Source organism: Pimephales promelas, chromosome 9 (assembly GCF_988280905.1).
Source record: "Pimephales promelas chromosome 9, fPimPro1.hap1.1, whole genome shotgun sequence".
Classification (NCBI taxonomy): Eukaryota; Metazoa; Chordata; class Actinopteri; order Cypriniformes; family Leuciscidae; genus Pimephales; species Pimephales promelas.
The window spans coordinates 17,015,179-17,159,357 of record NC_142777.1 but is presented as its reverse complement, the minus strand read 5'-3'; the positions used below and the strand labels follow the sequence as shown (position 1 = coordinate 17,159,357).

The following is a 144,179-nucleotide window of genomic DNA, read 5'->3' as shown; positions in this document are numbered from 1 at the left end:
GCTTGACTGTTGATGGTTGCTAGGTGTCTTGCACAAGTGGCAAAATAGTCCACTCTATAATCTGGTCCTTAGATATGGCTATGGTCACATATTAAATGGAAGACTTAGCTTAGTTTTATCATTTGCCATGTAAAGAGCCTAAACACTAATAGCAACAGTAATAGCACACCTATCTTCAACGAGCTGCTTTGAGCCATCATCTATGCCCCCAGAGCAAATGGTGTGGGACGAGCACCTAAGTTTAAACCTAGGATTAGATGTTTGTTCACATAGCTAACCCTGAGCAATAGTTATAGTGGTTGCTAAATATTGTTATCTGTTAACGAATACCTGCATTTACAGTCCCAGAAAACAGACACAGAAAGACTAGCAGGATGCTGACAGTTGTTGGAGGACTTGGGACGTCGTCTCAGGGTACACAACAGCCTGTGTTTATCATACAGCATTTAACACACCATTCACAGATAAATAAATGTTTCAACCTCTCAGTGACAGCTGGCCCAAACACTGTCTGTAACATCCTTCTGACTCACTGTCTCTTTTGCACGATATATTGTGGAATGTCAGTTTCACTGCACAACATTTTCAAGTCACATAGCAACAGCAGTGACACTTTCAGACTTAACTTTTCAAAATTTCCGTTTTATGTGGCTCATCCTATTCTGTTTGTGCTATAGACATTAATGATGTTAAAGAGAGTGTGCTGTTTCTTTTTGTGTTTGGAATTCCCCTGACCAAAAATAAATAGCTAGAGCCATACAGTATCTAAGGACCTATCAGTTGCTAAGTTTCCATTGAGGTATTTTTTGATTTTTTTGCGCTAATGTGACCTTCACCTTAACTTAAACTTTTAGGCAAATTTTCATTTTGCCTAAAATTTTAAGTCAAGGTGAGGGTCACATTAGCGCGATTTTGAATTTTGTGGGCAAAAAGGTCAATTGTCTATTGTAAATAGTGTAGAGATGAAGCACAGCTCACACAGAAGTCACTTTCAAACTAAGCAAATTTCTGTTGGTCAACACACTTCAATTTGTTGTGGATTTGATGGTGAATCAGTGTGGGGAAAGCTTTCGCTTTGGATTTAAATTCAAATGACTGGATTTTGCCAGTGAAAATATGCAGAACATCAATTCTCAATACCAGTAGAAATTGATTGAGGTGCCCTTGAGCAAGACATCTAACCCCCAATCACTCCTCGGGTGCCACAGTGAATGGCTGCCTACTGCTCTGGATGTTTGTGTGTCCATGGTTTGCAGTGTGTGTGTGTTCACTACTTACTGCTCCAAATGTGTGTGCACTAACATGGATGGGTTAAATGCAGAGGACATACCAAGATTACCATACCATACTTCACCTTCACTTCACTTTAAATGTGACTGCAAATTTAGGTGGATATGGAGTTTCACTTGAAGGGAACTTGAAATTCTGTCATCATTTATTCAAACCTGTATGACATATTTTGCTTTGTGGAACTTAAAAGAAGTTATTTTAAAGAATCTTTCAGCTGGTTCGCTCTGAAATCTTGCACGTATATTTTCTTCTGCCCAACTCTGGGAAATATCTGGCAAATTTATTTTGACACCATGTCTAAGGTGCTCCTCAAGACCATTGATACTTCTCTGCATGTAGCCATTTTTGGTACTCCTCAAGAATATCACCGTTTTTCATCAGTGCAGTTAGAAGTCCTGGTTTTCACTTCCTTGTGAGACGCCATCTCCTCCTTAATTGGAAAGCAACGAATGTCCCGTCCAATACACTTTGGATCAGTGATGTCATGTCCCTTTTAAAACTGGAAAAAATAAGATACTCCAAACAAGGTAATCTCGCCAAATTCTACAATAAGTGGCAACCATTCATGCAATTTTTCCAGGCTAACTAGGCCCAACTCCGACAAGCGCTCCCCTTTCTTTTCTTTTTTAAACTAAAAAAAAGTAAAAAAAAAAAAAAAGTTATGTAGGCTACAAATAGTTTATATACAATATAAAATGTTGGTTAGAAACCATCCACCTAGCAACGAATGATGTTGTCACCATTAACACCCTAGCAGGTGCACAGAAACTTGCTATGACTCATATTTCAGGTGTGGTATAAAAAAGCCTGACTGTAGTCAAGTCAAGTCACCCTTATTTATAAAGCGCTTTTAACAGTATTTATTGTTTCAAAGCAGCTTTACAGTTATAATAAAAAAGAATTTAGGCTTTACAACAGCATTAAGATAAAGTTACTGTCCAGGTACAGTTATTTTTGATTGATTCACTTCCTTTGCAAAGATCATTAGTTATTAAGCCCGGAACACACCAAGCCGGCGCTAGTTCGTTGGCGTCTGCTTGGTGTATTCCGGGCTTTAGGGGCCGGTAACACAACATTGCTTTAACAGAAAAACTCTCAACATGCTCCGGCCACCCATCCGCACAAAACAGTGCCTCTTGTTTCGAGAACACACTTCCTGAAATAGGTTCAAAAGTGCAAACGATTATCCGTCATCTCTGCGCAAATCTGCGTTCAAAAATGCAAACCCGCGCTCACATGCGCGTGTTCAGTCCATAGGTATGCGCGTTTGAATATATATGTGCGCAGGCCTGTAGTCCTTCTTCCAAAATCAACCCTCAACAAACTACTTGCCTGTTCTTAAAAATTTATAATACAGACATTTTTGTTGCGTCTGGGTAGCCACGTGAATCATAATTATCCCGACAACATTTTGTCTGTATAGAGTTAATGTCAAGGAATGGGTAAAACAAAAAGGTGCGAGGACTCAAGTGCAGGAGAAAATTACACTTTAATTATTAAATAAAAAAAACACAAAGCAAAACCCACAAGGGGAAAAACACTATGAATAAAACAATGAAATGAAAATGAATGAAACGAACAACAGAACCTGAACAGAGGATCACAGGAAAAGGGAGACATTAGACAACGATCTGACAAAGACTGCAAACAAGAGGAGACTTAAGAAGGGAACAAATCAAGAGGGGAGAGGTGGAAGAACTCAAACAATAATCAGGTAACGAGGGGGAGGGATCAGACAACGACAAGAGCAGATGGCCTAAAATAACAAAATACCCATGTGCAATAGAAGACAGGACAGGCATGTGACAGACATTCCATAAGACCAGGGCGGGACAGGAAGAAAACACCAGGTTGGGACAGGAAGGAAACACCAGGGCGGGACAGGAAGGAAACACCAGGGCAGGGCGGGAGGGACAGACAAGGGCGGGATGGGACACAGACCGCTTATTCTTGGGAGGCCAGGGTGAAGCAGACAGTCCATCGTGCGGCCAGGGCAAAGCAGACAGTCCATCGGGCGGCCAAGACAAAGCAGATAGTCCATCGGGCGGCCAGGGCGAAGCAGACAGTCCATCGGGCGGCCAAGACAAAGCAGATAGTCCATCGGGCACCCAGGTTGAAGCAGACGACCCCTTGGGTGGCCAGGGCGTTAAAGACCCCTCGGGCGGCCAGGGCGGTGAAGACCCTTCGGGCGACCAGGGTGGTGAAGACCCCTCGGGCGACCAGGGTGGTGACTCCAGAAAAGACACTAGCACTGGCTCCGCCTCTGGAAAAGACACTGGCACTGGCTCCGGCTCTGTAACAGACACTGGCACTGGCTCCAGCTCTGGAGCAGACACTGCCTCTGGCTCCAGCTCTGGAGCAGACACTGCCTCTGGCTCCAGCTCTGGAGCAGACACTGGCACTGGCTTCGGCTCTGGAGCAGACACTGGCACTGGCTCCGGCTCTGGAGCAGACACTGGCACTGGCTCCGGGTCTGGAGCAGACTCTGGCTCAGGAACAGCCACCAGAACAGCAAAGGCCACTAGGACAGACACAAACACAAAAACAGACGCTAACTCCGATTCAGGAACAAACACTGGCTTCAGCTCTGGAACAGGCACTGGCTCAGGCTCTGGAACAGCCACCAGAACAGCAGCGGCTACTAGGACAGACACAAACACAGAAACAGATGCTAACTCTGATTCAGGAACAGAATACAGTCCATCAGGCGCCCAGGTTGAAGCAGACGACCCCTCGGGTGGCCAGGGCCGTGAAGACCCCTTCGGGTGGCCAGGGCGGTGAAGACCCTTCGGGCAACCAGGGCGGTGAAGACCCCTCGGGCGACCAGGGCGGTGAAGACCCTTCGGGTGGCCAGGGCAGTGACTCTGGAAAAGACACTGGCACTGGCTCCGCCTCTGGAACAGGCACTGGCATTGGCTCCGGCTCTGGAACAGACACTGGCACTGGCTCCAGCTCTGGAGCAGACAATGGCACTGGCTCCAGCTCTGGAGCAGACACTGGCACTGGCACTACTTCACCTCAAAGTTGAAAACAGACAGCTGAGCTACCCATCTCTGCTGGATCGCCCCTACCTTTGCAGTCTGTAAGTAACAAAGCGGATTATTGTCTGTAATCACCTCAAACCAAGACCCAAGTAAGTAGCCATGAAACTACTCGACGACAGCCCACTTAAGGGCCAGAAGTTCGAGCTTCATGCTACTTTAATTGCGATCATTCCTTTCTGCGTTACGCAACCTTCTGCTTGCACACGCAATGACCCTGTTCTTGTCATCCTGTATCTGGTACAGAATGGCCCCTAAGCCATTCTGGCTTGCATCAGTTTCGAGGACGAAAGGGCAAGTGAAGTCTGCAAAACAAAGCATATGTGCCGTCGTTAACTTCCACTTCAACTGACTAAATGCATGATCACACTCATTAGACCAACCTGACCTAAAGTGACAGCCACTCTTTTCACACCTGCCTTCATGAAAGCAAGCATTCACACTTTTCCCAAACCCTGTCATAGTGCATGTCATGCCCACCATGCCTGAACCCACTGCCGGAGGAAGCTGTCACTGAGGCCGCTGCGGAGGAAGCTGTCTCTAAATCCTCTGCGGAGGAGGCTGTTCCTGGTCCAAAAGCACGTCAGGCCCATTGAACCTGAGACTGTACACAACGTGCCTGGTGCACAAGAGAATGTTCAAGCCTTACCTGCCGCACAAGAGAATGTTCACGCCGTGCCTGCCGGGCCTGAGTCTCTTCACATCATCTCTGCCAAGCCTGAGTCTCTTCACATCATGCCTGCTGAGCCTGCACTACACTTCAGCCCTGCAGAGCCTGCACATAACACCACGGCTGCCCAGGGGCGCGAAATCGTCTGTCCCTGAGCATTCCTGAACTGTCTGGTCCGCCATGGTTGCATATATGGCATGCTCCGCCCTGGCCGCCCGCACAGTTTGCTCCATTGACCTGGCCCTCCCACCTCCCCCAAGAAAGTCTTTGTTTCACCACCACCCTCTACTATATTCTGAAGAGCATCTGGTATTTGCTCTTTAAGGGAGAGGTAATGTCACAAGGCTAGTCTGTGTTTCTGTCTGGTTTCGTGTTCGTCACAGTCTAGTTTGTGTTTCTGTCGTGTTTCATGCATGTCTCTAGTCTGTGTTTCTGTTTTGTTTCATGCTTAGCAGCTATGTTTGTTGGTCTGTCACAGGTGTTTATCTATTAGCCACACCCTCTTGTTATCTTGTTAGCTTTTTTACCCTTGTATTTAAGCCTGTATGTCTAGTTCAGTCTTTGTGGGTCCTTAATGTTTTTTGCTGGTTCTTCTCTTCCTGATTCCTGTTTCCTGTGTCTGTCTTTGTATAGTCTGAGTAGTGTAAATAAAGTCAATCTGCAAATGGATCATACTACCTCGTCTGCTTCAACCTCACGACACAATATCAGCTATGCATTCCATTAATTTTGTGGACTGGTAAGTTTTGTCAGGGAAAGAAGAAATATAGAGCTAAGTATCATCAGCATAACAGTGAAAACTAATGCCATGCTTCGTAATGATATCTCCTAAGGGTAGCATGTACAGAGTGAACAGCAACGGTCCTAGTACTGAGCCTTGTGGTACACCATACTGAACTTTTGACCTATAAGAAATCCCTTCATTAACTGCTGCAAACTTATAATGGTCAGATAAGTATGATTTAAACCATAAGAGTTCAATTCCACTAATGTCAACATCATTTGAATCTATTTAAATGAATTTTGTGGCTGATATTGTCAAATGCAGCACTAAGATCGAGCATTGTGTCATATTTTGTGAATAAAATCATTTTTTAATAATGGGAGCTGTTTCAGTACTATGATACGGTCTAAATCCTGATTGAAAATCCTTGCAGATACCATTTCCTTCTAAAAAGGAACATAGTTGTAAGGATACTGCCTTTTCTAGTGTTTTTGACAGAAAATGTAGGTTTCGAGATCAGCCTGTAATCGACTAATTCTGTAGGATAAAGTTGTGTTTGTTTAATCATCTTAAAAGCTTAAAAGTTTTGGTACATATCCTAATGACAAAGATGAATTTATGATATTAAGAAAATGATCTTTGACCTCTGGAAGCATCTCTTTCAGTAGTTTAGTCAGTAAAGGGTCTGACATATATGTTGTCAATTTAGATGATTTAAGGAGTTTAGAAAATGAATCCTCTCCTATAGCAATGAATGAATTGAATTTTTCGTCAGGGAGACTACAATGAACTGCCATACTGTAATAGACGTTTGCAATTTTCTCCCTGATATTATCATATTCAGAACCAGAGGTACTGACTTCTTAAAGATGAACTGAACTGAAAAATATCGACGTTGAAAACGTGTTGTTTATGACAATTAAAAGTAAATTACACTAAACATTTTTTTAAAATATATATTAATATAGCTTTTTTAAGCAACGCAAAATTGCGCTTGTTAGCGCTGGCAGTTCCGATGACGTCACTGGCATGGTAGGACCCGCGGAACGCCATAGACAACAGCTGTAGGTCCTGTATACACAGACGAAAATGAGCGCTTTTAACGGCATGGATTACGCATTTGAGCCTGTGAGGGACAGGCCGGTAGTGTCTGACTACCACCACATGGAGGACGATCAGTTTCAGGCTTCACTTGCAGTACAGGATCGTTTGGGGGAAAGTGACTGTGGGCGCGAGCGCTGTGGAGCATAGACACTGCACGGAGACGATCTGTTGCAGAGAGGTCAACATGGACATTTATTGATCGGCGAAAAATGCATCACCATGCACCGTTCATTTCGGATGCTGTTCGGTGAGAGAAACGTGTTGAAGGAGGCTATGCTGTCTCTAATGGATGTCCGAGCTGAGACGCTGGACCGCCCCATAAGTAGCAGGGTATTTTACGAATAGGTGACGGCTGGGCTAACTTGTTACACTTTTCCTTCAGATTGTTTAGATTAACAGCGTACTGGCCGTTCACTCTATGAGCGAGGGTACATTTAGGAAGGAGAAAATGCCATCCTTTACAGTGAACTATACATCAGGGATCTTTTCCCCCTCACACGAATATCAAGGATTCGAGTAACGTTAACGTGATGCATTGAACTTGTAACTTGTGTAAATAAACATTTTGTGCATTGTCAGACGTTTCATGTACTCATTGACGAAAGTACACATCTCTAAATAGTGTGTCGCTAAAAAATCTGTTTCCTCAGCCATGTCAGCTAGCCTCAGACTGTTTACAAGCTACGGCTGTTCTGCTGGTGCGGGTAGGCAACGGAGTGGCTTACCATGCCAGTGACGTAGTCGAACGTTGAAATCCAACATGGCGGCGCCCGTGTAACAAAAACAACACTTTCAATGTACCATTTTATCCCTTTTAACAAATTCTGCCATTTTAAAAATTGTACCAATGAGAATAAATAAAATACATCTGTTATATCACCTTTTCTCAAATTTCAGTTCAGTTCATCTTTAAGAATGTCAAGTTGCCATTGCATTGATTTAATGTTACCATATTCTTGCTTTGAAATTCCGGTGTGATTGCACATGACATTAAAGCAGAATGTTATGAACTGTATGTGGTTGGAAATGACACACCTCCATGGGACCTCCAGATTGAAGCGAGACCCATGCGTGTGCATGTGAATCGGGTTCTCATGCTTGAGAAGGCGGCCGCTACGGAGCTGCCGCTCTAATTTCTGCAGTGCCTCTGGAGTCGCACAACATGCTTTCACACCCCCTGCCACGCTGGGCGAAGAGACAGTCATTAGCGTCCTGCTGAGGTTGGCAGCTTTAAGCAAGGCCCCCCTGCTGTGTGTGAGAGGGTATGGACACCCTCACCCTGACACACGTGGTCAGATGGATGAGCGGCCGCTGCACCATGGGACCACATGATTTTATTGAAGAGTAAACAAAACATCCTATTAATGTCGAAATTTGAGGAAAAAGTGCTATATTGTTTCTGCTTGTAATAGCACTACTAATCCTAAGGGCTCGGTTACATAACATTCCAGAGGATTCCTGACGACACTTATTGTCCTGGGAGTCTCTTTTAAGCATTATCATGTAGGATTCATCAGTAAAAGGACACCAATGCACAAGGCCTTTCTCTGTTTTGAGTCTTCAGTGGAGGGATGGGGAACTTTTTATGTTAAACTTGTCTTGTCATCTGCATGTGACTCTTCCACCTGTTCTTTTCGTAACTGCTTATGGAAATGTTTGCCTTATTTGCCAAAGAAACAGGGAACAATGCCCTTCCCTGCTACTGTAATATAATCTCCACTAAAGAGGGACGTGATCCGCTCTGTTTGCGTTGTGATGATGGCTTGTTCTGGAAAGAAAAGCGTGGTTTGTTTGGCACTGAATGAAAGGATGAACGTTTCCTGTGCATTACAGGTGTGGTGAGTTTTTAGCTTCTGAATGATTTGCCACACATGTAGTCCAACCTTTGCAGGGGGGAAATGCAAACTTAAGCATAGCTTACTATGCTTAAAAATATACTTTAAAAGAATATACTTGAATGTGCACTGAATGTTTTTGGACACTTAATTGCATGTCAATTTCAATTAAGAAAAAGGGTTTACAGTTTAAATTAATATTATGCAATTATATTTTTTAAATGCATTTTTAATTCCTTTCAACTTAAAATACTTAAACAACTTAAAAAAAATAAACAGTTTTAAAAACAAGTTGAATCTTAAAAAGTAATGTAAAAACACGCTATCATAACTTTTTACAGTGTACAAATTAGTAATGATGAAGGTGCATTTTAGTATGTTTAAACTACATCAACTTTAAATATAATATTGAATAACACACTACACTTCAAATGATTTACATGTGCTTTAGTAACACATCAAAATAACTGCACTGCTTTAAAGCACAACAAAAGACATTAACATGATCAAAATGTACTTTAAAGTAACACTTAATTAAGTGTGTTCATAAATTGTGCACTATAAAGTACATTCAAACGGATTTATTGCGTTAATATATCTGAAAGTATATAATATTTTAAATTTGCAGTACGCAAGTGCACATTCAATACAATTAAACAAACTTCTTTTTTGCAAGGGTATCTTTATAAAGACCTAATTTATGCTCTCTCGTTGGACTTTTCTTTTTCCACAGAACCACTATCAGTAGACATTCAGTGACTCATAATTCCTTGAAGATGAAAGGAAGGAAAAAATATTTGGCATTCAAATTGCCATTATGCTATATCGGTATATAATTTATGTGGGTTGACATGATTAAATGCTTCCGGCAAGCGATGACGCATTTCCCTGTTGAACAATAAAGTTTAAAGTGGTTCACGAAATATCTCAGTTTCGCATTGTTCTCCCCAGTGAAATACAGATTAGTGCCAGATCTTCCAAACCCGAAGAAATCTCTACAGTCTATCTATTGTGTGGCTTCACTGTGATCTCTCCCCCTCAGTTTTGCCTTTCAGTCACCCAGCTGTGTTGAGCCCTATTTGCTTATTTGTCATTCTTGATCCAGAACAAAACAACCTCTGCACATTTCCCTTAATCCTCAGCACATGAATCCTGATATAATCACTAAGAGGATTGTGTTTAGTTACAGCAATTAGCTGCTAAAGTTCCAGTGAATCTCTCACCGTTTATTTGATCATTTTTGCAGTGTGCTGTATTGAGCGGCTTTTGTTGAAAATACTAAACAAATGCTCAGTTTTTGCCATAGTTCTGTTGTGTGAAGCCACAGTGTTCAGGAGTTTGAGTTTCCAACGTCACTATTCAAATGCGTCATTATTATTCATATATTGTAAGCATGTCATGCGCCTCTCTATGTAATAACCAGGATGTTTTGTGACTCAGAATATTACACTGCCTCCTCCTCCATCAGAACAATAGGACCATTGTCCTGCATTTATCAACTTTTCTCTCATAATCCCACAATGGAGTGATTCGATTTGTCAGTCTGACGTTGAACAACGTCTTCTGGTGATTGCAGATGCCAATGACATGTGCCATTCACAGCAAAGGCTAAGTAGGGATAAAAAAAAAAAAAAACACGCCCACATGTATTTGTTTTTGCAATGGAATAACAAATAAAATGCATTTTTCCCATTGCCTTCATTACACAACAGTTGTGGTGCACAAGGTATGCCACTATTGGTGCAATTACACCAGCGGGCATCTGCTTTGTCTCCCGTGATTCTCATCCCAAGTAGGGTCCTCCAGGCCTGCAGATAATGTGTGCACAAAGCCACTATTATGGCCCATGAAAAAATGGCCCAATACCCTGGGTGCAAACTTGTCTCAGGACTTGTGCCTCATTCACACATAGTTTCCGCAGCAGGTCAATGGCAGTTGCTAAGATGCTGGGTTGGCTGCCCATTACCAGTTCAACTTCCCAGCCAAGGTTGAGCCCTAAGCTTAAAGGAAGGTGCCTGATTCTTCTGCCCGAGCAAAATGCACTCCTCTGGGTTCTCATACTTGGACGCAGTTTTTACCTGCATCTGTTCTGTGCTAATAACAATGACTATGATGCGCTCCGATTAAATACAGAATGAAGTTAAATTGGAAAACAAATAAATATTGCACTGTCGATGTTTGCCAGAAACATCTTGAGGGAGGAGGACTGAGACGAGTGGAAGATTTTAAATATTCACTATACACGTCAATACCCCATAGCAATGAATTGGATCGCAGCCAAGAGCATTTTTTTTTTTTTTTTTTGGATGGCAGCACATTCTCTTTGGGTTGTATACCTTACATAGGCTATCTTCTGACTGTTTTAGCTATCAATTTACATGTCACTTAACTATTTAACACTTTAATCACGTTATTCTTTTGTTGGCTTTAAAACACAATGCCAGAGTGACCCATATTCTATTTACAGCTTACAGCTTGTACTCAGTATATAGATGCATGTCCTTAGTGTTCTTGTTTACCCTGCATAAACAAATCAATTTTAAGATCTGATATGAATATACTGTACATAGACTAGTTAGTGTTATTTATTTTCATGAACCAATTTTTTTAAACTATATTTTATTAATAATTAAAATATAAAAACAATAAATTACAATGCTGATCAGTAAATTAGAAAAGACCCCTGAAACTAAGTCTCAATATTTAAAAGTTTCATTCTTCAAAATTTAGACAAAATATGTTGTCATTGTGGGGCCATTTAGGTTAGTGTAAGGGTATAGAATGTGCAGTTTGTACAATATAAAAAACATTATGTCTATGGAAAGTCCCCTTAAAACACAGGGGCCCTTGTATGTGTGCGTGTGTGTGCGTGAGAGAGAGAGAGAGTGCTAGGCCTTGCGGGATTAATCAGGTTATTTAACTGCTGTTTATTTACACTGTAGTGGGATGGTTTTCTGGACAGCACTCTCTGACAGTTATAATAAGCCAGGCTTTATTTTCCCAAGAACCATTCTAAGCTCATGACACATCCAATCTGGATTAAACACCAGCCTTGCGTTGGTACTCCTGCCTCCAAGGCCTTCAAATGTGTTGCGTGCTTTGGCAGGTTTGATGAGTAAGGCATGTGATGTTTGGACAGAAAGTTCTTAAAACGCATGAGTTTATCACATGGGTGCTGGTATTTCATCAGTCTCACCCATTAAATAAACCTCCTGGCTTCAACAGAGCAATTACGCTTGGAAAAACGTCATGTCTTGGTGAAATGGATGCGTTTTAAAAATTTGGCTTCAACATTCTCAGGAAAAGGAGTTTTCCCATTGCGTATGCTAGCCTTATGCATTACGAGAGGCCTCTCGAAAGGCAGCTACATTTATAGGAGATTTTTTGGACAGCCTGTCAAAGAACATCACACAATTAACTTAAGCTGTCCATGTCATAGTTCTGTCACCCTTGTCTGGGTTTTCTCTTGGTTTAGTGAAAGAGCTGTTACACTCCCGGTTTGTCATGTGTCTGGTCTGGGAGGAGCCAAGGTGGAGCCAACAGGCTGATGGGTCGAGGTGGAGTGACGGGATCAGCGGCTGGAGGCGGAGCCAGGGGATCCACTTTCTTTGGTGAAGCTGGCAACCTTAAGACCAGAGGCTTTTCCACACCGCAATGTTTCACGATAAAAGACAAGGGACTGAAGGGAACCAGCAAAGAACCAGAGAGCAGACTGAGCGTGACCAGTGACGACAAGTTCTCATTATAGGGCGATGACCAGTGGTGTTGTCTATGTGATACACAGGTATATCCTCTAGGAAAGGTCAAGGATTTCCATAAACCCTCTAAAAAAACGAGTATACATTTTCGAGCTTTTACATTTTCTTTCATAAATTCACCCTGTATGTGTTGCAAAGGACTTTTGGACCATCGTGGCCTGTGTGGCCTGTGACAGTGACCTGGATCTGATGTTACCCAGGAACAATGCTTGACGGTCATTTTTGGCACAAGTTTGAAATTAACTAAGGTGACTCACTAAAGGAGATATACAACAAAAGCAAAATCAAACTCAAAGCTTGACATGCAATATACATTTATTTGATTGTCCACAATGCACATGCTTTGATTCAAAGCTATTATTAATTCGATGACTGTTTGGGCAGGATGACTGAATATGATCTCACACCTCCGAAACACAAATATACCTCATTGAGGTTGAACCGGGAGCATCGTTCCAACAACGGTTAGCTGTAGGGTGGAATAATGAAATCAGTTACTCTGATCAGTGGTGTTAGAATCAATGGTGTTCAACTTAAGGCACTTGGTGAAATCCAAACGAGTCATTTAACATTACTGTTTGATATAAAATTATAATTGAAAAAGTGCACTCACAGTTCCAGTTGATCTCCAAATAGTTCTCGGGACCACGGTTCTCCAGAGCACAAGTGGTTATAGTCATACACAACTCCGTCAGTCCACAACCACTCTCCGTTCTAATAAGTGAAGAGAATGAATACAAGAAGTGCACTAGTGGTCAGACCTAAGCTAATCAAGTTCAGCGTTGGATCAAATTATCTTTATTAGAAACTTTGCCTTTGATTAAAGAAGAAATTTCAGTTTAGACAAACAAATAGGTTTATTTAGGGCACACCATTCAACTTACTTCTTCACCATCATGAGCACCAACCCAAATTCTTGTGGAAGGCAACAGACTCAGCTGGAAATCATTCTCTGATTGATCGTGCAGAGATGTGAGATTCGCACCAAGATTTTGACAGTTTCTCTGAAGAGCCAGATTTTTTTTGTCATAACTAAATCAATTTTTTTTAGCAGGAAGCATAAAATGACTTTGAACAACATTTTAGTAATTTGTAAACAAAGTCTACTCTGATCGATTATTTGATCAGTACCAGATTTGTTTTATTTATTTGCAGAAGAGAACTTCACTTTTAAAAAGAAACATTCCCACTTATATTAAGGATCTTTAATCTGTACTAACATTTAAATTAATTTGATTCAGTGCACTTTCATATTTTTTTAAATTGTCAAAGGCGACGCCTTGGGGTGAGAATGCGTTGATTTTACTTCTATTTTTAAATGTAAAAAATGCAAACAATTAATCGAGGTGTAATTAGATCTATGCTTACTGTTGACCCAGTGTTAACCCACACTGAAAGGACAACTCCGGCGCAAAATTAACCTTTGGTCTAATTACACATTGTTACCTATTCAACCGTTATCTGAGATTTGTTTTCATGATTGCTGAATGTAAATAGTTTTATCTCTAAAATCATTTTAGCCTATATCGCTAGTATAATGCTAGTATAGGGCATAGAGTAATGACAAATAAAAATCGCTTGTTATTACCACTAACAAGGCTCAAAATAGCCCCACACTAACACGACAGCATAACAAGGGTCCCTACATTCAAACCGAAGCATTAAGGACTTTGTCAGTGTCCATACAGTTTAATAAGAAGATATTTTATACACACAGTCAACTTTGCAAATACAGGAAGAAGCCATCTTTGAAAAATAGTCTCTACCAGTCGACCTACGAACGCCGATCCAAGTGCGCTGAACTGTGCAGAATCTCATATGGTCCGTTGTTTCCGGAAGAAACAAACACAAATCGTTTTCTTCTCTTCAATTTGTATACGTAGCCTACTGTTCGCGCTCACCTTATCACCTTATTCACATCTCACCAGCGCACATGGATTGGTGTTCCTAGATCGACTGGTAGAGACTATTTTTCAAAGATGGCTTCTTCCAGGATTCGCGAAGTTGACTGTGTTTTCCCGTGAAGTTGACTGTTTCATTCTTGCTGTACTGTACAGTAAATAAGAATCTGTTATTCATCTCATTTTCACCTGCCCAACATACAATTACCAGGATCCTGGCACCAACAACACAAAAAAATCTTTTTATATTTAAAACTGACCTATCTTTACTAATACAAGACTGTAAAAACTAATATTGATTTAAATTTTTATCTTCTGTTATGTGAACTTAGTTAATGAATGTGGTTCAGTTAGCATAATATTTTTGAGTTTCTATTTTTCTATTTTTTCAACTCAACTTTTAAGGAAACTAACTTTCTTTTTTAAGTTAAACCAACAAAACAGTAAAGTTCATTATAGAATTTGTTTTATTTGTGTCACTGAATCTCAGTTGTTCAAAACATTTAATCTGGATCAAAATGATCTGGATTTGGAAATCCCATTTTTTCCTATCCAGGATCAGGCAATCTATCTTACTTTTATGCCGGTTTTTCAAGCAACATTGGACTGGATCGCCCTGATCTAGATACACAGTTTTCAAGATTACCAAATCCGAATTAACAGTGCTCTAAATGGATTAACATATCACAATGTGGGCTACCAGTACTGTAAAGAACAGGTAGAAGAGCCAACATGGGGGCACTGTAAGTGTTTTTTTTGTTTTTTTTTTTGAGACAAAACACAAATGGGGACAAGATAATTCTTATTTTATTTTTACTTTACTATGCTGAATAGCTAAATTGTTAGCCTATGTCTATTTTATCACTGTTACAACGGTTACACAAGTCAAGTGCAAAATATATATATAAAAGTATTTACACAAATGATACAAATGTATTATTTGACCAATTTTAAAGTTTTACTACATTTTATTCCTGAAATCCACCTTGAAATCCTACCCCCTGTTGGGATCAGGATAATCCTGCTTTTTTGGATCAAAGTTGTCCAAATCCCACTGACAAGTTTTGAACAACACAAACTGTAGGTTTGATCCAGTTTAAAACTAGGATTGGATTCCCTGATCTATTCTGATTTCCGATTCCTTCTTTACCTTTTGAACAACCCATTTTCAAGATTTGATCCAATCCGATAACCAAAAACTATCTCTGGCTCTCATAAATCTTCAAAGCAATTCTGTCCTGATTAAAGTTTAAAGGTGATCAAGATGTCTCTGTTGCTTCCAGGAGGCAATAGATATACCTCTGCATTTGATACTCCTGTACTACATATTAAAATCCTGTTTAATGTCCTAGCATTTTGAGTGTGAATTGTTTTGTAGTGTTGAATTGTTCGAAAGTATATTTGTAGCACTTTGTCTTTATATTACATAGGCTAGTTTGACGTAGTTATTCCATTGTGTGGCACGTCAAATGTGCCTTGTAAATTGATTTGACTCGCGTGCGCGTCAAGAAATATCACATTATTAAAATGGAATTGGACTGACGTGTTACGTATTGTGTGTGTTGTAATTGTCATGTCAACGAACAGGTTAGGTTGGATTTATCAACAACAAATGATATTAAAGGGATCTCAAACACTGTTAACCCTGTATCTGATGGTAATTAAGATCCCTTTTCAAATTGATTTGGTGATGAGGAAACTTATATAAGCACAACAACAAACCTGCCTTTGAAAATGTCCAATCCACCACAGACATGTGATGACGATCAGCAAGCTCCAAAGACAGTGTTATGTAACATTATCAGATTATATAGATTAGTGTTCTCGTCACATTTATTTACTCACTGAAACCAGGCTCTTGAAGAAAAATACAGAGAAGTGTACAGAAACCTGACTAGATGTGTCCAACATCTCGACTTGTTTTAATGCTGAACAGATCTACTCTGAAGGATTCTGGTATGTTCAAATGCTTCTGTTTATATGTCAATGTGATGACAATTATTCTACAACCAAAGTGTAAATTGTTCACTCTATAAACTGTTATGAAGTCTTCTAAAAAACTATTTGTGACACTGCAAGTCAAATGCATCTTCTTTGTCTCCTGTTAAGGTATTCTCGGTCTTATGCAGTATAGCCTTCCCTTTGCATGTTATTTAACACATGCATTCCTATGATTCGTCCAGGACATTTAGGCTAGTGGAATACTACACAGCAATTATCCAGCATGTTCTCTCACGGAGCACGTAAACATGAAGAATCTGAGAGCCCGCTGGCCATCGGCTAACCTGCCTTAAAATCATTACGTGTAATTACAAACTCCACCCTTCTGCGACAGCAGTTTTCACAGACATGCCTGATCAAGAAAAAAAGGAGCCGGTTTGATGCTTGTTGACGTGGTATGCTTTGTTATGTCACGGTGCTTCCCTTTTAACAGCAGAGATTTGGTGCTGATATGCAGTGCAAATACGCTTCATAACAAAGACATATTAAATCCCACGGACTATATCATCATGCAACAAAGACATGAAGGTTTTATCTGAACTTATTAGTTAATGAAAGAGCAACAATAAAGTAAAATGGGCCTGTGAGTGGGGAAAAACAAAATAGTTTCATCGTCACGCTAATGCATTTAATCAAAGGCCCTTATCTTGTTAAATCTTGTTGCTTCAAAACCTAAATTGCACATCAAGTGGACCGTCACTTGATCGCAATCCTAAAATTGTTCAAAATGTAAGCATGAATGCACTTTAAAACATGTTTTTAAAATGTATTAATGGGTCTCTAAATGTCTATTGAATTTGGGTTCTTTTACTGCTTCCAACAGCCAATAATTCACTGCACACAACAATGTTTATCCATGTTTTTAAGTTAATTGTATTTAGTGCGGATATTCTATTACCTTTTGTAAACTGTTTTTGAGAATGACCCTAACTTAACCCTAACATTTCCATTCTGCCTAATTTAGTTTGATTCTATCAAGTGAGGAAAATGAATATGAGCCAAAAAACTATATTGTTTGGACGTGAATGCAGCCTTTGATTGTCCGCAACCCTTTCAGAACAGACCCCTGATCTATGCATTTCCCTTTCCCAAATAATTATACAACGACTAAGGTATTATCACATTATAAGGTATTATCAGCTGTGGTAAATCTCAGTGACCCTTATGTATCCTCTCTCTATCGCTGTTGGAAACAAACATTTTTCAAAGAGAAGGAGGATGGACTGTATGCCAAAAATGTCCTTTGTCTAGAATGATCTTATAAACACATCAAGAGTAATTGCTCCAATATGCTTGGCTGGAATGAGCTTCATTTTATGGAGGGTCAGTCAGGTCCTTTTATAATCATGAAGGAAGGTGATCAATGGCGAGAGTTTCGCATAGTTTCCAGCATGTGGCTGGGACAGAGTAAAAGCAGCAGATTTGATTCATTAAAGCTGCCTTTAGAACTGGGTATGCGTTTATTTTAGATCACCCACTGATTTACCACACCAGCCCCTTCTGTGCTTCCTTAGGTAACCTTCTTTTTGCTTAGTCTATATAGAGTCATTCACCAATTAAAATGTTTCATTGTAAGTCTGCTTTGATAAGTTCAGCTTTTGGACTCTTATGCTGCTCTTAAAACTACACATCACACATTTCAAAATATTTTAAGTTTTTAAAGATAAAACAATACAGTTCAAAATGAAGAAAAAGGTATTGGGACAATTTGTTTATAGTGGACACATTTTATCATAATGTAAAGAGATCCAGCATCATTTGTATAGCACAAGGCTCTGTTCAATGAATTTCTAGTAACACATTATTTTGATGGTCCCTTTTTTCACATTCTATTGACTACAAGTAACTTTGCAACTACATGTCAACTAACTCTCATTAGAGTAATAGTAGACTGTCTGCTTAATATCTGCTAATTCTTTATTGTGATGCTCCTCCAAAAGACATTCTATGGACTATAAGTACTTTGCACAACAACTTATTCGAACCCCAACCCTACCAGTCTGCTAATACTCTACTAATACTCTAATGAGTGTAAGTAGACATATAGGTTCAATGTCACTATAGACAACAGAATGTGTTAAAGTGACCATCAAAATAAAGTGAAACCGAATTTCTTTGCAATAAATTTATATTCAGTTATGCTTTTGCAATGCTTTTTCTTTTTCTCCCTGAGCAGACAATCTCGGTATTATGACATTAACAATAAAAAATATAGCTGCCTGTTTTTGGTATGACTGACAACATAAATGCACATGACAATTTTAGTTGATTTGGGTTAAAGAGGGGCATCGATATTGTCGATTACCATTAAGTTTCTATTACATCCAGTCAGGCAGAATGAAGGGTAGCTTCACATTATTTTCATGCTTTTCATTTCTCCTGGACCTTTGGATCGACCACAGACGGACATGAAATGGAGTGAGGTACGACTGATGACAGCTGGGATGAGGCTCTTCTCCGTAGACACAGGTATTCAGATGGTTTGCTTTATTTCCTCCAATCATCCATGCATGAGGGGGGGGGGGGGGGACCAGAAACAGTCTTCTCAGGGGTATCATTTACAAAACCAAACACTGGGCCAGTGCTGACAACAATATCTATAGTTTTACTCAATGACATACAAATATTGTTAGCAAAATATTATTGTAAATTATATTATGGAAGTAAATAAAATAGGTCAGCAACTATACAAATAGCTTACGCTGGGTTGCTTATTGAATAAACCTGTCTGACATACATAGAAACACCTTTTGCATATTGTGCAATGTGCAAATAAAAAAATTTGCATCTTTGAAAAAAAAAGTTTGCTGGCTATGTCTTTTAAACCTTTCAGAAGGTCGTTTGGTAATGTCCTGAAATATATATGAAATTCGACATGAACTAGATGCTGTGAATAAATACTGTAGATGCCAAATGTTGTTTTGTTTCTTCCATTCTAATTCAGTTTGAAAAGAAAATGCCAGTGATGACATTAGTGTGACCAACTCCAAGCAATTGTCACCATTATGCAATTGTGTGCTTATTCATTTCAACTTAAATTACATTAAACTGAATCCTGTATAACTTATAAAAAGTTGAATATTGCTTATAGGCTATACTTATTTTGATGAGTTAAAGCAATGTAAAAATTGTTGTATATATATATATATATATATTAATAGTGTGTAAGAGGCTTTACACTTAAACAACCCCCGAATGAAGCACATAATATCACTGATTGCAACCTTCTTTACCTACAGCTTGGTGAATCAATCAAAGAATTATGTTGGCCTATATTAGATAGATCTTATCATTGTCAACAATTTCTAATGGAAGTTATATTAATATTTAAGAATTCTGTAAGACTTAAAAAAAATTAAAAAACAGTATTTTAGGATCCAGTATAAAGATTCTCTAAAGACAGAACTCGTCTAAAGACTCTTACAGAAGAGTGAAACTGAGCCTTAATTCATGAGCAAGAATCAATGAGGGTAAATTAAGTGAGTGAAGGCATGAAAGCCAATGCAATTATCTCTCCTGACAACATAAACTTTATAACTCAATTGTATATTTTTCACTGGGGATATGTGGACCGTGTCTTAAAACCTAGAGAGCTGCCTAGACAGCATTGACTGCGTCCACACGGCGCAAAAAAAATGATGTCTAGGAAGGCAACTCGCTTGGATTGGAGACACCGCCACCGTTAATTCGTCGGCGGGCTCTGCATATCAATGAGGCGCTCGAGCGTGTGTTTATAGAAGCTCAGCGCGCTCGAGAGCGTCTCATCAGTTTGAGAAGAGCGCGTCCAACGCTGTGCCTGACGTCTCGCGGAGCACTTTCAACCTGCTACTGACCTCAAAGAAACAGAGACCGGGGATATCATCAAACTCACTCTGTTTGAGGATCTCGATTATTGGATTTGAGTGGCACAAACAGACCGGAGGCTGCTGCTGGAGGTTCTCAACCAACTATTTGGGATGAATCGCTCTACGGCCGCTTTACTTTTGCTGGTGATCGCCGTTTACTCACTCAATACAGAAGGTGAGTTTGTGTGATGTGTTTTTTTTTCTTTTTCTTTCTAAGTTAAGTTTATTAATTTAGTTTGCGAATATGTGTAGTAGGCTAGCCTATATCAATACAGAATTCAATGTTTTAGCTTTATCCGAAGTTAAGAGTAGGCAAACATTAAGAGTATAAGAAACATTTTTTGTTTGTTTTATCAAATGTTTACAACTTTTCCAGCATAATAACAGCGCCTTATAGTGCAACTATCAAACATCTCTTATTCTCTGAGACAGTCAAGTTCATTCTGCAAAACTTGGCCAGTGATAGTAAATAGTGGCTCTTTGTGTTGCTGCTGGATGAGTCTTGTTGGCTTCTGTCCTGAGATGATGCTGAATGGAGCAGAGAAGATTGATGAGGGATTAGATGTGGGTCACACGTCTTTCAGCAGCTCACCTGCCTCTCAGCCAGAATGTTGAAAGAGAGTGAAAACAGCAAATGTCACTTGAATGAATCACCACGCAGTGATGCTGTTTGTTGATTTTGCGCAACCTCGTTTGTCAATTCAGTTTTGCAAGTGTTTTACAAGTTAGAGAAATACTGGAACCTGTTAGAAAGAATCTCAGGAAGAAATGTCTATGTCACATTTCACAACACAATCTAAACAAGAACTATGCCTGGTTTCAGAATAAAGCAGGATCCTAACAATTTCTCATTACTTTAATGCAAATAAATAAAAAGACATTCTCATTAATATGAAAGTCATAAATCAGGAAACAAAAGTACCATGCATATTTACAGTTGTAGTAGCCTACTTTACATTTGAAATAAATCACATAAATATTAGTAACAATTAATTTGTTAATGTAAATATATATATTTTATTAAAGAAGCACTTGTATGAATATGACGCATTCAATTTGGCTTAATTTTTTATGTGGGCACACGTTCTACTTTCTTTATGTAATTATACTGTTCTTTCTATTCTCTTTTCTTTTCTTTTCAAATATAATTTTTGGGGTGCAAAATGAATCAGAAATTTCTTGGCATATGTTGTTTTTGAGACTCACCCGTCTACTGCATGGTTTGTCTCGAGACTAAACCTTTTTATTCATTTCTTAGCGTACAAGTGCAGATGCACAAGAAAAGGCCCGAAGATCCGGTACAAAGATGTACAAAAGCTGGAGATCAAGCCTAAACATCCGTACTGCCAAGAAAAGATGATATTGTGAGTTGGAAAAAAATCTTTAATTTCCTTGTTTTGAGTCTGTAACATGTGTTTTGTGTATTGTATTACTATGTGTATGACTTCCAATTGAAATAGGCAGGATAACTGGATAAGAAACAGTAATATTGTTGTAACAATAAAATTCTAATGGGCTTTAATGGACTAGTCTATTAATAAGATTTCGCAAAGAAATGAACAATGTAGAAAAGAGCCATTTCAAGCATGTGTAGATGTTAAGCATATAAAAATAATAAAAAATGTAGTGCCATCTGCTTCAAAACCTGCTAGAAAGGTCAAGCATGGTCATCCAGCTCAATCCAGTCCCGACCAGTTCAACCAGCTCAAACCAGACTGTTGCTGTCTGGTAATGCAGCTGATCGGCCACCAAAACAATTTAGACCAGCCAATTATGAGCATAAATCACCATCTTAGATTAGCCATATATCCAACACAATTAGCTGCCAACAGACGCTGTTTTAGTTGGATTTTCCAGGAGGATGCGTATGACAATTTAGTGGCGCACTTGCTGCGTAGAGAGCTTAGAAGAGAGTTGTAGAGAGCTTAGTCAAAATTACTCCGCGTGGTTATGTAATGAAAATGTATTCTGTTCATGAAGCCTATAAGATCCAAGTGGGATTTCTGCGATGTGAAGCAAACTTGTGTTTGTGATAAGCTTGTCTTTTTTATTGTCAACATTACTATACATTACTGTTCCATCTGCTGGTCATATTCGGTATTGCAGTGCATTTACAGAGCTGGAATATTCTACACTGTAAAAATGATTATTGGTTTAACTTAAAAGTAAGTTACCTAGTTACCTTCAAATTGAGTTCATTGAAATAAAAAATTTAAGTTAATACAACAAAGGAGATTGGTTTAGTAAATAGAAGCTAAAATAGATAATCTTTATCTAAGTTGATTTGACAAAAGATAGGTTTGATATAAATCATGAAAATACACACACACACACACACACACACACACACATATATATATATATAATTTATTTTTTTAACAGTGTAGTAAGGTTCTGAAATTCAATTAGATATTTATTCAAAAGCATGGCTTGCAATAAAATATTGTAACATGGATGAGAGAGAGAGAGAGAGAGAGAGAGAGAGAGAGAGAGAGAGAGAGAGAGAGAGAGAGCAGTTCAGATCTGGAAATGTTGCTCTAAACTGTTCATTTCAAATCAAATTGGTCAAATGTGAAACTTATTCTTTGCTTCATTCCTCGAAGGGCACACATTCTTAATTCAAGGGCTGTACTGTTGTAATCATTAGAAGATTATGTAATATATACTATTTAAGTTTGTAATTATACTGTATGCACTTAATAGTTATAGTGCAAAAATATAGTTTACATTTTAAACTTTTTTGTTATCCTTTTACAAATAAGAAACAATTATGCATTTATGAGATTGACTCACTCAAATTTATTTTAACCTCAAAGTTTTTGCTAACAATCCATGGCCATTTAGCTCATTTGTCTGGATTTGCATTCGTGAGCTCTGACCTCAGAGAAAAACAAACCCAGTGGATTGTGCCGAGAATGTCCCTTCTCTCTAGTAAAAGGCACTGGATTCTGAGTGTGAGTTTAACATTCTAGAAGCTTCTCCAGTCTCACAAGAGCTCCTGTGAGTTTAGAGACAACAAACATGTTCTTTTGGCTGCACAGGTGAATAATAAAGTAAAAAGAATCGAGAAAAAAGACAAGGGATTCTTAGTCAGTATGATTCAGATCTTAATTGCAAAATTTAGATGAATTCTGCTTTGTTTTTGTTTTTTTATTTGTTTCCTGGTCACGTGTTCAGCAGCGAATTCTGTGGTCATGATGATTCACCTCAGAACGTTTTGTTTATGTCTATTTTCTGCCATCTACTAACAATTTAAGTGATGATTTTTCTTAATCTCTAATTCAGTGTTGCATACATTTATAAACAAAAATTACGATGGATGAAAATCTATGCATAATGTGTTGCTGTTTGACTAATGTTTTCCCACTCACTCATCCATAATTTTCCCTGTGTGTTTATAGTGTCACCATGGAGAATGTGTCCCGTTTCAAAGGTCAGGAGTATTGTCTGCACCCCAGACTCCAGAGCACTAAAAACCTTGTCAAGTGGTTCAAAATCTGGAAGGACAAACACAGGTAGCGTTCAGCAGCAGAGCGATGTCATGAGATCTGAAACATCTCTTCTACATTGATATACACGATGGCCTCCAGCACAGCGAAGTCAAAAACAGATCAAAACCCAAATTACTCGTATAAAATGACATTTTTCCAAAGTTAAATATTAAACAGACAATCAGTGAGAAGGATGGTTGTGGGCTGAAAAAAATAAGTGGAATTTGCACCATATAGTTTGATTACGAATTATAGACAAACTTTTTAACAAGTAGGAAATTAAATAATACTCTTGAAAAATGTTTACAGTCAACACAGTTACATTTTTTAGAGTTCACCCAGCTCACCCCGTTTCCTTGGTTAAAATCTCAATTTTCTCGCGATTTAAACATTGTTTAAAACTTTTGGAATATTGTAAGTTATCATCTTAACTAAATATATAACTCTGGCCTTGTGATTTTGGGATATTTTAATGCAAAAATCTTAGGTATTCCACCTTTAAGATTTAACATTACCGTACTATTGGTTGTATTTTGTGAATAAAACATGCCATGTGTGCTGGACCTGCATCATAGGTACATATATGACCTTTGCAGCAAAAAAACCCACGTGAAAATCAGTTCGGTATTTAGTGAGATATTATTAATTAAATGTGCTGACAGCTCATTGCACATGCTAAACAGATTACACTGAACGGAGCAGATGACCGGTTTAAGATGGCAGCTCCATGGCTTGTCCATGCCAATAGACAGTAGCAGCGGTTGATAGGGCATCTATCTATATGATGTCTATGGTGTATACGCTACTTGGCGTGTATCTTCTTCGCTTTTACATATGTGTGCTCGGCAAGACCGTTTTGTGTTTGAGCGCCCCCAAGTTGTGTTTTACTGTAACTTCAGAAGCTCCAGACACGTGAGCAAAACCGCCAATCTCATTGGTCGGATAGTTTTTGACGCGGCTTGTCAAACCAAAAAAACTAATCTGAGTTTTTTTTTTTTAAATGACGCTTTTACTCGTGCCATTTTTCGCAGCGGTTTACACACTCACATTGCCCCCCTTTGTTTAGTCACAAGGCGTTAAACGTCGGTGAATAACGCGTGTGAAATTCCTCCCCGTATGAAAAAGCCTTTAGCCTTCCATTTTTCTCTATCAATTGCATAACTTTCGCAAAAAAACATGACCCACAACAAAAACACAGATCCGATCACTGCGTAGTAATTGACGCCGCTGTCGGCCGGCTTACGTCACTTCAGAGTTCCTACCGGAAATGTGAATTCAACCAGGAAAATGGCCCTAGTGGGAAAATTTGTTATTGGGGGACCACCCCGGTGGCCTGTTCCTATAACTTAGCTCCTATAACTATACCTGGTGTGAAAGCCCCCAATAAGGACGAAAAGACTGTTTCTGTTTCATGCTGACTTTAAAACCATGTACACTCACATGAGATGAAGACTCCACACCAGTAGGTGTCACTCACTATAATCCCAAAACTACTGGCAAATTTGGTAGCACAACAGACAAATAATAATGTATGCATCTTTAAAAAGGTATAGCCCAGTATAACCCATCACTGTTTGTTTCTCGTCCCTTTGTAGGGTGTACGAGGCCTAATCGCGGAAATTCACAAGGCTGAAAACGTTGTGGGATACACAGCACTACCAGTGAACTGTGGATGACCAGAGGACCAATTTTTTTAAAAGCATGACAAAGCATATACCCAGACAAGCTTATATTAAAGGCACATCAGTCCATTTGATATTAATGTGGAATAATTTATAGTCATACAAAAATGTTTCTTATACAATGTAATTGAGCCAAATGTGCAGTTATGGCAGAGAAACGTTTCTGTGCTGAATCAGCGTCATCTGTAAGAAGTGATCATTACATTTTACAATGTGTAATGTTTTCTGAAGCATCAGTTTTTGGTCTGATTTATCGTGTTGTGGCATTTAAAGGGGTCCTGGCACTATATTTGGATACTGTCTGGTTTGAAACTACTGTGATATACTTTCCACAAGTGTCAAAGTAGATCTTAGAGTTCTCACAGTATAAAAAGAAGAGAAATATAGAGGATGTGTAAATAATATCTTCAAAGACTTTACTGTGTTCTATGCCAACATTAACCAGTAAAAAGAGGCAAAGTGGGGTGTTTTTTTTTTTGTTTGTTTTGTTATGTTTTTTACAATAATTTTTCAAAAATTGTTTCTCGTTGATCTGCCCAAAAGTGCCGGAGGAATTTTTTTTTTTTTGTAACTTATTACTTTGGAATTTGGTGAAGTGAAGGAGACGATGGCGTTCAATAATTTAAACAATTCAAATCATATCATACATTTACTTTATATTTAAACATATTTTATTGGTCTGTGGACATGTACTGTCACACGGTGAGCACATGAACCTTGGGGCCTGCAGTAGCTCATGTATTTAAAATGAAGCTTTTTATTTTATGTTGGCCCTCCTATCAGCACATTATATGTGCCTCCTCTTTGAGGTGTGCAGGATTTGTAACCAATTGTTTGGTATGACTGTGTTTTTCTTTTTGGTAAATGGAATGTTTCTCATCTTTTCTTGTACATCAGATTGTATGTATAAGCACACAGAATAGTTTCTTGTGACCACCTTGCCTATAGTCTAGCTTGTTCAGAATTTATTAGTGAAGCCTATGTATTGCATCACAGAATTGTTGTTTTACTATTTAAATAATAAATAATAGAAATGTTTTAAGTCTTTGTGTTTGGACGGACCCACCAAACACAACTAAAGTCCAAGGAGTGTAATCTTCAAGCACAGCAATAAACATTTAAATAAATCGCAGGGTGTGTCTAATTTACTGTTACTTTGTTTTCCTATTTATTTACTGACATCTGTCCCCATGTTGAGAGAAATCGGGATTAAGTGCAGAGGTTCTGTGCGCTGTGTGAACATGATGGTTAGTCCTAGACTGAATGTGAGCGAGCATTTACTCATCTCACTTGCACAATATTCCGTGTTCCTCAAAGAAAGAAAAAAAAGAACTGCAAACCTGCAATAACTAAAGGTTAATAACACAAATATACGTTATGTATTTAATCTCACTTTTTAAGCAATGTCTTTGCTGCTGTCCTTAAATTATAATTGAACCATAAATAAGCAAAAATTAATTTCGATAAACATGTCCATGCACAACGCATGACGAAGGAGAATATCTAAACACAAACTGTCTTTATTAAAATCCACAGAAGAATAGGGCAAACAACCACTTAATGACGAGACGGGACAAAAAACAGAACAGAAGCGAGTATACACATAGATATCCATAATAAAGGCTAGAAGTCTAACGGCGGAGTCTCTATCGTCATCACCGGCGGCCATCTTGTCACAGGCAAGCTTTCTGGCGGGCTCTGTGGTACCTGATGTAAGGTGAGTGATCAGCACAAACACAAATACTTTTATCTCGTTGAAACCTTGACGGATTTACAAACAGGTTGGTTTCTTACAAACGTTATTAACATGGCTATAATTCTGGATGATTATTTATTGATACACTGATTATTCATAAGTGTGCAGTGTCATTACTACATCTCTGACATTTATAACAAACCAGACTGTTTGAAAATTGTTAGAAAATTGATCAAGTTATGGTTATTTAAAGTGAGCGAGCTGCCTGTGACAAGATGGCCGTCTGGTGTGGACGTCGACCTCCATTGGCAAACAGCGCGGACAAGACATCTATCCTTTATTATATCTATGAGTATACATACCAGACTAAACAAGGGATACTTAGTTAATCAATCAACAACAGGTGAACTGAATGAGACACATACTTCAAAACCACATAGGTCAATTTAGAATGAAAGGAACAAACACAATGATTAAAACATAATCCTGCCGGTATGCACCCAACCCAATGGTTGAGGCTTGGGAGATGGAACCAGAGATGTGATGGATCCAAACGCAGTAGAGACACAGACGAAGCTGAAGAGACACAGAGCCAGGATGACACTGCAAGTCTGGAGGGCCAAGGTTGATTGAGGCAGGGATCCGGAAAGCCAGAGGAGCCAGTGTGACAGAGTGGAGCCGGAGGGAAGCGGAGCAGGGTGGAGCCGAAGGGATGGAGGGCAGAAGTGTAGAAGTCAGGAATCCTGTGGTGGAACCAGGTTGATGTCTGACCCAGGCAGAGACGGTGGGACAAGAGAGCCTGGTGGAATTGGTAGGATGACGGGCCACTGTGGAGCTGAGGGAGCATTGAGCCAAGGCAAAGCCGTAGGGTCGGAGGACCAAGGTGGAGTCCGGGTGTAGCTGTCGCACATAGTGTATTTTCTTGCTGAATATTCATCTTCTTTTGAAAGTTTTGTTTTGTTTGTTTTATTAATGTTGTATAATACTCTTTTGGGAATTGTATTTTATTTGCATGATAGTTTGGTAATAGTGACACCTACTGGAGAAAATGAGTGACATAAGAAGTACTGGTCATGTGATTTGATTTTGCGTGAACACGGAAAGAAAGAAGAAACTGAGAGACATGAGGTGTCGCACACGAATTGAGAGGTGTAAAATTAAGAAGACTTTTGATCAAAATATGTCTCCTAATGTCTCCTGAATCCTGATTAGAAGGCACACGGTATGTTTGTACATATCTTGTTTATCGTTTATGTGTATTGATGTGTATTGATTTGAAGTAATAAGCTAAATTGAACAACGTCATGGAAAAAACTACTTCTTCTCAAATTTGATTGTAATTTTGGTTTATTTTCAGTTTTTTCACGGTGTCCATTTGATGTTTGTGATGGTAAAATGTCCTAATTCTTGAGAAGAAGACATTAAATATAAAAGACATCGAAGGCATCAGTTGAAGCGTGATTTTTTCTGATCTGGAGAAAACATTCAGGAGCCGTTATAGTGAAAAAACGTGCATTCACCCTGCCTGGAAGAGTGCAAGAGTTCATCGTGGAAAAGGAAGATCGCCAGACCTCGATGTGAAGTGCCTACAACGTTCAGTCGACCCCGGTAGAACACTACAGCCATTGGTGAAAGTGAGGACGTCGCCATTCAATTGTCCAACGCGATTTCGTCGCATTGAAACTCTATTGCCTTTCGCGTGACTGCATCCCTTGCCGTGCTGAAGTGCAACGCAAGAAGATATTGCTGCAGTGACGACCGACAGCCACAAGGCGGCAACGTTGCAAAGTTTTCGGACAATGTAGCTGTCAATAAGAGTTGCTACCTTTGGATTTGAAGGTCAGACTGTCTTTTCAACTTGAAATTTAATTTCTTGGTTGCCTTAACATTTATTCTGGTTGAAATTGTGCAAATAGTTTAAACAAATATTTGCATTTGATAATTTTCTAAATAGATAGAAGGGTGTAACTTGTTTAATAACTGACATTTTGCAATTTCCACATTACAGCTTGTTATCAGTGTTTAAAGCTTAATAGTGTGGTATACATCAAGTTACGAACATGGATCAAAATAGATCAGACATTTGTGTCTTAGACCAAGTGATTCAAGCTCTTGAAGAAGAAAAGGCAGAATTAGAGGGGAAATTAGAAACGGAAATTGATGCCTCTGGTAGAGAAAAATGTGAACAACGCTTAGCTGAAATTAATGCAGATCTGGAAGTTAATAAGACGAGATTCCAGGAATTATCATCACAAGTTGAGCAAGAAGTTAGGCGATCAGAAAGAGAAAGGCGTCCTACAGAAAAAATGCTTGAGTTCAAACATGACGAGTTGGCAAAAAGAGAACGGAAGTTTATGTTCATTTACTTAAACTTTAAAGCTGAAGCTCAATTTGTCAGATCTAAACTGAAAGAAGAGTGCTCTCAAACTGAGTTAGATGATATGATAGTGACGGCAGAGAAACGTGAAGCAGAGTTAAAACAAATTTATGAGAGTATTCGCGCACTGAACGTACCATCTCAAGATATAAGAAGGAGAATGGATAGCTGCACTTCAGTTACTAGTGAAATAACTACACTACTGAAAAGACGATGCGCAGAAGTTGGCACAAAGGAGTTTGATGCTGAAGCTGTAAAGGAAACACTCCTTCAGTTACTGCAAAGAGATGACGCCAGGTCAATTTATGGTTCAACTGTGTCGAGAGCTGAACGAGATAGTCAGCAAGGAAGTCATATGTCAGCAAAAAGGGCGGAAGCAGCGGCACGCTTGGCTGCGAAACGTGCTGAACTAAAGAGAGAAAAAGAAATCTCAGCTCAAAGAAAAGAGGTACTAGCCCAACAAGAGAGGTTAAAAATGCTGGAGGAACAAAGGGATCTTGAAGTAATGGAAGCTGAATACAGTGTGTATGCAGAAGAGGAATCAAGATTGAATGCTGAAATAGGAGATGCTAAAGAAAGAAGCACCATGCCTCCAAGTCAGTTTCCTCTGCATCACGAAAACGTTTCACGCATCAAGGTTTCCCAAGAAACTTTAGCTCAACCTTGCTCTGAAAATGAGCTTGAGAAAAGAGTAGATGATGTCTTGTTAGTGAAAGCTCTAAAAGAATCCCTGGCAATGACTAAACTTCCAGCTCCAGAGCCATTCACGTTTACGGGTGATCCACTTAAGTTCACTGAATGGTGCACCTGCTTTAAAGCCTTGATCGAAACAAACTGTACAAGCCCAGGACATCGCTTGTTCTATCTGAAAAGATACATAAGTGGAGATGCGCTTCGTGTACTAGAAGGAACATTTTATAGGAGTGATGAGGATGCTTACACACAAGCTTGGGATGCCCTGAACAAACGTTATGGACACCCCTTTGTAGTTCAAAGAGCGTTTAGAACAAAGCTAAACAATTGGCCAAAACTTGGACCCAAAGAATCACTGAAATTAAGGGAGTTTAGTGATTTCCTCATCTCTTGCAAAAATGCAATGCCTCATGTACATGGTTTGAGGGTTTTGGACGATTGTGAAGAAAACCAGAAATTGCTTCAGAAACTTCCTGACTGGATAACAACTCGCTGGAATAGGTATGTCACTAAGGCATTAGATGAAGAGAAGCCATACCCCAGCTTCACTGAGTTTGCAGACTTTGTGGCAGAGGAGGCACGTATTGCATGTAATCCTGTTTCCTCTCTATTTGCTTTAAAACATGCAGATGAAAAGTCTGACAAGGAGCAGAAACGTATCAAGGCCAGTGCTCTGACACAAAATGTTAAACCCATTGCAAGGAGTGCATTGGAAAGAGAGAAAGGCTCCAAACCAAGCCCTTCGGTCACTCGGGATAATAGACAAATAGAATGTGTCTGCTGTCAGCAAAATCATTTCATATACAAATGTGAAAGGTTTGCAGCTATGCCTCTTGAGGAGAAGAAAAGGTTTGTCCTCAACAACAAGATGTGCTTTGCTTGTCTCAGAGTCGGCCATGTCTCTAAAAACTGTAGAAAGCGAGCTACTTGCAACATCTGCAGGCAGAGTCACCCCTCTCCACTTCACGAAGAACGCTCTCAAGGAGGAAAGCCAGAAGATTCATCTGATGAAAGGGCTTCCACTAGCTTATGCAGTGTGGAGATGGATAATGGTAATCACACTTCGATGATTGTTCCAGTATGGCTCTCTTGTGCTACAAAGGACAGCACAGAAATCTTAGCCTACGCATTGCTGGACACGCAGAGCAGTAATACCTTTATCAATCAAGACATCTGTGATAAACTTCAAGCAAACACAGAACCTGTGAAATTAAAGCTGTCCACAATGACTGATAGAGCTTCAATAGAGAATTGTCAGAGAGCTATTGGACTAAGAGTGAGAGGTTATAGTCTGCAAGAGTACATCGAGTTGCCACCCGTATACACTCGAGAATACATTCCCTTGGAACGAGATAGCATTCCTACTTGCAAAAAGGCTCAGAAATGGATGCATCTGCTCAGTGTTGCAGACGAGATGCCAGATTTGTTAAATTGTCCTGTAGGTCTTCTAATTGGCTTTGATTGTCCAAGAGCTCTGAAGCCAACCCAGGTGATATCAGGGAAGGATCATGAACCATACGCAGTCAAAACAGACTTAGGCTGGAGTATAGTGGGATCCATAACACCCCATACTTGCTCTAGAAACATTGCAGGATTCTGTCATCGCATTTCTGTGAAGGAACTCCCAGCAATCACTCCTGCTGCTGTAATAAGGACGTTAGAAGCAGATTTTCGGGATACAGACTCAAGAGAAAAGACAATCTCTCAGGAGGACATTCAATTTCTTCAACAGTTGGATAAAATGACTCAACACAACAAAGAAGGACATGTGGAAATGCCCTTACCTTTCAGAGAGCGTCCTCAATTACCGAACAATAAGCAGCTTGCTACGGTTCGTTTGAAGCATTTGAAAAGAAAACTGAAGAGAAATCCCAAGTACAGAGAAGATTATCTGAGATTTATGGATAGTATCTTTAGAGATGGTGATGCCGAAGAAGCAGATGCTACATCAAAAGAAGGCAATGTATGGTACATTCCGCACCATGGGGTGTACCATCCCAGAAAGCCGGAAAAAATAAGAGTGGTATTTGACTGCTCAGCCAAATTTGAAGGTACATGTCTAAATGACCACTTACTCACAGGACCAGACTTAACAAATGCTCTAACTGGAGTTTTGTGCAGATTTCGTGAGCATCAGATTGCGATTGGCTGTGATGTGGAGAAGATGTTCCACCGCTTTCACGTCAGTCCAGATGATCGTGATTTCCTGAGATTCCTATGGTGGGAAGACGGGAACACCGAAAGGGAACCCAAGGAATACCGCATGCGAGTGCATATCTTTGGAGCTGCCTCCTCTCCAGGTTGTGCGAACTACGGCATGAAATATCTTGCCAGCAAATATGAGAAGGACTATCCACTGGCAGCGAGCTTCATTCGCAAAAATTTCTATGTGGATGATGGTCTTGTCAGCGTTGATTCCATTGAGAAGGCCAACGAGTTGGTTAGTGAAGCGCAAGAAGCCTTGGCTAAGGGAAAACTGCGTTTACACAAGTTTGTGTCTAATAGCAGAGAAGTATTGAATGCAATTCCAGAGAGCGAACGTGCCAGTGTAGTGAAGGATGTCGATCTAAACTACAATGAGCTTCCAATGCAGAGTGTACTGGGAGTAAAGTGGAACATAGAGACTGATACATTCTCCTTCAAAGTTGACCTGAACGAAAAGGCTGCCACTCGACGAGGAATTCTGTCAGTTGTTGCCAGTGTGTACGATCCATTAGGTTTTCTCGCTCCCTATATCTTGACTGGGAAGAGAGTGCTCCAGGAGATGTGCAAACGAGGGGTAGGATGGGATGAAGCTCTTCCCTCTGATCTGAAGCCAAAGTGGGATGCATGGATTCATGACTTGAAGAATCTCCAAAAGGTCAAAATACCACGATGCTTAATTCCTGGAAATATAGGCAGAATTCAGAAAATAGAGCTACATCATTTTTCAGACGCTAGCAGCGAGGGTTATGGCCAGTGTTCATACATCAGGATTGTTGCTGATGAACAAGTACATTGTGCACTGATCATGGGTAAGGCCAGAGTAGCTCCTTCAAGGGTTTTCAGCATACCACGCCTTGAGCTGACCGCAGCCACAGTTTCTGCGGCAGTAAGTCATGTTCTTAGAGAAGAGCTTGATCTGAAGGTAAATGAGGAGTTTTTCTGGACTGATTCCCAGGTGGTGCTGGGGTATATCAAGAACGAGGCCCGGCGCTTCCATGTCTTTGTATCTAACCGTGTACAGAAAATAAGAGACTCTTCAGATCCAAGACAATGGTTCTACGTGGAAACAAGTCAAAATCCTGCAGATTGTGCATCTAGGGGTCTCAAGGTGGCAGACCTGATGGTCCCAAGTTCTTATGGGAACGAGAGATTAGCACTCTTGAAAAATCCCCAGTGCTTCTTGTAGGTGATCCTGAGGTAAAGGTCCTGAAAACAGATTCCTGTGTAAGAGGTAGCTTTCTTGAAAGACTCTCAAGATTCTCAGATTGGAATAAAGCTCTCCAAACTATTGCTAGGATCAAAAGACTGGTAAACACAGACAAGTCAGGGTCCATTAGTGTAGAGGAGAAACAGAAAGCAGCTCTTGTGCTCATCAAGGCAGCACAAAGAGAAGCCTTTGAAGAAGAACTGAAATTGCTGAGTCAAAACCCTGCTAAGCTGCCAAAGAATAACAAGTTATACCAACTTGATCCCATTCTCAAGAATGAACTGCTTAGAGTTGGAGGACGATTAAGAAAGTCTAGCGCAGCATTTGAGTTGAAACATCCAGTAATTCTTCCTAAGGAAGGCATCGTCACACAACTAATACTTGACCATTGTCACAAGAAAACTCAACATCAGGGCAGAGGTCAAACCTTGAATGAGCTCAGAGCCAATGGATATTGGATATTAGGTGCAAGCAATGTAGTGGCTAAGAACATCAAAAATTGTGTTACTTGCAGAAAGATGCGTAGATCAGTCGAAGAACAACGTATGGCTGACCTTCCAGCTGACCGAGTGGAACCCTCACCTCCATTCTCGTATTCTGGTATCGACTGTTTCGGCCCCTTCTACACAAAACAAGGTCGGAAAGAATTCAAGAGGTATGGACTGTTGTTTACGTGCATGAGTTCCAGGGCTGTACATTTAGAGATGCTAGAAGATCTTTCCACCGATGCATTTCTGAATGCCTTAAGATGTTTCATAGCAATCAGAGGAGCTGTGCGACAGATCAGATCCGACCAAGGCACGAATTTCGTGGGGGCTAAGAACGAGCTGGAGAAAGGTTTGAAAGATCTGGATCAAGAGAGGATCACTACCTATCTTGCAAGCAAACAATGTGACTTCCTTATGAATGTTCCTGAAGCAAGCCATATGGGAGGTGTGTGGGAACGCCAAATAAGGACTGTAAGGAGTGTGATGAACGCTGTTCTGGCACAAGCTAAAGGAAGACTGGATGACACTTCATTAAGAACATTTTTCTACGAGGCAATGTCAATTGTAAATAGTCGTCCGCTTACCACAAACACAATAAATGACCCAGAGAGTGTTGAGCCTTTGACACCTAATCATTTGCTCACGATGAAGACCTCAGTGCCTCTTCCTCCTCCTGGCAAATTTGTTCGGGAAGATTTGTATGCTAGGAAAAGATGGAGGAGAGTGCAGTACCTGTCGGAACAGTTTTGGGGCAGATGGCGCAAAGAATACCTGGCCAACTTAAGCCTCAGACAGCAATGGCACAGGTCTAGAAGAAATGTTCATGTTGGAGATGTAGTAATTCTCAAAGAGGACAATGTTCCCAGAAATGAATGGAGACTAGCTAGAGTCGTTGAGACAAGTGCAGACGATGATGGGTTGGTGCGAAAGGTAAAACTCCAAATGGGACAGAGGAAGTTAGGAAAAAAGGGTGAGCGATTGACACAAATATCCCTTTTGGAGCGTCCAATTCAAAAATTAGTAGTAATAGTTGAAAACAACTCTTAAATAATGCGTGAAACCTAAAAATGGGATTAAACGGATTAGTTTTGACGCATCTAAAATAGTTTAATTCAAATAATGGTTAAATAACACTGGTTGTGAAAGTGTTGAAAGATGAATGCAAGTTAAGTGACAGCTCATAAGAAAATTACAGGATTCATTTAATTTGTTCAAGTTATTACTGACATAAATCCTTTGTAATTTTGGTGGCAGTGTAGCTGTCGCACATAGTGTATTTTCTTGCTGAATATTCATCTTCTTTTGAAAGTTTTGTTTTGTTTGTTTTATTAATGTTGTATAATACTCTTTTGGGAATTGTATTTTATTTGCATGATAGTTTGGTAATAGTGACACCTACTGGAGAAAATGAGTGACATAAGAAGTACTGGTCATGTGATTTGATTTTGCGTGAACACGGAAAGAAAGAAGAAACTGAGAGACATGAGGTGTCGCACACGAATTGAGAGGTGTAAAATTAAGAAGACTTTTGATCAAAATATGTCTCCTAATGTCTCCTGAATCCTGATTAGAAGGCACACGGTATGTTTGTACATATCTTGTTTATCGTTTATGTGTATTGATGTGTATTGATTTGAAGTAATAAGCTAAATTGAACAACGTCATGGAAAAAACTACTTCTTCTCAAATTTGATTGTAATTTTGGTTTATTTTCAGTTTTTTCACGGTGTCCATTTGATGTTTGTGATGGTAAAATGTCCTAATTCTTGAGAAGAAGACATTAAATATAAAAGACATCGAAGGCATCAGTTGAAGCGTGATTTTTTCTGATCTGGAGAAAACATTCAGGAGCCGTTATACCGGGGCTTTGTGGCTGGAGGAGGAGATGGGGGATCCTCATGATGAGGACTGGCAGACCCCAGGCAGATCCACCGCACTGCAAAAACCCAACTGTGGATGAGCCGAGGGACTGACAGGAACCACCGGAGGAAAGACTGATGTATATGCTGGAGGAGGTGGAAAAGGAACACTGGACAGGCCCTCAGAAAACTTATGAAACTCAGAACTGGGCGGAGCCAGTGGTAACAGGGGAATTAAGGGTATTACCTCCTTTAATTAATCCAATATATTTCCAGAGGCCATGCAATACTCATTTGCAGCGGCAGGGCTTTCCTCCTTGCCTTTGAACTCCACTAGTATTCCCTCTTGGATGGGAAATGTTGTCGACTTGTGCACCTGTTCAGACGTATTGTTGGGCTCAGGGGTGGAATAAGGCTCAGTAGGACTCACTGGCACATTCCTCAGGCTCCTTTCTGCGGTGGAATCGGGTTTTAGCTCCGTAGGGCTGACTGGACTCTGGGTCTGGAGTGAAACTGATGTCCTCCGCTGGGCTGATGATGAATGCAGAGTAATTTACCAGTACTCACTCCACATTTGTGGCGAAATCCTCAAATGGATAGTGAGTTATACGCCAACTCCAATATCTTAACAGAAACTGTCTTTATTAAATCCATGGGAGAGTAGGGCAAACAAAACCACTTAACATCAACAGGACAGGGCAAAGAACTGAACAGAACAGGGAGTATACCAGACTAAACAAGGGGACTACTCTGTTTGGTATAGATTTTAAACAACAGGTGAGTTGAATCATACTGACAGATACTTGGGAGCTAGGCCAACTTGACGGGAACAAACACAAAGAAACATAATATAAACAACAACATAATCCAGCACATGTTTTTAATTTTTAATTTTTTTTTTTTCAATCTAGAATATCAGCACAGCTGAAATGTTTGTTTGAAACTTTGAGCTGTGCTCCCTGTTCAGGCATGATTTTGCATTGCCTTCAGTCTAAGCCTTATTTGTATGATTTTTTTGGTGTTTGACTACAATTGCAAAAAATATTAAAAGTTATTAAAAACTAGGAGCTGTCTCTACATGGCATATTTTTTTTAAATAAGCAAATCAAATAAGCATACAATATATTGTAAGTTACCTTGTTCACTTTTTACCTATATGCTTTTCCATTTAGCTGGATATCAACAACCACTGTGTGGCGCTGTAGTTCCGTATAACATACTGTTATGTTCTGCACAACTCTTGAATTGTATTTTTAAAGTTTTTTTTCCCTCATTTGGGGATACTCCACCCAAAACATGAAAATTCTGTCATTGTGTACCTACTCACCCTCAAGTTGTTGCAAACCTGTATGAGTTTTTTTTTCTTCTTCAACCAATACAAACGAATACGCCTAGGATAGGCTATAGGATAATTTAGTTTTTGTATGTAATGTAGTCTATTAAAATAATAACTTCCAGTCAATTAAGAAACATTGAATATACTAAAACAGATCTGTGATGCTTTACATTAAAACAACAAAAAAAGATTTCATAACATTTGTATTACAGTATAACATTATGCGTTATAAGCCACTTGTTTGAAATGTGCGACTTTTTAAAGTAATGGCCCTGATTTCTATGCAGGCTATGCTCAACCTGACATGTAGACCTAATATAAAACCTACACAGTTTGAAATAAATATAAAATAATTCCATGGAATATTCTGGAAAACTGTGTTGAGAAGAATGCTAAGGAGATGCCGAGAGAGAGAGAGAGAGAGAGAGAGAGAGAGAGAGAGAGAGAGAGAGAGAGAGAGAGAGAGAGAGAGAGAGAGAGGGGCGGGGTCAGCGTGTTTTTGGCTTCGTTGTGGGTGTAACTCACACTGTCTCCATTCCACCGAATCCAACTATTCACATTAAAACTGGCCATGCCAGCTGAACACTGTAGCTAGTCTCCTTTATATCACCATTCATATCGCCTCCTTTGGACCAGGGACTAGTAAAATTAATCAAGTTGCTTTCGTTTATCGTCTGGTTTGACCTGGTAAGTGTGGATGGTTTCGATGGAGTGACTTTAGCGGATGCTAGCCGTCGCGTTAGCCAGCTCAGGGATCGCCTTATAGCGACTCATCCTTTTTTGTATCAACTTATTGATTTTCACTCTCTTTGGTTGTAGTATGATGATGTTAGTATTTCATACTTGACATATTGAATTATTTTATATCTTAATGTAATGTGCATATGATGCCCGTATAGTGGATTTAACGCTGTTTTGTGCCTTAACTGATGTGTGGGGCTGCAGGAATGATGTTGACAGTGCTAAGCTATGAGGCTAACACGATAGCGTAGAAAGACGTTTATTAAAATTCTTACTAATGAGAATTATATATTCTATTTATTCTTTTATATTTGGTGTCATTTAAGGCATTAATCACAACCAAAGCTGCATCCGTTTTATAGTGGGATCCTTTCATTTTTAATTGTAAATGTAGGCTATCTCTCTCTCTCTCTCTCTCTTTTTTTTTTTTTTTTTTTTTTTTTGCTTAAAGATGCTGCTATCAGTGGGGTGAGATTGTTGACAGCTGAAAGGTTCAAACTGTAACTTCCAGAATCACATTCTGTCTTTAAAAATAAATATCCTTCTAAAACATATAATTTAGTGCTCTTGGTCGTCGACGTCCTAAAATAGCTTCAGTTTCGTTTAATTGGGATGTGAAACCTGAATCCTTTATAGAGCTGTTTCTGGAACAACAGCTGAGGGGGATTGTAGTGTTTAATAATAGATTAATTTTTTAATGTTTTGCTTGCCTTGTTTCATTCGAATTTTATAAACAAGTCATTTTTTTAATGCTAAAATGTAGCATTTGGATTTTATTTCGAGTTTAGAAAGGATGAAGCCTTATTTGTTGTATATCCCATATATTTAGTTACGTATCTACAAATGGTTCTTGTGAGTGTGAACACTTTTTACATTTTTAAAAATCCTTTTCCAGTAGTCAGGAAAAACTGGAAAAGGCATAAGAATGTTATGGAGATTAAAAAAAAATCAAGCTATCCTATGCTTGCCTTGTGACCTTGTAAGTCAAATAAATGTTCCAGGCATACGTGAGTAATACAGAGCAAAGTCATTAACTGTTGTCCCTCCTGTTGATATAGATTGTTGTTTTATCCTCTGGTTTTGTAGTGCAGCAGGGCCAAGCAAAACCAAACGCATCAGATCTCCCAACAAGCCATGGACAGGATGTCTGAAAGACTAGACAAACCCTTGCGTTCACACCAGCATGAATCCAGGCTGGTCGTGTCTTCCCAAAACAGAGTAGTGGCCACTAGGATGACTTGTAGCCATTGGCATTCATTGCTGTTTTTTTTAGCCATAGTGGATATAGCGGTAAGTGACCTGGTTTTTAAAACCTGCTGAATGTGTCTTGTTCAGATTACCGCTAAACCCAGCTGTCCTTGAGGAGATTTCAGCGCTGGTGCTGCTTGGCTCATCTCGAAGTGACAGATTCTCTTTAGATTCATCCAACTGCCTGTCATGAAAACAGTTGGAGCACCATATGTGTTGTGTGAGCTAGGTTACAGTTAACTGCTTTCATTTGTAATGTCGACGTCGTGCATTGGTCCTCTGCTGTTAAACGTGCTGTAATATGTTTACTGTGTTCATCACAGCAAAACTATCATTCTGGAAATCAGATCTTGAACATTGCACTAAGTGATTATTGCTATAGTGAGCGCAGTCATTTGATGAGCTGCTTTGAATTTTTTTTCAGATAGCAAAAGTGAAAGTTTGCTTTCTGTTGGCTTGTTAAGGATATGTTTTTTTTGTCTGTGTGTGTGGAAATCAGAGCTGAAGAATAGTTACACAACTGAAAAAATATCTAAGCGGAAACATAGTTTCGTCTGAATCCAATGCTGTCAGTTCCATAGAAACGACGCTATTATTTCAGTCGCCCTGAAGAAGTATTTGCATTTTGTAAATTAGCCTGATACTTGCGTCCTATTTTTGTCAAACGGGCCTAGTTATGGTTACATAATATTCATCTGGTATTTGTGACTGTGGTGCATTATGAAACTGTGGTGCGTCCACCTCATTTGTCTGTTTAGTCAATGTTACTTGCAAATTTAGAGAACAACGTTTTTTTTTTCAAATGGAAATCCCAGCGACAACCATTTGCGTTAAACAAATCTACACAAAAACATTTCTTGTGTTTGTCAACCTAAAACAAAAACCAAAAAAATCCCATACACCTTAATTGAAGAAGGGACCAGAGTCATATATTTGATCAGAATATCTTAGAGACCAATAGAGGTGGGCTCTCCTGGCCAGTATGCAACATAGTGAAACTAGTTTCAACACCCTGCATCCACCCATAACACCCAAGCTTTGTGACAGCAAGGGTAAGCACCACTCACAGTTTCAGGAGATGTAAAGTTCTAGTTTTGATTTTAATAATGGATCTCCAATAATGGCCATATGTTCCTGTTTGGAAAATGCCTAGTAATATATGTGCAAATTCCAGACAGCGTTTTGCTACATTGAAGGGCACTTCAGACAGTGACTCATTTGTAGGGGGATTCCAAATGAAAGTGAACAACTGAATCCCTTGATAAAGGGCCCTTCCGCAACTCTGTTAGCGAGGGGTGCATGCCATGGTTACATCAAGGAAGTCATTAAATTTTTTATAGCTCCCTTCTAGAGCCCGACCGATAAAGGATTTTGAAGGTCGATACCGATATACAAATATTTTTTTGGTTTTAAATTTTATAAAGTGATTATTTTAATGCTAAAATGTAGCATTTAGATTTTATTTCGACTTTAGAAAGGATGAAACCTTTTTTTTTGTATATCCCATATATTTATTTACTTATCTAAAGCTCTTAAAATCCGATATTTTATTTCAGAAATGCTCAACAAAACATTAACAGATTTTCCTAACATTAGTTATTTGTAGTTATTTATGAGTTTTAACTAAAATAATATGATGAAGCATTTTAAAAAGAAACTTGTTTCTTTTATTGTCACAACAGAACAGTGGAACATCAAAATATATTAAAGTTCTGATAAATAAAATAATAATTAGTCATTACATTGCCTTATAAGCTACCTTATAATTACAATGTCAGCTTGCTTATTCCTTTACCTGCACTTTTTAAAATCTTTCCATCAAGCTACATCAAACCATTTTCAATCATCAGTTGCTGCCTGCCTTCTAAAACCTACTATTTAGTGATTCTAAATCCATTACGACAGTCTGCAACGCACACTTGGCATTGTTGGATTTCACACACGTGTAAAAGAAAAGCTAACTTTTATGCACAGGATGTGTGGCGCGTTATACACGTGCCCTCTGGTGGATAAACTATACAACTCCAACACTCATAACATGGTTGAAGCGTTTTTCATCCGTTTTTATTTTATTTTTTATTTTTTTAAAAAATTTTGCAACGCCCAACCTCCAACGATCCAATCAATTCCAGAAGGATGAAATCAAGCCCTGCCCTACATTTTTTTTCTAATTTCAGACGCCGTTTCACTCGGATATACGTCACGCCAAGGAAAAAATGAAAATCTCAACTTCCGTTTCACGCCGACTTTAATATCGGCTGATAATATCGGCCTGCCGATAAATCGGTCTGGCTCTACTCCCTTCGCCAAGTGTGTTCCAAACGTCTACAGTATGACATGCGGGCACCCGTGTGAATCCGGTCCTACACTGTAAAAAATGATTGTTGGATTTACTTAAAAAAAAACTTAATTGAAAAAAAATTAAAAATGGATTAATAAACTTAAAATATTAAGTTATCTGAACCACTTGACAAAAGCAAAAATGTTGTGACAAGTCACAACAAATCATGAAAATTATTTTTTACAGTGCTCGACCAGCCCTGTGCGGGATTTGAACTGGGTTCTCCGGCGTGGCAGGCGTGCATGCTAACAATAACTCTAGACAAAAGCTGCTAGCTTGAGGCCAGGGGAGTGAGGTTTACACGCACAACTCTTTCTGGCCTAAGCTTGTTGTTCCTGCTTACTCCCAAGTCCCCACATCAAGGGATCTGCCCTTTTGAGTGTGTAGGGCATAGGGATGCTAACTTCAGATAAGAATTCACCCTATGTTTTGAGATCATGTGTGAACAGGATCTTTTTAGAAAGACTGGTAAATCAGTCATGGCAATTTTCTGGAATGAAATGTTTAACAGCAGAAATGCATTCTGTGTGAAGAAGAACCCCTTTATGCCTGTCACTCGGAAGTCAACAAATGTGGGTGGGTGACCTTTAAACACTGCATAGCTTTCTTCATTTTTGATTCTTGACATCACAGAGTTGAGCATTATTTCGGAAAGCCGCTCATATAGCCATTGATTGTGTGAACGGCAGACATGTATGCTATAAATACTGCTGAATAACCTGCATCTCCATGTCGCTGTCTTTTAGGTCAGTAGCAAAGACAGACGTAGGCTTGATAAAGTTGTTTTCTTAAGCAGTTAATCTGCACTCTGACCTCTGCTGCGCTTATTCACGGTCCCTTCAGAACGTTGTCAGTTGATCAGCCAAGTCTGCAGTTTCTCCCGTTTCCATCCTAATTATTAGGGCTGCGTTCAGTGTTGCCAGGGACCACCACACTGCTAGACTGCCATTTTACTTCACGCTTGAACATCCAGTGGTTTAGGATAACCTTCTGGAAATTTCCATTCCCTGCATCCCAGCTAGATAGGACTCTTAATCAATAATGTCAATGTCAAAGCTCAAGTTGTTTTTTTTAAGTGTCAGGACTCATCAGTTGTGTGGCCAGCTGGTTACTTATGAATAATTTATATTTGTCCTCCTTTATTTATTTATTTATTTGTGGATCAGATCTTGTCTGTGATGGTCAGGCTTGATAGGATTTGTTCTTGAAAACGACATGGCGTTTTTGAAGTCACATGACGACTCTCCATCCAGCTTCTGCACAAGGTGGGAAACTTTCTTTTTTCTTATATGCAATCCGTGGTACTGTACTCTGTGACATATCGCCTCAGGGGTTTTCATTTGTGCGTTTGTCTTGTTATGCTTCTTGTTATTAAGTTACTTTCTCCTGCATGACGCATTTTCGAACTGAAATCGGATTCTGATAGATAATTACACAAGACACAGTCTGGCAAAATAATCTAGATCTCTTCCATGCCACTGAGGACCTGTCCAACACCATATTGTATTGTTCATTTGTGAAGACAGCAGGAGAATAGTATTAAATCTTTAAGTGAGCTTATGTTTTAGCTTTTGGTTCTGCATAAATGAAGTGCTGCCGTTGTCATGACACTCAACACATTTTGTTTTCTGTCTGGAAGCAATACATAATGCAACGCCGTCTAAAGGGGTCTATAGATGGCTAAACGGATTCAGTATTCAAATAAAAGAAAGAAAGAAAGAAAGAGAACCATCTGCAATTCAATATGCAAATATTTCAGTAGATTATCACTACTGGTTCAAAACAAGTTTAGTTGTAGTGTAAGTTTAAGGTGTAGTTTAAGGCTGAATTGCATCCAATTATGGAGAAGAAGAATAGAATTAGAAAAACTGTAAAATTGGTTGTTAAGGATTTTTTTTACTACTAGTACTAGTGCCATAATGTGTTATATCAGAATTTGAATCTTTGTTTTTTCACTTCACTGATTGCCTGTTACTGCCAGTCACCTGATTCCCAGGTACACCTACAATAAAGTGCTCTAGAGGGAAAACACTTAGATCTAGTGTTAACCTTGAGATTCTTGCCTATGAACACTTGCCTAAAGATATCCACTGTTATTAATTAATCATTGGCATTTGAGATTTGGCCTTTGTGCTGTAGGTGGTCCGATAATCTCCTTGTTAGGTCGTCTTCAGGACGCTGTTGTTCCAGGGAATGTTCTGGAATCCGCTCTTTGTGTAACTGTGGCATGCTTTTCTGTGACTGGATCTACAAACTCTCCCTGTGACACCAAATCAGTAATCAGTAACCATAGTGAGGCAACTAAGCTTTGCAAACATCATGTCACCAAGGAGATGCGGAGAGATTTGCCTGCAGAAAATTCCAGCATCGTCCCTTTATGTGTTCTCCAGAGCTCTGAGGAATGAGCCAAGGTCATACTGTGCTCTCTGCTAACAATCTAATGCTGAGCCGCGTTTAGCTTTTCCAACAATGGTGAACATTGTGAGCGAAAGGTCATCATGTGTGATAATATGGGGTTAGAAGCACATCTACTCTCAATTGTCTGCAAAATAAGACATTGCTGTTAGCGTTCAATTCGCACATTATTTCAATTCGTTTTCGGGACATTTTGTTCCTGTTCCACATGCCTGGTGTTGAGCAGCTAGTCGTGCCTAAAGTGATAAAGGGGTCTGTTATTCGGCAAAGTGAAAATGCTCTTTAACATTTCCAAAAGTCATTTGAGTAAGTGATAGTACAGGTAATGGATTACATCTAACGAACTGTAACACTGTGTATATACATTTCAGAGAAAATGTTCTTCCTGGGAAACGTGTATCTAGAGGGGGTTGAGGGACTGTACTATTCAAACGTTTTTGGGTCAGGAAGATGTATATATTTTTTAAAAGAAATTAATACTTTTATTCAGACAAAAGTGACAGTAAAAGCATTTATGATAATTAGCCTAACCTGCAAAATATTTCTGTCAAATGCTGAGAACAAATGCTGTTCTTTTGAACTTTCTATTAATCAAAGAATCCTGAAAAAAGTGGATCATGGTTTCCAAAAACATTAAGTAGCGCAAGAAAAAGAATTTTTATTACTTTGTTCATTCTCTTAGCAGCAGGAAAGATACTTTTGAAAGTAATGTGTTACAAATTGCGTTACTCCGTAAAAAAGTAACTAATTGCATTACTTTTTATGGAAATTAATCCTTAGATTACTTTTGCATTACAATTTCCTCGCCTGCTCTGGGCTTGCTTGTTTGTTTTTAATAACAAAGAAAAGTTCTTTTTTTTTTTGGCATTTCACACCAAAAGTGAGACGAATAAGTCTCAGGCTGAAAGAAATGCAAATTCACACCTGTATAGTAGAGGGTGCCGCTCAAACAAACCTTACTGCTGTGCTGCCGTTCTGTATTGCAGAAGAATTGAAGAAAGTTCAACACTTACTTAAAGGAGTAGTTCACTTTTAGAAAAACTTTTGCTGATAATTTACACACCCCCATGTCATCCAAGATGTCCATGTCTTTCTTTCTTCAGTCGAAAGGAAATTAAGGTTTTTTGATGAAAACATTCCAGGATTTTCTCCATATAATGGGCTTCATTGGGAACCAAACGGTTCAAGGTCCAAATGACAGTTTCATTTGCAGCTTCAAGGGGCTTTAAACGACACCAGACGATGAATAAGGGTGTCATCTAGCGAAGCGATTGGTCATTTAAAAAATAAGTTAAAAAGTTTAGTTTTATAATCACAATTGCTCGCCTTGCTCTGTTCTGCGATGCGCGTTCGTGACTCTCTTGTTCAAACCTTTTCATCAAAATGAACGAATCTTTTTTCGAGTCATTTTTGAAATGACTGATCGTTTTGCTAAATAAGACCCTTATTCATCGTCTGGTGTCGTTTAAAGACCCTTGAAGCTGCACTAAAACTGTCATTTGGACCTTGAACCGTTTGGTTCCCAATGATGTCCATTATATGGAGAAAATCCTGGAATGTTTTCATCAAAAACCTTAATTTCTTTTCGACTGAAGAAAAAAAGACGTGGACATCTTGAATGACATGGGGGTGAGTAAATTATCAGCAAAAGTTTTTTTAAAAGTGAACTACTCCTTTAAGCAAAAAAAAGTAACCCAAATGTAATGTTTATCTAAAGTTATTTTTGCTTATTAGTATGGCTAAATTGGATCCTCAAATGTCAGCAGCAAAGAAATTGCTTAAAGTACATTTAATGTGTTATATAACATTAAATTACTGTGAGTTTGCATTTCACAGTTTTTTTTAATTAGTTTTGAGGAATACTGAATCTGTTTTTGTGCACGTGAGATGAGTAAATGCCTGCTCACATTTAATTTAGAACTACAAATAGTATCATGATCACACAGCGCACACCTCTGCAGTTACTCCCTATTGCTCTCAACATGGGGTAAATTAGAAAATAAAACTTGCATTACTTATTTGAAAAAGTAACAGTAATGCATTACTTTAAAACGTAATCTGATTATGTAACTCATCATGTTACTTGTAATGCGTTAACCACTTGGAAGTGCTTGGTACATTAACATTCCTTTTTAAATAAAAATAAAAATGAAAGTGAAGCATCAAAGCTCTCAGTAGCATGATTGGAAACCTTGTTTGGATTAAATTTCGACTTAGTATTAAATGCTGTTCATGCGATGCCATATGCAGAGGGGTGAGCAGATGACTCACCGTTTCTCTTCTTAATTGAGATTTAAACTTGTTTTTCAGACCGCAGATGTCCATTAACTGAATAAGTGGTCTTTAAATTTGGCCCAGCTAATATTAATCAGAAAGATCATTATCCGTTTTAATGCATTTGCTGATGCTGCTGTTTTCTTGTGTTTTATTTCCTCCAGCTTAACCACTAACGTCCTGAACAGGATTTGCGGTCCGTCAATGAGGAACTACAGGCTCATCTTCTGCCACAACCTGAAGCAGCCATAGATGAATATTTCTTTTACTACTAGTGAGTGGAGCAGGAGATAAAGTTAACTTCTGGGCGTTTTTACTACAAGGTGAGCCTGCTGTGACAAAACATCACAATTGTCTTCTGAAATTCTACTTTATGTAGTTGTAAGTGAAACTAAAATGATGTGAGACCAGCTGCTGTTGTCACGAAGACATCAGCTGTCTTGACAGATCAAGTTTAGATTTCTAAACATACTGAATGAACAGGGTGGTGACGCCATCTCTCTCTGTAGACGGACTGAAGCAGCCAGGCTGTGGAGGCGATGAGGAAGAGCCTCTCTACTTCCCTCAGCGACTCCCTCAGCACGGCCAGAGTGTTTGGGATCCCTTTGGAGGAGGTGCAGCACAGCGGGCAGCCAGGACATGAGGTCCCCCTACTGGTCAGGAGCATCGTAGAGTACATTGAAGAGCACGGTGAGTGAGGGAGGGACCCTGATGATTTATGATACTTTCTCTCTATCCTTTATTTGTTTTTAGCTTTCATCAATAGCAGCATTGTAGCCACTGACCCTACAATGCTGCTATTGATGAAAGACGGACCAGAAAGTACATATTTGCCAATGAAATCATTCTGACCCATTTAGACACTAAATGTGAAATTTAGTCCTGTGATGCAAAGCGTGTCACATGATCCTTCAGAAATTATTATAATATGGCTTATTATTGTAATGGTAAAAGGATGAGCTGCTTATTTTTTTGTGGAAACTATGATGCATTTTTTCAGGATTTTAAAATATATTCAAATAGAAAAGTTATTTTAAATTATAATATTTCACAAAATTACTTTTTTTGCTGTTTTTTTGCTTTTGATCAAATTAATGTAGCCTTGGTCAGCTTAAAGGGATACTCCACTTTTTTTTTTTGGATATATTCTCATTTTACCACTCCCCCAGAGTTAAACTGCTGATTTTTACTCTTTTCGAATGCATTCAGCTGATTTTTTTTGATAATTAGAAGAATATCAGTAACCAGACAGTTTCTGGTCTCATTGACTTTCATGTAGGAAAAAAATATACTATGGAAGTCAATGAGACCAGAAACGGTTACTGATATTCTTCTAAATAGCAGAAAATCGGCTGAATGGATTCGAAAACGGTAAAACTCAACTGTTTAACTCTGGGGGAGTGGTAAAATGAGTATCCCTTTAAGAGACTTATTTCAAAGACACTTACGACATACATCAAACTAACAATGGTACTGTAATTTATATGATATGGTCTCATATTAATTGTGTATAATTCTTAAAAAAATAACTTTAACCCTTTCACCCATAAATTTAAAAGATTCTAGCTGTGAGTTTTTTTAAGGTGACTTATTTTAGAACGTATTGCCTTACTATTATTATTATTATGGTGAACCTTTATAACCTTTTGCATTCATCCACTCCCAAAATACATGAAAGTGGCCAGTGAGGTGGGAGTATAAAACTTAAAACATATCAATTTAGTCTTTATGACGCACTGAACACTCTAATCACAGTTGTGTGATCGTATGCATCAAAGGTTTAAAGTAGTCATAAATGTGACAAGGTTGTGTAACTTGAGTATATAGGCTCAAAAAAGCATCTTAATAAGATTAAATTGACATAGTAAACCTATCTGGGTGGCTTCTACATAAATGTTGTAACGAACAACTCAAAGAAGCAGAGCTTGCAGACTCCTCTGATAAAGTAAAAAATGTTGTTTGGTCTGTATGATAGGAGTGGCCTCTCTGAACTCCCTGATAATAGATGGACTTCCTTTATTTTGCAATATTACAGAGTCAAAAGCGAAAAGAAGAACATTGACAGTTCGACACTATATCATTATAGTCTCTCCCCTACTAATTAACGTCCTCAAGTAGATGCATAAATGCCAAGTCCTTCCTGTTTTACACTTTTTCAACTACTGATATTAGCAAAGTGCTCACACATCAAGCAGACTTAAATGTGTTTTGCCCTTGTTTAAACTCTAGCACAGGTAGGATGTTGAATGAATATATGTCGGCAGTGTTGTCAAGTCGTTGAAAGGGGTTTAGCCACCGCTGTTGTTTCCAAACACCAGCTTTTCCTCTGTGAGTTCTTCATACTGGCGTTTCCCCTCCACTTTTTCATTTGGAAGGATGTTTTTGTTCTGAGGCTAATTTAGACACAACAGGGAGCGACGTGGTGGCTTCCCCTTATGCGGTTTAGACTTTTATGTACACACGCAGAGCACCAGGGATGGGAACTGAGACAGACCAGCTAATGCGTATTTGCCAACAGAGCTGTTAGGAAGCTTATGATCTGATCTGTGGAAAATCTGCAGTTTGTTTTAAAAGAGTCTGCCGTAAAAAAAATCCATTATTGGTTTTATTCAAAACATTTGGACTGAAGAATGTAAACTAGTTCAGCAGGACTCTTTCATTTGCACATAAATCGCAGACAGAGAGAACGTAGCTGTTTTGTTGACAGACTTGACTAAAGGGATTATTAGTTTAACCTGCAAGCTGCCCTGTGCGGTGATTCAGCGATTACAGTCTATACATTGTTCTGTGAGCATGTTTCTCGCGTTTTGTAGGAGGCCTGCACCTGAGTCTGTTTCTAGTGAACGGGAACGCAGAACGCGTGGAATGGCTCAGGCAGCGCTACGACAGCGGCGTTGAAGTGAATCTGGAGAAAGAGGCCGACCTGGCGTCTGCCGTCAGCCTGTTACGCCTCTTCCTGCAGGAGCTCCCCGAGCCCATCATCCCTGCAGGCCTACAGGCGCAAATCATGCAGCTCTATCAGGGTGGGTGACGCTTTCACACTGCCCTCTTCTGCTTTTTAGCTTCTGGAATGTACTGAACATGTTACAAACATCGAAGCACGCCCGTTCTTTCACTCCTTTGCATCGGCCAGCTCACTAGTCTCTTACCTTCACATCATCATTATTGCACGTCCCTCTGAACTATTTCCTCAATATGACTGATGATTTGTTTGCTCTCTTTTAGACTACAGCAGTGAGGAAGAGCTGGGCAGAAACATCAAGTACTTCCTTCAACAGTTGCCGCAGGTCAATTACAGCTTGCTCCGCTTTCTGTGCCGCTTTCTGTCCGGTGTGGCGTCTCTTCAGGAGGAGAGCTGGAGCATAGGGGCTCTCGCCGCAGTCTTCGGCCCAGACGTTTTCCAGTAAGACTCTTATGCATTTTCTGGCAATACACATTTTGTCTTGTGAACGCCCACACAGAATCTTTTTTTTTTTTTTTCCACAGTTTCGATTGTGTGGGAAAATTTTAAATATGGTGAAATGATAAACAAAGCGAAGGCAAATTTAGATGTTGTATAGAAGTTGACTGTCCGATCAGTTCTGCAGAGATCCGTGAACAAAACTTATTTCTGAAATGAGTCCTTTCTGCAGCATTAGTGTCACCTAACGGAATAACAATGAAAATATTGATTGATTTGAAACTGCTTCCTGAACACTCAATCAGACAGGACTCCTGTCCTGTATTTACGTCAATGGTTAATTGGCCAATGTTTTAGAGTCAGGCTGGTTGGATGCTCAAACAAATGGAGCAATGTTTTGATATCATCACAGAGTCGGTGTTTACACTGAGTAAATCAGTCTACAGACTTATTAAGCTGATTTACAAGTATTTTAACTTCAAATGGCACACGGACAATTCACCTTTAACGGTTCCTGCCTTCTACGCTCTGCAGTTTAGAGACAGATGTGGAGGATCTGAAAGAGCAGGAGTCGGTCAGCCGTATTCTGGCAGAACTGCTGGAGAACCAGGAGGAATTCTTTGACTCGGAGGAGGACGATGACCTCTCCAACACCAATGACTACAGCTCCATTAATGACCAGGTAAGATTTCTTGCTGTTGTGTTGACGATGCAATCATTGAAATTAGTGTTGCTTGCGAGAATACTGTAAAAATATGTTATTCATTCAAAGTTCTGAAAGGTTAAAGGGATAGTTCACCCAACAATTTTGTCATTAATTACTAACCCTCATGTTGTTCCATCCAAACCAATTAAACTTTTGTTCATCTTCGGAAAACAAATGAAGGTCTTTTTGATAAAATCTAAGAGCTTTCTGTCCCTCCAATGAACAATTTGACGCTTCAGAATGAAAGAGATCATAAAACTAATTCATATGAATTGAGCGGCCACTGGATGTGAATTTTTGCACTCAGATGTTTATTTTGGAAAATAAATGAAATGCATATAATTTGTAGTAAGTCCGCTTTTAAATTTAATTATAGTAATTCAGCTTAAGCGATGTCCAATTAGACAAAGATGCCAATGAAATTGCAATTGAATTAAATGGCCAATAAATTTGTGACGGTAAATCTCAATGTAATTACAAGATATATGTTAATGCAATAAGTTTTTCCTGGAGTCATATCACTGAGATGTATTGTAAAGGCTTCATTAATAGTGGTTTGTGCTCACCTAAACCCAAAGAGTGTAAACAAATAGCAGATGCATATAATTACTTGGATATTGGATAAAGTGTGGTGTGTGTAAAACTGGGTGTTTACACTTTGGCAATGTTACACTATAACAAAGTTTTTTGAGTGTGAAGACAGAATGTTCCCGTAGCTGTTGACATTTCCACCTATTGTGCTTTGTTAAATGATGATAAAAGAGTCTCTTAGGAAAGTATTAATGATTGGATCAGTTTCAACCTGTAACAGTGTTAAAATATCAGTTATCAGCCTCATATTTCCTGATCAGTATGCTACACTTACAAATACGGCTTTGGGGGCAATTTATATATTTGTGTTCTAGATCAATGGGATTAGTCTAAGTCGGTTTTAGCTTTATTCCTCTTGAAATACGTGCACAAACCTTGCAAATGCGATATTGTGATTTGAGTTTTGAAAGACGATTATATACTTACGCTTTGTGTTTGTTTAAAGCATGTTAAATGTGTGCCACCCACCCCAGTTCCAGGGGGAAGCAGCACTTTACATAGGCCAGATCTGAGTCAAAGAAAAAGGAGAAGCAGTGTTGGAAGATTATGTCTGTAGTGTTATGTAATACACTGAAAACCATCCAAAGGCGTGTCTCCTCCATTCAGTGTGTCTGTGTGTGTTTTAGCAGGTTCCCTCGCACCAAAGGAACCACTGTGATTTGTTTTCTTTGAAAGTGCAGATTGTTTTAAATCTCATTTGTGTGACACTCTACATCCTTTTAAGGATCTCTAGATTTCTGACCTCGCTTTACATATCTGCATTCTTCATATACACAGGAAATAGTCAATAATGGGCTGTAAATACTTTCCACAAGATGTCTTGTGTCTCAAATTCTTGCTGAAAAGAAGTGGAAACAGCCATTTTGTAGAATTCAATAATAGCTGCAGTTACATAACTGAGTGGTGTAAGCTTGGTACTGGCACCTTTGCTGATTTCCAGGAATGTCTCGTTTTCATAACGAGCAGAATTATACAGACTTCCCGGGGTAATTTAAAGACAAACTGGTGAGCTAACCCATCATTAAACCGATTTATTACAGATGTTTTATTGTTATAACTCATAACTGATTCTAATAGTGCTGCAGGCATGGCTATTTTTTTTGGGGCAAGTTACCGTTTGTGGCACTTGGGACTAAAGTCTAAGTTAAGTTACTTTACCCTAAAATTTTAGGGATTTTTTTTTTTTTTTTTCTTAAAGATTGAAAGAGTTGTCGGCAATCAGTTTGTTTATAACTTGCGTTTTTTTTGTGGTTTTTTTTTACTTCTGTCAATTCTATTTAGGCTTCAAAATGCATAAAAGATTAATTAACCGTGTAGGTATCATAAACGTTTGTTAGTCACAGAGCTTTTTTTCTGCAATAATCCATAAGCCAATGGAAAAATCCTATTGGCTATTTGTGGAAAATTCCTTTATCTGTCAAACATTTTTTATTAGATTGTCCTGGACTTAACGCAAGCTGAAGGCTCTTTTATGAAGTTACTTTTTTGAAGGACATTTAATGAGATTATGCCTGAAAAGGTTCTGGATTTTTTTTTATCATATGTTAATTTAAAAAAAATATATAGTATAATATGACTTCTTGTTTATATTTGTTTTGCTTTTGATGTATTTATATGATGTTTGTATTTTTGTAAATGATTTTTTGCCATGAAAATAATAGCTCTGACTGCTGACATGGCATGAAATAAAATAATCTGAATCTGGCTATTTGTGGAGGGAACCAGGGAGATTTTAACTGGCTTACAAAAGTATACCATCACTGCAGTACAGTTTTGAGTTTGATGTAAATGTATTCTATGCATAAAAACATAGTATTCACAAATGTTGTAAAATAGTACATATGAAATGAGGTACAGCTCACACAGGAGTCATTTTCAAACCAAGCAGCTTGGTTCAGAATTTGCGTGACCAGCTTGAAGAATTGAAAAGTTTGTTCAGGGAACTCATTCGCTCAAACATTAAAAGTCCAGAATGCTTGAATTTCTATTGAAAAGATAGTATCTTTTCTATTAAAGATTCACCATTTGCACCAATATTCTGGACCAGCCTTTCACAACAATGATGACTTAAAATGCTCTCTAGGTAGGATCACCCAGAGCTCTAGTCAGCTTGTAGCTGAGCCACAGGCTCCCTTGAAGCGTAGATCAGGTTGGTACAGAGGATTTTATTTGCCACAGTACCTGCAGACATGCTTGAGGTACTAGACGTTTCAGTCTTCCCACTGCTGAGAAGGTCCTCCCAAGACATCTTGGGAAGCATAGGAAACAGAAGGGGCAGAAACAAGTTTGAGCAACAGGGTGAAGGTCCTGGGTGACCTATTTGGATTCGGGCCAGTGCTCAAGGAGATTGCGTAGGCTGAAATGAATATGAGCATAAATCACAGATTTATTTCTAAGGGTTTCTCTCGCTTGAGAGCCTCTCACACTCTAATCACATGTCTCACCCGGGGTTCACTGAGATGAGACGGAGCTGACTTGTTGACTGTTTGGCCCTTGTCAAGGTTGGCATGCAGTAAAGCGTTTGTGTTGCATAAGTTTGTTATGTGCCTAAGATTAAGTAATTTTGATAATTGCACATTACTAAGAGATGGAGCATGTCCTGCCCATCTAAGGAGAATGACTTATTATCTATGACTGGTGATTGACCATGACCTAATCTCTATCGCATTCGCAACACTGGTTGTTTTGTGTTTTATCATTTAAACTGTAGTGACTGCCCTTTTGTTCTTCAAATTCCTGTTTCTGCTCAGATGTGTTCGGACCTGTTGTGGACCAACACAAAAATAAATCAGGTCATCTTTCCACACACGTGTGACAGTTGCCTAGCCTGTTTTTCTCATCCTTGGAGGATGTATTCTCCATTCGTGTGGGTTGTTTTTCCGTTTTGGTTTGTGCGTGCGCTTGACAGCTTTTTTTTACTAATTAATGAAGAGAGCCTTTAATTAAAGTCTCTCAGTCAGCTCTCTGCTCTTGTATTTTGGATGCAGATGTTGTTGTATAATCAGTAGACCACACATTAACAAGGCCTCTGAGGCCAAACAAAGGCTGAGTTTCTGCATGCTTCAGCTTCTTGGGGGTATTAAAACATCACGGATGAACCATCGAGGATGTTTTCCCCCGTCCTGGCTTCAGCATCCATGTGAGTACATGGTTGTTTTTTTTGACAGCATAAGACGCTAATGAAGACTGTGTTCGGCAGGGAACGTTTGAGTCACTCAATTAATCCAAAGACTGATCCAAACAACACGGGAGTCATTTTCATCTGTCAAGTTTTGCATTGCTGATTTTTTTTTAAACAACATTAATTCTTAATTTAATAATTATTACCATTAATAATGCTTACAGTCCACAAATTCACAAAGAGGCACCTCAATGAGCTATGCAATTTATTTAATTTTTTGCATTGTTATTTCAATTGAATTTCAATTGAACATTTATTTGTAAAGCGTTTTTCATAATACATATTGTTTAAAAGCAGCTTCACAGAAAATGCATGTGTCTACATAACAATTTAGAGTGATCTTGCCATCAGATTTGAAATCAGATCGAATCAAATGTGTGCTCCCTAAAAAGCCACATCTCTTAGATATACAGTATAAGACACTAGTGCGGAGAAATATAGTGTGAAAGGCTTAAAATGGCAAAGTCTGGAGCTTATCCAAAAGACAATCGAGAGGGAACAGTGGCTGTAGGCAAATAGAGATGTGTGAAAATAGTAATTCTCGGCAGCCATTCTGCTCACTGCATGTGACTCATATCTGCATGGCCACTGAACAGCAGCCCCGCTCAGCCAATCGGATGTAGAGGGAAATGGTTGCTATGGAAACATGGCAGCGATACTGCAGCAGATGCAGTGTGCGTTTAATCATGTGCTAGTGCCAAAGTTGGTCTGATATTAAATACTGTTAGGTAGATTTACACATGGATGTGTAGCCCTGAACAACTATGGCAATGGTTTGATTTCCTCTAGCTGACTGTTTGGTACATTTTTAAACGAAACCTGTTTTTCATAAGTTCTGTATACTCTTGTGTTATGTAACTCTCTCATGTCTTCAGGAAAACCACACTAGTAACAAGCATGATAAGGAGATGTGACTTCAAAGAAAGTCAGGTGCTGTAATGCACAGTAATGATCAATCAATTGTCTCATATTAGATTCAACTAGTAACATTTATTAAGTAAAAAAAAAATAATAATAACTAGATACTTTATAAAATTAGTTACATGGTAGCATTACATAACATCCTGTAGTTATGTGTGATATGCATGTAAATTAGCTAATCCCTGCAGATAATCAGCATAGGTGCGGGGCATTGCATAATGCCCGAATCTCACAGGGCTGTAAGACGTTGACACATAATACTTATGATGAATTAGAAGTAAATGCTGCTGAAGTAGTGGGAACAGGGATATGGTATTTGAATATCCCCTTTTCTCACCCCCACAGATCACTGAGCTCCTGGAAGAAGAGAAGTTGGAAGCTTGCGAGGAACTCCCACGAGACGGAGACGATGGTCCCTCCTCCCTGTCCCCTAATCATGCCCACGTCGCCCCCTCCTCCAGGTAAAAGCAACCCCAGTTTTAGAAATGTCTTCATCTTGGATCTGTCCTGTCTGTGCTGTGGTCCCTCTCAGGCATCTCCCTGTGATATTTAATACGAGCATGTATATTAATGTAAATGTGTGTGTGTGTATATATATATATATATATATATATATATATATATATATATATATATATATATATATTGGATGCTGTGATCAGGATTTTTGGGGCCGATTACTCATCACTGGAAGCAGTATTGGCTGATATAGATCACCGAAATATATAATACTATTAAAAACAATGTATTTTAAGTTAAAAAAAAAATTAGGAGATGAAAAAGTATCATGAATTGACAACTCTATTTATTGGCACACAACATATTCCATTTAGAGGTAATTAGGAACAGCTTAGAGCTCAACAAATATAGCATTCGTATATATAACAAATACAGAAGTCAACAGAAAATAAATATAAAACAAGACTGTATTGTCTTCACTGTGTAAATTAAATATAGCCTAATCCTACTGCAGTAAATCTACTCGAGCAATGAGGGATTTTTCTGACTTTTCTTGTTTGATTAACGTTAATGACACAGACGGCCGCAGGCATTTTAGGCTGCTGTCACTTTAAAACCAAATACACGGATACAATATACTGACACACTTGTGACTTGTGTGTATTATGTGACTGACGGCGTTTACGCGAATACTCAGCAAGTTCAAAGTTCACTTTGCTTGTCCGTAGTCCACTCTGTCTCAGAGTGTACGTTCAGGGAACAGTTTCTCTTTCGCAACTTAATGCAGTTTTTAAATAACTATTTATTATCTAGCACGTCCTACAGTTTAGCAACAGTAGACCCTTAGGGAAGAAAGAAAGTGCAACAAAGATATTAAAATCGCACCGCTCTAGTTTCTCACTGTCATTGCTGTAGGGTTGCAGTTCGTTGCAATGTCTCCACTCTTTGCAAAAAACGTTAATTTATTGTCCTTTTCAGACACCTGGTAGACCTGCCAGACCAGTGAATGTAAGGAAGCAATTTTAGTGCATAGAGCTGTGAGTTTTGTGTCAACTGATCGACTCTTCTGATTGGCCTTTTTTAGAGGCCACCAATCAAATTATATAAAGATATTATTGGCCGACCAGCAGCCAATCATTCGGAGCACCCTTAGTTTTGTTAATGTACACTACCATTCAAAAGATTGAGGTCAGTAAGATTTTTTTTAAAGAAATGTAATACTTTTATTCAGCAAGGTTGCAATAAATTGATCAAAAGTGACAGTAGAAACAATTATCTTAAAAAATAGTTCTTTTTAACTTTTTATTCATCAAATAATCCTGAAACATTGTGCAATGTATCACACACAAAAAATAGGCAGCACATTTTTTTTTTACATTTGATAATAATCAGAAATGTTTCTTGAACTGCAAATCAGCATATCAGAATGTTTTATGAAGGATCATGGGACACTGAAGACTGGGGTAATGATGTTAAAAATTAAGCTTTGCATTGCAGGAGTAAATTACATTTCTAAAAATTTTCAAACAAATCAGTTATTTTAAATTGTACTAATATTGAGCTAAATTTTTGATCAAATAAATGTATCCTTCCTTTGTGAACATAAAAGACTCAAAACAATAATTTGGATCAACCTTAAACATTTTACGGTGTTGTACAATAATTGCTAAAATTTCAGCGTTAAACTTTTGAGAATTGACTTACTAAAAGTAACAATGTAAAAAAAAAATGTTGTTAATATGACAGTGTTTAGTTTCAGGAATGTCACTTGGAAATTAGTAAATTTGATTATAAATTAGGACTGGGGGATATGACCAAAATCTTATATCACATATAAGTAATTTTATTTCACGATTACGATATACATCATGATATAGTTATTTTCAGGTATGAGCGGGCAGGGCAGTTTGTAGTTTTAAAGTGTCTGGTTTCCTGTGTCATTCGCTCCCTGTTATTTTTAGCTGTACAATATCGGATAGTTAATGGTTATATTCAAATAGATATTTCCCACTTGAGTAGCTTCAGTGTATTTTGCTACTTTTTGTTTGCAGGTTATGTTGATCAGTTAATTACTTTCCCTAAAGAGTAGATTGACTGTAGCTTAACTGCTTTAAATTATGAAAAGCTTGTATTTTTTTCAACACTTTATCTGTGTGCGAGGAGCTCATGGCATTACTGGTCTGTTGTCGTCTCTGTGTCAAAGCCTCTGTGATCTCCATCAGCCCGCTGTGTTGAGACCCATAACTGACCTATCCGCTGTCTGAGCTGTGATTTCTCTTGGCCTTTGTTCCTCTGCACCTCGATCGGGAAACTTTCATAGGGTGACCTCAAATTCCAGTGTGCTAAATGTCAACTTTCAGAGGGTGACCTCAAATTCCAGTGTCCTAAATGTCAGTTATACTTGCCTTGATGTCAGGTTATAAAGCTAGTACTTCAGAGCAATCCACAAGTTTCCGAGAGGCGCTCCTGTAAAAAATAAAGTGGGTGAAACTTCCGGCGAGGCGGCGGAAGTAGCATTCCAATGGTATTTTGTGTGTTAGTTAGCGAAGAGGCTAGCTGTTTTTCGGAGAATTATTTTACTATTTAAAGACGCAAATCTTTATGAGAGATGTCGTTACGGAGCTCAGGGACATCATGTGCTGTTCGCGGTTGTATGTATAACCGAACTAAACTAATTCAGTGGCTTAAACATGATTGTTTTGAACATAAGCTGAAAACGAAATCAGAGTGATCCTGCCAACGACTGTAGTTTCCATCACCTCCCAAAAGACGACGAATCTTCCTGTGTACATTTGTTTAAATTCTTAATATTCTATAAACTCTATCAGCATGTGATTGGCTGTTCGCTACTGATGTTACACCTAAACTCAGGATCAAAGCCTGTGTTGACAGAATACCAAATGTGCCAGTTAATCTATTCTAGCAGCACATTCATTTATAATTTTGAATAAACTCCAAAGAACAATGACTAAGTGTGTATTTTTATTTTAATTGTTTGTCAGCTCGCTGTCACCATGCCTTGATGAGTATTGATTATTAATAATGTTATTATAATACTCCCAATCAACTACTGCGGAGGGTAAAGGTACTGTTATTTCACCCTTTTGAATTTCGTTGAGGTTGTGTTCCCACATCGTTAGCTAGTTTGGATCGCTATAACTTGAATGACTGTCAACTGTTGAATGAACGAGTGTCAAGCATGTCAAATCGCGCTTTGTTTACTTCCAACCGGAAGTCGCGCCCACTTTTGACGGAAGGCATCATGGGGTGTAGGAAACTTGTGGATATCAAGTAGGGATGAGTCACGATTTTCAAATATTCAATTAGTTGATTTTATTATAGAATATCAAATAGTTTGTGCGATTTATTGTTTCTTTTTTACTTTTACTGGCCTAAGTTGTTCATTTAAGCCATTAGTCTAATCGCATATTTATATTAATTACTTAAATATATATGGGAGACAATAAACCATAATGAGCGTTTTCGTAATATTTAGCCTATTCTGCATCTCAAGCGCACGCATAAAGCTTGCCACAAAGAACCGGCAAAAGTAATGATTATGCATGAGATTATGCTTTTTAATTGTTTATTAATTAACTAGTGTTTTCTGTGTCACTGTCGGCTGCAAATATAAAGTTGACGATGCTGACTTGCCATCTTCGCGTTAGTGAACGTGCCTTTAGAGAGAAATGCACACTTCATGCGAATCAGCCTACATAAGCAGAGAGTTTCCGAGTTCCAGTTCACGAGCAATCCAAGTGACAGCGCTGGCGCCTCCGTGTCCTGATTATATTGTCTGCTTTTTTTAAATCCAGGCAATTGTTTGATTAAACAATGATTAAAATGATCAATTTATACAAAACTGAACTTGTGTTCTAAAAAATCATGTCTGACCCACTCCAAATGTCTCCCGATATATTGGGCTATGATCCTATCTTACTCATCTCATGCGGTTCCCTTTTCATATAATCAACATAGGTGAAATAATAATAAAAAAACATTATATTATTTAAACATAAATATAAAACTTATGTTTAAGTTATATGTAAGCGTCACACCGCTTCGCACACATGATCTGGTGTGTAGCCTATACATGCATGTGTGAATGCATGCGAGGGAGGGGTGTGATTTTCGAATAATAATATAATAATACCCAGCGATCCTCCGATATTATTTTTGCTTGTAAATGCCCATCCCTAATATCAAGTCAATGTGCCTTTTTTATGTGTAGCTGGATTTATATACGGCTCTAGATTTTAAAGATAGTATGTAAGGGTGTGGAGTGTACAATTAATGGCTATTAAAGGGTTAGTTCACCCAAAAATGAAAATTAAGTCATTAATTACTCACCCCCATGCTGTACCAACCCCGTAAGACCTTCGTTCATCTTCGGAACACAAATAAAGATATTTTTGATTGAATCTGAGGGCTGGATCACTCTTCCATAGACAGCCTGAGGGACTGCCTCTTGACGGCCCAGAAAGTCATTAAAAGAAAAGGTTTAAATATTCCATGTGCCTACAGTGGCTCAACTATAACTTTATCAAGCGATGAGACTACTTTTTGTGCGAAAAAAAAACGTAAATAACGACTTTATTCGACTTTCCATTACTTCCTTATGGGCGCATGCGCGAGAACTGAGACGAGACCGTTCTTCTTCGACTACTTTTTGTTACCGGCTGCTCACCGCTTAGGAGTTTTACCGCCCCCTACCGTATAAGATGACGTACTGATATAGCCGGAGGCGCAAAACGTTCTGTTTACAAGCAGTACGTCATCTTATACGGTAGGGGGCGGTAAAACTCCTAAGCGGTGAGCAGCCGGTAACAAAAAGTAGTCGAAGAAGAACGGTCTCGTCTCAGTTCTCGCGCATGCGCCCATAAGGAAGTAATTAGAAGTCGAATAAAGTCGTTATTTACGGTTTTTTTCGCACAAAAAGTAGTCTCGTCGCTTGATAAAGTTATAATTGAGCCGCTGTAGGCACATGGAATATTTAAACCTTTTCTTTTAATGACTTTCTGGGCCGTCAAGAGGCAGTCCCTCAGGCTGTCTATGGAAGAGTGATCCAGCTCTCAGATTCAATCAAAAATATCTTCATTTGTGTTCCGAAGATGAACGAAGGTCTTACGGGGTTGGTACAGCATGGGGGTGAGTAATTAATGACTTAATTTTCATTTTTGGGTGAACTAACCCTTTAACCTCTAGCTCTTCCCACGTGACATTGAGCAGTTTGCTGAGAGGTGTCTGGTTAGGTAACACACAATGGATTGGTAGCGTGTTTCTGTCAGACACAAGCTTAATTGGATAGATGTTTTGCATTAAGACTAAATGTGAAAATGTGATGCATACATAACTCAAATCATTGACAATAAGGTAATAATGTTTGGCCTAGTCACTCCTTGTGTAAGGTGATTAACCCTTTATGACCTGCCAAAGAACAATTCCGCCAGAGTATATCTTAGTACCCCAGATAAAAAGGCAATAAATTAAATATTTTTTTCTACATATTTTATTAAATCCAGAAATATCACAAATGTCAACCTCAAACTTGTTCATATAAAAAAGTGCATAAAAACTTTCATAAAACACTTTAAAACTATACGCAATAGATTTGTACTGTTTACATAAATTATTTTGTAAGATACTCATTTTTATAAACAGTGCGTTGTGGAGTCAAACCAAAAAAAAAGAGGGGGGTAAAAAAATATCATGTAAAATCTTCAATTAATTACACTATTACACTACAATTAAGTGGTAAAAAACTGTAAACTGTAAAACTGTGTATATTATCAGAACTAAACAGAAAGGCTTTGATCGCACTTCCTGTCCAGAATAACACAGAGGGACACTTGGCATGTCTCACATAAGAATGTGCATTTGTATCTGTGCGGTCAAACAGATAACATTTTGCTTTTGAATATTGATTGAACATTTAATTGGTAAACATATAAAATAAATAGACCCTTTCAGAACAGTTCTTGTGTAAAACAATAAATAAACTGTACATTATCAGATCTAAACATAGATATACAGCACCCCTACATATACACTGGCAACCCTAGCTGTGATGAGACTTGTGACAGTTCCTGACCAGAATAACACACAGAGGGGCACTTGGCATGCCTCACACATGAACAGAGTGCATGTCCCACACAGCCTGCATTTCCTTTGCCCCTGTGTGACTTTTTTTGAGTAAATTGTGCCAGAAATCACAACAGGTAAGTGCAGGTAACTCTCTTGTGCTGGTTATAACGACACCTCACACAGCTCCACTGACAACTGTTCTGGTGTGTCAAGGGCTGCTCCCCCTGCGTGCTACACAGTAGCTTGTGCAGCAAGTTGCTGTTTATGACAGCAATGTCTATGAAATGGTGCAGCGCAGTCATGTACCACTTCTTGAATAGTAGCCAATCAACTGATCTGAAAGGCCAACTGCCCACTTGAAGCGATTGTAATCTTTCAAAGCCGTTGGAACTGGAACATCCAACTTTTTGTACTCACTGCTGGATTTGCAGTCTTTTCACAGTGTCTCCCAAGTATGCAGTGGGCAGAGTAGACTCTCGTGTGTCCATTGATTCACTTTGTGAAAAGGAGCGATCCCTGTCTGATCCACCTTATTGATCCCTGTGGAGATTTCTTTGTCAGTGCATTCACTTCGGTGTTTGGGACACCAATTCTTGTGTCCCTGATGGTTCCACAGGCTCCAAATCCCAGGTCATGAAGGTACTGAAAGGGTACTGGGCTGGTATAAAAATGATAACAGTAAATGTGATATCCAGATCCCAAGAACTCCTTTCAGACCAGCAACATCACATCATCAAATGGAAGTTCCCTCCCACTTACAACGTTGGACTTCCCTGTCTAAATGTTGAAATCCACTGTGTAGTGACTACAGTCACACAACACAAAAAGTTTTATTCCCCACTTTGTTGGCATATTTTGTATGTACTGCTTCAGGCTGATTCTGGCTTTGGTGGCTACCATACGCTCATCCACAGAAAGGTTTCAGTCAGGGTGGTAGACAGCTTTGCAGGCTACATGTGAACTCACCTAGTATTCTATGAAGACAGTCATAGAGGGTGAAAACAAGACAACAGGAGCATGTTGGAGGCTTGATCTGAACATGTAACGTCTCGGGTTTTGTATGCAAAAAGAATTATTGAGCTAGCTGTTTGGTTTCAGTTTCTATCGGCTCTTAAACAGAGACACGCAAACAGGCGCCGATGCTTTAATCTTTAATCCTAATAAACAGACGGCCATGAGAGTTGGCATGTGTCAAAACAACTTGCACAGTTTAGAAATCCTTCACATTGCTGAAGCAAGACAAAGATTTGTATTTTTTGGAAAGAATACAAGAAAATGTTTGATTTGTTTCTGGCTCAGCCACTGTCATTTTTTTTGTTTCCTTGACCGCTCCCTTCTAAGGAACTTTAGAAGTGAATGTTATGAAATGCTCATAGGCATCAACTTCATGCACCACAGTAATGGCACACAACCTTTACTCATAATTTATGATTTTGACATGTTGCCCCCAGTCCTCCCTAGAGAGACTAAGGTCCACCCACCACAGTCTCACAAAACCCTGTTGGAAACACTGTAAATGATCGTGTTATCTTTTTGTAATGATGTAAAATATTGTATGCATCCTTGCTGATTGAAAAAAGTTTATTTCACTTTATAAACTTTTTATGAAGGATATATGCCCTGCTGGCTTACAATTTGACCAAGATGAGGTCTTATAAAACAGCATCATTTACTGACTATTCAAACAACCTTCTTGTCAGGATGCCTTAAAAGAGAACTTCGGTGCAAAATGAACCTTTGGTCTAATAAAACATCGGTACCTAGTCAACCGTTCTCTGAGATTTGTTTTCATGATAATCAAATGTAAAGAGTTTAATCTCTAAAAACTGTTTAGCATATAATGCTAGTACTGTGGGCATTTACTAAGTAAAAAGAATTCGCTAGTTTATACCACTAACAAGGCTCAAAATAGCCCCACACTAACACAGTTACATAATGAGGGTGCCTACATGCAAAACGAAGCATTGAGAACTTTGCAAGTGTGCAAGTGTTAATATAACGCTAAATAATAACGTCTTGATGGGCAGCTCACTAGGTTGCTGAGCTCTGGAAACTGAGCTGTCGTCTACATTTATGTTGCTTAACTTGAACCCCACCAAAACAAGTTCAGACCATCTTCTGTGTGAGGCAAAGCTCTAGACGTCCTGTCTGTCTACTAGAATAATATCTTGTGTACGCTTTGCTAATCCTACCCACTTTGAAGTGTTTAGTCACTGCATGAGCAGCTTTGGATGGCAGCTGCTGCAGTAATTTCAAGTCGGATGCAAACAAACACTATGATCAACAGGGAAATGGGCGGAGCAAAGTTGCTAATTAATATGAGCACATCCAAACGCTCTGGATATAACAAGCCATTCATTAGTGTCAGGTTAAGAGATTCGTTCGCAGCTCTTTTCAGCAAAAAATAAAAAAAATTATATTTTGGATATTTTTACCAGAATTTCTTTTCACTAGTTGCAGAAAAGTATATTATGAAACCATTTGCATATAGATTTTCCTTCCAATTCACCATGCATTAAGGGCACGATTAGGCCTGTCACGATTATTCAATTGAGTTACTTGATTATTTTGTAGTTTATTTTCTTTGCAGTGGTGGTTTACTGTTTTAAAGACAAGGCGGCAGCAGCAAAACCACACATTTCATTCAAATGGTCATAAGACGGCAAAAATGTTACATGTATTACTAAATTGTGGTTGTGTTTTTGCAAAAAATGTCAGTGCCAATATAATTGGACCTTAAAAAAAGTATGTCACATCACTTATAAGGCCAAATCTTTCAAATCGTGAATCCCCTTATGCCGAGTTCAGACTGGATGATTTTAGCCACGATTTTGGCTCGCCGACAGGTTTTGAGAAATCGCCGACAAATGCCCGAAATCACAGGCAAATCGGCGCTCGTTCACGCGAGTGACAATCACGCAGTGTGAATGAGCAAAGACGCGAACTGAGAGAATCACCGACGAGTCGCCGACGCCCGTGAGATATTTGGCATGCTAAATATCTGGACCTGTCGGCGATTCAAAATCCTGCTGTGTGAAAAGTGTTTTGACTGAAAACTACATCGGCGATCACCGGCAGCCAGTGAGAGAGCAAGATACAGAGCAGCAGGGAGTTCGGGGAGGAGTTATTGTTATGAAGTGGAAGGATGATGAACCCAAACGCAGACAGTGTACAATGAACTCAGGGTTTATTAGGACAAAAAAGGAAAACAAAGCCCACGAGGGGGCAAAACAAGACTGGGTAACAAACACTAGACTTAAACTGAGGTCAAGACAGGAACAATACTAAAACACGAACAGACTCTGGATTAACAGTTAACTCAAGGGATTACTCACTGCAAACTTCACAAAACAACAAACAGCTCTCACAGCAGGTTTCACAGCATGTTTCAAACAATGAACCGACACCGGACAGCAAACACAAGGGGATTATAAAGGGGAACACTAATGACCAGGACAGGTGAAACTGACTAGACAATAATCACAAGACTAGGATAACAAGGGGGCGGGGTAAGTTAACGAGACAACACAAGCACATGGCCCAAACAGGCCATGCGCTTGCACACAAAACATGATTCTGTCATGATCCTGCCTCACGACTAGAGAAAATCAAAGACAAGAAGGCAGAATCATGACAGAACCCCCACCTTAAGGAGCGGCTTCCAGACGCTCCTCAAGGGGACATTAAACACGGGACATGACAGACTGTGACAAAGACACAAACCAACAGTACATAGCAAAAACTAACAAAGGCATACAAAAATACACAACGACAGGATTGGGGTGAAACATCAAAAACAACATACAAGGCAGAGGAGGTGGAGGAAACACAGAGTCTTTGAGCGACTGTCCAGGGTGGGTGGGTGGGACAGGGGTCCTGGGACCACAGGGAGTGGACTTAGGAAGAGAGGACCGAGCGGGCTTGGGAGGAGTGGTGTGGGACAAGGGAAAAACAGTCCGGGGTTGAGCCATGACAGGGGAGACAGGGGAAACAAACGGAAGTCCAGGGACCGTGGGGACAGGGACAAATGGGGAAACAGTCCGGGACCGGGGTTGAGCGCAGACAGGACTGACCGGGGAAACACACGAGGTCTTGGGAACAGTGGAAGTCACAACAGGGATAGCAACTGGGGGTACAGCGAACGATGGACACGAAGCTGGACTCATGACGGGGGGTGTGGTAGGAGATCGCAGAGGGAAAACTGGGACAGAGCTCACAGAAGGTGACTCTGATCCGACGATCCTCCTCTCCGACTTGGGAGTGGTGTTCTCCGCTGCAGGTTCAGGGACAGCGCCTACCGACATAGGTTCAGGGACAGCACTTACAGACACAGGTTCAGGAACAGCGCTTACAGACACAGGTTCAGGGACAGCGCTTACAGACACAGGTTCAGGGACAGCGCTTACAGCAGCGGGTTCAGGGACAGCGCTTACAGACACAGGTTCAGGGACAGCGCTTACAGCAGCGGGTTCAGGGACAGCGCTTACAGACACAGGTTCAGGGACAGCACTTACAGACACAGTGGGCTCGGGACAGGACAGGACAGGCACTTCGAGGATCTTGATCAGACTGGACAAATAGTCAGACAGGGTCTTGGCAGCCAGAGAGATGGGCATCTCCTGACGAGCAGAAACCGACTGCAGAATCTCTCTTGCGGCTACATCGGCCGCAACTCTCTCCGCAGCGGGCTCTGGGACGGCGCCTGCTGGAGCGGGCTCTGGGACGGCGCCTGCTGGAGCGGGCTCTGGGACGGCGCCTGCTGGAGCGGGCTCTGGGACGGCGCCTGCTGGAGCGGGCTCTGGGACGGCGCCTGCTGGAGCGGGCTCTGGGAGAGACAGAGACAGAGGACCAGAGGCTCCCTTCTTCCTCTTCTTCTTCCTGGGTCGTGGAGCAGAGGACATAGCCAGGCTTGTGACCGGTTGGGGAAGCACGACAGGAAGTGTGGTCTCAGTTGAAGAGGACTCCGAAGTAGACTCCCACGACAGCCGTCTCTCTCGCTTGCCACGGAGACTTGCGGGTGCAGCTGATGCGTCGGGAGCCGAAGTGGAGTGAGCCTGGTTCCCCTGCGTAACCACGGCTAAAATGTGACCCTCCGGGATCACTGGCAGCCTGGCAGGTGGTGACAAGCTTGTGGGTGTCTGTGACTCTCTCCGGGATAAGCTATCCACCACAGCTTGAAATGGGCGACGAGTGAGCTCCTCCCATTCAGTCAACGGAGGTGGAGAGTTGAGACCGGCGATGAAATAGCGAGAAACCAGGACCTCAGGCAGAAAGAATCTCCTTTCTTCAACGACTTGAGCATACTTCTGCAGGGACAACTCACCCTGGGGAGGAAATGGAAGTCTTCCAGCTCTACTATCTGCGATGGCCGACTGCCACCATAATTCTTGGTCAGCCGGTTGTGGTCTATTGGGGAAAGACAAACAGTCTGCTGGGTTCTTCTTTGGTCGGTTCATTCTGTTATGAAGTGGAAGGATGATGAACCCAAACGCAGACAGTGTACAATGAACTCAGGGTTTATTAGGACAAAAAAGGAAAACAAAGCCCACGAGGGGGCAAAACAAGACTGGGTAACAAACACTAGACTTAAACTGAGGTCAAGACAGGAACAATACTAAAACACGAACAGACTCTGGATTAACAGTTAACTCAAGGGATTACTCACTGCAAACTTCACAAAACAACAAACAGCTCTCACAGCAGGTTTCACAGCATGTTTCAAACAATGAACCGACACCGGACAGCAAACACAAGGGGATTATAAAGGGGAACACTAATGACCAGGACAGGTGAAACTGACTAGACAATAATCACAAGACTAGGATAACAAGGGGGCGGGGTAAGTTAACGAGACAACACAAGCACATGGCCCAAACAGGCCATGCGCTTGCACACAAAACATGATTCTGTCATGATCCTGCCTCACGACTAGAGAAAATCAAAGACAAGAAGGCAGAATCATGACAGTTATAGATCACATATCAACATGATATGGCATTGTTTCAAAAAAAAAAAGCTTCTTCTCGGTCTATTTGGACACAATAAATGGAAGAAAAATTAGTAGAAATTTGGCAGTAGCACTCGTGTCTGTTTCACCAGCTGTACCACAACCGGGTCGGAAAAAAAAGTCTCACGTGAGAACTCCGGTCTTGCACGTGTGGTGTCGCGCGTTGTTTCCTTTTCATATCTCACGCGTGTTTGTTGTGAAATGTAGTTTGCGTGCAGCGTGCTAGACAGAGTCTGTCGGCGATTTTTCTAAAGTCATGCAGTGTGAAACCTTCTGTCGCCGATCCATCGTCCAGTGTGAACACAGCAGCGACTGAATGCTGGCCAAGATAGTCATGCAGTGTGAAAAGAGCAGCGAACTGACTACTTTGAAAATCGTGCAGTCTGAAAGAGCCATTAAGGACATGAGCCGTGTCACGACAGCGGCATACAGGAGCATTGTTATGTTTTGATGCTGTGATGCTACCTCTAATGGCCTGTCATTCACAACAGTCGCAAATAACATTTTATGGCTTTTATGATATTTTATAAGGAACTCAAATGGCATTGTTGCTGTGGCATGATGACAAATAATCAATGATTAACTTCAGACAATGCAATTTACTTTCCAAGCTGTATTTTGGAATTTCCAATTATGTAGTTATGTTTTGTAAAATTGTTTTATTGCTGTATAATTTGACATGTTTATCAAATCCCCAATGGAGATACCAGAAGTCATGTGTGTTAAAAGATGTTTTTAAAGAAAGTGACGAAACCGGACAACCACCGGGAAACCGCAGGACTTGTTTTCGTTGGGGTCCGGCAGTGATTATACTTGCCCCCATTGTGCCCCAGTGGAATCTGAAAGCGTGTCACACATTCAGCTAAATATAAGCGCTGCAATGTATCCTTTACCAGCAATGGAAAATACTTTTCACACAGCTCTAAAATAAGCGGCAGTAGATTGGTGTTCTTGAGACATCTTGTTCAAGCTTTGGAATGTGTGAACAATTTTTGACAACACCGGTCTGCTGTAGGTGTGGAAGTGTCAGTGACTAATTTCAGGCCCCTTATGAGTGGACTTCCTAATGACTGCAGTTACAGTGCTTACACAGCTTTATATTATAGATAAAGAGAGGCCTTCATTGATGGCTGTACTTTAGTCTGTAGTTTGAAATAAGGGATGTTTGCTCTGACATTGATTTACAGCGACAACATTTTTGAAAGCTGGCAATTTCAGGTGAAAATTTAGTTTTGCAGATTTTAGAACATGTTTACTAAGGCTGGAACACTAGCGATGTAACTAAGTGTATTCATACCGAAATTGTAGATATGGGTCATTCGTGTTCCTCGACTTTTAAAATCCGAACACTGGGCATTAAACAGTTGCTTATAGGGGTTTAACGATACCCTCAGGTCACAATTCGATACATATCACGATACTGAACTCACAATACGATATTATTGCAATACTCCAACACATATGATAAAAGGTTAACAAAAAATGTACTGTTGATTAAAATGCTAAATTTGATATTACAATGTGGGTTTTAATGAATAGGTTTTGGACAAGGACAATGGTGACACCAGAATAACAATATTCATGATTCTGAAGCTAAAAATCTGTCACTGACTAGATATATTTAAAAAAATGTTGGCCACTTTTTACAGGTAACATAAGATATTTGGCATTATCAGGACCCATTGCACAAATATTCCCCCATTGCATTATTATACATTATATTCAAAGTTATATATAGTTGTTTAATGTAGTAATGACACTAAAACTCTGAAAACTTGAATTTCTTCTCACACAGTAATTTCTATTTTGGGGGAACTATCCACGAGCCATATTGTCACTATCCACGATACGTATTGTTGCATTTTTGTATTTTGGCACGATATATTGTTACACCCCTAGTTGCTTACTTTGTTAACATGCTTATTTTTACTAGGAGACACATGACAAATGAAAAAAATCTGAAATCTGCTCAAACTTATTTGAAGTCCTCCAACTGGGTGGCTTCACATAGTCTGGAGCTCAAAAAAAAGTGTGTCTGTGCCTATCACACACTGCAATTACTCCTAAAAGTTAATGATTGGGATGTTGGCATTTAATAACAATCAGCCCAGTCCAAACTTTGTCTTTCTAAATGAAATAATAGTTTTATTGGGGACTTTTAATAAATATTAAATTTCCAGAGACATGCTCTAGCCTAGTGGTTAGTGCTTGTTGGCCTGCGTGGGATTCAAGCATACAACCTTTAGTTTTCAAGCTTAGATCTTTAGTCAGCGTTGATAGCATCATGGGTAGTGTGCTGACATATAGCGCAATTGAGCTTCGGGCAACCTGAGTTCAAGTCCCGGCTCGTGGACCTTTCCCAATCCCGGTGCCCTCTCTCTCTCTCCCACTTTGCTTACTCTCTTATCATAATAAAAAAAACACTAAAACAATCTTTAAGCTTAGATCTTCTAGGCATGTTTCCATTACAGATTTGCGCAAAACTTTTGCAATGTTTTCTAAATGTCGATAAAAAAACTATTGTGAAATGACGGCGTTTCCATTGACCAATGTTATGCGACTTAAATATCCATTTTTCCTCTCGCGATAAGTCCAAAAATCATGGCAACGCACGTTGGTAGGTTAATAGCCTTTATGCAGCCAACACACTAGTTGTTATTATTATAATAACTATATTTTTATAGTTATTATTATTCTCCTTTTTTAACCAGTAATTTTCCAAAACGAAAAATGAACCGTTGTTGTATTTTTAAAACGCAAAGTTGAACACCACAATTTAAATTTGAACTGTACGCACCAAATGCTGCGCAAAAAAAAGGCCTATGGATGGATTTTCAGATTTTTCTTTGACTTTTTGCCCTTTTATTAAACATTTAAAATGTTCACAAATTAATATAAGAAGAATTGCTTTCTAAATATGTAGCTTAATAATTGTTAAAATATTGATTATTATTTTTATGTGTACACAGACCCCAATCACACCGCGTCTTCAAAGTCAAGAGACTTTTGCGAAAGTGCAGTTTTTGCAAAATATTCCTTTTTCGAATTGCCTGAAAAACCTCCACATGCGACCTCAAAAACATTTTTGCGATAAATGGAAGTTTTTTTGCGAAACTGACGTGTTTCCATTGAGCGTATTTTCAATTCATTATTTCATATATGGCTTATAGCACCCTGCCACACAGTTTGAAGGCTGTAGTATATTCTGGCATTGAGGATGCTTGGAGCTCCTGGTCAGATCTGTGTCTACACATTTAAGAGTCTCCCCTCTGTATCAAGTCGTGTCATTTTCCCATGCACTCTTATACTGAGCCATCAAAACAAATGCAGTGTTGACTCAACGTGAACTACTGGCCTGCATGGGCAGCCAATACATGGAAAGTGCAATAACTCATTTCCACTCCTCTTTTTAAGCATTGCCCTGGCATTCACCTACATTTATTGGGTCTCACCCTTCTTTTGACATCCTACCACCTGGGTATGTCAAGCAGCACCCATAACACGCTGGGAAATTTGATACTCCCTGTGACCAATCTATTAAAGTACTTGCCATACAGGACAACGTCTTTATTTCTCTGACATTCTCTGTGTCTCTCATGCTTAAAGGGGTTTCTCATTCTCACCTCATCAAAATTGCATTTAGGAAGACAACACTTTTAATTTTACATTTGGGAAGAGTCATTGCATTGGTTCTTAAAGTTGCTTCTAATTTTATTTCCTGCTAATTGATACTCATCCTTGAAACACTAGTAAGTGTGATATGTCTGACCCAAAAATGACAACTCTGTCATTCACTCTTTGGCGGTAATGATGAGGATACTTACAGAAATTACTGATATTTTACAGAGTTTAAGTTGCACACGAGGAAGTTTTTGTATCAACTTTTTATTGATAATATTAAGGTCACACCATCACAGCCATAGATATGGTTACAGAGATCTTTCACACCACATTAAAGAGCATCAAAACAACATTTATTGTATGAATTTTGTTATAAAATTTACCAACTTATTCTCATATAAAAATAAACAAAGCTTTTTGCGATTATTGGATGGGAGGCGTGCTACTAATAATGTTTAGCAAAATTTTGTTCACACATCAACTTAATACAGCGTAGACTAAAACAGCTCAGATAATGAAGATCGACAATTGACATGTTTACCTGTTGTAGCTTATCCATGTCGCGTGCTGCTCAAAATAGATGGTGGCGGCTAAACCGTGCCTTCGGACAACTGTAATGTCTCCATTAAGGTAAATGATTATTGTTTCAACTAAAACTGAAAAAATTCATTTTCTGCCAAATATTTTCAGACGACGAAATTTCAATGCATCGTTATTCAGTGGGAGACCGTTTTCATGCTTTTCTCCAAAACATAAGTTGTTAGTGAGCAGCACAGAAGAATCAATAGGTTTTGAATGACATGATGTTAACAGAATTTACATTTTTGGCTGAAATGTCAATTTAGGATTGCATCCATGTCTGTATTTATGTGTTTCCGTGAATTTTGTCCAACAATGAGTCCCCTAACTGTAAACAGCAGTGCAGTAAGGGTTGAAGACTGTCTGATGTTTGGACTGTGACAGGGTTATATAAAAGTCTAACAGGTGTTTGAGTATGCAGACTTGACTTTGATTTGAGGGGAGGGAGTGCTCTGTCTGTCTGTGTGTGTGTATGGAGAGGCGATTGGCCCAGAGCACTAGCAACGAGACTGCGTCAGACGGCCGTGTATTTAACTGAGGGTCCAACTCTTCCACTGCAGCACTTTTTAACAGAGTGCCGAATCCTACACAGAGGCAGGCAGCACAGACAGGACTCCGCAGAATGAGCTCCGGCAGCCTGTGTTTGCTCTTTGACCTGCTCATCCAGACTTTAGCACCACAAAGTGCCCAATCAGGATAACCATACGCCCAACGTTAACAACCAAAACGGCTCATCAACAAGAACCAAACTGAAGAAAATGGCTTGTCAAGTCCTTCTCCACAGGTAATGAATCTGGCGATTCAGTGGAAAAAGAGCTGCGAATGTGGTAGAAAAAGCTGTCATTGAGGGTGAAACTCTTGAAGTGGATTGATTTGTTCCCGATGGAGTGTTGTTTATTGGTTTTTGACCAAGGCTGCTTGTCACAGGCAGATAAGACTGCTCACTGCCTCACAGATCGCATGATGGAAACACTTATAACTTATGTAACACTGCTGATTAGTTAAATTATTATATGGTAAAAACGTAAATGATGAATCACTGCATGATGCAGCATTTATTTCACTCACACAATTCCATTCAAGTGTGTGTGAGAGGGAGGGAAAGACTTCCGTGACTGTGTGTGTGTGTGTGTGTGCGTCGGTGCTGATAAGATAAAGTGCAGAGTCAGAGGAAGCCATCTGTATGTAATCCTCTTAAAGCCTCAGCTGATCTCATAGTGACACAGCATATTACTTTTAGCTTTGTCCAACACGCTTTATTTCTGGCTCCTTTATTATTCACACTTCAGCCCTTGTGAATTTTTTTTTTTTTTTTTTTTTTTTCCAAAGACAACATGAAATGTGTCGAGTTCCTTTTTGTGTGACGAAGTGCAATAGGATATCTGCCTGTTCACACTGGAAACCCATTGGGAAATCCAGATACTATCCAAAAATAAAATGCATGTAAATATGTAAAGTGATATTGGTCAAAGATTATGAAAACAATTTTTTTTAATGTGCATTTCACAATAAGACCAGGAATTTGGATTTCTTAATATATTGGTGACAATGTATATTTTCGACTGAATTGGTAATGTTTTGATGCCTGAACAGATTTTTTTTTTTCAATATTTTTGTATACCATCAATCATAAAGGGTATCGACCATAAAATAAACATCTTCTCTCAGTATCAGCCAAACCGTCGACATCATCAATATACAGTTTTGATTTGTTTCTCAGGCTAAATCATCGTCATTAGAGTTCAGGTGAGGTGTTGCAGCAGAGGAAATGAATGGAAAGACATTACAGAAGGTTCTTTATTAGAGTGGACGCTTTACTGTAACTGATCTCATTTACTGCTGTAGAGCTTTGTGTGGGCAAGATACCGAATCTCTCTTAAACAAGGCTCGTTTTGTTCTCTCTTGGAATATTGAGTGATGCACTTTTCAGTGCTGACTAAGAAAAAAAACACTCAAGGACATTGTTCAAAAAGTGCTTCCTTTAGTCTAGTTGCCCTAGCAGCAGTTTCCTTCCTCTGTGACAATTCATCTTTTAATGGCTATACTATTTTTAAATAGGCAAAGTAATTTTCATCTATTTAAATTAATATATCTACGTGGTATAGCAATATACTTTTTTTTTTTTTTAGTTGTTTCTGCTGTGTATATGTGGCCTTATGCAGTTGTACAAAGAATCATAAATGGTTAATTGAGCACTAATTTTTGACACCAGGTGCCAGTTACATAAACCAATTATGTTAAGACTGTGTCTTAAGATCTAGTATGACCCACTAGCAGTTTGTCAAGTTCTCGATTTTTCGGTTTCAAAATAGGCCAATGTACTTTGTTATGTAACTGACTCAAAAGTTAGCCATCAATTTTTTTTTTAAGTGGTTTATTCAACCGTCCCCAGGATGTACGACAAAATATTAGCTTGTAATGAATATATATGGATTCACCGAACACCTGTTGTATAAAATAAATATAATTTATTGTGAGTGATCACTATTTAACACACTATTGTCTAAACTTTTATTATGTTTTTAGAGGAACATTTTTTTTACAGTGGAAAGTGGTCAAGTGTAAAATCTTAAGCATAAAATCTGACACATTTTCAGCAGTTAATTTGTCAGATTTTTGTTGTTAAATTTAAGTTTATTCATTTAACAAAATTAATAAACCTAAAGTAAACGCGTCTGATTCAGTGCTCATTTCTTTTTGATGCTCAGATCCTAGAAATCATTCAATGTTGTACCTTGACTGTCATGAGTTACATAGATTGTAGTTTCGAGAAAAAGGTGTTAGGAACTAATTTAACACGAGCCTTCCTAGCAGCCTAAAGGGCTTAAGGGGTCAATACATTGCACCATAGATCGCACAGCTGTCACCAAATGACACGGAGGACTTCAAAAGCTGGTCTTGAACTTCACGCTTGTCCTGTTTGTGTGCTGATGTGGCCTTGCCTGTGAGAACGTATGGCGGAGCACCTGTTGTATCCATCAGGGTCTTTTTGTTCCTAACCCAGAACCAGACACGGGTGTTAACAAGCAGTGGTCAACTAGTGTTATGTAAGCAAGCATTCCTAACGTGTCTGAGTTTGTTTACGGGTTTGCAAGTCACCCTGCCCTCAATTTCTCTCAGATGCCCAAGTACATGACTTAAAAAATGTATCCTAAATTATACAGGCGTTATTGTACAAAGAGGCTGAGTAAGGAAGATCATAGTGTTAATATCCTCCTAATGTTTGCTTCCTTTGCTTCTTCTCTTTCCAGTTCACATATTTCTTCCATCAGCATTCTTCCAGGATCTGCCGAGTAAGTGTCTTTTACTATTTTTTTTTAAAACGGTTGGCATGGACGGCAACTCAAAATATGAGTGTGTGTGTGTGTGTGTGTGTATATATATATATATATATATATATATATATATATATATATATATATATATATTCTTTTCCTGAATCATATTATTTCCTTTGAGTCTTGTTTGTTGCCATTATGAAACCTTGACATAAACGGCATACAAAGCCTTTCTTTGACCAATAGGTCAGTTTTCATTGTCTATTTGAAGTGAATTTAGCTGACATTAATTTGGTCTGCATGCAATTATCTTCTGGTCTAAATCAGATTTGTTCATTCAAAGGGCCACAGTATGCACTAAACAGACCTTTTAGATGGAGAGAAGGCAAAATAAAGCTTAACAAATGTGATTATGTTCTTAAAAGCACATAACTAGGGGATGCTGTCTTGGCGACAAAGAGACCGATTTGCTTTGCGACTTTGCAATTCATAAAAATAGAATTGAACGTAGAATTTTGCCATTATACTCTGCCAAATTGGTGTCCATTGCTGAGATTTCACTAATTGTATTCATAATGAAATTAAACCCACGATCACATTAAGAACAATTAATAAATTGCATTCAATTGCTTCTAGTTTCCTACTGGTGAATGGCTTTTCAACTGAAACCTTGATTACCAGCAGCAAATTGTGGCAACGGGAAGAATATTATCCCATTTCTAAATGCTCTCAGAGCAGAAAATGCATTTAAGTATCTGTAACTGAACAGCTTCAGGTAAAGCCAGTGTATCTGGTCCTGATATTCTGTAGCATTAGCTAAACAGAGACCTCCACATCACTTCAATAACGCCATCTTCTAATGATTTGCTGTTGGAAATATGGAGCATGCTTAGGCGGCGTGACTCAACGTGCCTTTTGGCCCAGATGGGCATGTGGAGGTTAGTTAGGAAGGCATGCTTGGGGGTCTAACGTTCCACACAAAACATGTGAATTCAACATAGCTCCTGTGTCCTGTACTGGGAAATGTCGGCTGTGTCGACATTAGAGACTTGGCTGTTATAATACTGATACTGTTATAAGTCTTAGTAAGCTCAAAACATGTCTATTTTCAGACTCAAGAATCTGTGGTGCTCAGGATAGAGGGCTATTTGTTAGAAAGATGAGCTTGCAGCGAAAACTTCTTGGATGACCTTGTTTAATAGGTCAAAGAATGATTAATAGGGGTACTGCATTTTTGAATTTTGAATACTTGTGTCAGACGTCTTGAATGTGTTTATTTGCAGTATAATCCAGAGGACCATCCGTGCTGCCGTGGAACAGCACTTGTTGGACCTACAGACTTCTATTGACAAGGAGCTCGGCAGCTATGAGAGTCAAGTGTTGGACTCCCAACCCATTCAAAGGTGAGTTTGACAATAAACACTGTACATATGGACACTGACCCTGGCATTTATTTGTTTGTAGCTGGACTTAGCAGGTGTTTGGAGAGAACTTTGGATGTTTGGGTTGAAAGTTTTTTTTTGATGTGTTGATGTGAATCTATATCTTTTATAGCCCAACTCAGAAGACACCAGGGCCTGAGAATCTTGAAGATGTGCAGTCTGAATCTGAGACTGAGACTCTCCCAGAGGTTACAGAGGAGAGCCTGCCGTCAGAGCATAGCGATGTAAGCAATTAGAGGGTTAAACTTTGATTTTTATTTATTTTATATAGTATAACTAAGAAAGCCAGAGGAACAACCAATAGTTATCAATCACTGGGTCTTGGTAAATGTACAAAAGGGAGCTTTAGATGACTTAAAATTTCTTAAAATAAGACAAAATAGGTATTGAAATAAGCTAAAACAGAAAATCTGGGGGGGAAAAATCACCTCCTCAAAAACTTTTAGTTTGCTTTGAAAAATCAGAATTCACACAATCTTGGTAAACCTGAATATATGAGAGAGCCCTATTTTAAATCTGTGGTTTGTCGACGTCAGGTTAGGTAATAAAATCTTAATAAGCCATGGGCATTTTTATAACTGATATTGTTATGTTACACTAAAATATATTATTGGATAAAAGAGGTCTTATCCATTAGTCCTTATACATTAAATCACAAACGACTGGAAGTCCATGTAAATTCACTAAATAATGAAAACAAACAGGATGTGCTTTCTGCAGTCTCAACCTCTGTGAACTTCTTTCTAGAGGATGTGATAAAATTGAACCAAAACAGACAGAATAATTGTAGCACAGACACAAGAATTCTATATAACTTGTTGTGGATAATGGGGTCCTTGTCTTAGACCATTTCTGGCCTTGAACATGAGTAGTCTTTCTGCTATCAGCAAGGTTCGTAATACACGGCAGAGCTGCTTCTCTTTAGGAGAGTGAGAAACAAGGGCCTTCCTGTCAGATAAGCAGACCAGGCACAAGCAATCGTCCCACATTTAACACAGCCAGAGTGAATGAAACATTTCAGATAAAGCACTTTCCTCAAGTAGCTAATTAAGTAACAAGATGAGGATGGTTCAGAAGACACATAAACATTAGCTGACACTAAAGGTTTGTCTCTCTTGACACTTAAGCTGCTCAACCAAGAGGTGTAATAAAATGACGAATGTGTCTGGGATCCTGGCTTACTGACGACTCTCATTAACGGTCTCTTTGGGAGGCTTATCTTCCCTCCGCTCGTGCCTAAAGTTCTTGTGGCCTGGCCACAGGTTAGGAACATATGAACTGGGTTACCTTCTTTTAATAGACAACCCTGAGTAATGACAGCGCCACCTGGTCAACTCAGACGCACCCTCCCACAGAGAGCCACCCCATTCCTCATTCCTCTTATCAGCTGCCGACCTTGAGACGCATCAATCATCAATAAACACGCACAAGGCCTAGATATTTTTGAGTGTTCAGATGGCTTTGAGAACATTTGGCATTGTGCGATATCTCCAGCATAATGCCAAGACATATTATCTTTTTCATTTCTAAACTTGTTGGTATAATTACCCTCTATTTCCCCGCAGGCATCTCCAGGTTCTCAGCTCAGCAGCCCTGTCACGGAAGAAAGTTCTGGGATGGACCTTGACACAGAGACTCTCATAGATGCTGAGAATCTCACCATAGAAAGGTTAGATTGGAGGTGTTAAGGGGTTAGTTCACCCAAAAATGAAAAATCTGTCAGTATTTACTCACCCTCATGTTGTTCCAAACCTCTATGTGTTTATTTGTTCTGCTGAACACAAAGGAAGATATTTGGAGAATGTTCTAATGAAACAGATCTCATTCCCCATTGACTATATGTATTTTTTCCTACTATGGTAGTCAATGGGGAATGAGATCTGTTTGATTAAAACATTCTTCCAAATATCTTCCTTTGTGTTCAGCAGAACAAATAAACACAGAGGTTTGGAACAACATGAGGGTGAGTAAATACTGACAGAATTTTCATTTTTGGGTGAACTAACCCTTTAAGTTGCGGTCACAATTACTGTTCTTCAGCTCATTTTTAATGTCATTTTTTAATTACGCGGATTCAGGAGTTTTGCGTGAGGGCAAAAAAATTCCCCATGCAGATTTTGCTGCAATTTTACTAATGTAGCCACACCTTACTTTACAAGTACATGACCGCAAATGCTCTAGCTATGTTCAATATCGTGTTGTTGCCTTCAAAAATTTGCCAAAAGAATGCATTTTATAGGGCTGTTAAAGCGAGCATTACTGTACTCATCTTTAGTTAGTCCGTTTTCTCTTTCGTGTTATTTGCTGTCATGGTGAGATAACAGTTTAATAGCAGCACACATTAATCAATCTGACATGTTTTAGTTGGCTGCCTGAATAATATTTTTAGTGGCATGGGCATTTGAATGGCACAGATATTTTACCTCCTTGAACTCGCACGCAAGAATGTACATTGAGTACGAACAATGAAGGCCGCACATGTGAAAGCGCTGGCCAGGCATTGAGTTTGTGTACTCACGTGTAGTGTATTTCTGGACTTCGGCTGCCATGCAGAAACTATTTTTCTAATGGAAAAAAAAACCTAAATTGTTTCTGCGAGCTAAAATGGTTTTCTTGGAGCAAGCTTCCAAGAATAAGGTTTTACAAGAAAACAATCAAAATTGTTCTGTTCTTTTAATGGAAAATAATAATAGAAATGTCTTGCTATAAATAGCTTGTAAATTTCAAATTGTGTTCTTGTAAAACTTTTGTAAGCCTGTTACATCTGATAAGCTAGTGTCCTCGTTTCTTCAGTCTGCATAATTAGCCTGTATAATATGTGTGGGTGTGACTTGTAAAGTTTGGATACACTTTGAGCTAGCACAGTTTGCCATTCAGCCTGAATTCTCTTTGCTTGTTTTACGCCCTTATTAATAGACTAAATATGACATTTTAAAGAGCTTGCATAGTATAGCTCTATAAATATACATGCGTGAAGGGAACAGATCTCACAGTTGTCATCATCTCATTCAGGAGTTTATATTCATTTGTTTTCATCTTCACACAGACTGGAGAACTACCCGAACTATGAGCAGATGGACCAGGCTGATGTTATCACCTGTGTGAGTATATTTGGATACCACTAGGCTTCTCTCTGTTTTACTACGCTGTGAGACTGAAGCATCTAACTAAACTTATCCAATGACACACAGGAGCCTGGCGACTGTGACCTGAATGCTAATACTGAATCCACGGAGCCAGTCAGCGGCCCTCAGTCTTTGACCAGAAGCGTTTTCTCGGACGGCGAACAAGAAGGTAACTTTCTATTATGTCTCTATAAAAGATTACAAGTCGCACTCCTGTGGGAACAAATGCTGCAAAATAGCCTTGTGCAAAAAAACGGTCCTTATTCAAATTTAATTAAGTAATAAACTTGTATGCATCCGTTTATCTGACCAGTGGAAAATGGGGAGGGTTAAGGAAACCTGTTTAAAATCAGTCATTATTTTTACATTTTTACAAATTGCGGCATACAAACTTCACATTTAAGCTAGGGATGCACCGAATATTCGGCCACCGAAAATTTTCGGCCGAAAGACTTTTATCACCGAAACAATACGGCCGAAATGTTGTGATGACGCAAACAGAAACCGTGACCTGCACATGCTTGTCTGAAGCAACATGTCTGCGGTGTGGACGTATTTCAGTGAATCTGAACCCGCGAGGAGATGGAAGCCTTGTTTATCCACCTATATCTGCTCTAAACAATGCTACAGATGGTCGAGGCGTTATTACTTGACCCGCTCGCCGTTGTACTATTCCTTAAAACGACAGGGGACGACTCAAGTAACTGTCCTCTAACCATTAGGAATCGGTGAGAAGAAGAAAGATAAACACATGACAATGTTTATTTTTTAGTATTCCACCACCAATGCAAAAATAATCATGTAAAACCCAGTAAACCCTGAGATTATTACTTGTGACATTACAAAAAAATATATATGGGAACATGTATGTATAGAACTAAATTAATGCTCTCTTAAATATTTTCTACATTCACTAAAGGTGTTTCATTAAGTTTCATATACATTTGTATTAAACATGGACCTTTGTTCATTTAAAAAGGCTTTTTTATGCTATTGTATGCTAAATCTTTTAAATGTAAGAAACTAATTTAGACGTGCAAACTGGGTGCTGCTGTGATGAGAAGTTCGCGCTCGGCTTTGTTTTTATGAGAGAACATTTAATTTTAAAACCTTTCTGCAGGCAGTAGATTATTATTTAATGTACACATGAGTGGGGTCAAAAACATTTTAGTTTGAATTTTATTGTATTGTGCTAAATAAATATTTGCATAATTTGTAATTGATTTATTCTTTGAAAATGTTATATTAATTTATGCAATTGCAATGCCTTGATTTTAGTAACGTTTGTACACAGTCATAGCCATAAATGCAATGATACTAATAATTGGCATAATTTCTTTCGGTGTTTCGGTTTTCGGCCTTGGTTTCCTCTTTTTCGGTTTCGGCCAAGAATTTTCATTTCTGTGCATCCCTAATTTAAGCTCATATATAAGACTGTTAGAATGTGCTAGTGAATGTATGCTGTGGCTGAATGTTGACAGTGCCCTTGACCTTGAAATTCAACTAGGGAATGTAAACCATTATTATTCATAAATCACCAACATGCACTGTTCTGTTTTCTCATGTATGTGTAGATGTACGTGAATCATAAATATGCCTTGGGTGGAGTGAATGAATGCTAGTTATGACTCATTTGTATTTCAGCCATAGATCCACAGCATTACGTGTGAGTGTGTGTATGTCTCTGTGTGTGAGGCTCATAGCTCACCGCACTCTTCTGTGCTATCTCTCTTTCCGCCCATGCCTGGTCAGCATCATGCCCCATCAATTTCCCACCCATTGACTTCACATGTATGCACCTGCAGAGAGAAGGGAGCGGTAAGTAGCATCTCCATAGCTCGTCCATCGCCCGCTGCTCCTCTCCAGTCACACTCCTTTCACACTTGTTTCGAACCAGAGTTTGACTCCACCCCCTCCTCTTTACCCCACAGCTCAGTTTCAACATCAACCACCGAGTTCCTGTTAATACCTTTCAGGCGTTAAAGTGTTTTTGGCTTCCCAATTTTACTACCAAACCTTGTGCACCCAGAACACTTGTGGATGCAGTTGTTGCTCTCCAAAAGCGATTTCTTTCAAGACAAGTATCATTTAGCAGGCCACAATTGTATATGTACAAAAGTAATTTACTTCATCAAAATTAGGCCACATTGACCCTTTCACACCAAGGATAACTATAGATTTTTCGCATTTGTTCTAATTCTGAGAATAGGGAAGTCCACACTACAACCTAATAAAGACATAGATGAATGAAATAATTGGAATCACTTTCAGAACAGTTTTTTCCCCCTGCTGATAAACGATAAAAACAATGACAGCCAATCAGGATCTATCCTACTTTAAAGAGCTTGAGCAGATGACATAACTCTGACATTGTCATTCACTAGTTCACTGTGAACAGGCTTTAACTGTCCAATAACTTGAAGTCACTGTACCCCCAGACACACACACACTCTCACCCCCGCCGACTCTGACTAACCATTCGGCTCATCACACGCACCCAGTTGGACCTGCTGACTCCCACTATTTACCATCTGCCATCAGCAAATGAATCAGCTTTCTCCTAATCAACCACCATGTCAGACATCTATGCAGTGTACATTTGATCAGCTTTCAAGTTTCCATAGCAGGCCCAGGTCCAGTACATTCAATGTGGGCAATGAGATTTCTGCACTGAGCTTGTTTCCTTGCATTAAGCACGACAAACAATGACTGCTGTCATTGCTGATGTAGCAGTAATTAAAGGGTTAGTTCACCCAAAAATGAAAATTAAGTCATTAATTACTCACCCCCATGCTGTTCCAACCCCGTAAGACCTTCGTTCATCTTCGGAACACAAATAAAGATATTTTTGATTGAATCTGAGAGCTGGATCAGTCCTAGATAGACTGCCTAAGGGACTGGCTCTTGACGGCCCATAAAGTCATTAAAGAAAAGGTTTGAATATTCCATGTGCCTACAGCGGCTCAATTATAAGTTTATCAAGCGACGAGACTACGTTTTGTGCGAAAAAAACATAAATAACAAATTTATTCCACTATTCCATTACTTCCTTACGGGCGCATGCGCGAGAACTGAGACGAGGACGTTCTTATGCGTCTACTTCTTGTTACCGGCTGCTCACCGCTTAGGAGTTTTACCGCCCCCTACCGTATAAGATGATGATCCATATATAAGGCGCTCCGGATTATAAGGAACACTGTCGTTTTTTGAGAAGATTAAATGCTTTTAAGTGCACCTTATAGTGCGGAAAATACGCAAATTGAAAAGCGTATGTACAGCACGCATCTTCCTCTGCTTGTAAACAGAAAGTTTTGCGCTTCCAGCTATATCAGCACATCATCTTATACGGTAGGGGGCGGTAAAACTCCTAAGCGGTGAGCAGCCGGTAACAAGAAGTAGACGCATAAGAACGTCCTCGTCTCAGTTCTCGCGCATGCTCCCATAAGGAAGTAATGGAATAGTGGAATAAATTTGTTATTTATGTTTTTTTCGCACAAAACGTAGTCTCGTCGCTTGATAAACTTATAATTGAGCCGCTGTAGGCACATGGAATATTTAAACCTTTTCTTTAATGACTTTATGTGCCGTCAAGAGCCAGTCCCTTAGGCAGTCTATGTAGGACTGATCCAGCTCTCAGATTCAATCAAAAATATCTTTATTTGTGTTCCGAAGATGAACAAAGGTCTTACGGGGTTGGAACAGCATGGGGGTGAGTAATTAATGACTTAATTTTCATTTTTGGGTGAACTAACCCTTTAAGCTCTTTAAATATTTTGGCTCCAAAATGCGCGTGTGTGTGTGTGAATGTTTGCCAGGGTGGATGACATTAAACTGTGCACTATTACCCAGAATAGTCACCTGCCAAATAACACAGTGTTGAAATTTATTTAATGGAAAAACAAACATTGTAATTATGTTGATGTCTGTGTCTTTGGCAGACCCTGTGCCAGTGTTCATGCCATGGCAAGAGGAAGCCGAGTCAGGGGAGGCCCAACTGTCCCCGCTGGCGGGCCGCATGATGGCCCCGCCTCTAGAAGAGGATGCTCAGCCACTACTGGCCCGGCGGTTCTTGGACTTTGGCCACAGTCAACGGTTCTTTCAGCAGGACCACGATGCCACCTCCTCCACCAAAACTCTGTCCTGCGGGAGGTGAGCAGAGTAACCCCAATCACTCATGAATACTCGGGATACACTGTCAATCAAATTCATGCTTATGTCATGTCTCGCAGGCCTCGCCGTGCCTCCCTGAATTCCAAAGACAGTCTGAAAGGAGACGCTGTCTCCCATCAGCTCACCAAGAAACTCCAGAACCTCAAGAAGAAAATTAAGCACTTTGAGGAACAGTTCGAAAAAGAGAGAAACTACAAGGTTAGACAGACCTAGCAACACCCTACATAACCTCCCAGAACACCATATATCAAAACCCTTAACTTGCTCCCACAATGCCACATAAATGGCAAAAGCACATTGTCATGCATGAATAATTTCAGGGATTAGCGTTTAAATTGATAATGCTGTTTGTCATTTGCAGCCCTCTCACGCTGATAAGGCAGCTGATCCAAAGGTGCTGAAGTGGATGACCGATCTTACCAAAATCCGCAAGCAGCTCAAAGGTAAGAGTGGCTGTGTGAGCAGGGGAGCGATTTGGCTGTGAAGTGTGTGATTGTCAGTGTCATACCGTTATTGGGCAGTCTCGGTCCAGGGCAGAGTGGAGAAGTGTGGAGTCGCACTGCATGTCTGTAGAGGCTCTGGGGCTCTCTCTCATACTCTACCAGAGACCCCTCCGCTCACTGTGTTTGGCCCCCCACACTTCCCATCATCCATTTCCATTTGATGCCCCCCATCAGAGGTGCACTGTCGTATAAAGTCTCTCTTTCTCTTTAACTAAATCCACTCGGATGGCCCGCATCGGCAGGACGACAGCACCTCTTCCCAAAAGGTTCCCTGAGGCACCAGGCCGTGCTTCAGTCATACAGATGCCACTCGTCCTCTTCCTCCGTCCCGAACACACCCCATTTTACACTGTCACGCCCCCTCAATGCCTCTAGACAGGCGCCCCACTTCTGTAAGTACATATAAGCAGCAGTAAGTAGACTTCAACACTTGAGTTTGACACTCTCTGCTCTCCTCTCTCTCTGACTGTCTCTCTGACCGCGGTCTCGCAGATGCATTCCCCGTACGGGACGCTCTCAGCCACGTGTCTCAGCTTCTTTAATCATCTGAAGTGTATGTTTATGAGGGTTACCATTTGATAGGTGCTGAGGTTCAAGGGATGTTCTCAGTCACCGAGCTCCCTGTGCTTCCTCTGCTCCTTTTGAGTTCACTGAAAATGAAAAATGCTTGGTGAGGTCGTCAGTGCACTCAGGTTGATCAATGACCTTGTTGGTTTTTTTTTCAGTTAGGGTGGCCAACTCCTCCCTAAATGTCCGCAGCGACCAGCAAACCTTCTGATCTCCTAAAGCTGTCTTTCTCTCTGTGTCTCCTTCTGTTACCCAGATGCCAAACACAAGGCTGAGAGTGAGCTGACTCCACAGACGCGTCCACGCAGTAACACTCTGCCCAAGAGCTTTGGATCCACACTGGATCAGTCGGCTCACGAGGGCTCTGTGGAGAGTGAAGCACGGGAACACCGACCCACCCGAGAAGAGTCACTGGAGCTCATTCAGCGCTGCGTCCAAACCAAAAGAGATGAGGACGGCTCGCCGGAGGACGTCAGAGTGAGTTCCAGCTTCTTCAGCTTTAATTTATTGAGAACTCATCAAATCAAAATTTCTCAAGAAGGTATATTTGTAACATTTAATGGCTGGAATATGCTACATGACTTTTGCACAATATATCACCCCTGATTTGAGGCCCTTTCACACTGAGCGTGACACGATTGATACCCTTCAGGTAACTCACGGCTGCTCGATAGGTGGCGCTGACGGAGAATGCATTTTTCCTCATGTATTCATCTCATTTGGCTTTAACCCTAAAACCGTATTCTGAATAAATGTGGGCAAAATAGTTTAGATTTATTTTTAAAAAATACTTCCCTTGATTTGAGCGGTACAAGACTTGGCTACTTTTCCTAAGTTTGCCTCCTGAACACACACAATTTTTTTTTTTTGACTCAATTGTACAATGTTAAGTGGGTGAAAAAAAAACCCTCCTTAATCTTGTATTTGGGTCAAAAATGGGCACCCATAGAAATGAATGGGAGAAACTGTAATTTAGAGCGTTCTAAAATAAGCCAAAATAAGACACCAGGTGACAGCAAAGTCACTTCCTCTTTAGGTTTTAGCTCTAGGAACTTATTGGAATGATATTTTAATGTACTTAAAAAAATGTAAAAAAAATAAAATAAAACTACATAGAAATAATTTACATAGAAAATATGGCACTTTTTGAAGTAAATAATTTCAAAAATACCCCCAAAATAAAAAAAAACACCCTAAATGGATAGACAAAACTTTATTGAAGACAGTGATATAACATTTATAATAAATAAAAATTAGGATCACACCTGAGTCCTCTGTGCCCACATTTGTCCACAATTACAGGATTAAGGGCTATAAAGTGAATACGGTTTGAGGGCTACCCTAGTCCGCTGCACAACATACAACAGTAAATTAAAGATAAACATTGGTACTACACAGAAATCATCATCGAGTGTAGTCTAAAGTGGATTTTGATAAAAGAATGGGCAATTGTGCATTATTTCTAAACTGAATTACGCATTTCTCATGTAAGCATTTCTTATTCTTTGTTGTTATAAAAATACACAGAGGCACTAGAAAAGCACAAACAGAACATCATTTATTTGGCTTTATTTTTATTTTTTCATCTGTAGAAACGTTTCTCTCAGTTTTTTTATGTGTGGGAACCTATGCAGAACTCAAAACGAGGAAATGAACAGCTTCGTCATTCGGAAGGGCAGGAGTTATCATCACATAAAATGATTGACAACTCCAGTGCAAATGAGCTCTTAGACTCCTAACAGACATGCACTGAAGAAAACAGCGCTCTGTACGCCGTTTCAAGCTCCTCAGATCGCATAATTCAGTGGAAAATTAATAGAAATGATATTCTTTTTAAAAAGAACATATGAATAAATCTGTTCTCAGACACCAATGATAACAAGAAATCAACCTGAAGATTCTAGAATGTTATCAACACTTTTGATCTCGCCTGGTGTGAACGGCTTCATAGGGATCTATTGCGCTGTTTAATCGCACTCAGTGTGAAAGGTTCTTTACTGTCGATGCTAGTTGCAGAGAGTCGAAGCTAGTCTACAGATTTTGAGCAGCTGGAGTTGACCGATTTTACAGAATATTGAGTAGTGTATGATTGGCCCAGAATTTTTTTTTTTTTAAATTTCAGACCAGGGTCAGAAATTGATCTTAAAATAATAATAATAAAAAAAAAAAACATTAATGCACTCAACAGATATCTGTGATTTGAACGCTGCAAAAATGGAGCGTAAAAAGAAAAATAAACGCTTTTTATTCATTTTCAGATTTCACTTTGACCACAACAGTCATAATCGATTTTGTTTCATTGTGTGGGGGAATTTTTTGCCTCCATGTTTAGAATTTTGGGGGCATTTTTTTTTGCCCCAAACCCCCATTAATTTCCTACCCCGCTTCAGACTATGATACCGTCCAAATAGAACAGATTGTTTTCATTTGTCATGTGACTCCTAGCAAGGAGTCTGGTAGTGTGCCAATCGTTTAGTGTATTGATACCCAGTTTTTTTTTTCTCTTTTACCATTTACGAAGTGTATGATGCCTAGCGTTTTCAAATCTGTTCATATATTAAAAGTTGTGTAGTTTATCCAGCCTTGATGTCTAATTTGAGAATTCTGCTTTTATTCTGCTCTCACAGAAAATGACCAAGGAGCAGCTTGCTAGTGAGAAAACTGTACTTCAGAAGAACCTTCTGTTCTATGAGGGACTTCATGGGCGTCCGGTAGGTGTCTTACACACACACACACACACATGCCCAGAAAAGTTGTCCTCATGTACACAATGCTCTGACAAAAGTCTACCCTACAGGTGACCCGAGAAGAACGCTTGATTGTAAAGCCCTTGTATGACAGATATCGTCTGGTCAAGCAGATGCTCACCCGTGTCAGCATCACCCCCATCATAGTAAGACACTGTTCCTCTTTCTCACCACATCCACATTAACCTTTTGGGACTTATAATATATAATTGGATTTTGCAATATGAAACCAAGTCTGGAGTTTCTATATATTCTGTATATTCAATGAATCATACTAAAAGTGGCAGAAATCTGATAGGATAGTGAAATTAAAGCTGATGCTGCTTTGTTGTGTTGAAACAGGAACTAGTGTTGTTTTCGGATTGTTTGACACAGAGAAAGCAGAATAACCAGGTTCTTCTCCCTCACACAGACTTCTCCCTCCAGCAAACGCCGCAATCAAATGTTACAGCCCATTATTGAGGGCGAAACTGCTCACTTCTGTGGTGAGATTGAAGAAGAGGAGGAGGAGGAAGGCAGGAGCCAGCAGGAAAATGTAGAGATGCAGAGCGAGAGCTCAGAAATCATCATGGACCCAGTTGCCCAGCCCAGCTCCCAGCTGCCCACTCAGGAGGAAGTCCTCAACTCTGGGAAGCTCAATCTCGATCTGCGTCTGTCCAGTTCCAACGCCTCCTCAATGTGAGTGTTGACCAGAAAATCGAAATTGAGTTTTACTTCCTCATTAAACACTCCTTTTTAACAGTATGGAGGTCAAAAGGAAATGCTGTTTCATCTGAATTTTCCTCAGTCTGGTATTTCCCAGCAGTACTTGGGTTTAAAGTGTAATCTACATTGACGGAATTAATGAGAACTTGATTTCTACACCTTGTTCATGTGCATGTACCCACATAGTCCCCCAGTTAATCAGGTTGGAGCAGCAATCGTCATATGAGGTTGATTAAAAGAGATTGGCAGATGTCTGTAAATCTGCCTGAAAGCCTTTAGCTGGATCATGCCGTAATCTGGTATGAAGTAAAATGACTGCTCACGCAGCCAGATCTAAGTCTAGCACACTGTATTGGGTGGCGCTGAGATCCATGCCACTAACTTTTACCAACCTGAGTTGACCTCAGCTTGTGCGTTTGTCATGCTGTGCAAAGGTTGTTTCCTGCTCAGGAGTGTACACACTACACAGTTTCCTGTTGCTATAGAATCAGGAGAGTTATAGCTCCATATGTAGAAATCCTGCAACTTAACCCCACTTGTATCCCATAGGCCTGAGCTCCTGGAACAGCTGTGGAAGGCAAGAGCAGAGAAGAAGAAACTGAGGAGGACCATCAGAGAGTTTGAAGATGAATTCTATCAACAGAATGGCAGGTAGGTCTCTCAAGATCATACTCACCTGGACAGGAGTGATATACTGACTGAATTGGTAAACCAGTAGAAATGTGTGATGTTTTCAAGCAGGGAACATGAAGTACTTCTCCTAAGGCACATTATTGTCCAGCCTGGCCAAATTGAGTGAATAATGAATAGAAATGATGCCCAAAGATGAACAGTTTTTAGACGTTGGAATCCTGTACTTTTATTTATATTTTAAAATGAACTAGTTCAGTTCATAGTTCATACTTCAAAAAATGAACTAGTTAATTTATAGTTCTTTTTTTCCATATGTTGCGAGCTTTTTTTTTTTAGGCTATTATTGCCACATACAACGACAGACAACAATTATTTTACCAACGGAAATGTAAGATTTTTCCCATCCTCAGCGATCTCGTCATAAAATCCGTTTAAATGATCATAAGACGCCTCCTCGCTCGCTGCTTTGTCGACGGCGGCCGCGGCGTGACACGGGTGTCTGGTTTTGCCAGATTGGGTGTTTTTTCGCTACATATTAAGGCCTATTTACGTGTGTTTTCGCCTGGAAGGCTCTATACAAATCTGGCACCCTATTATACGAAGTTGAACTGAGAGAGTGTGCCTTCACAGATACCAGAATGAACGTGTTCACAGTAACGTTCATCAGGCAGTAATAGAGTACGTTCAGTTCACGTCCAAAATATGAACGCGTTCAGGCACAACACTGAGATATATATATATATATTTAATCAACCTATTTATTTATATAGTAGCCTGGTTAAAACCAGACCATTCTCAGTTGTAACTGAGTTATGGTCTAGCAAAGCGTCATAGACAAATCATTTCCAGAGGGGCGTCACCAACGGACGTCACGGATAGACCCGAAATCAGAGCGATGAAGGAGATGACGTATGCAGAGCGGCGGAGAAACATCTCCGAGTGTTGTTCTTTGCTTGATTTTTTTAACAATAAGGAAACGTTTAAATCGCTTAAAACAGACCCGATAGCTGATTCGAACGAGTGATGTTTGACGGCGGCATCCATCTTTGTAATGTAGGCTACAAAATCTGCTTCAAAATCCCAGCGCTGTCGTCGTCATGTAAATCCCGCCCCAATGTTTCTGATTGGTGCCTCGATTTCGACGGATTGGAAATGGGCTTGAATGAGCTCTTTGCCAGACTAACTTTCAGAGCAAATCAAAATTTGCAAGAAGTTTTCTGGGTTTTCCCAGGCTAATACACTAGGGCTTAAAGCGTTAACAAATGCGAGTAATTCGAAATCCTAACACATTAAAATAATTGAACTCAAATACCCAGGCTTATTACATCAGAGATGGCAGAGATAATAGAAGCTTGCGTTGCGTTGAAATACAGACTGAACAGAACATCAAATCGCATCGCCGTATGGCCAGATTCTACCCAAACTTTCTGTCACATGTAGTAATACACACACGAGTCAGAGAAATAACAAAAAAGTCGTTTTAATGAAAAAAAAAAAAGAAAACGCATAGGAGAAAGATTCAAAACTACGCATCAACACAAGAATACCTGACAGGGAAACGAACTCAAACTGAGGGCTTAAATACACAGAGCAAACTAAACAGCTAACATGATTATTTATGACAGAAGATTAAGAAACAAAAGAAGATTAATCAAACAAACTGAGAAACTGGCAGGCACAAGGAAAACAGAACCAAAACACATGCATGTAACATTTTCGGTGAGGAGAATAGGCCTACATTATACGCTAAGTTTCGGTTCATTTATGAGACCAGAGTCGAGTTTGCGCACCGGCACCTCCGTCCATGATGATCTATTATTTTCTACTATATTTACTTATTAATTAAAACCAGGCAATTGGTTGATGAAACATTTAACAATTAAGATAAAATGAATAAAAACCGAAATTCGCTTTAAAGAAAGGCTTTGTGCTTTCTCTTTGAGATCTCAAATGTTTGTTCCCCCGCAGGAATGCTCAGAAGGAAGATCGCATGCCGATGATGGACGAATACAAGGAGTACAAGCGCATCAAAGCCAAACTGCGGCTTCTGGAGGTCCTCATCAGTAAGCAGGATTCATCCAAGTCCATCTGAAGCACCCGGTTCCAGGAGCCAATCAGATCAGGCCCAACCAACTTGACATCTTGACTGTAGTCCATCAACTTCCACTGTCGTCCCTCCTCACTCAGCCACTGAAGAAGAAAAAATAACAAACTGGAAGAATGAAATTCTTCTTGATCTTCAGACTTTTGTTTTTCTTTTACACTGACTGAGCTTTCTCATACTGAGAATCCACAAAGGACTGAGCGATGGCATCAGTACGTGTATGTGGACATCAAGCACTGAACTCTTCCTCAGACCACAGAGATGGTCATCATATTTCAAACACCCACATCATACTCCTCCTCTCCCTAATTTATGGGGCTCTTTATGCTATTTGAGGGTTTGATTTGGGTTCTGTGTATGTATACTTGTACATATCTACACTATATTGTATGTAGGCATAAATATTTCAGTGTTTTTCTTGACTAAGACTTAGTGAATAATCAAAAATGATGGTGTTTTGCCCCCTCGCCTTTTGGTTCCAAATCAGAGGACTCCGGTATCAAGCTGGTGCTCTTTTTTTTATGACATTTGGATCACTTGTTCAGACTGACTAAAGCAACTCCAGCTGAATTGTCACACACTCTTCCTGATTCATATGTAAATTACACATCTGTGTATCTTCTCTATTACTGTGTTCACACCTTAAATATACATTTGACTAACGGCTGCTGCAATGAAAGCGATTATATGCCAAACGGACAAACCTGTTTTTCAATGTTAGTTCACAGCGGTACATGGTAGATCATTTCTGACACTATAGATAGTATGTATAGGTGGAGTTTGTTCTTTTATATATGTTAATGTGTCCTTCAGTTTTTCTCACCTCCTAGACTCATGGTTTGCCAGTGTGTAGACATTCAACAAAGCATCCGGTCATGACCAGTAATGCTCCAAGTTAGAAGAACCTCTTCAAACAGCTACATAACTTCAGACTGTATTTGACTTTTTGGGAAGTTCAGTATGTCATCTGATCTGTCATGGTCACTTTACAGCTGCCAGCTCAAATCCTGCTAGCATTGAGCGGAACTGCACAACAACTGCGTAATAAAGTCTTATTGAAGAGATAAGGATACGGGATTTACATGGGGTTGCTGGGATGGAGAGTGTTGCATGGTTTGAGGGGGTCGGATGGGTGGTTTGTTGTCGAGGTGGAATATTTATCAAGTGTATGATAGTTATAAACGTCAGTTTTCGAAAAGAAGATGTGATCGTGACAGAAGGAGGTGATGGAGATTATTTGCACAGCATTCTGGGAATGCAGACTGTTTTTTTCTTTCCTAGTGTTTCTCGATTTTGCAAACACTACTTGCACGCGAAGGCTGGGAGTGCAGGTTCTTATTTGACGCATTCTGGCCCATCTATCACTCACTGTGTGGTGTCGTCCTTTTTTATGACCATTATTTTGTACTCTCGTTTTTTATCGTCTCGCTTCCTGCAGTTCATCTAAGCAGTGTGGTTCCTCTGTGTTAGTGAAGCACCTACTTTGTCCTGTTTTGTAAATGCTTGTCAGTAGTAGGTTTGCATGGCAAAAATTTGTATTTCTATTTTTGTGCCATGAAAAATAAGCAATAAATTAGCATTGAGGCCTGTATCAGTGGAATGAGAGGCCTCTTGTATCCAGTATGTGCATTTTCAATAAACAGCTTGTGAGTATTGCCTGCTTGTGTTGATGCCTGTGGGGGTTACAAATATTAGACAAATGCTGTAGAAAGGTCAATATCATAATGACACAACAGAAGAAGTCCATAAAAGTACACTCACATTTGCCATTACAGTGAAATCCAGTCATAGTTTGCACAAGATGTCACACTCTTTTAAGGACGCCCACCTGGAGGGCAAAACAAGGCTTTCCTTTATTGCCTGCCAGTCATTTTTACTAAGTACTTTTAAAGGGGTCATGAATTAAGTAAATGTCTTTATCTTTTGACTTATAAAATATCCTGCAACTTTTGTAACTTGTAATTTCCTCTCTTCAATTGAAACCAAGTTCAGAAAATGATTAATCTGGATTTTGTCACATTGTTATGTCATGGTGCAATGAAAGACCGCCTCAGAAGAAGAAATTCAACGCCTACCGCTACGTCACTGCCTCTTTAGCCACGCCCACCGGGAGAACAAGGCAAGGTTTGGAAGTGCCAAGTTACTGTCTTTGCATTGCCATCAAAAAAGCATGTCAATGACAACCTGGTATGTGTTAAATGTGGGAGAGTAAAATACACTTTAACAGTACTATTGCTGACCTTGCATATCTATTTTAAAAAGATGACTGAATAACTGGCTTTTCTTTACAAAGATCTATTGAAATAAAACTCTAAGCAAATAGAGTTTTGCAAATTCATTGTGTGCCCTTGTCCTAGAGCTGCATCGTAACTGGTCTGGGGTTTGGGTCAGGGAATGGGGTCATAAAACACCTGTCTCCATGCAGGTACCTGTTGTAATGGCCTGTATAATACCTGTATGTAACACTGTGAGTTTGATATTTATAATTTTCCACCACGTTCAAATAATGTGCATAAATGTGAATCAATGAAAATTCTTGAGTCATGCACAGATCCTGGCCATTTTGCTTTCACACTGATTTGATATGGAACATGGTCACACACACCATCTATGAGATTTTACTCAGTCAACTGCCTTTTAAAAATATGGATATAATATTACTAATCTGGAATATTAAAAATTGTAATGGTAACTTGGCTGCACATTTACATTGTAAGCCCCTTTCTGCTCACAAAATTCCTTCATTGAGGCCTTGGGAACATGTGTGCACTGTGCAGTCTACAGTGTATGGCACCAATGAGGGACTGTAAGTCATAATCGGCATGGTCATTATGATTGCATTATCTTCATTAAAAATTATAATAGCCTCTATACCCTAAGTTGGCAAAAAAAAAAAAAAACTAAGAGCGCTAGGTAAACTTTGTGAATGGCATGACAGAAAGCTTATCAAGTTCTCCGCCTCTCCAATAGTGTAAAGGAGACAAGACGTGAAATAATCACGTTGGTCCACATTGGAAAACGTGTAGATGTCACGGTTTAACCCCCTCAAACGTAAAACTTACACGTTTGCGTTAACACGTTCCAGTGGAGAGACACCCGGATGTTGACCTATTCGCCTCTGCCATAACGACCTAGGCTGTTTTTATTAAACCGAGAAAAATGGAATTTTGTTTTATTGACGATCACTGATAAATGTTCTATTATTTAAAATGCAAAAAATATTTGTTATTTTCAAGGTGAAAAGAAAACGATTAATTTGCCTTCAGGGGCGGATTGGCAATCGGCAATACCGGGAACAATCCCGAACGGCCGGTCCATTTCGGGCCGAACCGGCCGGTGGTCAATGATATATATATTTTTTTGGATGAAACGTTTTATGATAAACGACTGGCGCGGCGGCCGCTCAGCTGCAGCGGAACTGTGTGTGTGTATGTGTGTTTCAGACTAGGCCAAACCAATACCTTCAATCTTGAGGGGGGATACGAGCGGCCCCTCCTAACTTGGACTGATCCTCGTTTTTCCTGACATCCGATTGGCTCAAACTTAAGGCGCCGAAAAGGAGTTTGGAGATTTGTATGAATGCAAGTTGCAACAGAGACAGACATTTAAAAATGCTGAAAAGAAGGAAAGAAGAGAAAGAAATGGGTGGGGCCGAAAAAATAAGAATGAAAAAGAAAAAAATGTTGGCACGAGAGGCAGCTAAATGCGCCAAATTAACAGACCTTTTCCGGGAAAAGGGTGCTGTGGCAGGAGGTAACGTTACAGATGAGGAAGGAGGACCCAGCAGCAGGACAGGTGCACAATTAGTGATGCGTTTATACACTGAAATTATTTATATTTGCATTTAAATATAGGCAAATATATTATATAAGGGATAATGTAGAGCGAGGCGGTTGTATTTGCTATAAAAACGATTGTATTAGTTTCGTGCCACGAATGCGGTCTGTTATTGCTTGATAACAGGCCGCGCGTTGCCATGGACACGCAGGATTCTAACCGTACAGACAGAACTATTTTCTTTAGCGGAAGCAATACAATAGTTTTGAAAAAACAGTAAACTCATTTTTAAATCAATATTGTGTGTCAAATTATTGATTTATTTGGTAGATAGCCATGACATAAAAATGTGCTGTTATCATGTTATAGCCATGTGTCCCTTACATTTTAGAGATATATACAGCAGTTTGCAGTGTGTCATCACACAGACAACATCCTTCTATAAGCAAGTAATCTCTGTATGTATGTTAGCTGTATGTATAATTGTACATACTATATTAGCTGTATGTGTAATTGTGTCAAATTATTGATTTATTAGCCATGTACTAAAAATGTGCTGTTATCATGTTATAGCCATGTATCCCTCACATGTTTAGAGATATATTATATATTATAAAGAGCAGTTTGCAGTGTGTCATCATCACACAGACAACATCCTTCTATAAGCAAGTAATCTCTGTATGTATATTAGCTGTCAAGGTCAGTGATGGAGAGGGACAGGTTGAGGATGACCCCTGCAGTCATATTGATGATGAGGAAGAGAAGGAGGAGGAGCAGGAGGAAGGAGAGCAGCAAGAGAAAGAAGAGCAGGAGGAGAAGAATGGAACCAGTATAAAAACAGTGACAGGTACAGGGGCAGTGTGCAGGGCTGGGTAGGCAATCATATTAGAAAAATAAATCAATTAGATATTTACATATAGGTTAAAATGCCAATAATTCCACATACCAGATAATAACCTGACTGAAGCACAGATTGAATTAGAAAATGTTTTATTCTTAGTCATATTTATAACTGAAGTTCTTCTCATGCATATGTATCTGCACATCAGTAAGCAGAGGCAGGGTCCATCACAGGGGAAGCTAAGCCAGGGAGCCAAGCTGAGACACACACACAAATCTCTATTTTATGGGACTGCATTGTAGTTTTTGAGTATTTGTAACTATTTTATCACTCCAACTGACTGTGCACATGACATGCTGGTAGTTAGCAGTATACTGTGACTTATGTGTTCGAGATTAGGTTTTGCTGACCTGGTTGTGTTCAGTGCAGTGGTGACTTGCTTATACAACCTGAGGAGGCAGGTGTCATCCTAAAGTTTCTTGAAGGTTTTCAGCATAATCTGATTCTCTTTATACCATAAAAAAACTATTAGAATTAAAATAACTGCAAAAAATCCTTCTGCTCGTGCACCAAGGGTACTCGCGTAAAAGGCCTCTCCATCTTAAAGTCCCGGGCTGAATTTCAGTCCCAGTACGGCCCTGTATATATATATATATATATATATATATATATTGCATTTTAAATAATAGAACATTTCTCAGTGTTCGTAAATAAAACAAAATTCCATTTTTCTCGGTTTAATGAAAACCTGACATCTACACATTTTCCAAAGTGGACTATTTAGGCTGCTTCATTAAAAATGTGACATTTAGACGTTTTCGGCGTGGATCCAGCCAAATGAATCCTTTTCACCTTGAAAATAATAAATGTTTTTTTTTTGTTTTTTTTTGCATTTTAAATAATAGACCATTTCTCAGTGATCGTCAATAAAAGTCAATTTTCTCGGTTTAATGAAAACCAATAGGTCGTGATGGTAAGTTTTAAGTGTAAGTTTCACGTTTGAGGGCCCGGTTTAAACCGTGACATCTACGCGTTTTCAAAAGTGCACCAAAGTGATTATTTCACGTCTTGTCACAATACCGGGTTGAAGAAATATTGTTTAGGCCACTTTTGTTTGAAATAATCACAACAAAATAACGCAAGTATGGAAATTGAACTCAGGTCTTCTTGATTAAACGCCAACGCTTTATCAACTAAACCACTGAATCTGTTGAGTTCAAAGGACTATTGGACGGGGTTTTATTGCAGGTTTGGTTTTATTTGTAGGAAAAATAAATATAGAAATATAATTTGACACAAGAGGGCAGTATTTACGGAAGCCCTGAACCGCAACCTAAAAAAAAAAAAAAGTCAGTAAAAAAAAAAAAATCTGTAAAAAAAAAAAAAAATCTGTAAAAAAAAAAAAAATCTGTAAAAAAAAAAATCTGTAAAAAAAAAAAAAATCTAGCATTTCGAGATTAAAGTCGAAATGTTTCGAGATTAAAGTCGAAATGTTTCGAGATTAAAGTCGGAATGTTTCGAGATTAAAGTCGAAATGTTTCGAGATTAAAGTCGAAATGTTTCGAGATTAAAGTCGAAACATTGTGCAGTGCGCGTCCACTGGCTCAGAGCGCGCGCGCGTGTGTGTGTGTGAAGTCGAACTGCCATGGATAAACACAAAATAGTAGCTTTTTACTTTTATCTGGGCTTTCAACAAAATTCTACACACGTCACACGTGCTACTGAGGTGTTTTCGTGCTCGTCTAGTCAACACTATCTGGGTCGAGAACACAACAGTAACTGTTCGGTCTCCTCTTCCCCGTAAATACGCTCTGGATACATTTTAAGTGCATCATTCTGTATCCAATCATTTGGCCGGATCCTGTGATTTCCTAAGATTTAATAACCACTTATGGTTGAGGAGAGATTCTGTGATATGATTGTAAAGCACTTTGAGTGTAGGCATATATGAAAGCGCTATAAATGCCCTATTCATTCATTCATTCATTCATTCATTCATTCATAAAGCTGGATTTCTCCATCCAGTCTGAAAAGTGTTTTCCGTGTTGGTTTTCCTATAGGCTAAAGTCTATTCCGGCGCAGTATATTTTATAACGTCCTATAATGGTAGACTAATGCTGGTAGATTGGCACCTGTTGAATTTCCTTTGATGAAACAAAACACACACACACACACACATACACAGTGTGAAACTCGCTATCGCGTAGAAGCTGCGCGTGTGTGCTTTCCATTGTCTCACATTGCCGCACACACAGGCATTCATAATGGCCAATAGCGAGTTTCACACACTGTGTGTGTGTGTGTGTGTGTGTGTGTGTGTGTGTGTGTGTGTGTGTTTTGTTTCATCAAAGGAGACCGAAAAGCTACTATTTTGGGTTTATCCATGGCAGTTCAACTTCACACACACACACGCGCGCGCTCTGAGCCAGTGGACGCGCACTGTTATGAATGCACAATGTTTCGACTTTAATCTCGAAACATTTCGACTTTAATCTCGAAACATTTCGACTTTAATCTCGAAACATTTCGACTTTAATCTCGAAACATTCCGACTTTAATCTCGAAACATTCCGACTTTAATCTCGAAACATTCCGACTTCTCGAAACATTTCGACTTTAATCTCGAAACATTTCGACTTTAATCTCGAAATGCTAGATTTTTTTTTTTTTTTTACAGATTTTTTTTTTTACAGATTTTTTTTTTTTTTAAGATTTTTTTTTTTTTTTTTTACAGATTTTTTTTTTTTTTTAGGTTGCGGTTCAGGGCTTCCGTACAGTATAGCCCTATTTATGGTTCTGAGTTTAAACTAAACCGTGACATCTACACGTTTTCCAAAGTGGACCGACGTGATTATTTCACGTCTTGTCGGTTGGGCACTGAAGTTACAGGAGTTTCTTCCCGTTACTAAGCAGCGGTAGGTCGAGTATCTAAAAGGTTATGGTTAACACGGTTAACGTGGTTTAACGTCGATGTAATACGTTGTTTTTAGTGTACCTTTTGCTTAAACGAGGAGCTGGGGGAACGCCGGAAAAATAGACATTTTACTCATTAGGCTGCTTCATTAAAAACGTGACATTTTGACGTTTTCTTCGGCGTGGATCCATGCAAATGAATCATTTTCACCTTGAAAATAATACAAGTTTTTTTTTTTTTTTTTTTTGGCATTTTAAATAATAGAACATTTCTCAGTGATCGTAAATAAAACAAAATTCAATTTTCTCGGTTTAATGAAAACCAATAGGTCGTTATGGCAAAGGCGAATAAACATCCGGATATCTCTCCAATGGAGCGTGTTAACGCAAATGTGTAAGTTTCACGTTTGAGGGGGTTAAACCGTGACATCTACACGTTTTCCAAAGTGGATTTAGGCTGCTTCATTAAAAATGTGACATTTGGACGTTTTTTTCAGCGTGGATCGAGGCAAATGAATCCTGTTCACCTTGAAAATAATAAATGTTTTTTTGCATTTTAAATATTAGACCATTTCTCAGTGATCGTCAATAAAACAAAATTCCATTTTTCTCAGTTTAATGAAAACCAATAGGTAAGTTTCAGTTTAAGTGTAAGTCTTACGTTTGAGAGGGTTTAAACCGTGACATCTAGGCGTTTTCAAAAGTGCACCAAAGTGATTATTTCAGGTCTTGTCACGATACCGGGTTGAAGAAATATTTTTAGGCCACTTTTGTTTGATATAATCACAACAAATTAACGCAAGTATGGGAATTGAGCTCAAGTCTTCTTGATTAAAGCCCAACGCTAACGACGCGCCTGTCTATTTCTCTAAGGGGGTTCGGGGGCACGCTCCCCCGTAAGAAAATTTTGTGTTCTGTAATGTTAAAGCTAGGGTATACGATTTCAAAGATTGTTCATTATTAATATCCTCGTTTAGATGCTGTTTATGGTTATATAGTATAATCCTAACAATATAAATAGAAAAAAGAACGAAAAAAATCCATTCACTCTATTGGCTGTACAGCCACATAAAAGTTGACCAATGGAAGCTTTGCGAGCGCAAAGCTACATTGGTCAACTGCTCTCATCCAGTCACCAGCTACACTTGAAACTCCGCCTGGAGCTCGCGTCTCCACCCCGACCGCGCCCAACCACGCCCGACCGCGCCCCCCTTCTGCGTCATGAGAATCGCGCACGTTAGCAGGTGACCAGGTGACCGCACACGGTAGCTAGCTAAGTAGCACATCAGACAGCAATGGATAACAACGAAAAATACATCAGCAAGCGTCCCCTGCTTGCCCCTACAAGAAAGTTAGGACGGAAGAGAAAGTCGTTTGAGGAAAAAGCAGAGACGAAAAGAAAATGTGAAGAACGCCGAAAGTTGAGTAGGATAAATATAGGGTTCACCATTGACCGATGGAGGAAACTTCAGCGAGATCTGGGACTGAAGACCGACGCTGACACGGCTGACTTTTTGTTGAGCAGGTAAACATTTATTTGTACTCTTATATGGTGTGACGTGTTACATAAATAGCTTTTTATCAGTCTGAAAACTTGCTAATGCTGCCGGTGTTCTGTCGATTTTTGCTGCCTTGTCGAAAAATGCTACCGTAGCGCGAATTGATCACAGAATGCCGATTAAAGTCGTATGAAATACAATTCTAATACAATTCTAAGTTATGAGTAGCTACTGTAGACTACTGTTTTTATTTTTAAAACGGTGTGAAAAGTAAAAATTATCATTAAAAATATTCATCTTTGACTTGTCAAAGTACACCTTTTCTTATAGTAACTGAAACTTTCAGTTATTCCTTTTCAGCTGGCTGACCGCACAAATATTCATATGGTAGTAAGCATTTTTTTAAAGGGAAATTATACATTATAACAGGAAAATGTACCTTTTGTATAAAAAAAAACAAACAAACAAACAAAAAAACTGAGTCTGCACATGCGCATAACCGGTAAGTAGGAAATCTCGATGGGTAGCATGAATTGTCAGAACACCGGTCGGCATTGGAATGTTAGCTGTTTAGCATCACCTGTATCACGGTTCAAAGTAAATATATTTCTTGAAGTGCTTGAATATATTGCAGTATGCCTAGCGGGTTTCTGTTCGAGCCGATCGGAATTTAAACAAGATGCGCTGTATGATGCTATAACAATTACTCAAAACCTTAGCAATACTATTGATATCATACTTATGGTGGTGGGTAGTGTAGAACATTTCTGACCATGTCCATCCCTTTACTCCCGATACACACGTTCAAAACACCAAATTATTAATGTGAAAACAAATTTAACTAACGTTACGTTTTTCAAAAAAAAAAAAAAAAAAGAGGCGGGATGAGTTTTTCAAAACTCCCCTCCCGTTTCAGGCTCTCTCGACCGATTTTCAACATCGTATACTACATGCAGCTTTAAATTCAGCAGTCTGGTGCACTTTGAGAGTTCAAAATTAAAAGCTCCAACCCATATTCAGGGTGCAAATTAAACAGAGAAAAATTTGAACCTTTTAGTTAGTGTCTGTCTTTGCATTTACAAAACTAGGTAGGATTAACGCATATTTGTCTTTGACATCTTTGTATGGCTATTTTCGCTGTCCTTTTAGACTCTATAGTGCCATTTTCTCTCACCAGCTTAAATGTTAACATCACTCTACACACGACATAATAGCGTAGCCTACCTCCAGCAGGCAAACAATAAAAAAAAAATGTAGTTTAGTATGCAAGGATGCCAAGGAATAATTAGCCTATATGTTTAAAAGTAGTCTATGTCAAATAATTATTACAATAAGTTGGACAAATTAACCCTTTGATGCGCAAGCTATGGATACCCCTTCTAATGCGCAACATGGGTCTAAAAAAGACCCGTATTCATTTCCTATGTTATTTCAGTGATGGCTGAGTGTTTTCTTTGCTGAATCTTTAAAATATATGTATTTTATCATTTGTTATTCCAGGTAGGCTATTCATTAAATATCTTGTTTAATAATTTAATTTAATAATTTTAATAATTCAATCATTTTTTGATAGCCTACTGTCTGGCTATCATGAAAAAATATGCATTATGAAGCAAAAAAATACACCAGAGACCACAGACTGAGTTCTTAAGGTCATTTATTTTATCAATAAAAACAAAAACTTTCTTCAACAATTAGTGTCAGTTTCAAAACACATTCTATAAGAACGGACACTTCCAGTTATTGTCTATTAATGGCTGAGCTGTGTTCGTTGCCATTTAATGCTTTGTAACCACAGACAGTTGAAAGTCATAATAAAATGAGACGATGCGCAGCCAGCAAAGTTGCAGGGCTCGTCAGTCTGACACGTGTAAACACAACACTTACTGACGTCTTCACTTCCAGGTCAAGAAGCTGTCAATCAAAAACTCAGTAGCCAATGAGAATACACTGCTACTATCCCGCCCCCACGAGAGATTTGTGTCAGAACAGCGAACGCAAACTCAGGGAGTGTAAACGAAAACATCAGAAGCGTAAATGAAAACTCTGGAAGCGCATTTGTAAGTGTAGATCAGTAAATGAAATATGAGGAATAGTTAGCAAAACATGTAGTGTATTAAAAACAAAGTCAAAAAAATTGCTTGCGGTTCATTCTTTTTCAGTTTCAAAGATATTTTATTCAGTTTCAATTTATATTTTCATTAGTTTCTTGAAAAGTTACGTTCATTTTTATTGGCTCAAAATTAATTCCATAATTGCTCAAGTGGAATGGATTTGACTGATGGCGCTCTGAAAAGTGAACAGACAAATGCACTGAATGGGCTATATGCACGTGGCAGATTTTCAGTCTCAATTCAAATCATCAAAGTCTGGTTCAGGTCTTGAAGAAATTGCTCAGAGTCGAGGTCTTGGGTCTCAGAAGAAGTAACTTTATTGAGCAGTTCAACAAAGTGAGATGCCAGCTGGCCATCTGATCTTACAATGGCCAGCACTCATTTCTTATACCTTGTGGTAGCCAATCAGCACTTAAATCGTTATCTTTTCTCTCTTTGCTCCTCCTTATTACTCCTCCCAGATTACAAACACCTGCATCATTATTTTTATTTTTAATTGGGGCAAACTTCTTTGCACATGCGTATCTCCTTCCAGATTAAAAACTCCTGCATCATAATTTTATTTTTAATTGGGGCAACCTTCTGGCGCATGCGTATCTTTTAAAAATGCCTTTATACATGATTTTCAGGTACTTTTCCATGCCCTTTCACCGAGTTTCTTCTCCTGTCCTTACTTGACTTGCCTTTGCTCGGCATTACCTCATTCAGACACATGCACGCTTCTCTCACATGTACATAGGACAAGCAGAATTCTCCAACACTATATGCACGCTTAAGTTCCGCATTTGACGCAAGGATGCTCGTCCATTTCCGGTTGTGGAGATTTAAGCGGAGGAGAACAGAGGAAAACGGGATTATGGCAGAGTCTTCAAAATTTACTGTCCTCCCGAAACGAAACGTACATGCGTTTAGATGTAATTTTATATATAGTTATGTTTATTTAATATAATTTTTAAAAGAAGCATAAACACAACGAGGGGTGTCTGTTTTATCTGTTTTTGTGACTAACGTTTCTTTATTATAACCATGGAGTATAAAATTCAATATAAATTCTCGGTATTGCATTGGACTCTACGATCGGCGGAAGTTATTGAGCATCCTTAATCCTTCACCGGAAATACCGCCGTGCATAGAGCCCATTAGAGACGGTAGAAGTGAGTGGGTCCAATATCATTGGTCTTAAAAAGTGAGTGGGTCTTGTCCCACCGATATACAATGGTTCCGACGCCCATGCCTTCCATTAAAAGCTCTTGCTCTGCTTGGGAGAAAAAAATGGGCGTACTCTTTGGCCATGCTGAACAGCCACTGTTTCTGCTATCGATACATGTCCCCTTATAAACCAACGCGAGAACGCGCAGTTATCTCAGACAACATCCAGCTATACTAATCATAACCGGCAGGTGTGTTCGAAGAACCCAATTATCCGGATCATGATTAGCACGATGATATCATCTTAGATGTCTCATTTGATGTCCGATGTTTTAAGCAGCGTACGAAGAACGAGCCCCTGGGAATGAAAGCGAGGCGGTGGAGGGTAGACAAACCGTGTTTTCAATGTCATCTGCTGTAAAATAATAATTAAAAGAAAAGGTTTCCAAAGCTCATGTTGTCTGTTTTTAGTCTACTTGCAAAATATACTTTGCAGTGTTTTGTCGGAAGAACGATCCAAAAACACATTAAGTAACAATAGTGTGTACTTGCTTTCACTCTTGTTAAACATCAAAGATGGCGCTGCTGTGAATAAGGTCTATTCCTGCAATACCAGACCGAGGCTTCAGATTCAGGGCCGTATTTCTAGAACCCTAGTTTTTTTTTTAAACTAGGGTATGACACCGCCACCTAACCAGTTTTACTCCAACAGAGGAGACCAGCTGATATAATATATTCATATTAACCTATTTGTGGCGACAGTAATGCAAGACCCATCATGGCATCTCCGAGATCATTTTCACTTTCATTTCCTCTCATCTGGCGATGCACATATGCGATGCATGACAGACCGCTGCCCTCTAGTGGCACTTTATAGACTTGCTGTCACAACACATTAAAACCACATGGCAATCAAATTCTCTTAACAAAGCTTAATTTAATACATTTGTTTAGAAATACATCAACACCTTGTTCACAAACCACATTCGTGCATAATCTATTGTTGATGCACTACACTGGAATGTCATAGTTTGAGAGTTGTGGATCATGATATGTAAAGTCATTAAATGTAATGGCAGCAGTTATACCAGGCATAGCACAAAATAAACTCTGAACCACTGGGAACAACAAAAACATTAAGCAATGTTTTAATGCATAGTATGACTTTCATATCAATATATATATATATATCCAAAAAAAAAAAAAAGTAGGTTGCTGTGAAAATCTCTGATGTGTGAGCTGGTTATGTGGGTAGTCAGAAACAATTTTCATTTTACAATGATCAGTATTGTAAACAGTGAAGCATTAAAGAGCCTGAAACTCAATAATGAGGAAAGAAACACATTAGAAGACTTCATATTTTTAAAATAAAATAAAATAGTCTTCAAAAATGGCCAATTGTGTTGAATCACAGATCCAAAATCCCCAGTGAACCAGCAGCCCATGTCAGGGTAGAGCAGGATAAATGCTGTACTTTCAAAACTATTTGCTGTCTTGGTATTTACCTGCGACTGAAATACAACTCTACTGAGTACGGATTAAGATGAACAGTGCAATTTTACCAAAGAGACACAAAGCCAGTGATATTTCAGTGACCGCATCTATATAGAGAGTTAATATAAAAGAGTCTGTGTGTCCAACATGGACGATTGCACACAAAACTGCATCATGAAAAAAGGAAGCTTATGTACAAGTAACTAACATACAGTATAATCTATAGGATTATGAATTGCATTTGGCACATTAAGGTGCAGTCACGTTGATGTTCTGCAAACGTTCACTGGTAAAATCCAGCCATTTCAATAGGAATCCATGCAATCTGGAACGTTATGATGGCAAAAGATTTCTCCAAGCTGATTTTGCTTGGTTTTGGAAATGTGTGAGGCTGTGAGCTGTGCTTCATACATCCCTACAGTACAATATATTCTGCAGAAATGACGCTAATGTGACCGCACCTTGTCCCTGTGAGATTTATATGGTTTCTGTTTAGCAGTTTAACATCCTCAATAATACTATATGGCACAAAAGCAGCTGGTTAAAACAACTTATGGGCTTGTTCCCATATTACTTTTCAAACAAACATGAAACACTAAGTAACCCTGTAACCAAAACAACAGAAGTCAGTGATATCCAGTCCTGATCCAGTTTAAAGGGTGTCATGAGCATTAGTGTTAGCCTGACATCTCATAGTTCAGAGCGTTGTAAGTCAGTAGTAAAGCAGACAGAGAAGCCTCTATTGGCACCTTCTTGACCTGCACATAGACTACAGCCAGATCCCCACAGCAGTCGGTCCGCACAGGGCGTATCCTGAGGTCGTCCCTTAAACGCGGATTCAGTCCAGTCAGCCTTGTATACACGAGGTCTCGTTACCCACAGTATGGGGCGATCATGTGACCTCTGTTAATAACAGAGCTAAATGGCACTTTCTGGAGACTGGAAGAGGTCAGGGCTCAGTGTGTGTGTGTGTGTGTGTGTGAGGCAGTCAGGCTTTCAGAGCTTCAAGCACCTGTCAGCATCTGGATTCAGCCTTAGATCACTGTCTGTCTGTCACAGCTCAGTCCTCGGCAGGTGTGAAGAGGCCTGCTGCCCAGGACTTTTAGTCATAATGACTTGTCAATAACTGACACCCCTGAAATAGACAAGAGACAGTGGTTTAGTTTAGTTTAGATTAGTTGTATACGGAGGTTGTAAGAGTGAAACAGACCTGCGTAGCTACGGCCATTGCTCATGTTGGTGGGGATGAGACTCCATTTATCAGCAGCGGGGTCGTAGTATTCTACAGAGGAAAGGTTGCACGACCCGTCGTCTCCTCCGATCACATACAGTAAACCATTTATGGCACACACTCCTAAAGACAAAAAAAAAAAAAACAATAATACTTCTTTTAACATTCACAACTGGAAAAATATAAAACCATTTTCTTCAGATGCTTCAGCCCTTATAAAACATTTGTTGAACCGAAAGAAATTTCTAAAGATTTCTGGTATAGGATACCACATTTGATAATGAAGCTTTTTATGAGCTTCATTAAACAGTCTGTGTAAATACTCTTTTCCGGTTACTCGCCTGCATTTCTCCGGCACATGTTCATGTCGCACACCTGGCTCCAGGTGTTAGAGGCAGGGTCATAAACCTCCACACTCTTCCTCACCAAAGGACCATCATGTCCACCTGCAGCATACAGCTGTCCACTGAGCACTCCAACGCCTGTGCACACAAACACATCACAGCAAGAGAATACATGGAGCTGCCAACTGTAAGAATCAATAGAAGTGAGCCCAATGTTTTTAAAATCATGTCCAAAGAGGAACTAACCAGCTCCACTGCGTCTAGTGCTCATGTCCGCCACATAGCACCACTTATTACTGACCGGGTTAAACTCCTCAACAGTACTCAAACACTGCCGAGACGCTCCATCATAACCTCCAACAGCATAAAGCTTTCCTGTACAATCATCAGACACACTGTGAAATGAACTAGCACAGCCGCAGTTTAAATATGTGACAACACCCTAGAGGTAAAATGTTCTTTGCAAATTCACTATTACAAAATCATGCAACTTAAAAAGCATATTGCAGGTAAAAAAAAAAATCGAAATTTATAAATAACCGTGTATATAAATACCATATGAAAAGTTAATGCAGGATTTAAAATGTTTTAAAACAACATAAGGGCACTAATTTAGAAGATAAAGTGAGCGTTTCTTGGACTGCTAGTAAAAACGGCTTTTTTTTCACCATCGCGTCATTTGACGTCATATCAGGGAGCCGCAGCCTCGGCTCAGTGCAGAGTAGGCTGGTGTTCAGTGAGAGCGCTCGTCAGTCAGTGTGCTTTCGGTACATTTTTATTTTAATTTATCATCGTCATGGTAAATTATTGTGTTTGTGGAGATTGCAAAAAATCCAGCCTGTCAGGACTTCAAGATCGAGTCCACAAGTTTCCATTACAATAAAAGGGACGGTGCTATATAGCCTATCTTTCGTTCCTGGTGCGGTTTGAGCAGGTGAACAGACGGGATTTCTCTTCTGCATCGGCTCGGCAAACGCGGTCGTGTGTAGCGTTCACTTCAGATCAAATGATTAGCATCCCGGCAATATGATGGAGTTCAACATGGTATGCCGAAGCAAGAGTATTGATCGTCGTATACTACCAATGGCACCAAATAGTGTTATATAGGTAACTTGTCATGCCCTACATAGAACTTGTAATTGAAAAACAAAATTGGTTGTTTAAATACTCAAATATTTAATGTTCTGTTTATGTTATAACCTAGGTGAAAAATATGTATTAAAAATTTACCTGAGTAGCCTATGCTTTTACTATAGAAATATACTCAAGTAAAGTTTTTATACATTTAATAGTATATAAATCTACCCTAAACATACTAATGTCTGCTGGCCTGTTATAGGATCATAATAATCTGTACAATATTGTGAGCACAGTGTATATCGTTAGCGAACGTGTATACTATAAGCACGTCTCTCACCTAAAAGACACCTGTCCTGTTCTCCACTGGTTCTCCTCACATCACAGCTCAATTTTTCTCTGACCGTTCTGTCTGACATTATCCTGGCCTGTCCCTGATCTCTTTAGCATAGCAGGCTCATAACTTTATGGCTTGATCCGTCATACGAGTATTTCCTCAGCGTCCGAAATGTCATGCGATCCATTGTTTTCCTGTTGTGTGAATAGACGGCTCTCCCGCTCATTGCGTCACGCCCGCCACGCCCATTTTCAGACGCGGAAGTAAAATTTTCTCACAAAAACGACTGCAGAAGCTTCTGTAGCGTGTTTATACGTATATTTTAAAGAAAATCTAGTTCCTACATTGTTTTTCTATGCATTGACTCGTTGGGTCCTCTAACCTGCAATATGCCCTTTAACAACATTTTATTGTTGCATGCCTAATGGTGAGCAGATTGCTCAACACTCAAAATGCTCACCGTCAACTACGCCCACACCAACACTGCTACGCCTGGTGTTCATGGGAGCCACAAACATCCACTCGTTAGCCTTGGGGTTATACACCTCCACTGATGACAGACCTGCAGAGAGACGGACACATTCGTCAGCGTAACAGGGATACAAATGAGGCTGGTTGTGCATGTGCTAAGTCATGTTAACCGCCCAAATGTAAAAAAAAAAAAATATATATAGTAGAAATAATAAAAAAATACACTACCATTCAAAAGAAGTCTCTTATGCTCATCAAGGCTGCATTTATTTGATCAACAATACAGTGAAAATAGTCTTATTGCAAAATAATACATTTTAAAATGATTTTAATATAATGTATTTTATTTCTGCGATGACAAAGCTCCAGTGTTCAGCACCCCATGATCATTCGATAATGTTTCTAATATGCTAATTTGCTGCTTTTTTATTTTTTAACTATCAATGTTGAAAAAAACAGTTGTGCCGCTTCATATTTTTGTGGAAATTGCAGTCTAATATATATATGGATAAAATTTAAAATAGCTTGCTGAATAAAATAATTAAAAAATCATACTAATATTAGTAGTGTATGAATAATCCTGAGAGAGATTTTTCAAAGATATACCTGTACTCCCATCAAAGCCCCCGACAGCATACAGCAGGTCCCCCAGTACAGCCGCTCCTAAAGTGCTGCGGCGCTCCTGCATGCTGGGGACGGAGCTCCACTGATCCTTCAGCCCATCATACACGTCCACCGTCCGGACACGCAGAGAGCCGTTAAACCCCCCCACAGCATACACCTTACCGGCCATATACACCACACCTAAATGAGACACACAGGCAGAGAGTGAGACCAAGAGAAGAGCACACATTGAGAGATGAGGAGCAGAACAGAGAGCAACCTGCTCGACAGCGTCTGGAGGGTAAGTCAGCCACATGGTACCAGCGGTCCTCTTGAAAGTCATAGCACTCCACACTGCGGATGGCTTTAGGTGCCTGACCCCCTACGACCATCATCACCTGCAAGATTCACAACAAAAATCAATCATCAAAAAAATGTAGTCTCATCTCATTATCACCACTTTCGGGGGGTTGGCGATTAAAACAACAGAGAAAAAATATTACAGATTTTTTTCAACAAGCCCCTACGGCTAGGGGAGTAAAAAAAATATTGTGTCACAATATTGCAATACAAAAATGCATCAGTATGTGTGTTGTGGATAGTCATAATGGCCTGGTTTCTCAGACAGGGCTTAGATTAAGGCAGGATCAGCCCTTAGTTCAATTAGGACATTTACGTAGCTTTTATAAACGTGTCTTTAAAAAAAAACCTTATTGGTGTTTATCTTGAGACAAAACAAAGGCACTGACATATTTTAAAATACAGTATGTCTGAGCTTAAAGTTGCTTTCAGCAGCTTGAACATGCATTTTAGGCTGGGACTGGGTTTAAGCCTTGTCTGTGAAACCGCAGGTAAATGTATTGTGTATAGTTCACCCAAAATAAAAATCACTGTGTTAGAAAAAATCAAAATTTACAGAGTTTTAATGTCAGTACAACATTAAACTACTATATGATGTTAAATATAACGCAAGGGGGGAATATTTCTGGGTCCTGATAATGGCAAATGTATTATGTTATACCAGTAAAACATGGCCAACATTATTTTAAATATATCTAGTCAGAGTGAAAGCATGTTCGTCTAAAATAACTGTAGTTTCAGCTTCGGAATCATGAAAATGTGATTAAAACTAAACTAAAATTCCCAGACATTTAGTCGACTAAAAATTGACTAAACAAAAAACAGGACAAGATGAATTAAATATGATGATAACTAAAAAGTATATATGACACAGGACTAAGACTAAATTTAAAAATAGCTGATAAAATTAACACCAACACAAACCATGACTCGAACTGGTTATTTTCAATGAGTCTGCCATCTGTCAGTACATCTGTCCATATTTGCAACAACTCCGAACAGCTATTTCCAACAACTCCTCTCTACTTGAATGGAGCCATGTGCAGTCATAAGAGGAATCCTCAGGACAATGACTGTTTCATGATGACTTTACCGATTGGCTCTTTTATTTAGAAAGCAGGACGTATTCTATTATATTGCATGTTGCACTTTTTTCTCATTGATTGTAATTACGAGTGCAGCATCTTAGAATATATACAAAATTATGCTTTCTTGTGGTTAGCAGATAATAAAGGACTAAGTACATCCAAACTTGCCTGGTACTGTATGTTTCAAGCGAATCTTCAACATGACATCATGACTTTTGCGTAAACATATACGCCACTTTCGAGTCAGGTGGCGTGTTATCTCCACGCATTTTGTGCTATCCGCGTGTATGCGTATATGTCTACGCCATTAACGTCCGCGTCATTCCGCGTGTCTGAACACGCAGTCAAATCTCCAGTCATAAATGCCATTAACCCCAGTGACGGTTAGGTTTAGGGACGGGGTTGAGGAAGTCATATATTTATATAACGTTAAGTCAACGGCGTTCATAAACGCGCTGAAAGGCGATTATGCGTCTTGATAGCACGCCAAAAATGGAAATACGAATTGGCGTGTCATACACGCGCTACTTCATGAGATCAGTCTGGAATCTTTGTGTTGCAATATATTAATACCTTGGGCAGACTGACTGGTGTGCGCGGTCTGGTTCTGTCAGTCTTTATAAGGTGCCGCTGGTCTGCAGGTAAAAGGTGGTACTTCATCGCCTCAATGAGAAAGTCCTTACAAGTGTTGTTGTTTTTTATTAAGGGCTCCTCCTCTACAATCTGTACAAGTACACATTTAAATCTTAAAAATAATGCTCAAAGAAAACAAGAAATGCGATCACAACAAATATAGAGAGCTTGCTATAAAAACTGTCAGCAGTCATACCTGAACAAGGTAATCTCTGGATAGCAAGGGCAGTCGAACATGTTCCATGAGCTTAGGCATGTGCTCCAAACGGGCCTCTTTATCGTGCTTTATCCAGGCGATCATGGCCTCAAAAACCTGGGGGTGTCAGACCGGAATAAAGTGAACTATATGTTTCTTTGCATATTGCATGATTGCAACTCACAGCCACAGCAGTGACACTGAGGCATCTGACAGATGACAGCTGCCATCAAGTGGGTGTGTGTGAGCGCAGACTGGAGACACAAGTTACTCGTAAGCAGAGAGCAGCTAATGCAGTGTGAATGACAGATGGCTGGTCGTCTCCTACAGCGTCACACACCAGCATTCGTGTAAAAGCCAACCATCAACTGTCTGCTGTCTACAAATCATGCACGGCTGAGCTAAAAACAGGCTCTGTGATGTGACAAAACATTGAAATTGAGAAGCACAATATGCGAAAAACAACAACAAGGTAAATGAGCAGGGTAATGCGTTACCTTCTCTTCAGTGGACACAGTCAGTTTGTCGCTGGAGATCAGACTGCACACCTGCTGCAAGGAGAGGGCCATGAACTCCTCACCGACCATGACATCTGTGAAGTGCTGCTCTGTTTGAAACAAGCAAACACGCTTAAAAAATGGATCTTAGCATAAAAGTCCATATTGGTGGGTTGCTTAATCGACTAGCTGTTAGCCATCCCACAATGATTCAAGAAAGAAGAGAGCTCACCGGCATAAGCGTGGGCCTGGTTGAGCAGTCCTGTGCAGGCGTGAAGGTCAGCGAATGCTCGGATGCCCAGGCAGTTGGTGGAATGGAGCTGTGTCTGCAGGAAGTCACAGCAAAGCTGCCGAACATCCATCAACTGCATCAGGCTGGCAGCTGGGAGTAACACCTGAACACAGGAATAGCACAAAAAACAGGTTATGTGTAATCAAGTAAAAGGGCAGGAAAAAAGTATAGCTTGTTTTCATATGACGTCACGTCACTGCGTTGCCATGGCGCGAAATACAAATGGAGGGTAGGAAGTGATTTGCTGTATTTAGAAAGCAATATAACAAACTCAAAATGCCTGTGTTTTGAATCATTTATGGTTACCGGAATCGATCAAGCCACAAGGAGTTTTTATTGTGTACCAAAAGTTGTTGTTCATAAGGGGGGGAAAATGCAAGAAATAGATCGAAAAAATCTGGAAAAACAGCTTGCAAACCTATGTCTGCGGTCTGTAACGTTAGTGATCACTTCGTCAAAGGTGAGTTAATACAACTTAAATGACTGTTTGTGTAACGTTTCCGAACTTTGTAAAGTCAAAGTATGTTCTTACTAGGTCAAGAAAATATGATCATATAACACCGATTCTATCATCACTTCATTGGTTACCTATAAAGTTCCGTATTAATTACAAGGTATTGCTTTTGACTTATAAACCTCTAAATGGTTTAGCTCCAGTCTATTTAACAGATCTTCTATCGCCCTACAATCCATCACGCTCTTTAAGATCACTAAATTCGAGGCTTCTGATCATTCCTAGGATATCCATCTTTGTTCGTTGCTCAGATTTGCTCTCCCAGTTTAAAACTAGACTAAAGATGCATTTATTTAGCCTGGAATTCATATACATTTTTTATCTTACAGTTACTGTAAATTTGGCCTCTAGTTCATAAACGCCAGAGTAGAACTGGCCCCCGACTGAGCCTGGGTTCTCCCAAGGTTTTTTTTTTCTCCATTGGGTCATCTGATGGAGTTTTAGGACACCTCTCTCTCTCTCTCTCTCTCTCTCTCTCTCTCTCTCTCTCTCTCTCTCTCTCTCTCTCTCTAGGAATAATTCTTTAAACAACTGTTATTAAAATTAAATACATTTGTTCAAAAAGGTATTCTAACAGAGCTTTAATTATTAGTAAATCATTGCAAAAGAGTGTAAGCTGGTTACTCCACATACAATTACAAAATTAATGAATTAAAATGGTGGTGAGCAATAAAAATAAATGAATCTAACCCAGCATCAGCTACTTAACAAAAGCAACGGCCACGGGGAGGAACAAGACAGAGTTACAATGTGCAGAATTCATTGAATGGCCACTTTCTTCCAAGAAATGGCTTCTAGGGAAACTTAACATTGGAGCATCTGCCCATCCTGTCCAAAAACTAGGCCACTTCACACTGCTCCAGCACAACTGGCATGAAGCGCCATCTGTTCATCTGTTCTCCTCTGCTGTATTGTGTACATCTAAACAAAGGCCCAGACACAAACAACAGAATATACCGGGACAATAGAGCTCCAACACAAAGGGCAAAGTGCACATCACAGAAAACTTCCTCTCCCTCTCTGCTCATTTCCTGTTCTAATAATTAGAGGAAATGCCCTGCCTCTCAGCACTCACAACAGAGCCACAAAAGCACCAGAGAACCAGTAGCAGATAGTGAAATCAGCCTTTACACAAAGAGCTACAGTACAGTACATTCATGCCTTGACTTACCTGAACGTTATCCTCAGACACTTCAATCTCAGCAGTGTAAATATAATCCACCAGCTTCAAGAGCGTCTGTCCATCAACATCCCTGATCTCGACATGGTGAGCCTTGCTTTCACTCATGTCACCTGGACACGTCAATCACAATACAGAAACAGAGAGCATGAGCATTACACATACAGATCCAGAAAACTCAATCAAAGATCTAAAAAATAACCACTGAAAATGAGACTTAAATAAGCAAGAATGAACATCATAATGTTTCTTTATGCAGAACAATCAGCAGGGACACTTTATATCACCTAATGTCACTCATATAGCTTCAAATACCTTGTAAACAAGGGTTAGTTCACCCAAAAATTAAAATGATCACCCTCAGTGTTATGCCGCGTTCCAGGCAACCTGTAACTCGTGTTTTTCCAACCTTATACCCGTGAAAGTGCACTGGAACGGCAGTCAAACTCGTGACTTCCCACCCGTGAACTCGTACTAGATCGATGTATTCCAAGTAGGGATGCGCGGTATACCGGTATTGCAAAAATACCGGTATTTAATACATTTAAAACGGTACAATACATAGTTCCCACATGACGTCACAACATACGGGCATTTGCCGACCCAGCGCCATTGCTTAGGGCAAAACATAAGAAGAAGCAATACGAGTTGAACGAAGTGAAATGAGTTTCGTGCTATAAAGTGAAAATGGTCATCTCCTGCTGAGTCAATGGATGATAAAATCGTGCCGGAGGTTCAGTTAAATCGGGATTTTACACTATACCCGTCATTAGACTCCATATGGATGTGAGAAGACTAAGCTTTTGTCCGAACAACGACGGAGATTATGGCTGGCGAGCATAAACAGGAAAGAAACTCACTCAAAACACGCAAGAATTTGTTTGACAAAAGCACAATGTTGTGTTTTATTGCGAGTGTAAATAAATATAAGTTAACACGTTGCAGTTTGAATAATGTCCTGTATGAACAAAATGACGAGGTATTAAAAACATACAAAACAACATTGTTTCCACTGTTTGATCTCACATTCCAGCATTGCAATCTCAGATTATGTCCCTAAAGATCCCGCGTATAATGTAGTTCCTCATTTATTACATTAATTAAATTGCACGCGAGTTATTTATTTTAATATTCATGCACCGAACCATGACGCCCGCAAGTACATGCATATTACAGAAATCACCGGTGACTGGGGAACATAGGAATTAAGTTGTGCAGGCTATGGCTTTTTAATAGACAGATTAGCATCATGCTACTTCGCTATGATGACTTAAGTTACTTTTCCATTGATTGCACTTGAGCAAACGTCACCAAACCAACCCCACGTCAATCTGATCGTACACCTCCAGTGATTTCCAGGCTTGGAAATGCTCACATGTGTAAAAACTCCTCACCAATACCAGATAATTGTACACATGAAAATACTGTATCTGAGGCAAAGTTGCATAATCGGTGCTCAGTGCTTCTTTTGTTGCATAAGGATACACACCATTTATGAATGAAATTTTCGCATTGTACCTCTCTATGTCTTGTTTTAATAGTCTCTTTATAATCTATTACACTTTGTCTTTTCATGATTTGCATAACAATATAAACAGACATAAATTTTTGTTTGTAAAACGACATTCTCTGATAAAACGTTGTAAACGCCTATGGTAAACACAGCGGTTTTGCCCTCAAAGATGGCGTCTCCGGGGAGGTCACGTGACAATTTTTTTGCCTGTGGGAACTATGTATATCATCATTTTGTTAAATTCGGTATTTGATGAGCTGCTTTTCCGAAGTTCTCCACTAGGCGGCAGTGCGCTACCGAAACTGACGCAAGTCACGCGAAACTGGCAAACGAAGGAACACGGTGGAAATAAAGCTCATTCGGGTTTTTACACGCCCGAAATTATTAAATAGAGAGAGCAGTATTAGTGAAATAAGGCATTATTTTGCCTACTAAAGTAATGAGAATAGTGTAGACAGTAGACACAGACCTCAATGAACCACTCTACAAACTTTGCTTTCAATAATGTGTTGCCATGGAAGGCAACACATCAAATCTGCCGAAGCGCTCGTCAGTTGGTCATCCGGACTTGTTCAAGAGATCGACTGGTGAGTTCATCATTCAACTGATTTAATTTAGACTTATATTGAACACTGAACAGCGCACATACTTAAGAGCTTATCAATTAAATATGATATGGTAAACACGAAAGCTCAAATCTTCTTGCATGACACGCTATACCAATTCAGTTTACGTCTCATGATCTCAGTTTACGTCTCATGATCTCATTTTTGCAATTTATTTCAAACAAATATATTCATTTAATTTAAATTAATAAAGCATACAAGTGATAAATGAATGGCATTACTGAGGCTGTGGCGAAGAGAGAGAGAGAGAGAGAGAGAGAGAGAGGGTAGTAATATAAATATTAATAATATTAGCCTACAATTAAGCTACATTTGTCAACATTCATTAAGGAACCTGGCCTAACAATATAGCAGTGATTAATCTAGATCAATCAGTAATAAAATGACCTAAAAATGTAATATCCTAATATATGTTTAGCATCATAACATTACTTTTTGCAATGCATTATATGCATAATATGAGCCCAAAGACAAACAGTAACCAAACCAAGATGAATAAATGCAATAAATGTTGATAATTCTCTGTAGATGCATGACAGCTAATGGTTAACGTCATTTCATTATTCTATTATGTTAATCTATTATATTAACCTATTTTAATTGTGTAATATCAGTGGTTTTCCCAAATCAAAATTTTACCTACACATAATTTTATTTTTAAAATTTTGATACGTTTTTTTTTGTATACCTTTCTTTGCACATATGGTAGTTGAGAGTTTCAAGCAGTGTTTAATAAAATTGTTTCAATTCACTTCAATTTAGACTCTTTTTTTTTTCGACTGTGGTATCGATTTAGTATCGATACCGAGGTATTAGGTTCTGGTATCGTACCGAAGCCAAAATTGTGGTATCGAGCCATCCCTAATTCCAAGTTACGAGTTCTGACGTCACATAGCCCGCAAACCAATGACAGCCCCTACTTATGCAGCGTTTCTGCAGGCGGTACACGGTGAGAATACACTTTAGAACAATATAACGTCAACTAGTTTTCAGTCCATTGAGTGCAACGATAAATATATACCAAATACATTTCCAAATATACAAATAAAGTAAAATAAAGAGTATAACAGCTTGCCTCATGCGCTATTTTTCCTCCTCAGTTTCCCACAAATAAACAAGGAGTAAGCACCTTTGGCGTTAGAAAATATTACAAACGTGCATGAGCCCCGTAAGGTCCGTCTGGTTTGTTTACATCTAGGTAGTTTGGCGTGAATGACCTGGAATGCTACAAAGTCGTAAGTCGTGGTTTGAAGTCGTGATTAACGTGTTCAAAAACCTGCCTGGAACGCAGCATTAGTCCAAACCTGTTTGACTTTCTTCTGTGGGGCATAACATAAGTCAATGGGCATCAAAACTTTTGGTTAGCAACATACTTCAAAGCATCTTTTGTGTTTTCCAGTTTTGAAATGACATATGGGTGATTAATTTTATTTTCATTCCTAAATCATAATCATAGATCCTACATTGCTAAGACATGTTGGCCCCATGAACGTAAGAAAAGCATTAGGATGTGTATTTGTAGAGTACCTGTGAACATGGCGCAGAAGTAAGGACTGCAGGACGCTAACACTACTCTGTGTGCTGGTACTTCCACTTCACCCGCCACCAGCAAAACGTCACAAAGCATCCTCCTACTGTGATTATAAAGAAAAGAAATCTGAGGATCTAGAGCAGGGTTGTTTCTCCCAAATATATCATAGGCCTAGCCTACATAGTTTGTAGAAACCATAGGGTGTAAGGGTCTTTGCGATCTACAGTACTTCGTCTTGTGGATAACATATGCAATCGCTAATTAACTCTTAGTCAGATTAAGCACTTTTCACAATACAAAATGTTTTAAAGCAGTGTTACAGAATATGTTAATGTTTAAAATATTTTAATATCGTCATGCCTCATAGTCACATTTAGCAGATTCGAGCTGGGCGATGATATAGTTTACATTTTGCGACGATGCAATGGAGCAATTGAAATATGCCATATAGTAAGCATATGAGTGTATACTGTTGGCCAATATGAGGATAAAGTTGGGCATTTGTAGCCTATATCCAACTTTATATAAAAAGCTGGGTGATAATATTGGATAATATAGTTACATTTTGTGACAATAAAAACAACATAAAAAAAAGAAAAACTTCAAGACCAAGACCAGACTTCATAACCAAATGTTTGAGTGAGGAACCAAACTTGATGTTAAGAATCCATCCATACACAAATTAAAGGGTTAGTTCACCTAAAAATTAACCATCAAGCCATCCTATGTCTATGTGTATATGACTTTCTTCTTTCAGCCAAAAAAATGTCCTGGCTCTTTCGAGCTTCAAAATGGGAGTGAATTTGGGGATTTTGAAGCCCAAATAAGCACATCCATCCTTTATAAAAGTAATTCATACAGCACCAGTGTGTTAATAAAGGCCTTCTAAAGCAAAGTGATGAATTTTTGTAAGAAAAATATCCATATTTATAAATTTATAAACTATTATCACTGGCTTCCGGTAACAAGTTTAGTTCCAGCTGAAGAGTTTAGAAGCTGGGATATTTTTTTTTTTTTTAATATAACTCCAATTGTATTTGGCTGCAAGAAGAAAGTCATATATAGGGTGGCTTGAGGGTGAGTAAATGATGGGATCATTTTATTTTTTTGGGTGAACTAACCCTTTAACCTCTGATTGAAATTGTCCTCTTCAATGACTATGGTGGTTAACTTAATGATGTGCTGAGTAGGTTTACCAACCTTCTCAAGTCATTCATAAGACGAAAGGCTTTCCTCATGTGTGTGTGGCTGATGGTGTGCAACCCTGGGTCTTTGGCATCCTCCTGCGAATCCAAACTAGGCAGAGGACAAGGGACTCCATATCTAATAAATGAAACAAAAAATATCTCTTCAACTAATATGTTTATGTTAATTACACTAATGCTCTAACACCATGAAACTCTAAAATAACGGGTCATTTGCTCACAAACTAACTTTTACTTGTTTCGTATGACAGCTTCATTGCACAGTTCTGCACCATTTTGATGATACGGGATGATAAAAGATATTACCAACATCAGTGCATCGAAAATCAAGTGTCCGAGACGATTAGCTCAAGATTAATTTGAATGTCTCGTCAACTGCTGGAACAATAATATTTCACACGTTTACGAATATGTTTAATTCAATTCTCATATATGAAACTTAAAGATTAAGTATCATGTTAAAATGTTCGCTGCTGAATTCGCAGAAGAGATGTTAAGTGAATGCACAACCTAACGCTAGCAATTTAGCTGCTACAAATAGTGGTAACAGCAAAACAAAACGCGCTCTTCAGTTCGTTTCACGGTACAAATAACAACTTTATCGGTCACAAATCTCTTCGGTTTCCTCTTCACCAAGAACATTTCATTAAACGTATCTATTTTTGCCGTTATAACACACTTACCCTTCACAGTCCATATCCGAGCAGTTTCGCGCTAGGTAATTGGCTAAAGTTAGCTTGCTAACGTTACATTATTTTCGTGCATGTTTTGTAAGTCTCAGGTATTTTTAATTGACGTTAGTGGTAGCTTAAAAGCTCAAGTCGAGTGGTGAATGTCTTCTGTCTGTTTGATGGTCAGAGCTGCTCCTCATGAGATGGCCGTGATTGTTTATATGACTCGATAGCAGCTCACAACCAACGCTGAGCTTTGACTTGACACCCGAGGACGTCGTAATGGTCCTCCATCATCAGCGCGTTGCCTGGCAACAATGATACAATCGCTCCACAGTCACTCTTGATGGCACTGCCACACCACTGCACTAACATGCATTTGTGCTTATCGGCTATATAGAAGTTAATCATTCATTCATTCATACACTTAGTTTAAAGCTAGGTAAATGTTTCTCATTGCTCAGCTTATTTCCAATCTATTAAAAAAAAATTGCATTCAAACAGACTCAGAGTCAAAATTTATCCAGTTAATATTTTTTTATTATTTAACTCATATCAGACATTCAATGCCAGGTTGATTCCTGCTCATTTGCACATGTACAATGATTCCAACCACTGTTCGCATTTGATTCAACTGCAGTCAAAGGATCAGGTGAAGCCGCCCTCCAGGTACTATCATGGCATCATCTTGGCAACAGGCCTGTAAAGACAACAAGCCCAGACATTAAGTTAAGAGAGCATAACAGATTTAAACAAGAGATAAGGGGGGAAATGCACTACAAAGTAGAAACAGTTTATCCGTTACAGTTAACATCAAGTGCCCCTATTATGCTTTTAAGAGGTTACCTTTCATGCAAGAATTCATTACATGTATAGCAATTTCTCTGCGCTTCAAATCGAGGCTGGGACCCCAAAATACATTTTAGTCCAAAAATTACAAAAACTCAGTTCTGTTGTCCGAACAAAATGTATTTTCGATGCTTTAAAACATTCTAGCTAACCCACAGATGTCACATGGACTACTTTGATGATGTCTTTATTTCCTTTCTGGACAAGGACAGTATATCGTACATACATTTTTAACGGAGGGACGGAAAGTTCTCGGACTAAATCTAAAGTATCTTAAACAGAGTTCTTACGGGCTTGGAACGACTTGAGGGTGAGTCATTGATGACTACCAACCAATAATGTTCATTTTTGGGTGAACCAACCCTCCTTTAAACTGTGCAGTTGTTGACTACCAAAACAACGCAATACATTTCTAGAAGTACGTTTTGAGCACCAGCAAATCTGGAAAGAATGTCTGTATACAGCGTCATATACTTTGCATTTTAAGCCAAAGACTGACTAGAAAACGAGCATGGATTGCAGCAGTTAAAGGGAAAAATGCAAGAATCCCATTTTTGTCAAACAGTAACCCCTAGAGTTGCTGTAGAGTACTTGTATTTAACATTACTGTCGTAAATACCACTCACGCAGAGTGTGACACATTACATAGTATACAATAGTACAGTGTTTAATTTGACGTTTAATGAGATCTAATATATGTTGTTGGTGAGAATTTTCACGCGATTAAATACATAGATCCGACAATTATCCCCATTGTGCATTAGGTTTTTTTTTCCTCATCCAAACCGATTGTTTATTAGTGGTTGTATATCAAGCAGGGACACGTGTTTTTTTTTTTTTTTTGTGTGCATTAGGTTTTGTGATGTCACCGTAACAAATATAGAGTCTCTCAGTACCCGCAATGGACAACATGTGACGGGTCGAAACAGCCACCATTCAACCCGAAAGAAGTCATAACCATTTCAACAACTCTGAATCTATTCAGTGTAGCTAAAAAAACATAGAATCCCTTTAAAATACTCCCCATAAACGATATATGCACTCTTTTGGAGGACAAAATCCTATCTTAGGGCTATTTCGTAAAATAGTAATAAAAACGTATAAAGTTTTAGGACTGGACGATATGATATATATAGGCTAACTTAAATAGGCTATATATATATATATATATATAACACTGATATAAGTGATCTCCCGGATTTAGACCTACCTATTAGTGTTGTCAAAAAACTCGGTACTTCGGTACCAAGTCGGTACTAAAAAAAAAAAAATGTTACGGTACCAGCTTTTCTAGGTACCGAATACCAGGTTCGTCCAGTTCTGTTCTAGACGCGATGTCTGAAACGTGCACAGTTGCGTCCTCTTCATAACGCTGATATGGCTCTCTCTCTGAATCCACTTGTTGAAACGAAAGGAGGAAAGAGCCACATATGGAAATATTTTGGATTAGGCTAATAATGTCACGTTGCCATAAGAGGCCGATTACATGCAAATTCGCAATTTCAAATATAGGCGTGATTCAAGCGCGCTCCTAATAAAAACTCGTTGGCGTTGCATAGCAACGACAGACGCCGCGTGAGAGCAAGCGCTTTGGAAAGAATAAGCACGCGCAAAAATATAATTAAAAAACACGCGCGACATGTGAACGTCCTCTAAAGTGCTTTCGGGGTAGTTTTACGAGTACATGAGCACAGTAGTATCTACCCGACACCAGAGTACTATGGTATTAGTATTGTCATTTAATGTCAGTGCCAGTTCTAGGCGTATTCTTGCCTTTATAACTCAGCAGGTTTAAAAAGCCTTTTTAAAATTAAATATGAATTCAGTTTTAGATTAATAAAAGGACAGTCAAGTCAAATAAAACATGTTTTATGGTAATGCTACAAAGATACCATTCATAAACATTACTTGGTTATCAACGCATTGAGTGAACAATATATTTTTACAACATTAATTAATGTTTGAAAATGTTATTTATTACAAACACCTGATTGTTAATGTTTGTTCACTTAATTCATTGTGCATTAAATAAATAATGGATTAAAACTTTACAAACAACTTTAAAAATGTGTTAGTGTATAATATTGTTTATTTTAGGTCATTTTATCTAATCTTTTTCTAAAGTGTTTATAATACAAATGTACAGTTTCCATACTTGTAACCGTGATAAACACTTAAATATATGTAAATTTAAACTAAGCTTTGGTACCGAAATTGGTACCGAGAACCGTGAATTTTAACTGGTATCGGTACCGAATACTGAAATTTTGGTACCGTGACAACACTACTACCTATAATATATTTATATAAAGCGTTCACAGGCAAATTTGCTTTATGTTTAGGTCTTGCTTTTATTTCCCCGGTGTCGAAATCAGGCAAACATAAATGTCAGGCAACACGATTCCTGGCTGCATGTCAATATCCATGGATCACTGGATCTTTAGTAAGTTGTAAGGAACACTATATTGAGTCCAAAATTTAGTTTAAATTGATAAAATTGTTCGATTTAGTCGCATTTCCGCAGTTTTCCCCAATTAAATCCAGTCACGCAGCAGATCTTTTGCCACTCGGTCAGGCTGAGGGGGGTTTTCACGCGGGAAAGTCACGTGTCAATGCATTCCCTCTATAATGGGGTGTTACTTAGAACTCACACAGAACATGGTGAGCACCATGCAGGCCTCACTAACACCTCATCCAGCAGCTACCTAGTTTTCCCAAGAGGTCTCCCATCCAAGTACTAATGATATGTAATATTTTGATAAATGATTATGAACAAATTAGGATACCATTGGCAAACCAAATTGATATAAAACTGGCACACAGGCATGTAAATAAATACAACATAATTTGCTGTTATTTTATTGTAAATAAGCTACATGTAGGATAATGTCACTATGTGACTGATGTTTCTGGGACAGAACGCACAAGCGATTTCAGTCGATAATGAGTCGATTCATGTGCTTGAGTCGACTCCCAATCACTATTTGTGTCATTGTGTAATGTGTGCATCAAGTGCAGAGGAAGCCTCTGGAGCTGAAATGCATTATGGTAATGGCCATTTTGCTTCCAACGCATGTTGTAAGCGGTAGACCAATCACAACAGTCTGGACCATCCGACCAATCAGAGCAGAGAAGACTCTCAGAAAGAAGGGGTTTAGAGACTGAATTCTTTATGGAATTGTTTCAGACACTGTGAGAAACGGGGTGACGCTGCAGTATTCACTATGAGAAAAAAATTGAAGTTTTGTGCTTTTTTTTCAGCAAAACAAAATTGGGAAACTTTAAAACTGTATATTAGGGACACTTAAAGAAAAAAAAAATCTTACTGAAAAGCCCCACAAAAATATCACAGAGTGATTTGACTCTGCTAAAAGTAGTATGTAATCTGAATACATTTTGAAGTTTGATCTCAAAAGCAAAATCACTGAAACAATGCAGTTTATTATCAAATCTTACCAAAGGCATCTTTCCTCGACATAGGCATCTTCCACATGAATCTAGCATATGCGTTCATATGCAAACTCTGCTAGACTAAAAAGAAGAGGAGGGAAAAGGAATTGTAAACATAATTGGTATGACCATGTGTGAGATTTTATATACACATACATACACACACACACACACATATATATATATAGATAGATTATTTTAAAACTTGCTCACCAAACTGACTGGAGTTCTTCCATTTTTCGAAACAACTGGATTCACAGCCACGGAAGAGGTTCATCAAGCGGCCACACTTGGAAGTGAGATTTTATTTAAATCCTTCCATTGCATACCCTCTGTGGGAAAAAAAGACAGATGCAGATGCATGTAAGTGTCAAGTCAACAAACAGTGTCATGAAACATGTCTGTCTACTGTCAATCTATTACACAACCCCATCAGATTTACACTTATTGTCTTTAAGGAGTGTCTATGAAGGAGCTGTGCTTTAAGAATGAGAGTAGCAGATCTCACTTGTTAAAGCCAATGTCAAGTTGTTTTACTGTTGAATCGTCACTAGTCTCACTGAATTATCAATAATATCCACTGTCCTCTTTAAGAGTCCCAGAAATGTAGGACAAAACACGAGCAAAACACCGAGATGAGGAGGGGAGGGGGATTGATAAGATGTAAAGTAAATAACTGAAAGCACAAACCTTGCTTAATAAATGCTGATCTCCTTTGCATTTGATGTCATTAATATCTGGAACTAATGCATCAAGTAAACAGGAACTATAAGCTCCATTCTCCGGTTTGACCTTAAACTGGAAATCGGCTAAAATATTGGATTAACACATAACTACATAGACCACAATCACCACAGCGTCACACACATTTAACTACAGAGTATGTTCTAATTGCCACTTTTTCTCTGTTACATGATCACCGCAAGTTAATGCTATTCACAGCTAGCATTTAGGAAATGCTGAAATTGTGCATGCACGCTTTACTTTAACGACTCACAAATACCTGATTGTCTTCCAGGTGGATTCGAAGTATGTTAAAGACACACCTGATGTAATGTCTTGTGTATAAAGTATTTCTACAAACCTGGAAACCTGGTGCGATTATCCTATGGATTTTCAGCTGGGTTTCTACATCTCTGGAGTACCCCTGGAGAATCCAATGACGTAGTAGTGGACACAGCTAAGGTATAGATCCATCTTATTTGATCACTAAAAGTATTGGAACAAAGCTCTAAACATATTTTAAGAATAAAGACAACATAAGGTTGGGAAAATATTAACATCCCCACATGTCTGATGCAAAGAAATGTAATGTTGAGCACTAGAGCCAATGGGTGCACCTCCAATTTTAGTCTTACCTAGTTGGAAAGACAAATCACTAAACGGGCCTCGTACGTCAAAACCACCCAATAAATCTCAGCTCGTCAAGAACCATAATGGCTACGGAGTAATGGTTTTTATTAACAGAAGTACATACAGTTCAGTTGTATCTGAAATAAACAATATTCAATAGGTTATTCCGTTGAAGCAGTAATACAATGAGACAAGAACATTAAAGTCCTTTACTAAATGATTAAACTGTAGAAAAACAACTCAAATCTGTCTTCAGAGTCCCATCAGAAAGGTTCACTGTAACACCAATGACAATGTTTTCAGTTTGCTTTAACTATTTAACAAAAGACACTAATTGGGAGAGACACGTTAGTCACTATAATAACGAATATTGAGGGGTTTAAGTTAGCCTGAACATTTGAAACTAGTCCATTTAACAGTTTTGTCTGTTTATTCCGAAACGTTTCTTATGTTAGGACGAACAACTTCTAGTTGCCATCGAGCCTAATTAAATAAAGTTAAATCTTTAATTGGTTGGCAACAGACTCCACAGCGAGTCCTTTATGAACCTCCACTTTTTCAGTGGCCATATTTCCAGAAATATTTCCCCCCATTTATAAGAAGTCCTCATTTAAATGTTTTTAACCATAAACCAAATCAACCACCAAGGTAACTCATATTATTGCAAACTTTGAAGTAAAAAAGTATTTGAAAATCAGACAAAAAAGGTACAACACAAGTTAACTGCTATGAGTAGAAAAACTACTAAAAATAAATAGCTAAAATTTAATGTTGTGTAATATTTTTTTTACATTATATTTAAGTAGTTTGAGTACGATTATTAAGTCATTTGCTATACCTCATGGGAGTAGGCGGTGCTAGTGTTTTTACAAGCACGTTTCAATTCTTTGGCTGTGGAGGGGTTTTTTTTTCTTTTACAGAATCATAGTTATTGTCGTTTGTCACTAGGAATTAATTTAAGCATTTTACGTAGAGTTGCACTCACATGATGTGCAGATAGTACCCGTTGCCAACCAATTAAATCTTTAATCTCAACAGGGGTTCACTGCGATTGACTAAATTTAAACCAGATTTATATAAGTCTTGAATAGAAGAAAACAGACACAATAAAGATACAATACATATGCTAAAAGGAGAAAAACATGCCAACACTAACAAGCAAAAATACTAATTTTAACTTAATCCCAATGCACCAAAAAAACAAAAACGCATGGGAAACAGTTTCGCAAACAGGTATAGCCTGCCACCACTGGCCAGTCTTATAATAAGTAGAGATCCAGAGTAGTAGTCCTATGTCTTGCTGAAAAAAAAAACTCCCTATTAATTCAGGGAAGAGAGCAAAAGGATGTGTAGTAGTAGTAGTAACAGCTGTAAGATGTTGAGCAAAGTCGGATAGGTGAGCCCTACCTATAATTTGCTAGGCTGGATAAGTTGTGACCTCCTGAATGGAGCTTGGGTGATTCAGTCAATGCCACGCCATATTAAGGTGGCTAACTCTGGCTACTTAGCTGAAGATAATGTGTGGTCAAAACTGTGATGTGGGCTGGGGAAGGAGCTGCTCTTAATACGAGACCTAATCAACGCTCCTAATACGAGCCTCCGTAACCCCCCCTGCCGTAACCACCACCACCACCACCTCGGGAGTAAGGAGCGTTGCTTCTGCCCGAGTAATTACCTTTCATTGGGCCATAGCCAGAGGACTGCTGACCATAGCCGCTGCCAAAGTCACTGTAGCCGTTACCACCGCCGTAGCCCTCCATTTGGTCCCCGTAGCCTCCCCCATACCCGCCACCGTATCCGCCTCCATAGCCGTCATTGCCCCCGTAGCCGCCGCCGCCGTAGTTGCCGTATCCTCCGCCGCGCCCGCCGTAGCCGTTCTGCGGTCTGCCCATCCCCCGTCCACCTCCTCGGCCTCCGCGGCCACCGCGACTACCAGCAGCCTGCATCTCCTGCTTGGTCAGGGCTTTCTTCACTTCCACTTTATGCCCGTTAATCATGTGATACTTGAGCACCACGGCTTTATCAGCCGAGTCGTTATCTTCGAAATACACAAAGCCGAAGCCGCGCTTCTTGCCGGTCTCTTTGTCTGTGATCACCTCCGCCTTCTCCACCGCGCCGAACTGGGAGAAGCAGTCACGGAGGTGATCCTCCTCGATGTCGTCTTTAAGACCACCGATGAATATCTTCTTCACTTTCGCGAGAGCCTCGGGCTTGCCCGCATCTTCTCGCGCAACGGCCCTCTTAAGCTCAACGTTGTTGCCGTCCAGAACATGAGGTCGGGCCGACATGGCCGCGTCTGCCTCCTCCGGGCTCGAGTAGGTCACGAAACCGAAGCAACGCGAGCGCTTCAGCTGCTGGTTCTGCACCACCACGCAGTCCGTGAGCTTCCCGTACTGCTCAAAATGTTCTCGCAACCCATCGTCGGTGGTTTGGACGTTGAGCCCGCCGACAAAGAGCTTGCAAAGTTGATTTTCCATTTGAGCCGTCATCTTCGTAATCTTATCTCTTCTGAGTTGATGTAAAATGGCGGTGAGATATAAATGGCGGCGGTGCGGGCGGAAGACGTCACTTAAACGTAAGCACGCCCATCGTAGAATGAGATCACTTGGTTTGAGTTTTTTGGTTCACTAGCATTATCGTGAGTGTTTCGTTAAAATATTTTGTAAGAAAAATATTCTGATTAGCTTCAATTTGCAATGACGGAAATCTTTTCATGTAAAGATAAGAACGTATTGTTGATTCAAAAAGGACCCAATGCGCATGCGCAGTGAAGACAACAACAGCCCACTACAGCAAAACAATGGCGACTGCCGTGGAGAATATCGTTAAAGTGTGAGTACATGTAGTTTTTAAACTCTTTGAATGAATCACCACATGATATTCTTAAATTACTGGTGAATTTGGATGGTTTTATATACCAAAGTAAGGCTGAAGTATTGTGGTGGTGTTTGGTTACCTAATCTGTTCCTCGTTCATTCATCGTTTAACGTGACTGTGACATCAAAGAGCATTACAGCCATGTGTCTACTTTTTATATCAGTTACACTAGCCAGTCACTGGTTCGTTTGCTCTTTTGCGTTCTGTTGTCCAACTTTTTAAGTAATGTCTATCAAATTGACGTTGCTTTTTTAACACTGGCAAAAATGAATACATTACATTGTGGTCCATTGTTTGCATATCAGCACGTTGTGGCGCACGAAATTTAAAAATACTCTCCCTCTTACGAAAATGAACCATTGTTTTATTATAGTAAAAGTGTACTAACCATGTTTTTTTTTTTTTTTTGGCGGATTGATTACCACAGTATTACCACAGACAGTTTTACTACAAATACCATGGTTAAACTATAGTTAGTGTAGCAAAAGCATGGTTATTTTTTGTAAGGTCCGTTACTATTTATCACCCAAGACTAAGATTTAACTAATGAAAAGTGAATCTGTGCATGTAGAAAGTAAATATAAATTATATGCTGTGTAGAAACTTATATGCTGGTATTCTCTCTTGTTTGTGTGTGGAATGAAGACTTGGAGAACAGTACTACAAAGATGCTTTGGAGCAGTGTCATAGTTATAACGCCCGTCTGTGTGCCGAGAGGAGCATCCTCATGCCCTTCCTGGACTCCCAAACTGGAGTCGCTCAAAGCAACTGCTACATTTGGATGGAGAAGAGACACAGGAGCGCAGGTTTGGCATCAGCCCATTTACGCTGATTCTATTCTCAGTCTGTGCTACAGTTACTGACATGCAGACTTTATGATTACTATTTAAGGTACAGCACCAGGACAGCTGTACACATATCCCGCCCGGCGCTGGAGGAAGAAAAGAAGAGCTCACCCACCAGAAGACCCTGCTCTAGTTTTTCCTCCACTCAAATCTGGTATTCTGTTACATTAGTAGTAGATTTCTTGTTGCCTGTAGTAGAAAACCTGTTGCGCACTATCTTCTACATGTCATCTGAATGATAGTTTATATTTCTTTAGCAAGTAAAATAGTTTTTAGTAGAATTGCAAAAATGCCCCCCTTCAGGTCGTGGTACATGTCTTTTTACTGTGAAATCTATTCTGTTTTTTATAAAGTAAATGTGAGAATAACTCTGTTTTTAGTAAAATTTCAAGGGAAGCATTTATAGGCTGAAGGTTGACTGCTGAGGTTAGCTGAGGTTAACTTGAAAAACCACACATAATTTTTAGAACAATCATATTAGGATATGAGTATCAGTATTAATATCGATATATGAGTATAGTAGAATTGCAAAACTGCAGAGCTTTGATCATAAAGCTGAACATTTAAATATCATCTTTCTAAGACATATTGTTGGGAGATATAGTGAGACAACTGATTATAAAAATCTCATTGATTTACATTACAAACTATCAGAATTTCATCTTACTTTTGGCCATATAAATGACAACAACTGCAGCAAATTTCATATTTGTGACAGTTTGGGTCTCTGAATAAAAATGGTGGTATTTTTTTCTCCTTGAGTATGGGCTTATATTCTCCCATGTCATATGAGCCATAAAAGGCTTATGTATCAAATACCATACTCAAAAGAAACACATACACAATGCTGCTGCTTTTTTTAGATTTTGTCTATAGTTTCAATAAATGATTTTTTAAAAAAAAAGTAGAATTGTAATACTCGTGACCGGCCTTGATCTTGTCTCGACCTCAACCGCATTTGTATTTGGTCTTGTCTTGGCCTAAAGATGTTATCCCAAATTTTATCTCAGAGGACTCAGGATTTTATCCCAAAATGAATACAAATGACCTGTTTGTTTGAGATTTTTATATTATTAACATAGGATATAAACAAATAGGTTGAATAAATGGTTCCGTGACTCACTTAAAAGTAGACCTATCATTTTATTTTTCCATTATATTTCTATATTCGAAATATTATTTTTAAAACATTATTCTCATCATTATTTAAGCAGATGTAATTGTACCAATTCAAATGGAACCTCTGTGTCACCTCTGCAACACAAAGATGAATGTTATGTCTTAGTCATTTAACTGGTAACAGCTTGTCTAATTGTATTTATTGATTAAATATAAGACATTTAAATGTGTGCTGGTCTTGACTTGGTCTTTGTTAAGGTGGTCTTGACTACAACAGCAAAAAATGATTATTTCATAGGTCAAGCTTTACATGGTTATAAAGTTTAGACAAAATAGTTTTAGATATTTAAGGCAGAAAAAAATATTTAAAATTAGATTATAAATCATAACTAAATGATTAAAGAGAAGCATGTTTCCAAAGCTGAGCTGGAGCTGGGCCTGAAAAAAGATGTGTTGGGCCCGTTGGATGGGAGCAGCCTGGAGGCCTTGCTGAAAGGAGAGCCGCTGGATAAAAGAGTGCCCACAGAGCTCAGACCACCTGAGGAAGAAACCAGTCTGTCTGAGATCACTGGAACCAGCACGGCCAGCAGCCACAGTGGCTCCACACGCATCAGGAAGGTATATAGTAGGGCTTTTGGATATGGTCTCTAATGTCTCTGGGCTTTTCATATATGAATGTATGGCCTGATTGTTTCCTGTCGTTCTCAGAGGATCCTTGAGCCCGAAGAATACTTGGATGATCTGGACGATGAAGATTTTGAGGAGGAAACTCCTAAAAGACGAGGAAAAGGGAAGTCTAAGGTACCGTGCCTGGTCTGCTGTTGGTTAATAAATTGAATATTTATACAGTACTAACCATTGATAATCCACTCTTGTGATGGTGGCTACTGGTCATACGATGGCCTGAAGGAATGGAGTTAATAAAATATCATTTTAATCTCCCAGGGTCGAGGAGTTGGGAATGGAAAAAAGAAAATGGAAGCTGCTGCAGCTGCCCAGGAAGAACGAGACAAACCGTATGCTTGTGACAGTGAGTTTTGACATGTTATTTTGGATACATATATCTCAAAGGTTTGGGCTTAGTACGATTGAATTATTTTTAATTTTGAGAATTATATGACACTGAAGGAATGGCTGTTGAAAGTTCATGTTTTAGCATCACAGGAATGCTTTTTTTACTTTTTTTTTTAAATCATATAAATACAGCCGTGGTAAGCATAAGACATTTCTTTCAAAAATATAAAAGGATTTTACTGATCCCAAACTTTTGAATAGTTGTCTATGCAAATATGTGTTTGGCAAACCTTGCGTACTGCTGTTGTTCATGAAGTTGCTGAAACTGAATTCTGAGTGGTTCATGTCTGCAGCTTAGCTCCCATCAATCGGTTTGGTTAGTACATAGTAAATTGAAAGCATTTATGCTAAAAGATCAATGAAAATCCTGTTTTCCATAACGCTTTTTACACGACTGTTTTAATTTTACAACTTTTCTTTTTTAATAGTCTGTGGGAAACGCTATAAGAACAGACCAGGCTTGAGTTACCACTACACTCATTCTCACCTGGCTGATGAGGAGGGAGAAGACAAAGAAGAACCTGAGATTCACACCCCTGCACCACCAGAGGAACCCAAGAGTGAGCGTTCATCCATGATGCCTGTCATTAAACATCACTTGTGCATTACCACTTTAAAAGATTTAGCAAGTACAAGATGTTTCTTTGAGGACACCATTTATAGTTGTGATTGTTAGATCCTTGTGACTTAAAGGGATAGTTCACTTTGAAATTAATTTTTGATATGTTTTAGCTTACCTCAAGGGCATCCAAGATGTAGGTGTCTTTGTTTCCACAGTATTTTCAATTTTGACATTTTTCAGTCAAACCGTTGTTGTCTATCAGTCATACACTTGAGGCTAAGGGGGTCCACCAAAAAGCATGCACAGAGAAGTCAAAATTAAACATGATTTAATGACTCGTAAATGGAAGTACACTTTGATGGCCTAAGACACGAAACGAGCGGTTTGTCTGAGAAAACGAACAGTATTTATATCGTTTTTACCGCTTGTAATCATAGATCATAGCCATGACAAAATGATCTGACGGCAAGGGCGCTTCGGTCTGCGCATGCGCTTGAAGTGATCGCTTGCGCGCCTACGTCACTCTCTGTTTATACAGAGATTTCGGAAGTTTTACCTTTCACTAAACATAATTAGATATACGGGAAACCGCAATGGAAGACGATTTCGGTATATCTAAATATGTTTAGTAAAAGGTAAAACTTCCGAAATCTCCGTGTAAATATTGAGTGACGTCACACGCAAGCGATCACTTCCGGCATAACATTGAACTGATTCAATCACAACTGATTCAGATCACTTGGACGTCACTGTGATTACACGAGGTAAAAACGATATAAATACTGTTCGTTTTCTCACACAAACCGCTCGTTTTGTGTCTTAGGCCATCAATGTGTACTTACATTTACGAGTCATTAAATCATGTTTAATTTGGACTTCTCTGTGCATGCTTTTTGGTGGACCCCCTTAGCCTCCAGTGTATGACTGATAGACAACAACTGTTTGACTGAAAAATGTCAAAATTGGAAATACTGTGGAAACAAAGACACCTACATCTTGGATGCCCTTGAGGTAAGCTAAAACATATCAAAAATTAATTTCAAAGTGAACTATCCCTTTAAGACGCACAAATATTTGCCACTTTTTTTTCGACCACATAGATTTCAGCTTTGATTTGGATAGTCCTGCTAGTCAAAACATTAACAAACGCAGGACAGCAGTTTATCTGATGCTCTGTTTTATTACAGCCCCTAAAAAAGGACCAAATGGCCTGGCATTACCCAATGACTATTGCGACTTCTGCCTTGGTGACTCCAACATGAACCAGAAAACGGGCCAGTCTGAAGAGCTGGTGTCCTGCTCTGACTGTGGACGTTCAGGTATGACACCTAGGCATAGAGCGAACTCTAAACTTCTACGCTCAGTTGCATTCATTCATGGCCTTTTTCTCTTATCCCTCATAAGGACATCCTTCGTGCCTGCAGTTCACTGCTGTGATGATGGCAGCTGTAAAGACTTACCGCTGGCAGTGCATTGAGTGCAAGTGCTGCAATGTTTGTGGCACATCTGAGAATGACGTGAGTCTCCGCACATTATCACTCAAACAAACCCTTTATACAGAAAACCATCTGTTAATGTGTTTAAATCCTCTTTCCCAGGACCAGCTTTTGTTCTGTGATGACTGTGACAGAGGATACCACATGTACTGCCTCAGCCCTCCCATGTCAGACCCTCCAGAAGGTACTAGCAATCATTTGCATGTGCACCAATTATTAAAAAGAAACTTACAATAATTGGAGTAAGGACTTAATCGTAGTAAGATGTGTATATGATACAATCACCCTCCGTTTCCATGCAATTTTCATTATTCCCCTCGTTGACTCATCATCTTCGCAAGTAGGGCTGGAACAGCATGTCGACGTAATCGATTACATTGATTACGCACTTAAATCTCCTGTCACACAAAACAAAACTCTACAGCAGATGCTAATGGCTAGTATGTAGGCTAGTATTACAATGTAAATGTAATCCATGAAATGCAATGTGTAAGTCGCTTTGGATAAATTAAAAGCGTCTGCCAAATGCATAAATGTAAATGTAGTATGACAGTGTCACTTAATAGGGTTGCGTTCATACCGCGTTTGGTTTTTTACGAGCGTCACATCCCCATTCTACAACCCAACTGACACCTGCACATTTTCAGGACTCACAACTGCATTCTCGACAAACCCGCGCTGAATGAACAAACTCGCACTGGACAATTGGTCGTTTGCGACGTAATATAATATGAGAGCTTTGATGGGTTTAGTTTACTCACAGAGATGGAGAAATGATTTGCGTTCATCTGCAGATCCACCAGAGCTTGCGTGATAAAACTTGTCGATGTAATGGACATTGCCATGTTTTATACTGTCAGTGAATGTGAGAGTCCTGAAAATGTGCAGGCTCATAATGTGTGCTGCCATACTAGCCATTAGCATCACATTTTTTTGTGTGAAATATGATGGGATTAGGATTAAGCACAAAGTGCATAATCCATTACACCAAAACGTCGTTCAAGGCCTACTTCGCTGTGTATGTGCCTACAGACAGAAAAGCGTGTTAAGTTAAACATCATGCGTGTTACTCATTTAGCTTCCACACTTGCACAAACACTCGGATATGTTACCAGTAATATTATATAGGTTAACATTATTGTTTGAGGTAAAGTGGCTAACGTTAGGCTACTAACATGTTTGAATTGATAAGCCATGTTTGAGTTTGATGAATAATAGGTGAACGCTTGCCTATTGAGTTTGCATGTCACCTTTTTGGGGTCATCCTTTACCCTCTCAAAATTATCCCACAAATGGACCAACATGTTAACGATCTGTCCGTCATGGAGTCCATGACTTTTCCACTTTTCTTTAACCAACCAACTCTTCTCATCGAGTGGTGTTTAGTTGACTTTTGGTTGTGCTCTGAAATCCACAAAGTCCCAGTAAAACATTTGAAATAATACCAGTATGCACGTTTTTTTTTCAGGAATTCTAGATTGAAGTTTGTATAATTATAATTTAAGAACTTATAAAATGTGGCATGAGAGTGCAGAAGCAGAAATAAATATTTTGCTTGTCATACTAATGACTTGCGTGATTTAGTCCAAGTCTTGTGATGCAGTACAATAGCATTGTGTGAAGAAAAGGCTAAAAAAATAAAGATAGTCAAACTAGTCTTGTGAAGACAAGTCTTTGACACCAAAACGGCAAGGTTATACGAGTGTATGCATTTATTGCTTTTTTAGTAAAAAAATACTGTTGATTTAACTTAAAAAATTAAGTAACCTGGTTGCCTAAAAAAATTAAGTTAATTGAAATGGAAAAATTGAGTTAATACAATGAAGGAGACTGATTTAATCATATTATGTTATTATATACAAAATTATATACAAAAATATATTATATACAAAATATTATGTTATCTGAACCACATAAATTAAGTTGATTTGACAAAATAAAAAAAAGTTGATTTGATTACAAATCATGAACAGTGTTTTTTTTTACAGTTATAGTTATGCATTGCAGCTGATCATGTTATCATGTTTACAGGAAGCTGGAGTTGTCACCTGTGTCTGGCTCTTCTGAAGGACAAGGCCTCCATTTATCAGAGCCAGACCACCGCAATGGAGTGACGGAGGAACCGCGACAACAGTCTACCTTTGAAGTACACGCAGAAACACACTTAAACTGTTGTGAAACTTTCCAGAGTGATGGAGAGGCTGGAAGAGAAATCATTGCCCCTAACATAGCCATTGTTTTTGGTTTTTATTTTGCTATGACTGTTACTCACATCATGAGCAGTGTTTGAAATGACTGAGGGCGCATTTGAATAGATTATATACACTTCATGCATTATGTGCAGTTTTTCCACAATCCTCCATGTTGGGGCCAATGGTTGAGATGATTAAGCACCTGTTTATGCATTGCCAAATATTTCTTTTCTTTATTGCTCATTCAAGATACATTTGTTTACATAGAGCAAACATATGGCTTAATCCTTTTAAGGATGTTATGGATTTAAATATTCATTTGTATGAGTAGTGGATCTCTGTTTATCTTTGTCGTATATAATTATTTTCTTGCAAGTTATTCTTTCAGGAAGTATTTGTGCCAAGGTCCAGATTCAAAAACCAGAAGATGGTGCTGCATTTTTAATTTCACTCATTAATCCAGTTTATTCCCACAGAACACTCTCATAGGGCGGGTTATCTTTCGTAGAATTTTGTATGTGATATAACCAATATCTATTATTGTTGACTAACCACATTGAATTATCGTGAGTACTGTATCGTTTTGTATTAGTTCTTTTGGTATATCATGTCAGTTTGTATTTGGTATTGAATGTAAATGCTGTATTTTTCTGTCTTTTTTTATTTACATTTTTCATATCGGCCTTTCCATAATAAACATACATGTAACAGAGAAATAATCATAATTGAGTATTTTTTATGACCTCTACTAGCACAGTAAATAACAACTGCGAGTCCTACACATGTGAAATAATATACATGAGATATACGAATATATTTTTAAAATAGCTTTTGTTTTTAACTGCAAGATTTTATATAATGTCATGACAAATTACAAAAAAAGGTTTTGCATGTCACACTACTAATGTCTACAGCTCCAGATGCTACATATGTATTTTAAATGTGTCGAAGTTCGGCAATTCAAACCTGAAAAATGCTACATGCGCTGCCGAGACGTGATTACACAAAACAGACAATCTGAACCTCATATATCTGATGCATAACCTTGATCTCTGGGATCTTTTCAAGCCCACATGCTCTCTGGCATCCTAATATAGATCAGTATTTGTCCTTGAACTCATGACTGGTCACAGAGTGCTGAATAACCAATATCATGCATAGAAAATCCACCTCTTAAGAAAATGTTGTGATGAAATCAGCCATTTCCAGTCGGGGTCCACCTGATCCCCTTCTTATGTTCCTTCCACCTACAGAGCAGCAGTGCCTTGAACGTGACCCGGAAGTGCTTGTTACAGAGGGCATAGCAGAGAGGGTTGACTGTGCTGTTGACGTAGCAGAGCCAGTATCCCAGCTGCCACAGCCCCTCGGGAACGCAGTCGTCACAGAAAGTGGACACTAGAACCATGATGTTATAGGGTGTCCATGTTACAATGAAAGCCAGGAGAATGGCACTGAGGGTCCGGGCCGCTTTCTTCTCCCTGATCAGACACGAGGTCCGGGCTTTCCGGCCCTGCTGGCCTGTGGTCAGTGATAGAGCAGAAGGTTGAGCAGCACTTGTGGTGATTGGACTCATAGGCGAATTAAGCGAATTCTGACTGCCTGGCTGACAGCTCCGCGGGGACTGATTATTGACTGCAGTTTTATCCATTCGAACAAGTGGAATGTATTTGTTTTCGTCTGTTCTTGGAGAAACGTGGTCAGTGTCCATCTGTGGATGGCTGTATGTATTATATGAGTTGGACGTCTCGTCCCTCTCCCTTCGTTTCTTCCACCACGCTGCTGTTTGATGGGTGATGGTGGGACAGATGGTCCTTTGTCCCTTCCTGTGCTGCTTCTGGTCTGTTTGTGGTCTTACATCCTCAACACTGCGAGAATTACTGTGACAAGATCTCTGGGAGGCATAAATGATGAACCAAGAAATGAACATCTTTGCTCTTTCAGTTATATGAATGTATTGTATTAGTTCACTTCAATTGGAATAGTTTTTACAAAGTTAATCATTTTTACTTTGTGATGAAATACTTAAACTTAAAAAACTTAAACAAAAAATGTGTTGCCCTGACAGGTTAAAGTTTACTAAAAATACTCAAACTAAAATTGAAATAAAAATCGAAATAAATTAAAGCTAAATTAAACAAATCTATATAAAAATACGAATTAAAATGACAAAAGCACAAATAAAACTGAAAATATATAAATACAAATCATCTCAAATTATTAAAGGGATACTCCACTTTTTTGGAAATACGCTCATTTTACAACTCCCTCAGAGTTAAACTGTTGAGTTTTACCGTTTTTGAATCCATTCAACCGATCTCCGGTTCTGGCGGTACCACTTTTAGCATAGCTTAGCATACATCATTGAAGTGTGCAAGACCATTAGCATTTCTCCCAAAAAAATTACCAAAGTGTTTCGATATTTTTCCTATTTAAAACTTGACTCTTCTATAGTTACATCGTGCACTAAGACAATGACTAAGGCTGATATGCAGGGTACCAAACCAAACACTACCAAACACTTTGGTAATTTTTTTGGGAGAAATGCTAATGGTCTTGTGCACTTCAATGATGTATGCTAAGCTATGCTAAAAGTGGTACCGCCAGAACCCGGAGATCTGCTGATTCAAAAAAGGTAAAACTCAACAGTTTAACTCTGGGGGAGTTGTAAAATGAGCATATTTCCAAAAAAAAAAAGTGGAGTATCCCTTTAATAAATACTATAATATTACATAAATATTACTAAAATAACACTGGCTCTGACTTGCAATAGCATTTACTGGTACATCATGATTGGTTGGCATGTCTTTTAAGTTGTACTAAAACTTGTAGCCTACCTTATTTCTTTTCATAATCATTATTTTCTCTGGATTATTGCTTGAATTGGTCATAAATGTATTGCTTTTCCCATTCTTTTGTACAAGTCTTTTGTATAATCTCTATAACTAACAAAAGCCTGTTCCTTACATCATCCTCCAGGAAGTGATGTCAGTTTAGGTATAAAAACAATGGCACAATAATATATAAATCTTGTTTTTGGAAGGCCTACATTCTAGGTTTGTATTTTATTGTTATTTTCTTGAAGTCTACCAGGGGTGGGATGGGGTGGGTTCAGTTCTCGACTTGTATTGTATTCTTGTGTCTCTTGACTTTAAAAAAAAGAAAAATTCAATAAACAGTTGTTAACAAAAAAAAAAAACAATGGCAAAAACATTAGTAAGGCTGTATCTGAATCCTTCCTTACTAAAAGCAAAAAACGCTGGTAGGTCACAATGACAATGGCTTAATAATGTGTTGCTTTAGGTAAATCACGGTCATGTTGTAATAAATCATTCCCGCATTATAGTTCAATCAAATTAATAAAATGTGACCTCAAATTATTAATTTGTTGTAAAGGGTTTTTTTTAAAAAAATTAGTAGCCACGATATCAGTTTTTACCGATGTCATGTCATGTGCAGGGCTTCGTACCCACTAAAATTTGAATGGACCACCCTATCAATATAAAGCTCACCTGAGATGCGTTTCCAGTGAATCCTCCCTGTGATGCTATCAGTCCAGCTAGCTGCTGAGAACGTTTCTCTGTCTCACGATACACCCGCCAGTACAATGCAACCATAACACTTACTGGCAGGTAAAATGCAGCGATGGCGGTTCCAAATGTGATCACAGGCTGAGACAGGAACTGGATTGAGCACTGGAATTCTGGAACGGTCCGTTCACCCACTATATACTGCCAGAACAAAATGGCTGGAGCCCAAAGCACAAAGGAGACGGTCCACGCTAGAGTAATCAGCACTGCAGCTCTTCTGGGTGTTCTAGTGGCTCGATAGGTCAGAGGTCGCATGACAGAGAGGTAGCGGTCGACACTAATGGCCAGCAGGTTCATAACAGAGGCATTGCTTGCCACATAATCCACAGCCAACCACACATCACAGGCTAGGTTTCCTAAAGTCCACTGGCCAATCAGGATGTAGGTAGTGTAGAGGTTCATCGAGATGGCGCCCAAAATGAAGTCAGCCACAGCCAAGCTTAAGAGGAAGTAGTTGCTCACTGTCCTCAGGAGTGGGTTGACCCGAAAAGAGATCATGACCAGGACGTTGCCTGTGATGGTAATGAGGGAGAGTGGAATGGTTATGAGAGTGATCATTGCTGTCCTCCAGTGGACGGGACCACGAACCGGTGCGTCTGTCCCATTGAGTAAACTGGAGAGATTCAGAGCGAATGTGGTCACGTTCATCATGAACTGAAGATGGCCGGAAAGATAAGATTATCTTTGTCCTTTAAAAGTCTGATGCATGCTTTGTATTGCATTTTTGGGGGGACTCCTGATGTTTGATTACTCTGTGAAGACAAATAGGACATTTCAAACTCTAAATAGTTAATAACTCTTATAAAAAAATGTGTTGAAAGTGTACACCAAAGAAGAAAACGTCTCAGGTTACATATGTTCCCTGAGAACAAGTTAAGAATCAAGAACAGAATCAAGTTCTTTAATAGACACCTGAATCATCATCATAATTAGGGATGGGTATCTAACCGGTTACATTTTAGAAACCAGCTAAACCAATACATTTTTTTTTTTGGGATGTTTGCAGAGCACAGAAAACTTGAATGGTTTAAAATCACATTAAAATGCACTACTTTATTTTAAACCATTTAAGCACAAGAAGACTCACGCTCGTTTTCTGTGCTCTGCACACATCCAAAATGTTTGCACAGAAAGTCACCTCTCATATTGAATATTGTTGCGCGATACTGAACTGAGTTCTCTTCTGCATCTTTTTGTACTTGAATGGACAAATACACACAAAAATATCTCAACATATACAATCGGTTATGTCTTAAGTGAACGTAAACCATTGACAAAAATGCAGCTCTTAAAGTTACAGCAGCGCAATATTCCCTAAACATTTGCTATAAATCAAACAACAAAAGACAAAACAAACAAAAAAAATCACTTGCAGTAGACTGAATGCCTTTTGTAATTTGTAATGTAGCCTAAATTGCATGCATTAAAGGGATGCTCCACTTTTTTTTGGAAATAGGCTCATTTTACCACTCACCCAGAGTTACAGTTGAGTTACACCGTTTTCAAATGCATTCAGACTATTTTCTGATATTTAGAAGCAAATCAGTAACCAGACAGTTTCTTCTCTCATTGACTTCCATAGTGGAAAAAAAATATGGAAGTCAATGAGACCAGAAACTGTCTGATATTCTTCTAAATAAACACAAAAATCGTCTGAATACATTCGAAAACAGTAAAACTCAACTGTTTAACTCTGGGGGAGTGGTAAAATGAGTCTATTTCCAAAAAAAAAAAAAAAGTGGAGTATCCCTTTAAGTGCAACATATTTTACATTTGATTACAGTTTCAATACGTGAAAATCTTAATTTTCAGGTATTTTCTGAAAATCTGTTTTTTTTAATCATATCTTTGATCAGTTGGATTTATTTGTGTGATTGCTAATTTGTTTATTTGTTCTTCTTTGATTACTGAGTGTACTTCAAGTACTACTTGTCTTTAATAATGCTTAAAAAATGTATTAGTTAGGCTATGTTGGAAATCCCAATTAGTCATTGTATTGGGAGACACGCCCACTTCCTTGAGCTTCCTTCACCTGAGGATAATTACCTACCAATCACCCTCACTAGTGTGTTTCTCTTTGTGTTCTCTTTTGTTTGCTCCTCTGCTTGCTGCGTCTATGACTTTGTAAGTTCATTTAAACTTTCTGTATTGATGTTAATTTTATAACTGTTGATTTGTTTAAAGATTTTCTTTATGGTGATGTGAATATATATTTATGTAATTTGTATCAGTAAAGTTAACTTTGTTTGATTGTAGACACCAGCAATATGCAGCAATTGTAAAGTCATATGAAAGAAATGGGAGAACCAAGAAAGAAAGCAAATGGCAATAAATCAACTGAGAAGTAACTTCTGGACTCATTCGCTGTGTTCTAATCGACACACCATTCAGGTAGCACTCATCCTTAACCAGCTAAACACAGAATAATTTACAGCTAATTGTTTTTGCTATGGTATTTTTAAACCATAGGCAAAAGTTCCTTGTGTCTTTTAAGCCTGTTGATTTTTGCTCATGGTATTCAGCCACAATGTAATATTTTGTAGAACGACTTGGATGAAAAGTGAATAAGTGAATTTTTTTTTTTTTTTTTACCTCATCTTCGTCGCTATGTAATGGCTGAGTACTATAAGCACAGAACACTATTGAGTGCAACTCAACTTGGATCAGCCCTGAAGTACATGTGGATTCTGGGGTTGAATCCGCATCTAAACTGTAAAACCTGATGAATGTGTGCAGAGAGGACCAGCCTGCCACACACATCATGCAATGACACACCCCTAGCAAGAGCACTGGAAGATGCCTTAGTGTAGTGTCCAGCGCCTTATTCTTCTGCACTCCTAGTGTAGTGTGAGCCCTGACCCCTATAGGTGAGGCAATACCATGCACCTCATAGAAAAGGGTGATAGTGTCTGCAATCCAGTGTGAAATTTGTTGCTTGCTGACCACATTACCTCAAGACCTTTGTACAAGATCAAAGCAAATGAACAGGTGAGAGGATTTATGCCACTGGCCAAAGCGGTTGACAGATAGATCCTCAAGGCAAGACTGGACATAACAGATGCAAGCTTTCCTGCTCCAGCATCTCAAGAAAGCCTGCAAAAAACCTGACTGACCAGTTGCAGAAAGAACTTTTGGTGCAACTTTTTGGTGCATGGCTCTGACATCACCCAGAGCAAAATCCAAGTAGGATAAGGCAACTGACAAGGCCTGATTACCTTTTAAGCGTCATCAAGGTACTTTTCTGGAACTGACTCTAAGGGCTCAAATGGGGCCTCTGTTACCCCTTTTCCACCAAAAAAGAACTGGTTCGGAACTGGTGCTGATTCAAAGTTGGTTCGGAGTTGGTTCAACTTGCGAACCCCTTCAGAACCTGTTTGTTTTTCCACTGACTAAAGCGCCCAGGGAACAACATCGTTACGTCACTGTATACGTCCCCATACATCTTAGCTAGAAACGCTTTCAAGTACAACATTACTTTGGGATTATCTCTAGCTTGTGTACCAAGAAGGCTTTAAAAACAATTGAAATATATAAGTCTTTTAATCTTTACCTTTGATATGTAATCTTTTCTGATTCGTTGTGTACCCCTGTCTTGTGTCTTTTTTTTCTTTCCATTCATTTGTTCTATATTGTGACTGTTTTCTTCTTTGCTAATAAAAAAAATACAAACACTTTTCATATATTATACATCCTATATTATAGTCAAAAAATATGTTTAGAGCACATCTGAACCCGCCCCAGCCCCTGACGTACGCATGACGTGGTAAAAGAACAGTTCTAGTCCAGCAAAGAGTTGGTGCCGCTTTGGAACCAGTTTTCCTGACTGAGAACCGGTTCTTTGGCTGTCGAAACACAAAGAACTGGTTCGCGTGCAGGCACCGGCTCCGAACCGGCTCTCAAAATGCTTTGGTGGAAAAGGGGTATGTCAGAGCTCCTAAGACCAATGGCAAGTCCCAGGAGGGAACTTACAACCGGCAGATAGCAGAAGATACCAGGGGTCTGGCATAGCGCAAGCACTGAGACACCAAATTATGTCTCCATAGGCTCCCTCAAAGGGTAAGTGGTTAGCAGAGATAGTGGCCACATACACCTTATATCCCCACTTCAGTCCTGAACCCACAGGGCAGTCAACTGGGTTCAAGATACAAACAGTTGCCATTGTATGGCATGAAGCTTTCTCGTGGATGGAGGTTTATACTTTAAAATTGTATTAGCAATCTCAGCCGACAGACCAAAATCTATGAGCAGATGCAAACCCAGACCCAGTTTCCAGATCTCTGGTCGAAAATGAAATCCCTTGTGATTGAGATAGGTAATCCCTCTTGGTTTTCCAAATCTCTCATGGGAGTCCATCCAGGAGAGATACTGGGTCCGCACACATTTCAGTCCCCCAAAAAAATATCAAAATGAATTTTAATACAGAACTTAAAAACATGCTCATCAACAAAGTTTGGTCATTATGACTGCAACAATAAAATGCGATGACCATCTGTCATGACCGTTAATAAGAATGGTAAACTCTGATTAGTTATAAAAGCAAAGGAGTGTTTGTTCATATTAACCTGTTTATTGATGGCCAGCCTGAAACGCACGCTAGTCAGCCATGCAAAGTCAATATCATCATCCTGAAATCAACCCCCGATGTGTATTTAATTTACTTGTGCTGTAGCAACAGAAAGCAAACACACACAATGTACTTACTGTACGTCACTGTGCATCTGATAAATGAGACTAAACTCTTTGTTATTTAACCTTAACTGTTTTTTTACAGGACCATAACAGACAGTTAACTCTCATACTAACCTCACAGTTAACCTCACAAATCAGTCAGACTGTTGAAGTTAGCAGTGAATGTAATGAATGTCAAACCAATGGCATTATGGGCTTCTGGGGTTACTATATAACACCATTAATATAGTTACTGTCACTTGCAATACAAAAAAAAATAAGAATTTAAGTACTTGTCAAACATCACTTTCTAGTCCACGGATGCAGATCCTTCTTCTGAATGCTGTAGTTAATCCCGTTGGACAGGTTCCTTTGAATGAAAAATCATCACTCACAAAATGTGATGCTCACTCCACCCTCAGCAATAAAGAACAGGTCAATCAAACAAGAGTGGAAAATAGGTCAGTGTAGCCCTACATGTCTTTCCTGTTTTCATCAATTACAATTATTATTTACTTTCACTAAAATGAACTTCCACATTTAATCCAAAATCTTTAATAATGTAATTGTAATAAGATAGCATTCTAGTCACTTCTTAATCCACGTTTCCCAAAGCCACTGCCAGGTTTATTGCAACAACTAACTGGTAAATTGTATATGCTTGTGTCTTTTTTTGTCGGCCCCATATGCAGTAGAAGTAAGTAGTATCAGCAAACACACTGTGAGTTTATCGTGGTAAATTTCTGGGGTACCTCTCCCTAACTCCCAAGCTCATTATATCGTGTGCATGAGTTCGGGCACATTGGGGCATTACTTACTTAATTTCCGGTGACACGACTGTGTACCATGTCACCAAACAAAATTGTATTCTATTAAAGGGGACATATCATGCAAAATCCACTTTTT

The 144,179-nt window shown here is 39.2% G+C and overlaps 7 protein-coding genes and 1 pseudogene across 12 annotated transcripts; 3 read left to right on the top strand and 5 right to left on the bottom strand.

The window, feature by feature from the left end:
* Positions 1-12,485: 12,485 nt before the first annotated feature.
* Positions 12,486-16,600, bottom strand: LOC148977540 (ladderlectin-like; annotated as a pseudogene).
* Positions 16,601-20,101: 3,501 nt separating this feature from the next.
* cxcl14 (C-X-C motif chemokine ligand 14) lies at positions 20,102-25,586 on the top strand. The gene is made up of 4 exons (XM_039649328.2): positions 20,102-20,344; positions 21,428-21,533; positions 23,571-23,684; positions 25,256-25,586. The coding sequence occupies exons 1-4, from the start codon at positions 20,281-20,283 to the stop codon at positions 25,269-25,271; spliced, it is 300 nt and encodes a 99-aa protein (XP_039505262.1). The 5' UTR covers positions 20,102-20,280; the 3' UTR covers positions 25,272-25,586.
* A 12,137-nt stretch (positions 25,587-37,723) lies between these two features.
* fam13b (family with sequence similarity 13 member B) lies at positions 37,724-91,380 on the top strand. 4 transcript variants are annotated; one of them, XM_039648612.2, is made up of 24 exons: positions 37,724-37,890; positions 46,387-46,545; positions 46,732-46,912; positions 49,036-49,245; positions 49,448-49,625; positions 50,157-50,304; positions 55,367-55,482; positions 75,023-75,064; positions 76,333-76,452; positions 76,604-76,715; positions 78,057-78,160; positions 79,538-79,592; positions 79,683-79,785; positions 81,369-81,434; positions 83,555-83,765; positions 83,846-83,984; positions 84,148-84,229; positions 84,532-84,681; positions 85,113-85,333; positions 87,484-87,567; positions 87,654-87,749; positions 88,016-88,281; positions 88,858-88,959; positions 90,910-91,380. In XM_039648612.2, exons 3-24 carry the CDS (start codon positions 46,762-46,764, stop codon positions 91,031-91,033), a joined length of 2,880 nt encoding a protein of 959 aa, XP_039504546.2. In that variant the 5' UTR covers positions 37,724-37,890; positions 46,387-46,545; positions 46,732-46,761; the 3' UTR covers positions 91,034-91,380. The 4 variants fall into 4 exon arrangements, with proteins under 4 accessions (XP_039504546.2, XP_039504548.2, XP_039504549.2 ...); XM_039648614.2 differs by lacking the exon at positions 81,369-81,434; XM_039648615.2 differs by lacking the exon at positions 84,532-84,681.
* Positions 65,237-67,082, bottom strand: LOC148977539 (uncharacterized). The gene is made up of 3 exons (XM_089135215.1): positions 65,948-67,082; positions 65,370-65,884; positions 65,237-65,268 (listed from the first exon to the last, which is right to left on the bottom strand). The coding sequence occupies exons 1-3, from the start codon at positions 67,018-67,020 to the stop codon at positions 65,237-65,239; spliced, it is 1,620 nt and encodes a 539-aa protein (XP_088991341.1). The 5' UTR covers positions 67,021-67,082.
* Positions 91,381-104,464: 13,084 nt separating the features above from the next.
* Positions 104,465-119,518, bottom strand: klhl3 (kelch-like family member 3). The gene is made up of 15 exons (XM_039648934.2): positions 119,214-119,518; positions 118,526-118,648; positions 117,322-117,428; positions 113,647-113,768; positions 111,902-112,064; positions 111,670-111,779; positions 111,173-111,289; positions 110,917-111,066; positions 109,176-109,293; positions 108,899-109,096; positions 108,282-108,383; positions 106,654-106,782; positions 106,405-106,545; positions 106,043-106,186; positions 104,465-105,967 (listed from the first exon to the last, which is right to left on the bottom strand). Exons 1-15 carry the CDS (start codon positions 119,225-119,227, stop codon positions 105,939-105,941), a joined length of 1,767 nt encoding a protein of 588 aa, XP_039504868.2. The 5' UTR covers positions 119,228-119,518; the 3' UTR covers positions 104,465-105,938.
* A 201-nt stretch (positions 119,519-119,719) lies between these two features.
* On the bottom strand, positions 119,720-127,410 carry hnrnpa0a (heterogeneous nuclear ribonucleoprotein A0a). The gene is made up of 4 exons (XM_039648939.2): positions 126,529-127,410; positions 123,714-123,832; positions 123,507-123,581; positions 119,720-119,901 (listed from the first exon to the last, which is right to left on the bottom strand). Exons 1-2 carry the CDS (start codon positions 127,340-127,342, stop codon positions 123,777-123,779), a joined length of 870 nt encoding a protein of 289 aa, XP_039504873.2. The 5' UTR covers positions 127,343-127,410; the 3' UTR covers positions 119,720-119,901; positions 123,507-123,581; positions 123,714-123,776.
* Positions 127,411-127,492: 82 nt separating this feature from the next.
* dpf2l (D4, zinc and double PHD fingers family 2, like) lies at positions 127,493-135,423 on the top strand. 2 transcript variants are annotated; one of them, XM_039648937.2, is made up of 11 exons: positions 127,493-127,685; positions 128,376-128,536; positions 128,622-128,729; positions 130,116-130,312; positions 130,403-130,495; positions 130,640-130,724; positions 131,197-131,328; positions 132,518-132,649; positions 132,735-132,847; positions 132,929-133,010; positions 134,858-135,423. In XM_039648937.2, the coding sequence occupies exons 1-11, from the start codon at positions 127,654-127,656 to the stop codon at positions 134,938-134,940; spliced, it is 1,218 nt and encodes a 405-aa protein (XP_039504871.2). In that variant the 5' UTR covers positions 127,493-127,653; the 3' UTR covers positions 134,941-135,423. The 2 variants fall into 2 exon arrangements, with proteins under 2 accessions (XP_039504871.2, XP_039504870.2); XM_039648936.2 differs by having other exon boundaries at positions 132,735-133,010.
* Positions 135,185-139,324, bottom strand: chrm1a (cholinergic receptor, muscarinic 1a). Of its 2 annotated transcripts, XR_016169665.1 has the most exons (3): positions 138,528-139,324; positions 135,985-136,909; positions 135,185-135,932 (listed from the first exon to the last, which is right to left on the bottom strand). XR_016169665.1 is itself a non-coding variant. In XM_039648935.2 (2 exons), exons 1-2 carry the CDS (start codon positions 139,254-139,256, stop codon positions 136,214-136,216), a joined length of 1,425 nt encoding a protein of 474 aa, XP_039504869.2. In that variant the 5' UTR covers positions 139,257-139,324; the 3' UTR covers positions 135,185-136,213. The 2 variants fall into 2 exon arrangements, 1 of the variants encoding a protein (XP_039504869.2); XM_039648935.2 differs by having other exon boundaries at positions 135,185-136,909.
* Between the last annotated feature and the right edge of the window lie 4,855 nt (positions 139,325-144,179).

What these genes read in the sequence shown, in the direction of transcription:
- klhl3 (XM_039648934.2), bottom strand. An exon ending in CTCCAGACGCTGTCGAGCAG is followed by an intron (nt 109,097 to 109,175) that starts GTTGCTCTCTGT and finishes TGTCTCATTTAG; the next exon opens with GTGTGGTGTATATGGCCGGT. An exon ending in CATGTGCCGGAGAAATGCAG is followed by an intron (nt 106,187 to 106,404) that starts GCGAGTAACCGG and finishes TTTTGTCTTTAG; the next exon opens with GAGTGTGTGCCATAAATGGT.
- LOC148977539 (XM_089135215.1), bottom strand. Translation starts at nt 67,020, where the DNA reads ATGAACCGACCAAAGAAGAACCCAGCAGACTGTTTGTCTTTCCCCAAT. An exon ending in AGCGCTGTCCCTGAACCTGT is followed by an intron (nt 65,885 to 65,947) that starts GTCTGTAAGCGC and finishes TGTGTCTGTAAG; the next exon opens with TGCTGTCCCTGAACCTATGT. An exon ending in TCCTCCACCTCCTCTGCCTT is followed by an intron (nt 65,269 to 65,369) that starts GTATGTTGTTTT and finishes TCTTTGTCACAG; the next exon opens with TCTGTCATGTCCCGTGTTTA.
- chrm1a (XM_039648935.2), bottom strand. Translation starts at nt 139,256, where the DNA reads ATGATGAACGTGACCACATTCGCTCTGAATCTCTCCAGTTTACTCAAT. An exon ending in TCACTGGAAACGCATCTCAG is followed by an intron (nt 136,910 to 138,527) that starts GTGAGCTTTATA and finishes TATGCCTCCCAG; the next exon opens with AGATCTTGTCACAGTAATTC.
- fam13b (XM_039648612.2), top strand. Translation starts at nt 46,762, where the DNA reads ATGAGGAAGAGCCTCTCTACTTCCCTCAGCGACTCCCTCAGCACGGCC. An exon ending in AATCATGCAGCTCTATCAGG is followed by an intron (nt 49,246 to 49,447) that starts GTGGGTGACGCT and finishes GCTCTCTTTTAG; the next exon opens with ACTACAGCAGTGAGGAAGAG. An exon ending in TAGACAGGCGCCCCACTTCT is followed by an intron (nt 84,682 to 85,112) that starts GTAAGTACATAT and finishes TCTGTTACCCAG; the next exon opens with ATGCCAAACACAAGGCTGAG.
- cxcl14 (XM_039649328.2), top strand. Translation starts at nt 20,281, where the DNA reads ATGAATCGCTCTACGGCCGCTTTACTTTTGCTGGTGATCGCCGTTTAC. An exon ending in TTACTCACTCAATACAGAAG is followed by an intron (nt 20,345 to 21,427) that starts GTGAGTTTGTGT and finishes TTCATTTCTTAG; the next exon opens with CGTACAAGTGCAGATGCACA. An exon ending in TGCCAAGAAAAGATGATATT is followed by an intron (nt 21,534 to 23,570) that starts GTGAGTTGGAAA and finishes GTGTGTTTATAG; the next exon opens with TGTCACCATGGAGAATGTGT.
- hnrnpa0a (XM_039648939.2), bottom strand. Translation starts at nt 127,342, where the DNA reads ATGACGGCTCAAATGGAAAATCAACTTTGCAAGCTCTTTGTCGGCGGG. An exon ending in TGGCTATGGCCCAATGAAAG is followed by an intron (nt 123,833 to 126,528) that starts GTAATTACTCGG and finishes TTTTTCCCACAG; the next exon opens with AGGGTATGCAATGGAAGGAT.
- dpf2l (XM_039648936.2), top strand. Translation starts at nt 127,654, where the DNA reads ATGGCGACTGCCGTGGAGAATATCGTTAAAGT. An exon ending in GCTCCACACGCATCAGGAAG is followed by an intron (nt 130,313 to 130,402) that starts GTATATAGTAGG and finishes TGTCGTTCTCAG; the next exon opens with AGGATCCTTGAGCCCGAAGA. An exon ending in CAAACCGTATGCTTGTGACA is followed by an intron (nt 130,725 to 131,196) that starts GTGAGTTTTGAC and finishes CTTTTTTAATAG; the next exon opens with TCTGTGGGAAACGCTATAAG.